This window comes from Anser anser (genome assembly GCF_964211835.1).
Source record: "Anser anser genome assembly, chromosome: 24".
Classification (NCBI taxonomy): Eukaryota; Metazoa; Chordata; class Aves; order Anseriformes; family Anatidae; genus Anser; species Anser anser.
In genome coordinates this window covers 4,708,784-4,842,001 of record NC_139745.1, presented here as the reverse complement: position 1 = coordinate 4,842,001, position 133,218 = coordinate 4,708,784, and the positions used below count along the sequence as shown (strand labels likewise).

Below are 133,218 nucleotides of genomic sequence, written 5' to 3'. Positions count from 1 at the left end.
TTGCGTCTGAGAGCAAATCTGCTGGAAACCAGAGGCTCTTGGCCAGTTGAGAGGCAGGTGCTGCTGCTGCGGCCATTCTGCACAAAGGGAGGAAACGTTTTTCAAGCCCAACGAGTATTCACAATCGGATTTGACAATATGGACCTCTAACACTTCTGCTTGCTCTCCAAGCCTGCCTGCACTCCCCTCCCGCCCCAAAGCACCGACCCCACGTACTCCAGCTCAGCCCTTCCAACCACGGTTCAGCTGCAGCATTACTTTTAGCCCAGCAGATCCGGGGGTCTGTAAGGGGACACAGGGAGCCCAGCTGGATGCGTGCAGCCAGAAGGTGTATCCAGCCCTCTCCATGTCTCAGCCCCCCACCAGGAACACGGCCACTGCATTTCCTCAGTGTTAAGCCAGGCGGCAAGAAAATCCCCATCCATTTATCACTGCGTTTCCCGATGGGAGAGCTCAGCTCGGACCCACAGCCCAGCCCCTGGCACACCCCGGGGAGTCAGGTAACAAGCTCACATGATTAAAATTTTCCCTTTATCACGTCACAGGGCAGGGAAGCAAAAGACGGGGTTTATTTATAATCTTCCTCGAGTGGGAACCGGAAGAAGTGACCCATTATTACTGGAGGTTTTTCCAGCCACCCAGGAAGAAAAGTGATATTTAGTTGTCGTTAAAGACTCATAACTGCATAACAATTTCATGCTATGTTAACTTCGAGGTTTTCTTTCACATATAAATTTTTAAGGAGTAAAATAGAAAAACCCAGGCACTTGACCTTTAATCACAGTTATTTGTGTGATCAGTCAAGTGTGGGAAAAAGCTAGTTTGTGCTTGAAAGATGCCCTTTAAAACTAGATTGCTCTAATATGACACACGACTCACATGCCGTAATATATGGGATCTTGCTTACCAGCCTCTGGGGTACAACAGCCTCCCATTTAGCATTCACACACAGGATCTTGCTGTTGGTACATTGGAAGGTATTAATGTCATGCACCAAATCAATATAGACCCTCGGGACAGCTCCATTTACCAGCGAGAGACCCGAGGGAGGTGTATGCCTTCACTTCATTGAGGAAACTAACAGGGAAGAGGATTTCCAACGTATATGGAAGGTTTGATGTTGGAGATATTTCACTAGAAGAAGGGTATATCATGCTAATAGAGTACAAAGCTTTTCCATTTCTCTGAAATATTATTCCAAGCACTTACAAAAGCTTAATATTAGAACAGCCAGAGGTATTTAATTACAATTTCAAAGTAACATGTTGTGTTGGGGAAACGATCTCATGAATTTTTCTTTGGCAAGACTGGATGACTAAAAGCCATTGCTGGGGTGATCGGCGCAGCTTCTTAAACTGAGACGCTTGGATTTATTCATTATGAGGCACAGCTGAAAACCGGGGACAGCCCCCTGAACCCAAATGGGGGGCTGTAATGCCAGGCCAGTGCCAGGGACATGTCCCCAGCAGGTCAGTGAGCTGCGCAGGGGTGCTGTGCCTGGGAAGAGGGAGTGGGACAGGGATGCTGTGCCTGGGGACAGGGAGAGGGACAGGGATGCTGTGCCTGGGGACAGGGAGAGAGACAGGGATGCTGTGCCTGGGGACCAGCCATCTCTCCAAGTACCAGCATAGCAAGGATGGCTTCTGTAAGCAAAGAGGAATAGCGGGCTTGTCCCATCCCCTCTGGCACACACACCTCCCCACTCAGGAGCTTCCCTCGCCCTGCCACAGCCACGGGACGAGCCCGCAGTGCCAGGAGCGGGACAGCAGAGCCGCCTGCTTAGCCAGGCTTCAGATTGCCTCGAGAACTTCTGCAAGGAGCTGAGGCCAGCGCAGCCCAGAAAACATGTAATTCCCCGAGCTGAGCTATTACCTGCTGTAAGTGGCGGCAGAAGGATAGTTCTGAAACCACAGTGAAAATAACCCTCCTGGAAAAAAAAAAAAAAAAAAAGAAATCAATACCAACACCAAGGAAAGAGCATCAGAATCTGAGACCATCAATTCCTGAGATAAAGGGTTGAAAGTCTCAGTGGGAGGACAGCCAGATCTAGACTGAGAAACAAAACTTTGTTTCTTTTGCTGACAAATGACATTTTATGCGGAAGGACAAAGGAGCCAGGAGGACGCAGGCCTCCACATGTGGCTGTAAGAGCTGCCCTTGAAGCAAGGAGGAGCAGGCAGAAACTTCACAGACGCTTCTGCACCTCTCCTTCCTCTTCCACACTTGACAGGATTTTCCTCCGAGTGAAAACAAGAGATTTGTGCAATTTCGTGCCGTTTGGGGCATGTCACGGAAACATATTTCAGCAAACTTTTTGCCACCCTGCTCTGAAGAGGTGACCCCCTCGGGAGGCTCGCCCAGGGCTCGGGCACCGCTCCCAGCACCCAGCTCAGCCCCGAAGCAGTAGGACAGTCAGATCCGCACAGCCTGCCGTCGTGGGCTGCAAAAGGAAAAGGCGCCATATGTACCAACTCCTTTTTACCTTCCACGTTGTTTGTCTGGAAATAAAAGCAGCCAGAGCAACGCATTTGTTTTTAACGCCTTAATTTTTCTGTCAGATGCGTGCTCTTCCCTTCAGAAGCCCCACGTTATAAATGTTTTGCAGCAGCTCTTTAGCTTTTAAGGTAATCATATAAAAGATCCTTGACTACATAAATGCGGCTAATCTGGGTAAGCGCCTTTAAACATCTTTACATTTCTTGCTAATGGATTTCTAGGCAGCCCACAGGGATCCGCGCTCTAGAAAATAACGTAAAAAAATATAGTAAGTGTCTAATTTTTTTTGAAATGCCTCAGATTTGTCATAGATTGAGAAAATCCAGAGCTCTGGGCAGCGTAAGATCCTCATACTTATATAAGTAATGCTCCATTCTGTCATCACGCACAGGAAACCCAGCCTTTCACTAGGGGCAAGCATCCAGTCGATGTTAAGTTCCAACTCAACTGGAGACAAATTACCACCCGCTATTAATTAGAGCCAGGCAGGAGGGATCCAGGCTCTGCTCGCTGGTGGCAGCACCCGCAGGACAAGCTGCCCTGAGCTCGGTCTGCACGCACGGGGAGCGAGCCCTAGCGGGGAGGGAGCCACAGCAGGCTTTTTGCTGTGCAGAGCCAAGCAAAAGGTGAGCTCAAACCATTTTTTCAGGAGCGGTTCCTCCCCAGGACTCTGCTTGCTGCTTACAAAGGGCTGAGCCTGTCGCCTTCCCCTCCTGGCAGAGAGACACCAGCAGGAACACGGGGCGGAGGGTGGCATTGTCACCTCTCCGGGCTCCATCGTGCCCCGACGCTGTAGCGCTGAGCACCCCGCGCTCCTCCTGCTCCGAGCGTGGGGCCAGCCCCAACGCCCCCGGGAGACAGAAAGCACCCTATTTTAGGAGCTGTCTGATGCAATTAGCTCTGCGGAGGAGGAAGCCGGAGGAGTGCAGACGGGCCATCCAATTCTGCAGATTTATTACTGGAGTTAATTAGGCTCCCCGCGCTGCTCCCGGGGGACAGCTCGGTGCCAGTGGCGCACGGTGCCGGGGACGCACAGCAGAGCCGGAGCACGAGGTTGCGGCACAGGGGCCACCTGGGCAAGAGCCACGCACAGGTCAACCAGATCAGAAAGGAGATTTCGAAGGATTAGGAAAAAAAAAAAAAAAAAAGAGAATCAGTTATCTGCGAGGAGGTTTCAGGCAGTCACACCTGTCGCATCAATCTCTGACAACACAAGTGACACAAATCCAGTCACATCCCAGCCCCTAACGGCAACACGGATCCTGGCACGGTGCTGACACCGGGCTTCAACGCACGGAGGAGAAACACTCACTTCTTTTTTCTTCTTCTAGGAGAAAATGATGGCTTGCATTCACCAGACCTGCCTAGTGCTGCTCCAGCAAACCCAAGCCAGCACATGGACAGGCAGCTCTGCATTTTGGGGGGTCCGGCACCGGGACCCTGCCCTCCTCGGGCACAGCATGGCGCATCCCAAAATGCTCCGAGCAGGCAGGGGACAGGGCCAGCACGTCCCCAGGGCTCACAGCAGCCACCACACAGAGCACGAGCTCAGGGCAGTGGAAAGGAACAAGAGCCTCTTCCCTCCCCAGCACCATCCTGCCCTGCCGGGTAGCTTTGCTGGTGGTGCTGAGCACAGGGCAGGACCCCAGCACCCTGCCTTTGCACACACGGGCTTCTCTGCGCAAACAGACCCTCTGCTCGTTATTTTTCCTACTCTGGTTGAAACGCAGCATTTCAGGCTAAGAGCTCAGGTGTCTGAGCCTCTGAGAGCTGAGGTCTGTGATGGAAATGATGATACACCTCGAGTATAACGGTGCAAACAGCCATTATCATAATTTTGATACCAATTACATGTAATTTGAACAAAGGAGTTGTCCTAGCTTTGATTTGCTCTCCTTGTATTCCTGGCTGGTTTCATTAAAATCACTTATAGAGATTTGCAGCAGTTCTGTTTGAAGTGCTGTCATTAGGGTTTTCATTTGCAGTGGCATCGGAAATAATTTCCCAGCGGGCTGTTTATGTTTTACAAAGGGCCGTGCAACGTGGGTCAGCATTCGTGGCCAGACGGACGAGTCACAGAGCCAGTCCTGCCGGCCGCAAGGCAGCGTGTTCCAGTAACACCGCGCTGAATTTTGAACCCAAATCTTTCTAAATTAAAACCCCACTGGCCAGGCTGTTCCCTGCTTCGTGACTGCACCACCTCAGGTGGGGAACCCCAAAGCGTTAGCGCTTCTAGGGTCTGGATGTCCCTGCTCCACAGCGTTTCCCCTATTTATTAACAGCTTTTTCACTTTTAAGTCTCTGCACTGAATCACCATTCAAAATCAATCACCAAGTTTTCTAACTTTATTGGCCCTCAATAACGTGAAAATAAACCTCCCTTAACAAGACGGGCGCTGAAGCTGCTCGCAGCACGGCGTGCCGCTGCAGGTTCCCTGGGGGGAGCGCAGCTTCGGCTGCCCTTCGGCAGGCAATCAGGGATGCGAGCTGCGTGACGCACTGATGAAGAAGGAAACACAGGGGCTCGCTCCATAATGCCGTCCCCACCAGCCACTCACCAATTATTCCTCAGTCAGAGCCCGAGGGTTACGGGGAGGGCACGCAGAGCGAGTTCTTTCCATTTGTCCGTGATAGAAGAGGGGAATGCACTTTGCAAATGACAATTAGCAATTTGCTCCAGCTGGGGCTAATTCCTAGATGCATTTTACTTTCCAGGACTCAACACTTGGGCAGACTCTAAATCAGGCACCAGCACGCTCTGTCCAGCTCCGTTAAAGCTCCCTGGTAATTACGGAGCGCTGGGTGAGCCATGGAGAGCTGGAAGCCTTCCCAAGTCCAAGGGGAGCCTTTGCCCTGCTGCCAAAGTGCTGGGCTGGATGCGGCCCCTGGGGAGGGACCCCTAGGGAGATCCATTGCATGGATCCCACCGGCTGCATCCCACTGATGGATGCGGAGCTCCCTAGCCCCACACGTGGCCCTGCACCTCCCCAGTGCGTGTTACTGGTGGCCAGGAGAAGCAGGGTGGGAGCACGGCCAGCAGCACTGGAAGGCAATAAATCCTAATTCACTTTGATTATAATGGTGCGCTCACGTCCCAGGGCGAGATTGCCATGTAGGTTTGCAAAAATACTGCTTAAATAAACAGAAAGGGAGGAAATGTGGGAGAGAGCGTCCAATCTGCATTATAATTAGGGGAGAGAATAACAAATGGCAGAAACAACCTGTTCCCAGCTGCAGCTGCAGTTTGTTCCTGGTGCATCTGAAAGGCCATGCACCATCCATAGCAGGAGCCTTCTCTGGAAACGCGTGAGTGTTTCATTCAGGAAAGGCGGCAAAAAAAAGAACATCTTTCTGCATGTATTGCAGATTCCCCTACAGTGAAGCATTGGAGAGTTTTCTCAAGCCGGCCGCTCACTGCTGTGCTCAGAGCTGGGAGTCCGGAGGCAGAAGCAGCGGCCTGAAGCCCACGGAGGGTCACGAGGGGGAGAAGCAGAGCGGTTAGCCTCAGGAGCTGGAGCTCACCTTGACACAGGGCCGAGCCCTGTCCCTGCCCAACACTGTTCTCCTCTGTCCCTGCCCAACACCGCTCTCCTCCGCACGGAGCTCGGAGCCGCCAGGGTCACCACCTGGCCACCCGGAGCTCAGCGGATACATTTGGACTTCTTCAAACCCGGCCTAATTTATCTGTAAACCTTCCTAATGAGGCTGATAGCGTAGGAATGGCGAGAAAGCAGCATTATTATCTGTAAACAGCAAAGCCTGACAGCATGTTTAATCACAGGCTGCGTAACGGCAACATCGGTGGAGGACGAGATTAGACACTTCTCCAATTAGTCATACATCAAAGGCACGAGTGCTGAGCCTGAGAGTCACTTAACCCACCAACAAGAGGAGCAAAGACCCCTTTTTTTGCTCACCGTGGGCTCAGGGACCAGCAGGGCTGGATGCCCCCAGCTCCCCGTGTGCGTGGGGATGGCACAAAGCAGAGCCAAGGAGAGCAGTAGCCCCCCCGTCCCGGGCACCCCTGCTTCCTCCCAGCTCTGCAAGCTCCTAACAGGATTTTGCAGCCTGTGGTGGTGTGCTAATGGGATAGAGAGGTAAAGAGTTCACCCTCCTCGCTTTTCTCTGCTGCTTTCCTTTTTTCCCCCCTCAGCATCTCTTTCTCATCCAGGTCTTCTCTGGCTCACCTTTCCAAGCCCGAGCACTCCTGAGGTCTACAGATTAAAAGCGCTAATAACAGCCAGAAATTATTACGAGCCCTATTTATCACAAAGCAGATGGCATCTAACGGGCAGCAGCCTCGGGAGCCACAGCCACAGGGCTCCAAGAGATGCTGGCAAAGCCACGGGGTTTCTCCTTTGCCATCCCGTGGGTGATGCAGCGGCAGGACGAGGGGAAGCACAGAGCGGGGAAAGCAGCTCCAGCGGGACACACACCCTGCAGCACCATTACCTGCAGCACGCAGGCTTCCCTGGAAGCTGCAGATGCCCCAGGATTCAGGCTGTGCCCTGCCATCGGGGCTGCCCCAGCACAAACTGCCTGGAACCACTGGATGAGCCAAGCACCACAGAACAGCAGGATGCGGCCCCGGTCCCAGGATAACCGGGGCTGTGGCAGTCCCGCTGCCAAGCCTGCTTCCACGGCAGGCGAGATTCCAGCACGTGGCCCCTCCTAACGCCAGCATCCTGGTAAAGCCAGCAGCTTCTCTGCGGTGGAGTCCAGGTGTTTTGATTTATCTGTGAGACATCTTATTATCAGCCTCTGCAACAGAGGCTCTGACCTTTCACGTCAGGGCCTCTTTGAATTTACTTCCTGCCCCAAGCTACAAAAGCAACTGTGAGAAATCAATTTTCTCTCCTCCAAGACCCCCCTAAGCTCCCCAAGAACTTTTAAAGGGCAGAGGAGCCATAAGCGGGACATCTCTTACCGTTACAAAGGTTCTCCATCACGTTAGGTTTTGATTAATCAGCCTCCTGCCCTCCCTTCCCTTCTGCAGGGAGCACCAGCGAGCTCCTGAGCCCCGCTGCACAGAGGGAGAGGGGCCCGGGCCCCGCGGACATGACTGGCAGCGTCCCCTGTCTGCCAGCTGACACACATAATTCAGACAAAATATTCATTTAAGACCGTCTGAGCCATGGTAATAAAGCAGGCATTATGACAATATGGATCAATAAGTCCAGAGAGGATCCTTTGCTGAAACACGCCGCGATTGTTCAAACCAAGTCTTAATTGTGACAGGAATTGATTTCTCTTTTCTAATATCCCTGACTTTTAATTAAAAGGTAGTTAAGCTGGCGATACATTTCCAGGATCATTTGGAGGCAGAACAACATCAAGGAGCGTGCATTTGAAATGCAGATGTGGGGCTTTGTTAATGCAAGATGACGGCGACAGGTTTCAGGGCCGCTCCACGGGCAGACCGGGGCTCCCTGTCCCAACACCCTGCCCAGCTCCAGTCCCCAAATGTGCCCACAACAAGGAGGATACAGGGACCAGGGAGTGCTGCAGCCCCTGGGGAGGGACAGGAGGAGCTCCTCCAGCCTTTAATTTTTTTAATTTCCAGGAAGCTCCCAGTTGGCACGGGCGGCAGCGGCACAGCAAGGCGTGAGGGAGCCAAACCTGTACGAGCCAGACGCTTCTCAATCACCCTCTGTTAGACTAAAATGGGCCAAAGTGACTTACTCTGAGTGGAGGGAGGCCATTAACATCAGAGACTCCATTAAAAGGAGAAATGGGCCTTTTATCTACTCATCAAGAACCATAAAGGGAAAAAAAAAAAAAAAAAAAACACCTTGGAAGCCACCCATAAATCCTCTGGGAAACCCTGGCCTGGAGCACAGGGGCTCTGGCACTGTCCCACCTGCAGGCCTGTGAGGCCTGTGGGCAGTTTGGCACAATGGAGCCACAGGTGCCCATATAACAGGCAGTGGCATCACACCGTGTGTCTGAGCCACCTTTTGGGGTGGCCAAGCAGTCCCTCGACGGCGAGCAGGGCTCCAAGGACAGATGCCAGCTCTGCCCGCAGCAGCCCACCCATTCCGGAGGCAGAAGCCCCTCTCCTGCCTCTGGGCTGTGGGGCTGCCCTCTGAGCCAGAGCTTTGCAGGATCAGCCCTGCCCCTGCAGACGGGACCATTATCTGCCATAACGCCAGCTTTAATAACGCAGCGTTATCAGGACTAATCAAATCTCCCCTGCATTACCATCCAGGCTGGGTCCTGCTTGGCAAACACGTGTGATGCTCTCAGCAAAGTGGCATTTGGGCCGGGGCCATAAGGAACCGAGCGCTAATCCAGCAGCAGCCTGGGGGCTGTGCCATGCCCACAGCCCTGAGCTGCCACCTGCCCCACAGCCAGGTCTGGCCACAGACGTGGCCTAGGCAGAGGATGGGGACACAAATGTCACCGCCACTGCAGCTTGGACCGTGGGGCAGGTGGGGACCTGGCCACCCCCAGGTCAGCCAGGGGAGTTACAGAGCTCAGAGCCCCAGAGGAGCAAAGCCCTCACCTCAAGGCTGAGGTTTTTAACCACAGGCATTCCTCATCATTCCCCATGATCGCAAGCAGCTGTTTACGCTCTTTGAAAAGCTTTTTCCCTTTACCCTCATAAATGAGCACAAGCACCAGTAAAGAGCTGTATGGTGAGCTGCTGTATCAGTTCTCATTACAAGGCTTTAGAGAGAGCAGTAATTACATCTCAGCACTGGAGTTCCCTGCACACACACCCTCCTCCACGCTGAGGAACCTGCCAGCGTCTTGCACCGAACCAGCAGCAAGGAACTGGGAGCCACACACAGCAGGGAGAGGTCCAGGTCCCGAAGCCTCTGCCTGGGCATTAAGAGGAACTGAGGCAGCTTTTGGCCGTTGTCACAAAATACATCTGGTATTTATCCTGCTGGTGGGTGTCTGAGCGGTCAGACACGGTGGCACATCCTGCTTCCCCGGGAATGATTAAATTAGAGAGTAGAGGTGCTTGAAAGCCTGCTCCTATTGCCAGGAAAGACGAGCGAAGAGAAGGTTCTGAGAAACATCCCTCCCCTCTCTTCTTCCCCAGAGCTGCTTGTTCATGCCAGTTAGAAACGCAGAAGCATCACCTTTACAAATACACCCCGTTCATTTTATATTATTTGACTCATCAAATCTGTCTTCCCCTAAAACCGCCTGCCTACAAAGAGGAAATCCAGCAGCAGAGAACGTGAGCTCTTCCCAGGAAGGGTGATGCTGTCTGGCAGGGCACCCGTCTCCAGGAGGAGTGGAACAGCCCGGGTAAGCTCCAGAAGAATTGCTTGTGTTATAATACCTCTTCATGCTGTTAAGCTTTTAATTCATCTGGCTTTGTTACCTTGGATATTTTGTTCTCTAAATTAATGCAGCCCCCAGAATGATAAAACCCTTCATTAATACCATTGGGTTATTGCCTAAAACAACAGCACATGATCTGGCACTTTTTAGTTTGATTCTGCTGTCACTTGGGACAGGATTAGAAGGAAATATATCTACTAATTCTTCCAATATCCTTCAGCAAGCATCAGTTCAGACCAAAGAGGACATGAGATGCCAGTGCTAGTAATTGGCAAGAAGCTCTTCACTTGCAGATGGTCGGAGACCCTTGATGGCACCCCAGGCTTTGACATAATTATCGCAGCCACAGAGCAGCTGCCAAACAGCACAGTACTTGAATGAAAAGGAAGAGAGCTGCTTAATCATACAGCCTCTGCTCCTAAAAGGGGACTTTCATCCTTGCTCAAATCCTTTGCAGGGGTGCTGTGGGAAGCACAAATCAAATATCAAGGAAGGGGCTTACGTGCAATTAGTGGCTCTTGTTTCTCAGACAGAAATTAGCATTTGTGCCCTTGAAGATGCGGAGGCAGTGCCACCTCCTGCTGCAGGGGAGCAGCTTGGGCCATTTTCTGCAGGCCAGAGGTTGTGGTGGGGACACCAGAGGGGGTCATCTTAGGATGCACTGACAAGCTCGGGTCTTTCTCCAGTGCAGCTGTTTCTAGCTGATGAACTCCCTTTTCAGCAGAAACTGTCGCCGAGCCAGAAACATGGCATTGAACTTCATAATAACGTATTTCATCCCAGTTCTCTCATTCCTGCGTCTTTCTCCAAAACATTCCAGTATCAGCAAGCCATCAACACCTCCCAGCTCCGTGTCTGCAGCTCTCTTCTTCACCCAGCTCCTACTCACCTTCCCTTTCTTGCTCTGATCTCAGTTTTCATCCAACAGTTTCTCATTTGACTGAAACGAATGCAGTTATCTCCTGCGCTCCTATTTAGCAAAGTAGCTGCTTCCACCCCTGCCCTGCCACGCTGTGCACAGCGCAGGCCGCCCAAACCGCTTGCCGAGGAACCCACAGCACATTTTATCCCACTTTCCACTTACTGCTATTTTTCTCGGAGCTGTTTATAATCCAACCAGCTCAAGCGTTGCAGTGGCCTTTCCCAAAGCAGCCAGAATTTTCTGGCCGGACACCTCTGGCTTTGTGTCAAGCTCTGTTTTCCCAGCCAGTGGGTCCCAGTGCCTGCCACTCATTAAAGCTCACAGCACCCGGTCCCTCCTCGCAGCTGACAGCTTTCCGGGGCTGCTGGCACCCCTGCGGGAAGGTTTGGCCTCACCAAACACCTGTGCTGCTCCCCTTAAGGGAATGTAGGGATCAGATCTAGGATGATTTCCCATCCATCACTTCCCTATAGGCACTAGGAGCATTACCTTTGTACTACACAAGCATCACTGGTACAGGGCTGGGGGCTCCGAGCATCCCAGCGCAGGGAGAAGCCTTGCCCCGGCACTCGGCTCAGAGTGCTCTCATTTTATGCTTTGTTTTCCCTTGTAACTCTCCGTTTCCAACCCTGTAACTGTTAACTCTCAAAACCTGACCTTAAGCCTCGCTAAATAAATTTCGCCTCTCTGTTACCGTAAGGGCTGTGCGATGCTGGGAACGATGCTCAATCAAGGCAAGCTGGAGAAGCAAGGGGTCTCCGCAGGGCACGCCGGGCACTCACGCTGCCAGGCTGCGGTTTGCTTTGCCAGCACAGCCCAGCAAAAAAGGTAAAAACCAGGCCAAGAGCAGGCTGTGGGCCCCCACATGCATCCATCCCCCCATAAAGAGCAAGAAAACCACATTGATGTCTGGGGAGGGGAGCGCGAGCGGAGCAGCTAGCGACCGCGCAGGCTTCAGAGAGCAGTAAAGTAATTAAGTATTGACTGAGAATGTCCTAAGCGAGCCCCGGATGCACATTACGTTCTGCTTAACTCAATAATTACCGTATATATTATCCCTTTCCGCACTCTGTCTTTATTAAGTTAAAAGGTCTGTAATTAGCTACTTGGTTTAAGTGTAAGATTTCAATTAATTCACATTATGAAATATAATTGCTTATTAGAGGTAATGTTGCACACTCTATCACACCAGTACCTCTTTGTAGTATTTTAGCCAAAATACAATAGTTTGTCACAGCAGGTGAGCAGAGGTTTTACTAATCAGGCACCGGGATGCAAAACATCCTCCATGAAGCCAAAATAAACCAAGAAATGGGTACACAGAGCTGGGCTTGCATCTGCCAACCCACTCCCAGGATCATTCACCCACCCAAAACTGACCAGGACCCTCGAGACTAGCACAGCAGCACCGTTATGTTCCCAAAACACGGCTACAGAGGCTTTGTCCTGCTTTGGACCAAGGTCTGTGATGTCCTGCACACAGACCCGTGCCCGAGCACCCACACCGCGGCGTGACGCTCCTGCTGAGTGCCGCAGTCACCACCGCCAACCACGCAGCAGTACGAACAACAGATGCCACCTCTCTAAATAGTCGAGAGCTTTGCCTGGAGATGTTTTTAGAAGCGGGCAGGGTTGACAAGGCTGTGGTTCCTGAGAAAAGATGGGATGGTTTCACGGCATCACCTCCTCCAGGAGCCCCCTCTCTCCAGCAGCGGAGCTGGGGAGGCAGGAGCAGCAGCAGCAGCCAGTTTCGGTGGTTTATGCCACCCCTCATGGCATTCAAGGAACAAAATTTACAGGGAACCGTGTTCTTCGCTTAATGAGGCTTGTTAGCACACCTCTCCTGAACTCGTTCCCAAAATTTTGCCTTCTCTTTGTGGTTGCTGTCAGCCGCAGCATGATTTAGCCAAGAGCACCGCAGCTTTCCCGCTGCTGGACCCAGCACCATCATCCCACCGACCTGCCATGCACAGACGTATTTAGCCGATGATTTAAGCTTTGATTCCATTTAATTTAGATGTTAGAAGAGTTTTATTTTTGGTCTTAATATTTTATTTATGAAGGTATGTCAACACAGCATATCAATTTAGCAGCTGTTGCTAGTTTACTATGAGGCGCTGTTTAAGACAGGACAATCTGTCTCGCTATATAATGTCAGTTCCGTGGCACTTACACAAATACAAAATCACTACAACATTACAAAAAAAAGCTCAACAACAGCCACACTAGAGACTTAGAGAAATACCTTGTAAAACCGCACAATAAATTATTGACTTTACGGCATTCGGTGCTGAATTAAAATGATAAACTAAAGTTTTTATCCACCGAAAGCCGTTTCCATGGTGTTGGAGCAGCAGATGGTCTTTCCTGCAGATAAAGGATTTCGAAGCTTTGCCAGTGCAGAGAACTGGAGGTTTAACATATGTATGGTAAAACTTAAGAGGAGAGCACCTGACGGCACAGCCTGACAGGGGCTGGCAGGGCTCTGCCTTGCGGCACCGCCATCCTCCGAGCAGGGCAAGAAAACATCGCACAGCCCAGGGCAGGTTTATTGACCCAACTCCCTGCTTAGCAGGGATTCCTTCCTACTTATTCAGGAGGGAAATACTAACAGTCACAGCCTTCCCTTCATTCACACTAACAATCTGTTCTGGCCCCGTTTTATGAGTCATTAATTCCTAATAAGTAGAAAACTGCACGATGGGCTTTGGGTATGAATAGTTTACTGTATCAGAGACAATTCAGGATCTAAATTACCAGCTATAAATCAATTTTTTGAATGTTGACGTATCCCTAATAATGATAAATGAAGAATTTATGGGTGCTGCTAAAGTTCACGTGGAGATTTTGATTTATGGGCACGCAGAGCTCAGGTGGAGCCATCGGCCCCAGGCCCAGCACCTTGTCCCAGCTGTGGGCACCCGCGTCCCCCACCTGCACTCTGGTGGCTGCCAGCCCCTGTCCCCAGCATGATGTGGTCCCCAGAGACCCCAGCAAGCATCTGCAGCAGGTGGGGTGAGCTGTGATGGTTTCTGTGTGCCTTCACTGCCAGGCAATAGCACAGGGGAGCTCCTCAGCTGAAAGACAGAGGCTGGAGGAAGACAGGCTGCAGACAGAGAGTGCTGGCTGAATGATGCCAATGGAGAGAAAAAAAAGAATCTGCCACATGCAGGGCTGAAGATAACCTCAGTTTCCAATAGCACGGTGGACGACAAGAGCACTAGCTCCTTTACAAGCTTTCCAGAAACAAGGCAAGTGAGCAAATACAGACACAGGCACAACACCTCTGCCGGCCGGCTGGCTCTGGCTTTTGTCCATTGCGCCTACCTGGTGCTCCAGGACACAGCCTCCCGAGACAGGCTGCTGTTCTCCTGCACACATGCCAGGAAAGCTGCTTTTCATTTGATTTCAATTTACTGTTGGAATTAAGCTGGTGTAAAACAGTGTGTGGAGGGAAAAATTACCATGTCTGTTTAGAGAGCGTAAAATAGGTACTTGACTGTTTGACCACTCAGATGGCAGGGTCCAAATTCATTTTTACCCAGCTCACGTCCTGCCACCATTATTAAGCTGAAAATGATGCTTGTTAGGAACAAACAGAACACAATAAATAGCCTCGGTGCCTGTCACTCCTCTCCTTTGGGGTCGTCCTCCCCCTTTCTCATCCTGAGAATGGAGCATCCCAGTGCCTCTTCCACCATGCCTGGGACCCGCCACTGCCCAAGCCTGCCCCATCCCCATCGGCTCCCCCCTTGGGGATCCCTCCTCTATCCCTCAGACCCACATTTAATAAATCCTGGAGCTGCCCATCCAGCAGCATGGAGCCGCTCATCCCCCACCAAGGCCGTGACAGCTCCCTGGTCAGCCATAGAAACATTAATTGCTAAGCGAGTAATTAGTGCCTACAAAATATGACCAATGCAATTACACTGAGCTTTTTTTTTTTTCCCTTCTCTCTCTGTCCAGAGCTGTGGCACTGAACAGTCTTATAATTAGATGACAAAACTGACAGGCAGCTCCAGCGAAACGGCCTGTCCTTGCATTTTGCAGAGGCTCCCCAAGTGTTCTGCACCAATAATTACTAATCAAGTTATTTCTTGCAGTATTAAAAAGACGTTTGGCAGACAATTTGCCCGTAACAGTAGGGGCCCGGTGCTGGCGAGCAGCCATGGCCCTGCAGAGCCCAGGGCCTCTGGGGTGGTTTCAGCCCACACCATCCTCTCCGGTATTCACCCATAGGTGCCAAAAAAATTAAGTCTGATGCTTTTCTCTCTCCTGCTTCAGGCCTGATTTGCACCCAAAGGCTGAGGGTCATTTAAATATCGAGGAGTCTCTCATTTGGGTAAATTGACCCCAAAACCCTCTTGGAGTCACCACCCAGGTGCTGCTGCATGTCTCCCACAGCACCATGCAGGTGCTGCCCTTGTGCCTTAATGTGGTTTGGTTTACGCCTGACTGACAGCAGTGTAGCTGAGCAAAATCCATCCCAGTTTCCCCACTGCTGAACTTGCAGGCAGCTCAAAGCCCTCTGACGCATGAGAGCGCCTTTATCTCGCTCCGTTCAGCTCAGAAAGCAGAACAAAACCACAGGTTTAAGCAGAAAGGAAACATCAGCGCTGGTTAATGACAGCCTCTGGATGCGGCCCCAGCACCACTTCAGGCTGCCAGGCACCAAAGGCCACTTGGAACTACACATTTGGACCAAACTCCCACCACTGTGCAAGCGTTTCCCACAGCATCACATAGCATTGTGCAGCAGAACCCATCGGTCCCATGTCCCCAGGGGTGTGGATGTGTCACTGCACCACTCACAGGCACACGGCCGGGCCCTGTGCTGATAACAGTGAAGTCTCCTCGTCCCCATCTCACCCAGTCCCCACGGGGAGATGTGGCCACATCTCATCCCAGATGCTCGCAGCTGATGCTGCTCTCATGTCCTGGCTCCGTGGCACTGTAATGATGTCATCCATCTGCATTTCCTAAGACTTCTCGGGGAAAAAAAAAAGTCTGTAATTTGTCATTATAATACAGACCTGGAGAACAGCTGAACAAACCGCTAATATTGAGCAAACAAACAAACAAAAGCCAATAACGGCTCCTATTGAGCAGAGGCCCACAGCTGATGGATGACCTGTAGCAACGCGGGAGAATTATTTGTGAATTGCTATCGATTTCCAAAATCAAAATGTAAATTTTGCCTCAACGTTGAAGCATCAGGGGAAGTTTTTGGCTTTTAGAAACTCTTTTTTCTCCCTGCGACTGTGACCTGTGACAGGTGCCAGCCTGTGAGGGGGGATGACATTCACTCTGGCCAAGCCCACGTTATTCTCAGAAGCCGGTAGGATTTTGGGACCTGGCCTGGGTGCGAGCATCCCAGGGAATCCTCAGCATCCTCCGTGATGCTGAAACACTGACGTGGAGGCCAAGCACCCAAGAGAGAGGACAAGGGCTTGGCGTGGCATTAGGGCAAACCCTGAGAGCCGCCACCACCACCAGGAAGGCTCCCAAGCCCTTGCTCTATTTCGGCACAGCTGATTGCGGGGTGCACCAAGTGTCCTTCCTGCGGCTCTGCCTGAGCTCCCAACAGCCATTTCTGCACTCGATCTGTCCCAAAACACTCCAGAGCTGCTCAGGATTTCAAAACTGACCATGCTGAAACACCCAAAGCTATATCTTAAACCCAAATATATGCCCACCAACGCTCCTGAAGGAGCGAGCACCTGCCAGCCTGCCATGCCCCAGTATTCAGCCCTCACCCGTTTTACCCAAACCACCCTTACGTGCGACCAAGGAGCTCTGCAGCTCCTGCCCGGCCACCTCCAGCCTGGCATTTGGGCATGAGCTCGGCGTGTGGCTGTGAAATCTGAAACCCACGGCGCGCGCCCCGAGCGGTTCCGTATCATTAAGGGAACATCTGAGCACCGCAAACAGCGCAGCGCCTTCAGCGCGTCGCCCATCGCTTCTCGCTAACTGCATTAGTCTTACTTCTGTGAACACAGTGCGCAGCAGCAGCCCAGCGCCTGCTAATGCCTGGCAATACGAAAACGTTACAGACAACCTCTCTCCGTCCCAGTGGGGAAGAGCCACTGGTGCCACTGGGAGAGCCTGCCCGGTGCTGCAGAAGCAGCAGCCCAGGGTGGCATTTCCCACGGCAGCAAACGTTGCTGGCAGTCGGCACCAGTGCGTGCCCTGCTCTGCTTCCAGCAGCTCGGTATCCGCCTCCGTCCCCCGCCTTTTATCATTATCTAACCCATGACAAACCTATTACGATGCTAAAGATTGGAATTACTGTGATCTCAGGCAGATGCCCAGGAACCGGCCCAGAGATACGGCATTGCTTTGCACGAGGCAGTAATAAATTACTGAAGGTCACCTACGATTTATCACTGCTTCGGATTCCAGACAGTGACACTGCTTCACCCAGGGAAGCAGCCTTGTGGGTGCCAGAGCATCTGCTCGGGTCGAGCCTCTAACAGCGATGCTTTTGCTTATGTTATTGGATTGGAAGCATCCCCAACAAGCACAATGTCGGCGCGTTTGAGCGATGCCTTTGCCTGAAGCCTCCTGCTCGCTGCCTACACCATCTGCCTGGCGGCGAGCGCGGCACCGCCGGGCGAGGACACGCCATCAGCCGGTGCAGCCCCGGCCGCCCATCCCCTGCATCTCCTCCTCCAGCCACTGCTGCCTCCCCTCCACGCTCCCATTCTGCCTCCCTGGAGGCTGGGAGAGCCCGGAGCAGGCAGCAGGAGTCAAGGGCAGGGACATCGCAGAGACCCCGCAGCCAGCTGCGACCTCCCGCTTCACAACAGGCAAAATAATCACCAACAACATTTCAAAGTACACAAATAGTTGGTGAGCTGAGCTGTCTCCATTATTGAAGGCTGGTTCAGCGATTCAGGCGCCTCAGTTGTTACTAGCAGGAATATTTCAGGCAAATGGAGCTCTACTAACACGCTGCTGGGAGAAAGAATCCAATGTGGGTATTAAACCAGCTGCCTTTGAGCGCAGAGAAATTGTTTGGAAAAAAAACAAGCTCAGAGGCTGGTGAATCCCCCAAATGCATCCCTAGTGCAGGTGGGATTGTTGACACCAGGACAGGACAAGTATGCAGAAAAAAAGGGGGCTGGGACTGGGGACAGCTGGGATGTCCGTGGGACCCCAGCAGCAGCAGCGAGGGACTTGGAAGACTCAGGGAAGTTACAAAGCGCTCAAATATTCTTTTGCTGCAAGTGCAAGGGCTGGACAACAGCACACCAGCTGCCTCGCCTGGCCGGCCCGAGCCCAGAACTGCTGCAGGGAGACACAAAATGCTTCCCCAGTCCGAGCCCTGCGACTCCCCAGGCTCAGTCCCGGCAGAGGCGAGCACCTGCTGGGCTCCTGCAAGCGCCAGAGCCAGCTGCAGGTGACAGCGCTGCCAGAGGCAACACAGCACTGCATCTTCATCTTCAGACTTCTTAGCAGCGTAAAGCTCTTTAAGGCAGCACCGCCGGGGCAGAGCTTTTGTCCCTGTGAGGTGCGAGACACGGGGCTGGCAGCGCTGCCGGAGCCCGGCTGGAGCAGACCGGGTTCGGGGCTGCGGATCACAGGGCAGGGAGCTGCCAGGCTCTCAGCAGCAGGAGCTGCAGCAGCACTTCAGCAAGCGCAGCCAACGCCACTGCAAACCCCCCGGGAGCACGGGCACACCGCTGTTACCGGCCTGCCTCCACCCGTACCCATTTAATGGGAACAGAAGGGCATCAGCAGGGGCAAAACCCCAGGGCTGGGTGGGATGGCAGGGGGACACCGCCTGGCTGTCCCGCACGTCCAGCTGCTGGCAGCATCTGTGTTTTATAAATCCCTTTCATCTCACCAGGGGTTGCTAGGTTTAACTCCCTGCACTTTGGTGTGAAGGCAGGGGCCCATCCAGAAAGCAATTTGTGACTCCCAGAGCAGGCAGTCGTAACGTTTCCCATTAAAATGTAAATTTGGCTAAGTTTTTTGGCACCTCTTTTCCTTCCTTAAGGTAAAAAGAATATGAACTCGTATTATTTTTTCCATCAACGTTATCTTCCTCTCGGTTTTGCGCTAAGTAAAAAAGCTGCCTGATATACACTTACTGCAAATTAAATTTGAATCAAGTCTGACAGCACAACAGGGATCCGGATTACAAGAGCTGTGCCGGCCTAATTGGCATCATTTCCACGAGGTTATTCGCAGAAGCATTGAGCAGGGAAGCACGAGCGGAGCCGCAGGCTCAGGCTCTGTGCTGGTGCTGCCCCTTCGGAAGAGGCTGGATGCTGCTTTTGGGTTTGCTGATCATCACAGACCTGCAGAGGGTGGGCGAGAGCGGGGTCTGGGGGCAGGCGAGAGCCCCCCACCTCTTTAGACCAAGCACGCTCAGAATTAAAGCGGCCGTCCTGCTCCCACCGCAGGTTTTTAAAGACGAGCTTCCCTGATTAAAACCAAAAATCCCTGTAGACTCACCGCTTCTACTCCCTTCAGGCACCTGGAAGCGGTCTCTCTGCGCCTCAAAAAACTTGTCAGAGTCTGAAGGGTATTTAAAGGATGCGACTACAAACCAAGGGGAAAAAAAATGAAAATTACCTCTTGACAGCCAGCTACACCAGAGCCAGCAGGGACCCCGCTGCCCACCCTGGGGCTCCCTGCCCAGCACTGCTGCTTGACGTGGCTCGTCAAAGGCACGCCAGAGCAAGAGGCTGCAGAATTAATTAAGGGAGCGTGGTGAATTAATTATCATCTCCAGCTGCATTTCTAGTGGGGATAATTTCAGGTGCAACGGTTTGAATGACACCGTTTCAAAGAAGAGTCTCCCATTTTCCTGACTAATTTGAGGTTAACTAAATTTGTTTCTCACCGGGAGACAGCTCCTCAGCTCAGCCCCCAGTAAGGATGGCTTCAGCAGCTCTTGCAAGCCCCTGGGAAGCTGTGGTTTGGGTTTTTTCCCCAAGCAAGGCAGCAGGATGAAGTTGTGCTCCTGGGGTCTCCCATAGCCCCGTGCCTGGCTGCTGGATCATCTCACCACGTCCTCCTAAGCACTGCCACAGCTTTCTTCCCCTGGAGGTCTCTAAAAACTGCACTGGGTCCTGGGCAAGGCAGAGACAGGCTGGTCCCCATGAGGGTGACGGTGTCCCTTAGGAAATGAGGGACCCACAAGCCCCACAGCCACGCGGTGCAGCCACACCACTCGCTCCGTGCAGCAGGCTCCTGCCTCCCCCCAAAGCTTGTCAAAGCAAGCCTGGGCTAATGACACTTTGCATCACGGCATAACGAAGTAATTGCACTTGACAGAGGTGCAGCCTGCCCACTTCCCAGCTACTTGTGGGCAGAGTTAATGCGGAACATCATTACAGACCCAGGAGAGAGCTGGCTCGTGGAGAAAATGGATGAGTTCATTGCAAAGAGGGGACTGGTACGGTGACCTGCGACAAGCGGGCTCCCCTGGGAGCCCCCCGTGCCGTGGAAGCCCCCAGCAGCAGTTCCCAGGAGGCAGCAGCAGGTTCGGGCTGCTGCCCCGAAACCTCCGTCCCCGCAGCAGCAGTGAGGGAATTAGCAGAATCAGCCAGCATTAATTATGCAGAGAATCATTTGCCGGTGAAATTAGGAAAAAAAAAAAAAAAAAAAGATCTAATTTAATCAAAATATAATTAAATGAATAGTTAATTTAACAATTCCACAGTGAAAACCCCCTGACCTCTGGAGCCATCCTGCCTGCACGCTGAGGCTGTTCACGGCTCCAGCCCATGGTGCTGGTGGCACCTCACGGCACCCCGTGCCCTCATCCCCAGGCACATCCCTGGGGACAAACGCCTCTGAGCACCCAGCAGCCGCGATTCCTGGCCCCAGCCATCCCGTGGCATCTTTTTCTGGGAGGACTCCATCTTCCATCTTCTCCCACCTGGCCAGAGAGCCTGGTCCAGCTGTGGGGCATAGAAATTCAACGCGACTGTCACCTTGCTGCAGAGAGGACAGACTGCTGGGGGCAACCTCAGCCTGGCTTCCGTGCCTTTTTTTTTTTTCCATCAGTCCCTAACGAGACGAAGAAGCACACTGCGTGAGTGCACTTTCAGCCCAGAAGAGCTCACAGAGCTGAGAGAAGTCGCTCAGCGCCGGCTGGCTGGGTTGGACAGCACTGAAACCCTGGCTCCCCAGCAGCCATCTCCAATGTGTCAAGACCAGAAAGGACAAATTGCAGCCTTTAGGAACATAAGGAGGAAAAAATAAATAAAAGAGAGAGATGGATTGCACAGACCACGTTACCCTGAAAAATTCTGGTACCAATAAACATTTTCTTTTAAGGAACTGGAAAAGAAGACAATGAGCAGCAGCCAGGTGGAATTTCCTCCAGCAAAGGGAGCTGAGAGTAAATCTGACAAATGTGTCTGGAAGGACATGGGCGAGGGGCTGCTGTCTGGGGAAGGGGACTCTCCAGATGGCTGCAAGGTCCCTTCTGTCCCTATCATCCATGCTTCTGCAGACTAATTCCTTAAATCAGCATCCTGGGGAAATTTGCCAGGCATCCTGCCAAGACTGGAGCTGGAAGAGGGGCTGCAGCACGGTGTACGTGGACAGGCATGCGCAGCATGCAGAAGGAAGCTGCTTGCTGCGGTAGGCCCCTGTAATTTCCCGCAGTAAACTCGAAGGAGCATTTTACAGCAGCCTCCTCTTGCAGTAGCAAAGCCCTGGCTCTGAGACACGAGGTGTGTGTAGGAGAGGCAGAACATCCTGAGAGCAGAGCTCCGGCAGGTGACCCTTCCCACGTGTTGTTTCACAGCCCCTTCCTTCTACAAGCAGCCTCCTTGCTGCTGCAAAAAAAAAAAATCAGAACTGCAGCTCTGCATCCCCCTCCACGTACAAAAATGGCCTAACTGGACAGGATCAGCTCTCCTGGCTACGCCCACGGTGAGTGAAAAATCCTCACTCCAAGCTTCAAAGCATCTGGCGAGGCGGACCATGCTCCATCTGGAGCCATCTCCCCATGCAGTGGACTATCTCCTACTTGAGGCATTACAAGAAAATAAATCAGAAGGAGATTAACATAAATATTGTTTGAAAGATTTAATCAGCTACAAATTGTAGTGTTATGTTTCCAGCTTAATTAGCCCAAGCCTGGTTGTCTTTGCTCTGGATTGTGGAGTAGAGTGAAGGCACAGAGAAGCGGCGTTGTGGGGCTCGGGTGGAAGAAAACTTCTCCCTGGCCCACTCGAACAGATGCCCTGGCCAGCAGGATCTCCGGGGGAGGCGGCTTTCTGCTGGAAGCATGCTGCTGCAGGGGCCTCCTGGTCACTTTGGGACAGGAGGAATACTCCGGCCTTGTAGGCACGCTTCTGCTGCACCCACCGAAGTGGGAAGCGGGTGCTCTGCCTTTGGTGACATCCGTGGCTTGAGAGGCAAAGCGCACTCCGGACACAGAGGTGGCATTGTGGGAGTGTCCCCAGACACAGCACCTCACGCTGCATGGGCCACTGATCCCAGCCTCGGCTCCCCTGAGGGAGAAGGGCCCCCTGATGAGGAAGGGCCTCCCTGGCACCTTCGGGCTCTTTCCCCCACCCAGCACACCCAGAGCTGCCCGAGCAAACGCCCAGCCTCAGGGGCACAGCGAGGATGCCCAACTGGCTGCAAGAAGAGTCTCTGCCAAACAGGGTCAAGTTCAGAAAATCTTTTAGGCCAAAAAGTGGAGAAGAGGAATTAAAATGCCAAGTCATTCAGTCTGAGGATTGCAAAGTGGACCACTTAAGTTTTCATGCAGGAATATAATTTGTCTTTTTTAAAAAATTGACTGAAACTAAGAGAGTTATAAAAGGAGAAGGTGGACGGGTCAAAGAGCTCCGTGACCCCGAATTGCAAAGTGAGGCCTTTTCCTGAAGGCTTGCCTTAGGGTCCTGTGCATATTGCATCATTACACCTTGCCCACCACTTATACGCTTACACCCATGTACTCTTGTCCCTGCAATAAGCACACCCTGCTTCCTACAGCTCTCCAAACCACAACCAAAAGTGCTCGATAAAGGATGCTTCACTTACCCCACTGTGAAATTTCCCCCCTCTGCCATGAAACAGCCACACAAATTTTTTAAAAAGGGTATAGAAAGCCACAGCCCACTAACCAGCAGCTGCAGCAGGAGGAACCTCGTCATGGCACATGGGGAAGCACTCGATAACCACCACTAGATAAGAGCACAGGTGAGAAGTAAAAGTTTCCCAGCAACTGCCCACCCATCAGGCAAAACTGATAACTCAGCCAAGGCTTCCGGACAAAAAACCCTTACAATATTTTTCTCCAATGGCTTCAAGAGGGATGGAAAGGGTCAGACACTCAGCAGCTCCACCCCTGCCATCAAGGCAGACCAAGCTGCCTGGCATGGTGTAGCTCACTGGAATCACTGCTAGATGAGCTTGAAGCAGCTCTGCTAATGAGGTTCTAAAGACGCATCTTTATTTGGAGGTCAAGCGCTAATTAAAATGCAAGCCGTGTATTTCCTGCTCCGAGCGCTCATGCCAATGTGATTTCAACAAGGGTTGCAAACACAAGAGTCACCCTGAATCTGCGCAGCTCCTGCGAATTGGCTTAGGAAAGTGTTTATAGTTCCACCTACAAGATCTAAATAGGCATCTCTCCTCACTCCAGCAGAAGCTGTTTGTCTGATCAGCATGTCCTAACTGGCGATGAGAGCATTTTCACGAGGCATCTCACCAGAAGACAGCTCGCAGTGTCTCAGGCGCTCACTGCCACCAGCTCCACGTCCCCCCACAGCCCAGCTCCTGGCTCCGAGTCCTTGCAGGAAGTCCCCCAGCCCAGCAGCAGGGTCTCCATTTAGGGATGTGACAATTTAGGGGTGGAACACCACCGAAGAAGTACAAAAATCAACATCCTCGTGGTCTTTGCCAGCAGTAGGACAAGGCCTGGCCCCGCAGGAGCCTCAGCTCAGCGCAGAGCCAGCCCACAGGGGGAAAGCCCCAGGTTTGGGGCTCAACCCGAAAGCAGCTCTGTCCTGCATGTTCCTCATTGCTCCCACGGTGAGCCCTGAGCACTAAGCAGAACAAAAACTGCTCTAAAAACTGCTCACAGCTGCATGCAACCAACGCCTGGCTTTGCAGTGCCCCTGCCCCACACAAGCCCCTGCAGAGATAGCACCAATGGGTGCTGGGCAGAGCCAGCTTGCCAGGCTGGGACCCCCCAGGGCCATGCCTCTGCCCCCTGCCCAGACCTTAAATGTAAGCATGGAGGGGGGTCCAGCAGCGGTGACATGGGACTTTCCTCCCGCAGCATTCAGGGACCAAACGATCCCCATCCTCCCAGGAGCACGAGCTGGAGCTCTGGTTAAACCTCGTGCAATTACACTGCATCATCTGATCTCAGGGGAAACTGCTGAGCTGTTCCCCGGCGAGGAGCAGCTCTTGCTCACATCCCAGCCCCCTCCACTCCCACCCCAAATCTGCCTGGCTTTGCTCTGTGCCGGTGCTGACAGTGCCCAAGTGCTGACACAAAGGCTGGTCACGTTAGCTGGTGCTGAGTTCATCATCGTGACAGCTACGATGGCCTGCAGACACCCAGAAGCCAGAGGAAAGAAGTAATTTATAGAGCCTGCATTTCCTGCAAAGGGAGCAAGGTCACCAGCCACTTCACCCATGCCTGACATGCGGCTCATCCTCTTGATGCTGGTGGCACAAATAAAGCTGTCACTTGCAGAGACACTGAATGCCAGCAGCTTGGAATGAGCCAGAGACAGAGGCACCAGCTGATACAACAATACATTTCCCTTGTCTTCTGTGATCACAAAGGCCAGGCAAGGCCATGTCAGACAGAGCAGGCTCTGGGCACCACAGAGCAGGCAGCAAAGCCAGCCCTTTTCAAGCAAAGTTGCTCTGCCTCGTGGCTTTTCCTCAGCTCCATGAAGACCTCCAGCTCCCTGCCCAGCAGGATGGGGAGAGCAGCCCTTGCTGGCTGTGTGGGCATCATGGATCTGCACCTGCTTTACTGTACTCGGCCTGTATTGCCTGTACTCACCTCTGGTGAGGCCGCAGCTCGAGTCCTGTGTTCAGTTTTGGGCCCCTCAGCACAAGAAGGACATCGAGGCCCTGCAGCATGCCCAGAGAAGGGCTACGAGGCTGGTGAAGGGCCTGGAGCACAAGTCCTGTGAGGAGCGGCTGAGGGAACTGGGGGGGGTTTGGTCTGGAGAAGAGGAGGCTCAGGGCAGACCTCATTGCTCTCTGCAGCTGCCTGAAAGGGAGGTGTGGGGAGCTGGGGGTCGGCCTCTTCTCACAGGTAACCAGGGATAGGACCAGAGGGAATGGCCTCGAGTTGTGCCAGGGGAGGTTCAGGCTGGAAATGAGGAGACATTTCTCCTCAGAAAGAGCGGTCAGGCGTTGGGACGGGTTGCCCAGGGAGGTGGTGGAGTCACCGTCCCTGGGGGTGTTCAAGGAGAGGTTGGACGTGGGGCTTGGGGACATGGTTAGTGGGTGATGGTGGTGGTAGGGGGATGGTTGGACCAGATGATCTGGGAGGTCTCTTCCAACCTTAATGGTTCTGTGATTCTGCAGTCCCCGAGGCGAGGGAGCTGCTGCTGCAGCAGGTTCCCAGCAGGCAGGTGGACGTGGCTCACCCCAGCCGGTCCCTGCGGCTCTGCAGCTCCATGCTGGGCCTGTTCCAGTGCAGAGGTCACGAGCACAGCTGCACCCAGATTATTGATGGCACAAGATTAGCTTGTCTGAACAGGGAAATACATCACCGGAAAAATAGGAAACATTTGGAAAGTGGATAGCGGGTGTGAGAGTGATGAATGAGCGCTGGAGGAGCCTGGCAAAGATCAATGAATAGCTGATGAGCTGAGGAATGAGGCGGGGGGGCAAGCTCACTATGCAAATACAGAAAGCAACAGCAAGTAGAGAAATGGCTCGGTAAGGTGAGCTGTTACAGTGAGTCCCCAAACAGCCTTTACCTTTGCACCACAAGCAAGGGGGAAGCCAGGCCTCAGGACAGCTGGTTCTGGCTCTGTTTGGGATCGGTGGCATTGGGGCTTTGGAGCACAGATGGCCCACGTCGCTGCCAGGCAGCCGGCCCGAAGATGGATGTCCTGTGCCCTGCTCCGTCCCTTGGGCTCAAAGTTATGGCAGAGAGAGGGTCCCGAGGAAGCAGACCAAAGGGAAGCGATCCCTCTTTTATTTCCCTCTGTTGCAGATTTCCTGCGGGGTGCCCGATTTGGAAAGACAAGGGAAGAGCAAGGGCTGCGAGAAGGGCAAGCACCCAGAGCCCCGTCACGCACACGCTCTGCAGATGACAGCACCTCACGCAGCCTGGCGCTTCCAGGCTTTTACAGCAGGAGCTCCGCAGACAGGCAATTTCTGTGAAGCCATCATTTCGGGGTCAGCTCTGTGTGGATTACAGTCCATTAGCAGCGACTGAGACAGCTGCTCATGAGCAATAAAGATACATAACCATTCCGTGACACTCAGACACTGGGAAAAATCATCCCAGCATGGGCTTTGCATGCAGCAAGCAGCAGCAGAGCAGCCCCTCCGTCCTGCTCCCCTGCAGCCTCTCCCCTGCACAGGCAGCTCAGCACACAAGCTGCCATCTGCGCCGCTCCGAGCCCCTGCGCAGCACTCTTTTATGAATGTTTTTAAGCACAGGAACAAACCGTCAGGCCTGCTGCAACGCTCCCTGCGGTGGCCGAGCACTATCTAGTGGTCAGACAGGGCTCCAGAGGCTGGGAGCGAAAGGCTGTGGGTATTGCTGAGCTCACGGGCTCTGCGGATACACCTGTACTGGCGATGTTAGCAGACGAAGCCAGCAGGAGTCATCTAGGACAAGTGTCATTGCCAGCAGCGCAGCAGTGAAAAGCGCCCTGGTTCAAAAAATTTGGGGAACTTGGGTTTCTGGGCCTTCTGCACCACTGGGGGTTTAGTTGGGTGGGCTCAGGGGTGGAACTCCAGGAAAAGCTGACTCACCCTGCGGCCCCTTTGATACCACAGGAGCGCCAAATCCCATGGGGAGCACAGAGACCCTGGCTGAGCCAGACCACCTCTGTTCCTCCTTAGATGTGGCTGTGTTAGACCCACACAGCTCGACTCGTACTCACATGCCCCCTGCTCAACGCTTAAGAAAATTTTGTATTTAGGTGGTTCTGCCCTGCCTTCATCTGCCAGTTCATAAATCAAATGTCACAGACAGTTTTGAAAGCCATTGAACTCACAGAGGGAGAAGAGTGACGGCAAATTCACTGGTCTGCAGATTTCCATCCAGTGTCCTTGTCCTTGGCACAAGATACAGGAAGGGAAAAGCTCTTCCCACCTCCCTGGAGCATCCCTCTCTGCAGCCTGACCTCTCCAAGTAGCCCGAAGGTAGCTATTTGGAAGAAAATGACAGCAGCTACTTGTGGGATGATGGGCTGAATAGAGCGATTTAAAATTGTCCATCAAAAAGTAGTCGCACGCGGCCCCAGCGCCTCCTTCCCTGCAGCTGGGTCTTGGTGGCTCAGGGCTGCTCAGGCGCAAGGGTCTGCCAACTGGAAGGGCACAGACAGCCACGTCCTTTACATAAGCAAATGAAAGAAATGACTCAGAAAAAAAAGCAAAAGACTAAGAACACATCACAAGTGACTTCCTGAGCTAGCTGGCTCAGCACAACTCTCCCTGCACCCACATGTGGCGGGCGTGAAATTAGATTAAAAAGTGGCCTCATCTCAAGCAGATGACAGCAAGTGAGAGGCAAAGGGGAGAACGAAGCCCACCAAGTCCCTGAAGAGGCCCAGGCAGATGTGAGCTGATGAAAAAACGTACCAGAGTGCCAACCCCAAGCATGAATCAGGCTTCCAAAGTTGTAACACTGATCTTAAAGAGAATTGAGAATTAAATGGGGGAAGTAGGAGAGGCTTTATGATCTCTGAGCCATTAAAGTACACTCGCCCCATGGTTTCCAATCTCTCCCTGCAATCAGGAGGTCCAACAACTTAAAATACAGCTGCATATCTGTTCTAACTAATCAAACCCACAAACTGGCAAGGTAGGAGTTAAGTACCTCTCTCCACTGCTGAGTCCAGCACTGGTACAGTGAAGCATCCCCAGAGCAAATCCCACGTGTGCAGAGTTCAGGCCCCAGCAGCTCTCGTGCCGTACACCCCAACGAGAGGACAAACCTGAGGCTCGCTGTTTTACAGGATAGCAGCCCACCTGAGCAGGGAGATGTCCCTCGCTGCTTTTCCAAAGCTGGCTCTGTGCTGTCTGCAGCAGTCACATGCGGCAAAGCACGAGATGCAGCGGGGACTACGACTCGAAATACCTGCTTCACACGGGATCCCCAGCAGGACAGGAGCTTGGAAGGAACTGAGGCACCAGAGGGGGGGACCAGTGAGCAGTAGTTGCTGGAGGGAGGTGCGAGAAGCACGCACACGGCGCTTCAGCCATGTATCAGCCATACCCGGTTTGTTCTAGGTGATGTCTCAGTATCATCTAAAACACGGGACTGTCTTTGAGTCCAAGGGGAGTCAGTTAGCTGTGTACAGACCACTCTGAGCATGCACGGTATCTCACAGCTAAGGTGTTTTTTCCCATTTTTTAAGTATCACACAGTCCAACGACCGTGCATCCAGTTCCACAGTCAACGCACACATCTAACGCAGCCAAAAACCACCTAAAGCTCTCAAGGACAAACTCCTGGTGGTTTCTACAGCTTGCTCATTCTTACCCCTGTGCCTCCTGCAGACCACAACCCTGGCTGGGTGCCTGGGGTGAGGAAGCGCTGCCAGAAGGTTCCAGCGGTGTGGGGCGGCACAAGCTTCAGCCAAATAACGGATGCCCCAAACCTGCTGGGGAGCCTCAAAAGCCTGTTTCTGGTTTACAGGCAGTTGGTTCCCTCGACAGGTTTATCTCATTACTGGGTTTCCATTTAGCAGGCGTTTTATCGCCTGTAACATTTGTGCATAACAGATTCACCCAATTAAAATGTTATTTCCTTTAACAGCTCCGATAGTCACATTTCAGTGTTTGCTGGAGCGTGTTTTCCTTCCCTTCAACGAGTTTAATCCTTCACCAACCACTTGTTTCAAGGGTTCCACTCGGGAACCGGGCACGAAGAGCAGCCACCATCCCTCCCCATCACTCAGCAGCCTCCCCTCTCCCACCCTAGGCCCCCATCAGCCAAAAGGCAAGGATGCGGAGCACCACAGGCAAGGATGCGGAGCATCGCAAGGATGCGGAGCATCACCTTCAGGTGCCTGGTGCCCCCCAGCACCACCCGCAGCGCCCCCCAGGGACGAGCCTCGGCCTCTCCAAGCAGGAAACCACGAACCCCCAGCTCCTGGCACCCCGGGGCACGGCTCCCGGTGGAGCCTCCGGGACCAGGACCGGGACCGGGACCGGGACCGGGAGCGGGGGAGGCGAATAGCGGCCGGCGGGGGGGCAGCGGGGGCCGGGCGGAGGCTCTGCAGCCCCGACCGCGGCCAACAGGGGGCTCCGGGGGGTACCGAGAGCCGAGCCGGGGCGGTGCGGAGCCGCACCGAGCCCCCCCCCCCCGCCCCCGGCAGCGCCCAGCGGAGCGGGGCATCCTCGACGGGGCCGAGCCGGGTCCCCGGCACCGAGCACCGGCTCCGGGCGATGCTGCGGCGGAGGAGGCGGGGGATGCTGGCGCTGCTGCTGGCCTCTCTCTTCGTTTTTGGCACGGTGATGGCGCTGCGCACGCTCCGAGCCGCCGCCGGGCTCCCCGCCGGTGTCCCCGGGGTGGCCGAGCCCCCCGAACCCCCCGGTGCCCGCGGGATGCCGCCGGGGGCCGCTCCGTCCTACGACCTGCACGCCTTCTACTACGCCTGGTACGGCAGCCCCCGCTTCGAGGGCCGGTACCTGCACTGGGACCACGCCCTGGTGCCGCACTGGGACCCCAAGGTGTCGGCCAGTTACCCCCGGGGGCGCCACCGGCCTCCCGACGACATCGGCTCCAGCTTCTACCCCGCTCTCGGCCCCTACAGCTCCCGCGACCCCGCCGTGGTGGACGAGCACATGGGCCAGCTCCGCGACGCCGCCATCGGTAAGCGTCGGGGCCCCGCAACCCCCCACTGCAGCCCCCAGACCCTTTTCCCGGGGAGCCCCCGTCCCCTTGGGCCACCAGCCCCGGGGAAGGTGGCCCCCCCAAAACCCAGCACGGTGCCTGGGGCCGGCAGTGCTGCGCTCAGCGGGCTCTGAGCTCCGCTGGATGGCAGCAGGGGCTGTGACACACGTTGCTGCCCACCCCCGGGGGTGCTGAGATAGCCCCCAGCCCAGCATCAGCACCTTCAGGGTGCTCTCACCTCACCCGCTGCTCCTCCTACCCCCCAGGCCCCTCTTGCAGCCTCAGAGAGCTCCCGCCACAACCCCGCAGCCAACGATTCAGAGCAGGGTCCCCCAACCAGCCCTAAAACACCCCAGGGCTTCTAAAGCGTTAAAATGACACGAAATATTTACTGCGCTGCTGATGCAGGGGATGAGGAAAGGTTTAGAAAGAAAACGCATCTGAGCGAGACCCGTTGCGTGCCCCCGCAGGAGTGCTGGTGCTGTCGTGGTACCCACCTGGCCTAGCCGATGACAGCGGGGAGCCCTCGGACAGCCTTGTGCCATTTATACTGGACGCTGCACAAAGATATGCCATAAAGGTAAGGCTCTCGGCTGCTCTTCGAGGCCATTAAACTCATCGCTCGGCTCCAGCACGAAGCTGCTGCTGCGCCTGGGCAGAGGCCCTGCTCCTCTGCTTCGGCGTTAAAAGAAAAGAGCACTTAAAATGAGACAATGGGAATCGTTTTTAAACAGCTAAATACAGTGGGTTTTTTTCTTAATAATTCGGCTCCTCAGTTCACTTTTCACTCGCTTTGGTGAAAATAGTGCAAGCTCTGACTCCACCGAGCAGCCCGCTGTGTTCTGCGTGGGCCTTGAAGGGGTCCCCCCGCACCCAGGGGGCGGCAGGAGGCCCTCCAGCACAGATCGAGGGTCCTCTGGGGGGTCAGAGCACAGAGCACGACGTGACAGCACTGAAAATAACCACCGCCACGGTCTCTTTTGCAGGTTGCCTTCCACATCCAGCCATACAAAGGGCGCGACGACCACACTGTGCACGAGAATATCAAATACATCATGGACAAGTAAGCTTTTCCTGCAGGGTAAAGCCAGCTGTGCAATGCTGCTTTAAGCACAAACAGCGGGCAGAGCTTGGGATGAAATGCATCAGAACAGTATCCAAAAAAGCAGCACACAGGGGGAGCTGCCTAGAGCTAGCCAGCAGGGCAATGCTGAGCGGGGGTCATAATCAAATCCCACTTTCTCTGGCACTTCAATGCCTTGGCTTCAGAACCCCAAACTGCTTTCTTCTGTTCGGGTTTCTAAGCTTATCGCGTGTAGGCCAGCACCTCTACCCTTTCCTTCCGAAGGAAAGGAAGGACACAAACACCACAGTAAAAAACCACTCCCATAAAGGAGATAAAGGTTCCAGAGAAGGGTTCTGAGAAAGGAGGCCCCTACGGCAAGTCAAGTCTCACGTCACGCTTGCCTTATAATGGCAAAACCTGCTGAGGTCTTATCACCCGAGTCTCTGAAAAAGCTTTCTGCTCTCTCTCTCTAGATACGGATCACACGCAGCTTTTTATAAGTACAGGACCAGCACCGGCAGGAGCCTCCCGCTGTTTTATATCTACGATTCCTACTTGACACCAGCCGAATCCTGGGCCAACCTTCTCACGCCATCGGGCTCCCACTCCCTCCGCAACACCGCCTACGACGCCGTGTTCATAGCGCTGCTGGTGGAGGAAGGACACAAGAACGACATCCTCTCCGCGGGATACGATGGCATGTACACATACTTTGCGTCCAACGGCTTCTCTTTCGGCTCATCCCACCAGAACTGGAAAGCAATCAAAACTTTCTGCGACTCCAACAACCTGATGTTCATCCCCAGCGTCGGCCCGGGCTACATCGACACCAGCATCCGCCCCTGGAACAACCACAACACTCGGAACAGAGTCAACGGGAAGTACTACGAAACCGCTCTGCAGGCTGCTCTCACGGTCAGGCCGGAGATAGTCTCCATCACGTCGTTCAACGAATGGCACGAAGGCACCCAGATCGAGAAAGCTGTCCCCAAGAAGACACTGACGCGCCTTTACCTCGACTACCTTCCCCATCAGCCCGACATGTACCTGGAGCTGACTCGCAGGTGGGCGGAACATTTCAGCAAGGAGAAAGAGCAGTGGCTGATGTGACTTCACCGTTCGCCTGACTCAGAAAGGCAGCCCGCCGACAGAGCTGCAGCACGGAGAAGTGCTTCAGAAAAAAGCACGCGAGGAAACGCAGCCACAGAACCTTCAGCCTCGCCGGGCCGCTGAACACGAGCAGCAACCTGCAAGTGTCCCAAGGACTGCCCAAGTCCCAGCTACGAACTCACGGGAGGAAGCGTTACAAGTAGGAAATCTCTGAGGAGCAGCTGAATCTCATCTTCTGCAGATGTAGCAGAGAGGAACTTTTCAGAGCTCTTCTGGAATTCGCAAGGGGTGCTGGCTTGTGGGCCAAAGATGGGGTTTTCCTCACGGTGTGTATGTTCGGGGACGTTTTACGTAGGTAGCTGGGTTCCAGCATGCATTTAACTTGAAGCCCCTGGCCCGCTGCCTGCCATGACCACGGATCCCTCACTCCGCTAGCAACCTTCAAAACATTTCCCTATCAGTTTACTGTTAAAAACAATAAAGATTTCTCTAAATTGTCTACTGTAGATGAAACTAAGCCATGCAGCTACATACCCTTTCGCTTACCCAAGCGCTTCTACGCCAAGGAGTTCCGCACTGCGTGTTGTTACCTTGGTCCACTGCGTCCAAATAACTACAGAGAATTAGAGCTGGAATGCTAGTGGCTGCTTACTGCCACTACTGTATGTGCTGGAAACTGAGGCAATGCAACCATCTATACTAAAAGCCCCTAACTGATCGGTTAGTGTGCCAAGTTCTGAAAAATTCAGAAGTTGCTTTATTCCCTTTCGAACCAATGGAAAAAAAGCCACTCGCAATAAAAACGCAGCTGAAAATACCGTTCATTTGTTCTTTGAAAGAACTTCATCTCACGGGAGCTTTCCCTTTTTCTGTCATTTAAAACATGGTCAGACCCTTCTAAATTTGCCATAAAATTACTTTATACTTGTCCATATCAATAAAATGAGAAGCAGCAGCTCTGGACGTGAAACAAGGTTCTATTCATGATGATTTCATACATGTTCTGGCTAAGCACTTAAGTCTGTCGGAAGTGATGGACAACAGTAACTAAAAATAAGCATTTGTAACAAAAACATGCAAGTTCCTTACCAGACAGCTCCATAAATGTTACTTTTCCTTGAAGAGTAAATAGCAGCGCAAATTTTCATCCATTCCCTATTCAGCTTAGTCACTGGTTACAGAACAAAATCAAGAGAGGAAGACCCACATTAAAAGATGACGACCAGCACGCTAAGAGCTTGGCATTATTCCTCGTGCTAGCAGGGAGTCAGGTCTTTCCGAGCAACACTTTTCTAGGGAGGGGACACGAATACTGTTAATTTTCAAGAGCACCTCCAGTTTCACCTTAGTCGCAGATTTTGATTCTGCTTCAAACAGGGAAAAAGCCAGAGAACAACACAGCTGTAACATCACAAAAGCCCAAAAAACCTCTTTCCCACCCTTGTTTTTCTTTTGGCATAGATACAATAAACAGACACTTGGAAAAGTTTTATGGGGAGGGAGGATCAGTGACACTGTCTGCATCATCGCATCCTGAGAACAGTCCAACATCCAAACTATTTTATTTTAGATGAGGTAAATAAAACAGACAGGTTCGGGGGAACGGTACAGCAGCACAAAGAGATCAGCGTAAATACCCAGGTGGGATTCTCAGGCTTCAGCAGATGTAACAGTAATTAACAGATCCCCATCAACTGTCGCTCTCATTACCCCTTGTTTATTAACCTGCCATAACCCGTCGACCTCATTAAACAAGGCCATTAACACCATTTCCTGCACGCACAGGCACACGGTGCCCAGCTTCACCAGCTCTGCAGAGCCTCCTCAGGGTCTGAAGTCTTAGGACGATCCCGGTACCAAGCCGTACTTCTGCCTCAGGATTTCAACAGTAGATTGCAGCGCACTGTGGGGTGAAACATAACTGTCAGAGAAAAGTGGGGGGGGCTTAAGGATTCAACTGCATTTTCTGGGAAAGAGTTATCAGCTAAAGACGCAGTAATCTTGAATTAAGGAGAACACAAACTGCAGATACGAGGGTGTTTCATGTAGAAGCTTCCAGAAAGGGATCTCCCAGGTTCAGTATTTGGAGCGCTCCTTCACGATTCCTGAGTATGCTGATAATTAAGCTAAACAACGTTAATCTGAAGGTTTAACTGCTACAGAGAAACAAGCAAAACGTGCCCCACCCTAACACGAAGGCTTCATTTCAATAAAGCAAAGAAAAAGTTTCATGTAGCAGAGAGCGCTCACCAGCCAGGTCGAATGACGGTGTACTTCCCCGACACAGACAAGTCGACCACGGTTGACCCCAAACGGCACTCTGGGCTCTGGACATCCCCTATGGGGCCTCCATCAATGACTAAGGACAACTGAGGCCAAAGGTCTTGGAATTCCTGGAAAAGAGAGATGTGGCTAACAACCCTAAAGACGGTTTGTGATCATGTTGTAGCAGATACCACGGGGCAGTCTGGTGTTAAGGGAGGCGGTCTCTTTTTTCTGTCAGATCAACTCTTTTCCCTGTCACGAGCACGTCCCGTTTTGATACCTGACAGCAGATTTACCTCACACATGCAGGCAAGTTACAAGAATTTGCAGATCACGAGTGCATAGCTACACCGCCGTTTATCAAAGAGCACGCACACAAAAACAGCAAGACGTTTTGGACCAAAGGGTGTCATGGTATTGTACCCAACTATCCCCCCCAAGATAACCAAAAAGACGTCTCCTCGAGTTAAAGCTGGTTCCCAGGCTGCAAGGAGCCGCACAGACACCAGTAGTCTTGTTCCACAGGCACCCCTCCTACAGCAATTTCTGTCTTTCAGATTTGGCACCCGCTTCAAAAGCGAGCACAAGCACGTAAATATTACTTTCAAGCTCCGCCTTCCACACTTTTTAGGGGGGAGATCACAGCCAGACGGCTGCCCCACACCACAAGTCTGCAGGTTGACTGTCACTTAAAAAAAGGAAGTGGCTGAGAAATCCTTGTTTTAGTGCTAACACTGGCTTCCAACCACGAGCGCCCAGGGCTCTGACAGCCTACCACAAGAACCTCACTTAGTAGCAAAAAAGAGCCTTACCGAAACCGTCAGCGTGCTCGCCTGACTGCTGATGTTAGCGCTCGTTAAAGCCAGGGGTCCAGAGCAAGCTCGTGCCAGCTCCCTAATAAAAGGGTGGTTTGGAACGCGAACACCAACCAGCTACGAGGAAGAAGAGAGCACGGTTTTACACGCAGTCACCGCAGACCGTTTTTAATCTTGCCTTGCCAAAAGCCTTTGAACTGAAGTTGACAGCACAGAGAATTAATATTCCAGCACCTGCTGCACCAGCAGTAATAAGAGACGCGCCTTCATGACGTAGCATGCAATGCTGGGTTGTGCCATGCTCAGGTAAGCCACAGGGAACGCAGTAATATGGGAATGAGTGTCAAAAAATACCACTCACTACTAACCATACTAAAAACATGTAAGAATTAAAGCTCCTAACCCTAAAAACAGCACGCCGCCCATCAAAGACACAGAGACGCGTCCCATGGCAGAGACCTACCGATGTGAAGGGATTCAAGTCCTTGTTGAGCTCTTCCGACCGCTTCAAGACCAGGGTTACAGGTCCGGGGAGCAGGTCTCGTAACAGCTCGTCTGGCACGTTCACGTGGCAGTACCTACAGAGGGAGAAGCGTGCTAAGGAGGACGGATGAGAGGCAGCCACGAGAGCCCTTCCCCGTCGGCCTCACGCCCCGCAGACCGGTAAGAGGAGAGCAGCCGCTCCCGGCCCCAGCCCGTGCCGACTCCCGGGGGGCAGCTCACCGGTAGATGTGCTCCACGTCCCCGAGGCAGATGGCCAGCGGCTTCCTCCCGTTGCGCCCCTTCAGGCCGTAGATGCTCCGCACGGCGCGGGGGTCCTGGGCCAGGCAGGCCACGCCGTACACCGTGTCGGTGGGCACCGCCACCAGCCCGCCCGCCTGCAGGGCACCGGCGGCGGCCGCCAGCGCCTCCGCCCAGCCTGCGGACAGCGGCGGGGGCTCAGCAGAAGCCGGCCTCGCCCCCTCAGGGCCCCCTCAGGGCCCCCCCAGGGCCCCCTCAGGGCCCCCCCAGGGCCCCCCCAGGGCCCCCCCAGGGCCCCCCCAGGGCCTCCCCAGGGCCCCCCCAGGGCCCCCTCAGGGCCTCCTCAGGGCCTCCTCAGGGCCTCCCCAGGGCCTCCCCAGGGCCTCCCCAGGGCCCCCTCAGCGCCTCACTCCCCCCTCAGCCCAGGCCCGGCCACAGCCTCAGCCTCTCCCCGCGGTTCCCCCACGCACCTCGGGGGCTCGACGGGGCGGCGGCGGCGGCACCGGGGAGCACCAAGGGGCTGCTGCATGCGCGTCCCGGTGCCGGTGCCGGTCCCGGTGCCGGTCCCGGTGCCGGTCCCGGTCCCGGTGCCCCCTCCCCGCCCCTCCCCATCCCAGCCAGCGCCCTCAGCATCCCAGCGCCTCTTCCGCTTCCGCCCGGAAGCACCGCGGCCTATTTCCGGCCGCCGTTGCCATGGCAACGCACGCAGCAGCGAGGCCTGCGGGAGGCCCGGCATGGAGGCGGCCGGCGGGGCTGAGCCGCGCCTGGTCGGTGGCTGCCGGGCTGAGGGAGGGACGGAGCGGGACGGGCCGGGCCGGGCCCTGCCCCGCCGTGACCCGCCGTCTCCGCCACCCCGCAGGTGGAGCGGTTGCGCGGGCTGCGGAGCCTGCTGGAGGCCCGGCAGCGGCACCTCCGGACCCGCATCGAGGCCTGCGAGGAGCTGGCGGCGGAGCTGCAGGGGCTGAAGGCCGCCCTCCGCGCCGCCCGCCGCTCGCCGCCCGCTGTAAGCGCGGACACGGGGCCGGCCCCCGCCCCGGAGCCCCGCAGCCGGCTGGGCTGCGCTCAGCGGCGCTTCTCTTTTCGCTTTCTCGCCCCCCAGGAACCCGCCCCGAGCGGCACGAGGGCTTTGCCCGCGGAGGAGGAGGAGGCCGACCCCTGAAACGCCCTTAAGGGACCGCGCTCTGCCTGGTCCGGGGGGATTTCTCCAAGAGTTTGTCTTCGTATGAGGTCTGGGATTTGAGCACAGCTGTGCAAGCACAACTAAGAGGGACTAAGCCTTCAGCTAAAGGCTCCAAAACTTGCTACGTAATGCCAGGAATAAATAATAATAATAATAAAACTCTGTTAAGTCGGGGAATGTAGCTTATTCCCTCAGCTGTGGCCTTGGAATTTGCTTTCTTGTCTTGCACTGATATCTTATCTTGCTAGATTTGCACTTAAAGCAAGATTGGGGATTGTTATCTGGTGCCCTGCCTAAGAAGAGGCTAGCTGCTGCTCATGTGGAGGCCACAGAGCTTCTAAACAGATTGTGCTAGTTTGTCTCAAGTGTTGACTCTTTCCCTGAGTCCACTGTTAATAGGATCAGGAACAGTTAATGACTAACTTGATGTTAGAGAAGCTTGAAAGCTGTGAATTGTTCTGTGGGCAGTGACCCCGCTATCTCTGATGATAATGGGGCTCCTGAAGTAAAAGACGCGTGAGCTGAGATGCATCAACAAGCCATAGGTTGCTGCGTTCATAGGTTTGGAGCTGCCTTTCACCTGCATTTTTTTGCACAAAAATGTTTTGCTGCACTGAAGCTTGATTCATGCAGTCTGTGTTCCTTATAGCTGGTAACATCCTGAGGGCTCCCACTGTATTTATTGCAAAGTACTTAACAACTAACACCTTCTACTCAAGGATGCTGCAGCTGCCATCTGGACCAGAGGAGACTCGCTTTTCTCATCTGTACATCTCCAAATGGTTTGTGTTGTATTTACATTTGCCATCGTGAGCCCTGCCCTGAGCACAGCTGCTGTTTGCAGGGAAGGGGCTACACAGGAGCTTGCTGTTACCAAAAGTGAGCAATTTGTAGGCTCACAACAGCTGCTCTAACTCTGATCCATACCTGACTGAACTGAGGTTAGGAAGTTTGTTCCTGAATGCTGCTGGTGGGGGGGGAGGCAGGAACTGACTGGGTTAAATGCTGTTTTCTGTCAGAATGTGGAAATAACTTCGTGTCCCGATCCTTTCTCTGAGCAGGGGAAGTGCTCGCGCTCATCTCCCAGACAACGGGGCAGTACCCCGAGGAAAGACTGTTGTAACACAATGTTTAAATAAGCATTTAATTAGGATTCCATTAGTATTAATATTGCTTTCAATTCCAAAAAAAGTTAATTTCCACTTCTTTGTAGATATTTCAAAGTACAATATTAACTTCATACAAAATGAGCAATTAAGCAAACACCATTATTTCACATTTTACATTCTTCAAAAAATACAAATTCATATTTACTCTTTTTTTTTGGGTTTTGGAGATGCTCTTCCTTTGGAAGTACTGTACCTGTAACTAACATCTTCACATTGCTCAATGTAAGCACATTTGTTCCCATGTTTCATAGTTAAATAAATTCCTTTAATACCTTAAACACATTCTTGAAAAACTGGGGTTCCTTTCTTTTATCATCTCCAAGACCATTGCCCAGCTCCCCGTACGTGTCGAACAAAACGAAAGCAGTAAATAGACAGCCTATGGTTCCCCTGGACTCCCTGGTCTGACAGTTCTGCAGGTGTCGATGCCGAGGACGACTTCAGTTAACCAGCCAGGCCTGAGGTTAGCACGTCCCTGCCCGCCTCGCTGATGCTAGCGTGAAATAGAACAGCAACTGCAACTCTCTCCCCAAAACAAGGGTCCGGCAGATAGCTCTGGTTCGAAAAGCAAGTGGAAGGACACAAAGCTACGCGGCGAGAAACACCAGCTACTGTCGCTACGGTACTGCAAAAACATACCCTTGTGTTTTGCTGAAAAAGATTGTATGAAAAAAATTTCTTGTAAGAAAAAGTAGAAACTGCATTTAGTTGAGAAAAGTGTACACTGCATAACGAACCAAATTTTGGCCAGCTTGCACACCACCAAAAGCATGGTGTGGGATTTTTAAACTAGTTCCAAGAACACACACACTTAGACTATGTACACTACTACATAAATATCCAGTTTAATTTGCATTTCTCAGTGCAGACACAGAATCCAACTTCTAGAACATGGGATATATATCGAGACAAGACGCAAAAAAGTTAAAAGTTCAGCCCTGTCCATGAGTATCAACTACAGGTAACATTTATAAAAACTTGACGTTGCTTCCAAAATATGGTAAGGAGAAAATAGGTTACCAATTAAAAACTACGCGATCAGAAATTTGTAGGGTTTCTTAAAGACGTGCTTTTTTGTTTGTTTTTTTGTTTTTTTTTTTTGCCTTACGGTCCAAATCGACTCTCACAATTCTGTCCGGCTAGCTCCGATTACTACCGCAAAGGACTTTCCCCTCGTAGATCTCAACGCGTTTTACAGAGAAAAGTGTCAACTTCCTCATTTTACAGGGAGGAAACTGAGGCACGGAGAGGTTAAGTGTCCTGCCTGAGGTCGCAGAGCCAGCCAGCAGAACGAGGATCCCGACACCGAGGTCCCATCTGCTCTCCGTCCCGGCCCCGGCTGCCTCCCGTTTCAGCTGCCAGCTGCGTTTCCAACCCCACCCACCAGCAATAGCTCTTCATCTCCAATCAACTTCAAGGTCAATTACGCCCTAACAAATTTCCCCCAGCAGCTCCACAACCAGCAGGCCGCTCGTTAATTGGTTCTCCGAGCCGTGTTTCTAATCGGTGCAGGAAGAGTACTGTAAACAGTTCAACAACATTGCTGCAGTTGCAAAAACGGGAGCTGGGATGACTGCGGAAGCGCCATCCTCCGCAAAGTAAGGCAGAGAACAGGACATCAAAAACGATCTCGTGAAGACAGATTGTAAAGGTGCAACATGCCTGCTCCAGAACAGCTTGTCACTTCTGTTCACGCTCGTGGGACAGGAGAGGGGGGAGGATGAGGGAGGAGGCGAGGAACGGGGTCGGAGGAAGGTACGAATTCCCTACAGAAGTGACGAGCGGCTCCCCAGAAAGCGTGAGAGAAAAGGCCCGCTAAAGCACAGTGCTCTCCGTGGGATATTTGCATAGATTGGACGTTTGCTAGTGATGCATAATTCCTCTCGGGCACAGGCAGGGTAGGGCAACACGTCACCGAGCTAGTCACTAAATACGCTCCATCAGACAGACACAGACAGACCGACCACGTGGGACAATGATCTTTAGCTACAAGTATTGCACCAAGTTAAGTGCTCATCTTTGCACACCCCTGTTAACTTTTACTCAGAGCAAAAAATAAACTTTGTGAAAGTATATACAAAAGAAATTGCAGCAATTGGGTTAAAGATAAAATAACCTAAAGTGCATTTTAGATACCAGTATGAGGTTCTGCGAACTAGTCTTTCTGGACACAGTTAGCATTACAGAAGTGCCCAATTCGTACTTTGTTCTATAGAATTCAGTACCAGCATTTAAACAGTGCTGATTTTCCACCCCTCTACCAGCTACGAGCATGAAAAGCAACTTCTACAGCCTTCAGCTGCGTGCCAGGTTTGCTTGCTTGGGTCGCTGCTTGGCCACTACAGCTACCGACGGTGGCAATTAGACCCGTTCTACACGTTTAAGCTCCTGCACCCATCTAGAAACTCTAAGTAACCAAGTAAATCCCCACAAGCCACCAAAGAGCAAATCCTTTAACGCAGAACGACCCAGAGCAGTTCTGCTCTCTGACTGATCATTAAAGGGGTTTGGGAAATGCAGATTCCGCAGAGGGAGGGCACGCTGATCTCAGAGGCTCCAGCACACTTGCGGAACACACCCCTTTCTGGGAAAATCCAGCATCTTACCAGATCTGCAACGGCAGAAACTCCGTTCTCGATTAAAAATCTTATTGTGAATATGTGAAATGCCTGGGCAACGGGGGGAGAAGGCCGGAAAACTCCCTGGCACCGAGGATCTCGGGGCTTTGCTGTGACTGACTGCCTCCCCTTGCCAGCCGCTCACGCACCTCCTCCCAGCCGAGCGTGTGAACGACCACCCCAGCAGCACAGCGTTGGATCACACAGCACTGGGGATAACGCGAACGGCCGCTGCGAGACGTACCGGGCACGCGCAGCACGGAACGCTCGGGAAAACGGGCCGACAATTAAACAGCAGCAGCACGCAACTGTACGACGCAACGGGCGGGATGCACAGCTCGTGGCAGAGCAGGCTCTGCGCTCACAGAATCACGCTGCTTGACTCGTTACAAGCTCCAATGAGTTTCACCTAAATTGCAGCCCGTCTGACGCACACACAAGAGGGTAACTGCACACCCGAAGCACCCAGAAGTCAGCATAAACCTGGAACACATTGCTTTCCCTAAAACACCGACAGGAAACAGTAGCTGTGAAGAGAAAGCAGCAGACGGGTTAACCTCTAATCTCCACTCGGAAAGGATCTGAGCAGCATCCTACTGCTGCTAATTACTACACCTCCAAATTAGCTTCCAATTTCAAAGCCTTTGGTAGATGTTTGACTGATTTCTACCAGGAAGGAGTTTCTGAAGACGCTATCTGGCCTAAATCACCAAGTTTTAGGGGAACTAAGTCACGAGTAGCAAGACTAGCGAGGAAAAATGCTTCCCTGAAGGCTGGAAAGGCTCAGGAGAGGTTGCCAAACCCCCCAGCTGTCACATTTCGGGGCACATCTGGTACCCTTGTCCCCCTCAGAGAACACCCCACGACTCCAGGGGAACCTATGTGCTCCTGCGTTAGCAGACTCTCTCACACGCGCACACACATGCACGTCCACGCACCCTCAAACACCGCGACGCCGAGGGAAGGCAGGAGGCCACTCGGTGGCCTGTGCCCCCTGGTGAAGCCCCACGCACTCCAGGCACCTCTCACGCTCCTTCAAGGCCAAGCTCTACACGAGGGAACTGCGGGACACTCACCCGTGGGCAGACAGTCCCAGCCACGCAGACTTGAGGCTGTTTTTTTTTCCCGTGTTCAAAGCAGTTTCTTGCTGCCATGCAACCAAACTGCATCACAAAATGATACTGTAGGGGGAAAAAAAAAGAGAAAAAAAAAAACACACAGGGCCACCACCACGCTGTCCTCCAGGGCTACCATGACTAGAACAAAACATCAAATGCTTTGTCAATCCGCATTTCAAGGACGCAGACCTTACTGCTGCAGGACCCACATCCCCTCCGTGATGGGCTGCACAGCACCGCGGCTGGGCCAACGCTCAGAGAGGAAACACAATCAGCGCGTTTCCAGTTCAGTTGATGCCCCGAAGCTCGTCACTGCAATTAGCAAATCACCACGCGCTCTGCCCTAGTCGAGTGACACGACACGCAGCACAGCCTCTCCTCCCTCACATTCACCCTAGTGGCACAACCCTAGTTTCACCCTTCGGCGCTTAACAAGTGGAAAGGAGATGTCGGAGAGGTGAGGAGCCAGCCCCCTTCAGCCCACTTCCATCTGTGCCGTGGCAGTGCATTTGCAAGGGAATCGAAAGAGAGATAGCTTAAGCCACTGTTCCGGCTAAAACCGTGACAGTGACGGTGGTAAGGCTACACAGAGCATGTCACCAAGGGGTTAAAAACCTCCAAATCCTCAGGGATCCTGGGGAGGTCTGGCTGCATTCGTACGATTCTGTCCCCAGCAGGTGCAGCGAGCAGCTTTGATCAAATACGAGCAAAGAGCAGTGAAAGATCTCTAACCACTAGGAGTCTGCATTCCTAAATTTAGTGCACAGAGACACTCCCCGCTAATTGGCTTACAGTCGTTATCTTTGTATCTCACTAATAACAACACTGTAAACTGAATAAAGACTATTTAATATTCTTTCCTTTAACACAAAAAGACTGACAGGCAAAGCCATAAAGATGGATAAAGCACTATAAAATTACATCTTTTAAAATAATGCAGCATAAATAAACCATTTAGAATGAGACTGCATTTATTGCAACATTACAGGCTTTTTGGTGGAAGGGGGGTTTGTGTTTTATTTACCCTGAGTAGGTTAGAATATAGACTTTCAGTTTGATATGAAAAACTACTATGTCGTGTAACATCTTTTAGTCAAGAAATAGCCCCGTGCACAAAAGCTGGCATTGCAGTAGGTTGGAGGCAGATTCAGGCAGAAATCATATAGCTCAACAGAAAGGACGAAGCATTTCTGGAAAACTGAAGGAGAAACTCACTGAATTCAAACTGAATTTATGTCAAATCGTTCTGGAATTTTTCCTAGGTTTGTTCTTGACAAAAGATGATAGTAACCAGCAAAGGCACCATGCTCCTGATTAAACAGTCGGAGGGCTTGTTTAAGAGGATGACTTGTTTCTGAACAGAGCCAAGTAAATCAAAAGAGCAGCAGACACCGATCTGACTACGTCTGGAACTCACTGCATCCTTCAAAGAGAGGCAAAGAAAACAGACTCGTGCGTCTGAGCGAGCAGGGGCTCCAATTGTGTTTCCGTGTTGTGAAGCAGTGTATCTGCCAACACATCTCAAGTCCTAATGAAATTAGATGAACAGATCTATCAGGAGCACAAGCACCCCGTGCTCTGCTGAAATAAGCTCCCCGACAATTTCTGTAGGCTTTAGTAATAGCGTTAGTACAATGCAAATCCAGGCATCACCTCCCAACACAGTGATGTGACAATCACATTCCAAAAAAATTGCAGATAAATCACCTTCTACTACAATAAAACCATTTTCTGCTACAGCAATTTCCTTTCCCGGGCTCCCCTTATAGTGCATGGTTAGTATCAGACATAAGAGACAAAAGAAAATTATAGACCCAAGGAGTTGTAACAAAGACCCACTCGCTGCCAGTACCTTAAATTCCAAACATAAGTGATGTGCAATTGGAGACAAACTAACCCCCCTTTTTCTTTTTAAAATCTTTTTGCACACGAGTAACCTTAACTTCCGTGTTCACATATGACAAGCAAAAGTGACAGACAGTGCAGCCAAAACAGTTCATATATAACTTAGCTTTTTTTTTTTTGACTTTTCTTTTTTTAGATAGATTCTCAAAGATGGATGTACCTGGGATGTGACTAAGATGACATCTGTGAAGCAGAAATAAGCCACAAAACTTCCCGAGAGGAAGGAAAAAGAATCGATCCTTCAGTTTCTGCTTCTAAGGAGAAGGGTTTTACCCTCCAGGTGCAAAAGAAAATCTGGAACATCTTCATTTAGAGAAGCTGCTATTCAAACCAATTTCTTCCTCACCCTGCAGTAGTGCTTCAATTGGAATTATATTGGATGGGGTTTCAGGGCTTTGGAGGGACAGGTAGTCCGATACATCCATGGCACTTAATGTTTCAGTCTGTGAGTCTGAAGGGGTGACTATCTGACTGCTCTGCCCACACGAAGGAGAAGGGGAAGAGGAAGGAAAGGTCTGAGGCTGCAGCTGGGGAGCTGGCTGCTCCAAAGCTTTCGGTTCAGGTGAGGGACATTCCTTCTTACTGGTGGCTTTGTCCTTGGCAGAGTCTCGGCAGGCACACTGACACTGGCAGGCCTCCTCCTGCTTTATAATGATGACAGGAACGCTGAGACCAATCTGCTGAACAGGGCTTCCTGAAGGGGAAACAGAGTTCAAGACACACGTAACCAAAGTGCATAATTTCACCACGAGGAGAGACAAATCTTTGTTAGATTCGATCGTATACACCTTGCAGAAGAGATTACATGCTATTTTCTCAAGCACAACGAATACCCCTAGCAGATGACGAATAAATAAACGAGAGGTCCTCTCTCCTGATGAGCAGCCTGTACAGGCTGAACCCAGACATGAGAAGCCTGGTCTAAAGAGATCTTACCTATCTCTTTTGACTATAATTGATTTAGATTTGCAATACAATAATACTGTAGGGAAAGCACATTGTAGAACAGGACTTCCACGGCTGTGTATCAGTTAGATGAATCTCGCAGATAGTACTTACCAAAAACAATTGCTGAAGAACTGATTAAGTTTACCACTTTACTGCCCGTTTAATGTCTTCATTTAAAAGAACAAAACATAAATTATGTCCTTGCACTTGTCCGTTGTTCTTCTATGTATGTTCCATTAAAATACCATTCTACTTTTATGAAATATTTATTTTTATACAACACATCTTTTTATAAATCCTAGATCTAATTTATGGTTATCTTACAAGTTGTTAGAAAAATACTACAGGACAGGTCTCAGCACAAAGCTGTAAGTCTACTGATAACATTTAAAACCTCAGGAAGATTTTAAAAATTGAACGTTTTTCTTCAAGACTTCTGCAAGCAATTAAATCACCACAAATCCTGGTTAAGCTAACATTACTGCAAACAAGCAAAGAGAGAAAAGAAGGTTCCATGTCGAATGTGCTTACCTGTGTTGCCAGCTACTGGTAATGCAGTGGTAAAAAAAACCTTTTCTACTACTTTCGGAACTTGTGGCTTAAAGGAAAAAAAGAAAAAGAGAGCATGAGCTGATTCGAAACAAATTTCTACCGTTGAAAACTCCAAACAGCTACAAGCAAAAGAAACAGATATATATACACTTGCCAAAGAGAACACATAGGGAAACTAATACAAAAATTAGCATTTGGTTTGGTTCTCTGGTATGTTCTGGCTATTCCAAAACTAAGAGTAATATTTCAGTAGTCCTAAAGATGGGGAGTAATATCCCTCTGCACTACATGTCTGTTAACACAGCTTGTTTTGACAACTGAATGACTCAATTCTTAAATTGCCGCGCTTGCTCATGCTGCTTGTACTTGCAGTCATTCATTCTTACCTATTTGCAACTGACAAAACCTAAAGTTGGCAACAGTACTGCTTAAAGATAAAACACAGCCTTCAATATCCAGATTTACTGGAGAACCAGAAACATCCTGTTTTCCCAGAAAACATATTATCTTTATGAGGCTACATTACAAAGAGACAGAGATTACAAAATGTCTGAATGCTGAAATTTTACAGTGTCTTTTGTACTTGTCAAAAGAAATAGAATAAAAAACTTATTCTCAGGCCATATGGTGCAGTGTCCTGGATAAACCAGGTTGCTACCTTCTGTGAGAAGTTTGTCACTGGGCAGAAGAAGGAGAAAACAAGATTTCTGTGGGGATTTCAATGCATCTATTCTCTACTTATTTCTCTATTTTAGGGGCTGCATTGGTGACATGTTTATCAATATTAATACAATAAGCTTTATATAATACCGCATCCTGGTTTGGATCTTACAATTCCAGGTTTGATCCCCTTTTTTTTTCCCAAGGGGAAAGACCCTATGAGGAACAGGGATGGTTCAAGCTGTTTCAAAGCTAAGCTAGATATACTAACCATTTGTTCTTGGCTTTGTGGAGAACCAGTGGCACCATTTAATATCCATTGCAAGTTTTGCTCTCCCATGACAATGCTGGACTGTAGAATAGCGGCGCTTTGAGAAGGAGTAATTGTTATCGTTGGATTACTGGTCAGAACAGAGTTCGCACCAACAGGCACAGTCTGAACTACAGCCGGCAAGGGTTCAGTGGCACTTGGTGCTGTCGGGGCAGGTGCCCCAGCAACCACTGAAAGTCCTTGTACAACGGGCTGCGGTGGTGTCTGAGTGTGCTGCAGAAAGTCTTGGTGACTGGCTGGAAACTGTGTGCTGTGAGGAACAGGCACTTCTGGGGATTGTAAAACAGTTGCAGGATTTCCAAATGCAGCTTGCTGTGAGCTGGTTCCTATGGAGGGAGCAGCAGGTGCTGCTGAGGCTTGTAGTGCTGAATGCGAAGGCTCAGAGATGCCAAGCTGCAGTACAAGTGGAAGAGACAACGATGCTGAATCTCCTGCAGAAGGCGGAACAGCAGTGACTGAGTCTGCATGACCATTAAAAGCTTCAATCAAGGCAGCTGCCAAAAGAAACAAAGAAAATATATAAATACCTCAGTTCTCATAAGATCTGCATAAACAACCTTTCCAATAAACTTATCAGCTAGCTAATAGATTTTTGCTCAGTAAAGCACTACCACTTTTCACATTTTCAAACTAGTGCTCAAAACCAAACAATACTAGGCAATGAAATCTAAAAGTAGGTCCAAATTCAGGAAGCTGATAACACTGAGTAATACACACTAGCTGATCAGCCCCATAAGCCCTCTCTCCAAAGCCTTTTCATCAGCAGGCTCATACAGCTACATCAAGAGAGGAAGTTCAAAGATAACACAGACATGAAGTCCAAGAGCATCAACGTTGGCACTGTACACCAGCATGTGTAAATACACAGCCAGTTCCCCTGTCACTGCCCAAGTGTTACACCATCTGTGGATGTATTTCAACACAAAAATATTTCAACACTGAAGCTGAAGTTGTCGGTTTGCTACTTAAACTTATGTGGGGCAGTAGTCTTCAGTCTGAATTGCTGATTCAAACACTTGTACGCAGCGAGGGAAAACTGTCAAAAAACTCCCTCTTAAAATAGCGCAGCCACAATTTGTACCTGTCTGCTTAGAGTCTTCCTGATTTGTGGTATGATCTGGGCTCTGAAACATAGACTCAAAGATGCTTGCTGGTGAGATTGTGCTCAGGTCTTGTCCATGTGTCTGGAAAATAGAAAAGACAGGAAGATATCAGATAACATTCTATCCCAGGTCTCCATAAACTTTGCACAAATCCCAGCCAGGCAACATATCAATGTCAGAAACACATTCCCAGTTAACCAGCCACCTTCAGGAAAGGTACATAGTTCAGGTACCTAGCATAAAATGTAAAATGATGCTTAATTTTTATAACCCAAAATCAAATTTACCAACATAATGAGCAAATCCTTACAAAAATAAGCAAGTCCTTTAAAAGTCGAACATATTCTTCTCATATATACTTTGTTCAACCTTTATTTACTGTAATACTGTACTAGAAACCAAAACGGACATTAATTTGGTCTTGTTTTTCTGCAAAACCTTTTCTGGAGCAGAAATAAATAGCTCTGCTTAGATTATATCCTGAACTATGCACTGCTGTCACCCACACTGCTATCGGAACATAATATATCAAAAACCTGCATGCTGCTTCCATGTTGAAGCACAAAATAAGGACATAGTCTCATCAGCATATAATTTTCCTCCATGTAAAATTTAAGCTCAGTCAACAGTTAACTGCAAGCAAGAACATCATTACCGTAAAATCAGATGCTGAGCTTTTAAAAACAGCTTGATTTAATCACTGCATATTTTGGAAGAAAATCCTTCTCTCTCACTTGGCTATTCTGCTGTTAAGACGTCAGAGCCATTTGCAAAAAACAAGCCAAAGCTCTGTGCTGAAAGTGCCAGTAAAGTGCAATTGCTTCCTGAACAGGCTCTTCAAGTACTTACAAGTTTATTCACAGATGTGTTTGGGAAAAGATGCAATCTATTTAAATGACACCTGGCAGCTAATATTTAATAACCTAATTAGGTGACTGTGTCACTCAGCAGATTATTCTATACAAGTGACCCAACTTAATACCTAAAACCAAGATCTAAACAGGAAAGACCAGGGAACAAATCCAAACAGTGGGTATGAAGATGGTTTAAACATGTCATACTAGTTCTACTCCAGAGTAAGTTTTTCTTCTTCAGCAATAAAGATCTTACTCAGCTGTACAAAAACAATAGCTTGCCTTAATATTCGCTTATCTGTATTCCTGTCTGAAGCCTTCGAGAAGTGAGCTTGTCATGCTTAGTCTGGACATGTACAAACTCCCCCACTCAAACACAAGAAACATGCTAGATAGTGTATCTACTAGTTACCTGCTTCATTCCCTGCTCAGCTAGCTCTAATCCTACAGCTCAGAGCTGATCATAGCTGCGTCTCTGGCATATATCGGGTAGTACTGTAATATCTGATTTGTATATATTATTCACTTCAAACTGATTCATTCCGACCAAATGTTATTTTCATACTGAAAATGGATGCTAGAATTATTTTCTTTTGTGACAGAGTACGTCTCTTCCACTAGCGAAAGGGAAGTCTAAAGGACAGCATGCTGGAGCAAGTGAAACAGAAGCAACCAGTCATACATATCTAATCTGTGTTCCACTCAACAGGACAGATACGTTGTTAGGAAAAAAAACAAAACTCAAATTATGGGTGAGGCAATTCAGGGACAGTAACTCACTAGATTTGAGTTCTCCCGCAGTTCTGAATCTGTTGATATGAGGCTTAAGTCACTCAGACAGAGCGAGTGGCTTGTATCCTGTAAAGAAGAAAAAAAGAAGTGGGGTTAAATATTAAACAATAGTGGCAGAAATGTTTCAAATTACTTTTTAAAGTTCATCCAATATAAGCAGAGCTATTCTGTCTACACCAATTTAGTTTGTTGTTGTTGTTGTTTGTGTTTTTTTTTTTTAACCTATGGATAACCCTAGTCTCAGTTCTAAAATCTAAGGAACAATATTGCTAAGCAAAACTTATTTAGCTGCTCTCAAGGATCTTAACATCTCTCACATTGCTTTACAAAAAAATTAAGCAACCTAGAACTCCAAATTAGCATATGAGCAAAGCAGCCTGTAGAATATAAAAATCCAAGTCATTAACAGTTAGTGTTTATTTTACTTCACACACTTATTACATAGTGTTGAGTGAAACATAAGAATCTACAGGGAATAACATGATAATGTATACAACTGCCTATACACTTGTGCCAGTACTTGCTACAGTCATCCAAGCAGCAGCAGCCCAAGTGTTAATTTTAATGTGATTAAAATGAATACACAAACTTAGACATGCTTTTCTAAATAAAACTTCGTAACCAAATGCCGTGCTAGAAGTTTCAGAAATGCTGATGCCACTGCTTATTATCAGTGCACTGTAAACACAGCCTATGAGAAGAAAGCCTACACTTCCACCTTGAATGCCAGCAATTTCAGAATTGAAATTGAATTCTCAGTTCAAAAAAGAGAGGCTACCACCAGTGCCTTCATGGGAGATGGACATCGATTAGTTACAATTTCCTTTGAAAATCTCAGCTTTAAACGTTACACCTTTAAAACAAGTTATGGACCAAATAATCATTCCACCAAAGTAAGATTTTGTCTCTACCTAAACCAGAAGCATTAGGAAGAAGAGCTACTAACCTCAGACACATTGTTATTGGGAAGTGCATTATAGGAATGTCCTTTCTCATGACCTTTCATGTGACTCTTGAGACTATACTGTGTACTAAAAGTCTTCTCACAGCCATTACTGGGACAGAAGAAAGGTTTCTCCCCTATAGGCAGCAAAAACCAGACATAACAAACATACAAACTTACATAAGATACTTTTAAAGCACATAGAATAGCAACAGTATTTTATACAAATAGGGTTGTTTTTCTCCAACACAACTCGTTATGACAAAAAGCGAAACCTTAGCATAGGTTAAGTATAAGCAAACTCTTTCTGCACCAGAGCACATCTTGGTAAGAAAAAGAAGCACCTTGCTTTCTATACAAATTGCTACTTACGGCCAAGCCAGCAGCACCAACAGCTAACTGAAAGAGCAGTTCCTTAACTTGCTATCACAATGACCCTATTCAAAAGACTGGGTCCCACCTCATAAACAGTCTTAATGATACTCTGCAACACAGTCATAATTACTATACAACATGTTGGAACTTGTATGAATAGATTTGAGAGTCGTTATAATGCCACATAACACATTCATCATTCTTGGAAAGAGGCTTGTAAATAAAAGGTTCCATTTTATCAAGTGAACTGACACAAGAACAGAATGTTTAATTTCTGTGCATCACTGCTGACACATCTGTGAAACACGCTGATGAAATTCAAGACCTGTCAGGCACAAATGGAAGTGACTTTTCTCTGTGGTTCAGTTTCTTTGTTCTCAGTTGAAACATGAGCTGAATTTTTGATTGTCCACCCATTTTTCTATGTTATCAGTCTGCTTGATGCAGGTCATAGAGGAGAGTCAGGATATGTTTCTAGATAACTCTAGGAAAGAAGTGATTTATGGCTGACTCACTGAGTTACATCTATTTGCATAGCTGTATTTAACAGTCCTGAATGTATTGCGTAACTTAAAGAATAAAATCAATGGTGCCAAGACAGATCTAGAGTCTTTCTTTTTTTATAAACTACATCTAAATGTATAAAAAAAAAATACAACACTGCCCAATAGGAAAAATGTGTAATTAAATGTCCCTGCTAGGTTATTTTATAAGCAAGTTTAAATAGATATTAAGATTCTGAGAGTTAGTATAAACTGCGCAGGCTCAATAAAAGAAAAAAACAAATCTTTGGGACTTACCAGTATGTGTCCTAACATGTGTTTTGAGGTGGTGGCTTGCAGCAAAAGCCTTTCCACAGCCGTCATGCTCACACCTGAATGAGGCATCAGGGAAGAGTTAGAATCAGGCTTCTTTCATGCATTTGTTATAACCTCATGTCATGCTCTTCAAGTGTCACAGGACTCTGAAAGGTGGACTGACACCAGTCTCTGCTAGTACCAGGTACGTCCCTACAGCTGCTATGCATGCTGCACGGACTTATCTTAAAGAATAAAACCAATGGTACCAAGACTGGTCCCAGAAGAACCTTTCTTTTTTTATGAACTACATCTAAATGTAAAAAAAGAAAAAAAAAAACCAACACTGCCCAACAGGAAAAATGTGTAATTAAATGTCCTTGCTAGGTTATTTTATATGCAAGCAGAACTCTGAATGTGACTTTAAAAGTCAAGCATGAAGTCGTCATTTGGGGTTACAGGGGTCTCCTTCGTGGAATAAACTCTACTTCATAACAGACAAACAACAACATGTTTTAGAACTTTTATCTTGGGATACACTTAGGTCCAAAAAAATTCTCCTAGCTTGACTATTCCGGTCACTTGAAGACAGTTACTTCACCCACTTTTACAGATAACTAAGAGCACTCTAGAAGAAAAATGCTCAAATGCTAGTCTTCTTTTTTAATGGGAATAATTTTTCACTAATGACAGTAATAGCTGCCACTTGGCACAGGCGATCCATTACAGAAGTTCTAGAGAAGCAAAAATTGCCACCCAGCAACCTACCGAAATGGCTTTTCTCCTGTGTGTGTTCGAATGTGCTTCCTCAGGTCACTGTGCGTTGTGAAGTATTTACTGCAGCCTTCTGATTCACAGTTAAATGTTTTCCCTGTGTGAAGCCTCTGATGTGCTTTCAACCTAAAAAGCATGCAAAAAAAAAAATCCCTTTTATGGTCTGTAGTGCAAACCAGCCCCTCTCTGAGGCGAGCAAGCCATTCATTTAAACGTGAGGACAGGATTAAAGGCTTAATGTAAGTAATTGATATCACTCCCAAAGTCCTCACACAAATCTGAGAATTCCTTGTCTTTGTGCACCATCTTCAGTACTACCATAAAACAAATAAACTAAGTATGTTATTACAAGCTCATCATCCTGGATGGTTATACCATCTTGGTATAGCTTTTTCCCTTTTTGTGGGGTTTTTATTTGCATCTGTACTTGGAAAAATGATAACAATTGTATTCAGACACAAACAAAAAGTAGATGTAACTTGCAAAACAGCAGCAGCCATGTCTACGAGAGAGAGACGCAGAGAATCCCTACCTATACAGTGTATTGAATGCCTTTTCACAGCCCTGCACATCACATTCAAACGGCTTTTCCTTAGTGTGCACTCGAACGTGGATTTTGAGGCTGTAGGAGGTAAGAAAGGCTTTGCCACAGCCTTCTTGATTGCAGACAAAGGTGTATTCCCCGCGATGCGTCTTTTGGTGAGTGCGCAGGTTTCCGGCAGTGCTATAGGTGCGCGGACAGCCCTCGAAGGTGCACTGGTATCTCTTAACCTGGGAGACAAAATGATGCACGCTTAATTTTTAAGCATTTCTAGAATCCAGGCAGGGTAGAACGCCAGTTAAACATCAAAGACGACGTGATAGATTCTGACTTAAAAGGTGAAAAAAAAAGGAAGAAATTGCAGTTTAATCATCAGACTAATTAATACTTCTGCTGTACTATGCGAAGAAGAGTGGCACACGTTGGAGAGCAGGCTGACCTTAGAGAAGAATAGGAAACTAATAGAAGAGGGGAAAAAAATAATTCAAAATAAATCTACTTAGAAATCAATAGTTGAAAAGGACCCAAATAGGCTACCAAACCCAGCCGCTGGTCTCATATGCAGCATCTGTATTTCACTCCGGTGCTTACAGCAGAGCTCCTATTAATGGATGAAGAAAAAGGAAGAGGAACCTTAACACCCTGAATGAGAACCACAGTTTTCAAAATCTCCTACAGCCTCCATCGGACCATTTATTACCTAATTTTATCTCAAAGGCAGCCTTCGTTGTGCTTTGTTCTTCTCTTCTGCTTTTACTTAACCAGTAAATGCCTGAAGTGCAGGGACTCAGACAAGGTGCTTTCCGTCACAGGTCCGTGTCACAGATTCTCAGCCAGCTATCTCCATCACCAGGCAGCAGTTTCACACTGAACTAGACCTGACAGCCTTCCCAGCCTCTGCTACGGGCAGAAAAAGACCACGTAAGAAGCTTCCTGTGTGCAAGTCATCATGCTTAATTAAATTGCAGTCTCTCTTGTGAAGTAGAAGGAATAAGCCATCTGATATGCTCGAATAATCTCCCTCCAACATTAATTATCAGACTGACGGCTTTCATTTGACTGCTGCCGTTGAGAAACCTTAACATCTAAAAGTAATTACAGAGCCCAGGAGAGGATTTGAGGGCTGACAGGGAAGCAGCATAAGAGCATTCCAAAAGATGTTGATTCTGAAACGTTTAAAAAGGCGATGCAAAGTCACAACAGAGGAGCAGAAACTTGCAGGTCTAGTAGCGTTAACGACTAGACGGGAGGAAAATCTAGCAGGACACAGTCAGCAGTCCTCTTTTCCAAGGTACAACCTGACGGTACCCAGCATTGCTGCTTAGAAAAGGCTGCAGGCTGTCTTCAGAAAATAAAACCACAGATACTGAATTGTGGCTTGATACCAGGAGAAGCCGATGAGCCTGTACATGACCCACATGAACACGGGTTTCTACCCATCTCACGTCTCAACAGCCGTCCTTTGCTTTTTGCTTTATATATACGCCCATCAGAAAGGAGCATCTGAAACTCATTGTTTTATTACCACAGCTTGGGGGGTGAAAACAAACTGACACAGGACCCCTTGACCTGTGCTCAGGTAACTTTAAAATCACTTTAGTTGTAGTCACACTCCTGTCAGAAATATCTGGAAGTTCAGTGGGTGCCATAAGCAGTAGGACACCAGAAGCACATCGTTCTTGTGTGCCTAAGAAAGAACTGAGTATTTGTTAATCCTTTCACAAAATAAGTAATTTGGTTAACGCTTTGTGTAATACCACATCAGCGAAGGAACGGGCCCTCAGTAAAAGCTTTATGAGATCTCCAAATGACCCTACAACGCACTGTTTTGTCCAAAACTCGTCTCCCATTCATGTTACACAATGTTGTAAGAACAAGGAGAATGGAGGGGATCTGAAACACATTATTTAGGATGCTAGCAGTTGTTGGCACTGTTGAGGACTGTATCAGTGCTAGAGGGTCCAAAGGAAGGTCCAAAGGAACAGCCCTTAGTGCTGTCAAGGGAGCCACACATGCTCAGCATTTCCTTTTAAGAACATGACTGCTAGATCCCAGCCCAACGACATGAGGACATCTAAATAGCCTTCCAGGAAGCAGCGTGGTCAGACAGGACCCTGGCATAAACACAAACACTCATTTTAATTGGGGTTAAGGGCAGACGAGTAAATAGTCTTAGATACACCGACCTATTTTCCCTGTTTCATAGGGTATGAAATTGTTAGGATTGATTCAAGAAAGCTTTATGAAATGTGTGTGGACAGGAGCTGCAAAATCTCTCGCATAGCCTCGAGCCGTAGCCTCGTGTTGGTATCACAGCTGCAGGCTGCCATTTACCTACACCTGCGTTTGATAAAACCTTGCTGTTTGGAGAACATTAAAGCAGGTTACATGTACAAGAACACAAATATCCTGACTATGACACTAGAAAGACCTAAGACTAAAGTAACTAGCAGCAGTTTTCACTCTGGGTAGTGCTGAATTAACTCCTGCCTCGTGTGTATCTGATGCTAACAGCAGTTTGCTCACTGCAGGTGAGTTTTCCAGGCTTCGATATCAACGCTCGTCTCACTACTTGATTAATCCAGGGCGAGACTTTACTCCGAACTGGAGCCTTGACCCGACAATTGCTCGGCCAAACAGCAGCTCTCCGTGCCTCTCCAGTTGTGCGTGACAGCTGAGAAGCAACATTACCCCCAGAACTGTAGCCACCGTGACACACACTTAGCTGTCACAAAGCACAAGGGGGGAGGAAAGGAGAGCTAAAGAAGTTACACGGGATGCAGAAGAGAGAGAACAAGTCTAAACTAAGCTTTTTGCCACAGAGGAAGAAATAGTATGGGTGACTGTCTAACAATAAGGGGCTTATTAAAAACTACAGCTGAAAAGACTTGCCAGAATAAAGACTTTCCTTTTTCAGAATATCATCTTCTTTCAATCCTCACTACGTTTCCATCTAGCAGTGGAGACTGGATTTGGTTTCTTGTTTTAAAAAGGGACACAGAAGAGGACCTACTGTACACGTAACTGCAAAAGCTTTAAATAATTAAAAAAAGCTACTGGAGACATGATTCAGTTTCTTCTGACACTGTATTTGTTTCAAGATAGGGTTTTCCTTTTATTTCTAAAGACACTAGCTACCTCAGCTGCTCTCCATGCAGGGAAGGTGATGAATTCTTATGAGATCATGTAGTACGGTGTCATGTTTGCACTCAGGACTTGACAGCCTACCATGGAATTCACAGGCTGGAGCTAAACCTTCCTCCTCTGACCCAAGGTTGACTCTAAAGCATTCCACTTACTACAGTGTTACTAACCCAGAAATGCACGTGTGCGACTGCCCTCGCAGTGGTGTGCTGCACCAACTCCTGCTGTCAGCGTGGGCACCTACAACTGCTGCGATTGTGAACAGCACGGTAATAAAAAAAAAACACACGAATGTTCTTCCACACAAGGAAATTGAAAAGTTTTGGAGATCTTCACATTCTTATCTGGTCACTTTGTATTATTAAAAGCAGCCTCGAGGGAAGGACAGTAATTTAAGTGTAAAACAACCCACCCTCCAAATCAGCTGAAGTTGTCAACAAATATCTGGGCATCACAATACGGTTACACAACGATTAATGCATTCGGTTGTGTGTTGAGGCTACCAAAACACAAGGAAGAGCATGGGCTGGTAAAACACAGACACAAGGGCAGAAAGTACATTTTATTACATCAAAGCGTGCAGATTACCTTCAGGGATCGTCAGATTCAGCACGGTTTGTATCAGTGCTGAGGGAAACGCTCCCCTTTAGAGTGTCAAGGCAGCTGTTGGTTAACATTTTACACAGCGCGTTACAGGATATTCCCACAGCAAAAGGGAATAACACAGATGTGAGCTACCTAAAACTCAGACGAGGAGTCTAAGAAGCCTTCTGTGTCTTTACATTTACGCCTAGACAGTGAGAGGAAGAGGAGAATATTTATTAATTAATGACTAGGGATCTGGTCCCTGGCTGCTGATGCGCTTCTCAAAGGAAGGCGGTGGTGACACTTCCAGCGTAACGGTGGGACTACGGCAGAGGCCTTGCAGTCCTCCCCTTTTCTCAAAGACCAAACCTTTATTGCATGAACAGGAGGACACCGCAGACAGGAGCGATGTTAAAACCGCATTATAAGCAGATAAAACTTGTACAGCAGCAGAGCATTTAATTCTCTTTTCACATTAGGAACTCGAGCACATCACACAAGCGTTACACACACAGAGCGACGCAGATATTGACCACGAAGGGCTGGCGGTTACAGCAGCGAGAACCCGGGACCGGCGCCACATGCAAGCGACAACAACAGAAAAGAAACACGGCAGCGACAGAAAACACAGGTGGCTGGGATACGGAGCACAAGAGATAGGTTGCTTTGGAGATAAAGGCCGGGGCTGTAGCAGGTAAGCTTTTTGCAGAGGACAGCGTGCTACTTGGGAGATGCACCAGAGGGAAGCTGGAAGAGGCTTAACGAAGCGTTTGCCTTACAAGTAGGAGCTAATTGTCCAGTAATCAACGAGGCTGTCAAGAGCTGAGCCTGTCACACTGACCAAAGGCCACTTACATTGCTGTTTGCCTTTAGCTCATCTCAAGTTCCGGAGATTCCCCTTAAATTTGTATTTTTTCTTGTGTCATCGCTGAACAAAACCAAATCAATGAAACTGAAATAGAAGGCTACAATCACGGGTATTCTTACGGACAATTATGAGAAAAGCGTATTGCAACACAAGGAAGTTGAAGGGACTTAAGGGAGTGTAACACTTCCTTCATAGGTGTCTAAGACTGACTTGAAAGTTTAGGACTTTAAAGCATTTCTCTCAATGGTTAGAACCGCCTCAGATGTTTTGGAAGTACCCAATAATCGGACTGCTGGCACTCAGAGCTGAGCCAAAGGCGCAGGAGTTTTAAAGCTTTTTTTTCCTCCTGACAACTTAACAACCATCTGAAATAATGGAACAAAAAGGGGTTTTACAAGATGGAAGAGATTCTGCTTCCTTAGGGCTTATTTCCACTTATTTCACATCATGGCATAATTCCTTCCCCCGGCTAGAAAATTAAGCCAAGAGCTGGAAAATAAATTCGGACAAAGAACTTCACCAGGCAGTTCCAGGTCTCGCAAGGCTTTGTTAAAAGGGCAGGGTGAAGAAATAAAGCAGGCTAATCGCATGGGTAAAGTCATCAACCCCAATTCAGCTAGCACACACTGTTCTCACACATTGCCGATTGCAAGCTGATCCTTCTACAAAAAGAAAAGAAAATACTGGCATGACTGACACACCAACATTAAACACTTTAGCAGCTAAGGAGGCAGGATTCAGTAGCTACTAATGCGAATAATAATTGAGCAAAAGAAGTTCCTTAGGCTTAAACGGGTTTACGGAACAAACCTTGGTCCAGAAGTTTCGTGACTAATTGCAAAGCCGACCTCCCACAGCCACGTTTCCTTGCTGCTGTGCGAGTGCTAATCAAGGTTCCCCGCTAATCTACATTATTCAGAGCATTCAAACCTAGCTTCCTTCCTAACAGAGGCTCGTTTCAGCAGTCCTCGCTCACGCTATCGGTTACACTACCAGTCAACGCTTCTACCCCCAACCCTAGCAAAGACACTTGAATAAATTTAACTCCAAACAAGGTCCAAAAAAGTAGCAGTCAGTTGTTAAAAATGCCTTGGCGTTGCAGGCAACCGTGTATTGCTTTTGCACCTAAGCAGTAAGAAACCTCCAAGCTTTCATCACCACTCCGCATGCAGGCAGAATTCATCAGGGAAACAGAATTAAAAGCAGTTTCTATTTTAAATATATAAACTTGCTTCAGCTGGTACTCTGAATTTTCTCCTCAGTTCCCCTGTGAGCGACACAGTAAAGCTACAAAGCAATTTTAAGTTTGGCATCTTTGGCTTCATATTTCGGCTATTTCAAATAGGGCAGAATTTAATCAGCAATTTGGACGTGCTTTGCTCAGGAACAGGGATCTCCACAGAACAGAATTCACGTTCTTTTTACTTGTCTCTGAACTCAGAAAATAGTTCTACAACTAATAAACGGCCACGAAAAATCACATATGCTACCAACGTAGATGGGTTTTTGTTGCCCCGTCCTCCTGCTACCTAGAGCGTCACCAGATACCAAGAAGCACTTCCTGGCTGCTTCACAAGAGAGCAGCAGGACGTGAAAGCGAAAACTGATGACGTTTGCAGCTATGCTGCTGATGCACCAACCTGTGGGACACAGTCACGCCTACCTGCACAGGGCACTCCTGGCACTAACAGTAACAGCAGGCGCAAGGGAGTAACTCCAGAGAACTAACTAGACACGAACCTTTAAGAACAGGGGAATTTGCCGCCTGCCTCCTGGCAGAAACATGTTGTCAAAGCATTTGAGTCCACCAGCTAAAAACTACTCAAAACGATCGCGAAGTTTAGAAACGCTTTTGGCTACTTACTTCTTTAAGCTTAGTTTCCGGGCATTCAGACTGCAAAGTGAGTGTTGCTCCTTCGATATTTCGTGGCATAGGAGTCGAACCAGGATTTATCGTCAGGTGAATCTGATCCGGAGAAATTATATGTTGCACATAACCCTGGGACATTCCTTCATGATCTGCTATTAAATGAAATCCTTCTTCATGACCCTCGGGTAAAAAAGGCAAGTGATCGCTACACTGTCCTTCATCCTCATCGTCCTCCAACACGCCGTGGTCCTGCTCTATGAGAACAGTCGTCCTGTCGTACACCGTCCCGGACGAGGAGGAGACCAGCCCGTTTTTATCGGCGAACCTCATCCCGCCGTCCTCCCGGCTCAATTCCTCCTCCTCCGCCTCGCAGCACAGCGCGGTGCCCTCGGGGCTGTTCTCCCCCATGGCTCCCCCGCCGCTCACTGCGATATCCTCAGGCTGGGCCGCGACAGCTCATCTGCAACGGAGGGGCAGGACGGGGAGGGGGTCAGGGGGGGCCGGGCCCAGCCTCGAAACCCCCTCAGGGACCGCCCCGGGTGGCGGCCCCGGGCCACGGGCGGCTCCTCACGGATCTCCCTCTCCCCCCCCCCCCCCCCCGCCACCCCCGGGCCTCGAACGGCCGAGCCCCGCCGAGAGCCGCCCCCAGGGCTCTCACGGCGTTCTCCCCCCCGCCCTCGCCCCGCGGCTCAAGCCCCGGGGGCCGCCCCCCGCCGCCCCCCGGCCGCGCTCACCGAGCCCCCGGCAGCGGCGGCGGCTCCTTCCCCGCCCCGGCGGCACCATGATTCCAGCGCACTCACTTCCGCTTCCGCCCGCGCGCGGCACGCCGGGAGCGCCGCGCCCGCCGCGGGGGCTGGCGGGAAGGGGGAAGGGTGGGGCCGCGCCCCAGCGCTTGGCCTCCGAGAGGGAGGCCCCGGGTTCGAGTCCCGAGCACAACTTGAGGCCATTCCCTCTGGTCCTCTCCCTGGTTACCTGTGCGAAGAGGCCGACCCCAGCTCCCCACACCTCCCTTTCAGGCAGCTGCAGAGAGCAACGAGGTCTGCCCTGAGCCTCCTCTTCTCCAGACCAAACACCCCCAGTTCCCTCAGCCGCTCCTCACAGGACTTGTGCTCCAGGCCCTTCACCAGCCCCGTAGCCCTTCTCTGGACATGTTACAGGGCCTCGATGTCCTTCTTGTGCTGAGGGGCCCAAAACTGAACACAGCACTCGAGGTGCGGCCTCACCAGAGCTGAGGACAGGGGGACGATCACCTCCCTGGTGTGCTGGCTCCACTATTCCCGATACAAACCCGGATGCCGTTGGCCTTCTTGGCCACCTGGGCACACTGCTGGCTCCAGTCCCCCTGCCATGGGAGGGGCAATATCTTTGAACCGTATGCCTGAGCACAAAAAGCTCTAGCTGAGGCCATAACTGGTGCTCAGCTCATCTTGTCTGTGCCTGCAGCTGCCCTGGCTCAGCACTGTGGGCATCAGCCGGCATCTGTTTTTGAAATGACAGGTTTGCAAGAAACTGTTTTTTTTCACCTTGACTGGATCACTGCCCCATGTTGCTGCATGTTCTCGCAGGGTTAGAGTACTGGGGAAAGCACAGAAATATTCATATAATACATCTGCTTTGCTACCACAGCCAATGTACTACTGGAAGTACTGTGGACTGGATCTGCTCCCTGCCTTTTACAGGTGTGACCAAAATCACCCTCAAATCAAGAATCTAAACCAGCCAACGCTGAAATGGGGCAGACGAGCTGGAAAAAATGCACTGAGATGCTTTTATTTAAATAACGAGGACTTAAAAATTCTGAGTTTTAATACAAGTTAAATACAATACAGTGAAAATATCAGCTTTTATAGTTTTGCTTGTCTACACACAGCTTATTTAGAAATTCAATATATTTTACAGCTTATTAACAGTGACACCTGATTCTAACTGCCTGAGCTGCATTTAATAGCAATAGATTGTACAAAATACTGTGATATTTAAAAAAAAAAGGTATACTGTACAAAAATATTTTTACAGTAGTTTGATATCTAAAAATCAGATTAGCTGCATCTGGACTTCACGGTAAAGTGTCCTCTCTCAAGAGGAACTGGTGGATAAATTGCTGAGCTTTCCTCTTTTCCGCTATATCAGGTGTGGGATGTCCAGGAGGAGGTCTAAGTAACAAGCCACCAAATATACTAGCTGCATTTTTGAGAGAGAAAGAGAGAGAGAACCAGTCAACAGCAGGCTATCAAAAGTAATTCCACCAACCCCACTCAGTCAAAATGAGAGAGAGCCTTGTTTCAGGATGGGGTGAGATAAAGCTGACAACACGTGCATCTCTTCTGTGTCCCTTTACAACTTTTTTTCAGGCTACTGCCAGGACAGTGTGTTTCTACGGACTGTTTGATAATTAAATGCTTCAAAACAGTAGAAGCCATGACTGCGAGCACTTTGGAGAACCGTGTTCTGTTACACAAACTGAAACCCCCCTCTGAACAGAATGGTTATTTTGCTCTCCTTACCAAGAATATTCACATCCAAATGGTTTTTCCCTGAATTTTTCAGTAGTTCTCGTAGAAACGCCATTAGATATTCAAATACATTTTTATGGCATTCTGGCAGCTTAGAGATAATCTGGGTGGAAAAAACAAACAACATTTATAGTGAAGAAATGGCAATGGCTTAGCAGCTTTATCTACTACCTGTCTGCAAACACAACAGAAACAGCTCTTAATAACCCAAGGCACATCAGTCCTAGATCCATTCTATTATGAGATGATGAAGTTTCTTAGAGCAAAAGCCTGTTATTTGTCTAGCATAAACCAGTCTGCTTCCCCCTCCTTCCAGAACAACAGAAATGGTCTCCCAGCGACGCTGGCATTACCTGGCTGCTCAGCAGGTAGTTGTTGGCACACTCCAAACAGCTGCTGTAGAAGCTGTAGCAGATGACCGGCTCTGGCAGGCTTTCCAGGAAGAGCAGCAGGGCCTCTGCTACCGAGTGGTTGCTGCCAACTGATCCAAAGATGGTTAAGGAAGAGGTGAGCACAGTATGGTCTATTTTGGTAGTATTTCTGCTGAAACATTAATCATTGCTTAGGTCTCCAGGAACTCCTGTTGTCCACAGCTTTGAGTCCACATATCAAACTCTGTTTCCATGGGCAGTCAGACACTTACATAGTTCATCAACAATCATTCATCAGCGTAGCAATGACTCTGCAGAGGCATTAGTACTGATTGCAAGTAGCAGTGAAGAGCTGCATATCTCAGCTACCATGAGATGAGAGACAGCAATTTAAAAACCCCAATGGAGCACAGAAGACTGATAAAACCCTTCTTGGCTTAGATCTTTTGTTTGGGCAAAGTAAGCCCTACCAGACATCAGTCTAAAAGGATACGGAGGGTATCATGCATTCCTTTGTCCAAACAGTCTCGTATTTGCTCAAATTCAGACCTGAGGCCTGGTTGCTGAAACAGGTCCTCCTGAAAAGACCACCATCAGTCAATCTCAAGGGAAATAAATATTTGGGTAAATAAAGCACTGTCATTATAAACTGGCTGGAAAAATCTCCCTAGATTGGTCGTTATCAGCACCAATCTCACCACGAGCAGTCCTAGTAAGGCTGTGGGACTGCAATAAAAAGCAATGCAGAAGGACAGCTGCTGGTGCATACCACACACTGAACACTGCAACTCGGGGTACTAAGATCACTTATCTCAAAAATGTTCTTTTCTTACCCTTTACCAATGGCCACAAACATCCACAGTTAGCCATGGCTGCCATTACCAGTATCTTGTCCAAAACTAAACGTAATGCAAACAAATTATTTTGCAATTCCAGCACAAGCACTGCCAACCTGCTGGGAAGCGTTGCGGTATAGGTGATCCACCATCATCCACAGCTCTTTGGGAATTTCCAGAGGCCTTTCAGCTTGAGTAGCAGCATCACTTGTTTCCAGCGGCATCAGGGTCTGAGAGAGGGGAGGAAAAAAAGGAGCTAGCCAACTTCTTGTTCAACTCTGCAGATTGCTTCACAGAGCTTACACCTGAGAATTAATACTTGTTACAGAACTGTGCAGCTTCACTCACTAGTCTTCATACAAGACAGGTCCAACAGGCACATTTGTATCAAAAGTGCAGGCAGAAAGAACAAGCTGCTCTCAAACACGCTTCATGTACACTCAGCTCTATGGAAACGTTACATCGTGCCTCACATATGCACACATCTCCATTCAGTGTGGGGAAAGCCAAAGGCTCCAGAAAAAAGGTCTACGTTTAGAAGCAGCACACCTTTTTTAAATGTGCAGGCAGAGCAAACAGTGCCTTACTGTCAGTGATCTACGTGAAATGGGTTGCTTCATCCACGTGAAGCACTACTGCAAGGTGTGAAGATGGCGCGCTAGGGAGCACAAGCTGTATCTGTATTCTCAGACTACGGACCAGGGAAGTGAAAGAAAGCACTGTAGTAACAGACAGGACTTAACCACCTAGTTTCAACGGTTCCCGTGGGCTCAGAAGGGAAGCTTATCTTTAACTCACAAGGTTCTGAATGGATTCTGCTGACATGTCCTGGATCGGTTCCCGCATGTAACACAGTGTATGAATGGGAGACCCAAAGCAACTGGGCAAGTAGTTTCCTGTTACAGACAGAAAATAATCCTTCCCCCTGTCAAGATGCAAGACCAAGATATCTTCAAGTTTTTCTTCTCCAGAGTTTAAGCGCGTAGCTGTTGATTTATTAACAAATAGCTCCAACTCAATCGTGATCTCAGAATCTGCCAAAATGTAAGAAAACCATACTGATTAAAAAATAATATTAAACCCATAAGCCTGTAAAAAAGCATAACATTGTCAAAATAGGAGAGAAAACTAAGCCAAAAGGTGACAATATTAGCTGATTAACATGAAATGAACAATGAGGAGCTCACCTGGTAGCAGAAAGCCCTTACTAGGATTAGCTATCAGCCACTCCTTGCAGTAGGTTTCCTCATCTGGTTTGCTGATAAATTCAAACTGGCAAGGCACTTGTCCATTGCGGATTGTAAACTTCTCTATCTGTAGCTGCATGTATTTAACATCCTCAAAATGGAACTAGAAACAAACATCAATCAACATCATCAGCCAATCCCCCCTTGCCAAGCACCACCAGCAATTCCTCATATTCCAGTCCCATAGTTTAATCATTAAGCAGCAAGATATCCAGATTAACCCTCTTGCTCCCACATCCCACCTCTTCCAGGATTAAATAGGATTACACTTGTTTACAGTGTACGCTCAAGTCATTTGCATTAGCGTGCACTTTAAAGCAAATGCTCCCCTCAAATAACCTCAATGAAACCTGAGAACAAGATAGCGGTAGCCTCAAATGTCTCAGTTGCTTGTCTGTTTTAGTTCCCAACACAAAAAGCAAATGCTGGTTTTGTGACCTTCTCCAAATCCTTCAGTATTTTACATTTTATGTTTCTAAGAACAAGCAACAGCAAGGGGCACAAACTGCCCTTTTACTCTCTCACTCTCCACCTCAGAGAGTAACAGAGCTGTGCGTTTCAGCCTGGTACCATAAATGAAATTTGCCTGGACCTAAAGCAGAAACAAATAAATATTTCAAGGATTTGTAAACAGAAAACAGATGAAAGTCAATATACTGTTTCTTTGGAACCAGACCCCACGTTCTAGTATCCATCTTACATACTTCTACCACTAGAATACACTTTTGGTGTAGGAATAGGAATGCTCAATGTGACCAGCAAGTCAGGGCAGATGAACATACCCTACCTCTCTCTGGGAGAGGGTCACCGAGGGAATGTTGGCATTCTCCATCTTATCCAGGGAGCGCACTATTTCCTCAAAGACTTTTCGATAGAGCTCCTCATTCACAACCTTCACCTGAAAAGGACACACACAGCACCAATTGGTATTTATTGTGCCTCTACGGGAGAGCTATAACACAGACTGAAACATGAAGTGGTTCAATTTTAATAGTATGCTAGCACATACAACACATTTGATGAACGGAACCGCTTGGAGCACTAATACTCTTATTCCTCCTCAGGACCCAACAATAAAGGACCTTGCTATAAGTAGCATATAACTAGCAAGAGAGGCAAGAGAGTCACCCAGTTATTTTTTGGGTGTTTTTTTCCTTTTTTTTTTTTTTTAAACCACATTCCTGGGCTGTCAATGATGTAGCATGGCTGCACTGCAAGCTGCTGTGAAAATGATTAATAAAAAAAAGCAAAAGAATACTCATAAATTATTCTGCTGAAGTGAAGTATCACTTAATACAACCCTAGTTTACTAAGAACAATGATTCCACCTCAATATATTACCTAGCCCACCTTACAAGCCATTGTTCTGTGTAGATGCCATAAAAGTGGGGATAATCCAGCATGAGAGCTTCTCCCCTCCTCCTCCTCTCCCCACACACAGGACAAGGTCAGCAGAGTTATTTCCTTAGGTACAGACGTACTTACCCCAATATCAAACACAGAGCTAACTGGCTTGTGATCACTGATCTTCAAAGCCATATGGCTGCGATAGCTCAGCTGAGCAATGTTCTGCCCTTTCCAGAGTATCCGATCGCACCATGCTGGAACACGACACTTCTCACTAGGACAGAGGTAAAAATTACAGTTTCCAGGCACTGTTCAGGTGGAGTAACACTGCGAGGCAGAATTCTGCTATCCCAGGGACTCAGTATTTTCCTGACAAGGCCAATTTCTGCTTTTTTTTTTTTTTAACTTTATTTTTACCACATTCAGCGATGACATTAGCCATTGATGTCATCACATATGAAGCAATCACTGTACCTTGTGTCCCAGTCATCGCAGCCAGCATCATATTTGTATGTTGGTTGGAAAGAAATCTCTCCCTCTGTAAAGCCTTCAAAGACCGCTTTTGCATTCATTTGCCTCTTTAGCTACAAAAGAAAAAGGAAATTAAATAAGCTTAAGCACAATTCCCATATGAGCTAAATGGGAGCACCGAGAAGGCTAAGGAGCACCTGCAGATAGGTGAGGGAGGCATCAGTACCTGGTCATACTGGCAAAGCTCTGAAAATGCTTTCTCATCTACAAGCTGCTTCACTTTTGCCACATCCAGTTCCTCCAGCCGATAGTTGAGGTCACCCAACCATAAGATCACACTGAAAGAGAATGTAGACCAAAGCTACTCTTTCTACCATGGCTAATTTTAGTTCCCATTCTGCATGTTTGTCACAATCTCTTACTAATTGATGATTTTACTATTCTTCAATGACTAAATCCTACAACCCACAGAGAAGATTGATGCATATTATTGCCCCATTCCAACTTCATACAGGAAAATAAAACAAGGCCTGGAAGACTGTAAAAAGATAAACGATTGCCAGAACTCTATAGATGACCACTGTCAAAACCAGGGTTATAGTAAAGCCTTTCTGACCCTTCCTGACTAATAATTGGATCGCTAGCCACCCTTCTCACATCCCTGTGAGAGAACCTTACACCCCACCATGTTCCTAATGCCCTGTCTTGCCACCTGCAGTGAATCAGGTAATCAAAGGGGAAGCATACTCATGTTTGCTAATAGTGAGAGGTGGCAAATTTGGATCCGATTGGCAGAATTGCATCCGAGAGCAGATGTCCTTGAAGTCCTGGTTCCTCCGCTCATATTCCTCCGTGTGAGCTGCAAGGTGAGAATTCACAATGCACACACTAGTGTTATGGAATTTAAACCTTATGGCAACACCACCTTTGTTACCCTGAAAGATAAAGACAAAGATGCTGGTCAGAAGCTTTTGTTCTGTACACAACAGATGAATCCAGAAATGAGCTAACGGCAGTGGACAAGCCAGAAGACATTGAGGCAGACCATTTAATTCCAGAAGAAGGAAAAGGCTGAAAACCCAATTGGTGATAATTACTTCATGAATTTAAGCCAGGAACTCGTGTGAGGATTTCACACAGCAACAGAACATGGCAAGCAAATTTACAGAACACAGTTTGTAATTCAGGATTTAGTTAATACAAAAGGAAATTCAAATCAACAAGGGAGCTGGTCAGTTGCTTCAACAAGTCCTGAAACCTGTTTAGCAACAAACAAGACCTTTCAACACAGACAATTAAAAAAAAAAAAAGTAAGTGGAGGAGGAAGCATATGGCTTAGCTGACCAAAAACACCTCTGCCAAGTTATAGCTGCAGTGTTCATGAAACTACAACCAAAGGGCACAGACTTCATTCCAGTGATGCAGAATGGCAAGAGGCCAAAAAGTCCTCCTCAACAAAACTATAATCTGGATAGACACGTTTCTTCTACTCATGTTTCCTCGCATTAATTGCTTTGAGCAAAATCACAGCCAGCATCAAGCTACGTGAGACTGGGGCCCCACACAGCCCAGCACATGTAATCAGGAAAAAGCCTCCAAGGAAGCTTCTCCCACAAGGTCTATGAGCTTTTGAGAACACACGGTGATTCCCTCTAGCAACAGCCTGAGCTGTCACAGAGACGGGACTCTACATTTCTAAAAGCAGCTGCCTCCTTTAGCTAGAGGAATAACCACTACATCTAAGGAGAGGAGAGCCCTGGGGAGCTCTGAAGTCTCACCCCTTCTCACGCACAGTTGTCATTCTTACCATCCTCCCCATGATGCCAGTTCCCACAGTCTCAATTTCCACCTCGGAGATGTTCAAAGCAAGGTCTGCTTTCACATACAACAGAAGCATTATTCCCACAAGCCGCACAAGTTTCACCTGAAAAATAGATCCTGTTGCACTAAATACTAGAATGAGAGAAGGCACATTGTCCCCCAGCCCAGAACAAGGGTCAGCAAAACACAGATGAAGGAGAGTTCCGGGCTCATCCAACAGCCCACCTCGCCACACAGTACACAGGCACTCTATCAGCACAGCACAAGAGGGAGCCAGGGACCAACACCACAGTAAAGGAAGCCAAAGCCCAAAGCAAAGGCCGAAGCACAGGCAGCCCATAGAAGGAGCTTCCCTTAAACAAGCGACAAGAGACAAAGCAGACCCAAGGAGCAGGAGCCGAAACACAGGCAGTGTTCCTACCAAGATACCTTCACGCCTCGTTCCACCATGCATTATGGAGACAGACATGGCAGATGCTAAGACGCTTCCTACTCACTTCCCCCAAGACAGCAGGAGCTTCATTTATGCACGGTGCCTAGCTGCTCCCTCCTGTCCTGCCCTCTGCCTTGGCACCCTGCACAGTAACACTACCTACTTCACCTTCAGAGCACTTCTGACTGAGCAAAAGCTGCAGACAATGAACCTCTGGAAGACACAGCAATTGAAAACAGGAAAAAGCAAAGTGAAAAGAGGCCCAAGTAGAAAATGATTCCACATTCAAACCTCCCCAAAAGCCCCATTTACCTTTGCATATTTGGCATCTGGGTGAAGACTCTCAGTTACAGCTTTAAACCATTCTTCTTCCTTCGGTGTGTCATTGAAAAAGAAGGCTTCTTTACTCAGATCAAGCTCCTGGAAACTGCAGTAGAAGAAGAAACCCATGTATGCACGCACTTTTTTATAACTCCAGCCCTTCCCTCCAGGAAAGAACTAAGACAATTTATGCTCACACTAAATTTGTAACTTAAAACTCAAATTCAGTTATGCTGATTTCAGAGGCAAGTTAAAAGTAAAGCTATTTGTTAGAATTAAATGGAACAGTATTAAAGATTTTGTAAAACTGCAGTGCCAGAGAGTCCAACCACTAGCAGAATAACAGCCCTTTCAGGCTACGCAAACACACACTCTAGAGCTGTGCAACAGAGTAAGGCAACGCAAACATTCCTCAGCTGTGATGTCTTGGCTGAACACCTCATGCTACAGATCACAAGCAAGCAGCCAGAGTTAAGGTTTGGAAGGAAGAGCTGGAAAGAGACACTCACCCCACGCAGTAAATGTCTGGAGGCTCCGCGTCACATCTCAGCCAGGGCTGGAGGCTTTCCCTGGGTGACTGACCATTCACATTATAAGTCCCGATAAAAAATCTGCAAAGAATTCACTTTTGTTAAATCCCAGAGCTGCAAATACCACTAGTATTAGCCCAGGTACTTAATAATAATTACGTAGGAGTAAGTTGTTTCCAGGAGAGATTAGGGCAATGTGACAAAGTCTAAATTCCTACAACTATTTAATTACAGTAGCGTCTTTATAGCCTGTTTTACAGAAGGATGCACATTTTTGCATAGAGTGTAAAAAGACACAAAAATAGAGCTGTGCAGTAGCAGTTCGAAATGATAAATTCATTGAACGACCTGCATAAATGGATTTTAACCACAGTAAAGTTTTTGTCCTGATTATATTTTTCACCCAAGCTCTTATGAGCTTAGTAGGACAACTGCAAGGCTAACAGTAAACAGGAGTGAGAGAGAAGGCCGGGGTGCACAGAATTGATGCATTTCCAGGCATAGGAAACTTACTCCCACCCCCAAAACAAGCTCTTCTCGGGAATGATCATTACCTGAAGTTCTGGATGTACGTGTAGGAATCCTCCCTTTGTACGAGCTGTGATTTAACAATAGTATCTCTTAGTCCAAACTTTGGTTCTGATAAGATTGAAGCCATGTTTGAAACCATTACGTTGGAGGACCGCACCATTTCAGTTTTCACATCAGATTTGACTTTGCTTTGCCTGGAAGGGAAAACAAAATTGCTAGATGAAGCCCAAGATAAACACACACCCTGAACAGCTTATTTCTGCTACCAAGGACGTGATTCTCATTTACCTGTCTGTTTCACTGATCAGTGTGCAGAATAAGCAAACAAGACTGAAATGAGCATTTCTTAGAACAGCTCAGACCTTCTCTAGATAAAACCAGTCTAACTAACTGAAATAACAACCCGTTCTCCCTAAGCTGGTGCAGCCTGTTGAGTCAGGGCAGACCTTGTTCACCTGTACACAAAGCCGTACACGTTTCCTGCTTACTGGAACAGGGAGATGCGGATCTGATCTCCCTCTGCTCAGCCCTTCTGACCTCAGCAGAAGAATGAAAAACTTTGTTTTCATGGTGGAAAAGTCCCAGCTCTATCTAGAAAGGAGGCGGCAAAGAGTAGATGGGGACAGAGGTGGTTTTATTTAGTATCTTGTTGCTCTGTGATTTATTGCAGACTCCTTTTGCAACAGTAGTAATGCCACAGCTTGGGAGTTCCCACAAGCAAGTGCATGATATAAATTTAAGGTCAACAACCTACACATGAGTGCCAAGGACGGCACAGAGACAGACTTTGAAGGATATGCAGCAGGGTCCACGAAGTCCTGGGAACTGGAAAATGAAACTCTAAGAGTGTATCTATGAGACATGGTGGCCCTAAGCCAATGCTCTCTGAATTCAAAACAAACAACGCTAGCAGGTCCTGTCCCACCAAACAGCAAAATATGCCCAAATAGGGGGCCTAGCAGGACTGGCTCTGAGAGGCAGTGCTGAAATTCCCACTCAAGTTTTGACAGCGTGCTTATGCTGAGCTTTTTTTCTCTCTCCTAGCTAGAATCTGTGATTCTCTTCCCAAAAAGTTGCCAGCTACTGCTCTAGATCCTGCTACCTCTGATGACCGCAGCTGGCACAGTTGCCAGCACCTGGAAGCAGATAATGCAGCAGGCAGATTCCTCAAGCACTGGTGTCTGCACAGACCTGTCACGCTGGGACCAGAAAGACCAACTTCCCCATGCGGTTTCCAGCTGAAAACCAGGAAACCCAGACAGAAAGCTCTCTGCAACTTGTCTTCCCCTCGACATCAAAATATCAACAGCTTGCCCACTGCAGCTCATTCCGTCTGTACACAATCATACAGAAGCACACAGAAGTTTGGTGCTATATATATTTACTGTCAACAAAGAGCCTCTGCAAAGGGGAAGCACAGCTAGACAGGCAAAGAAACATTGCCACCACTTTTACACCTCCCTAGACCCTCCCCAGAGAGCTGATGCACACAAGTATTGCTTCAACTACTTCGACGAAAATACTCCAGAAGTGAGAGGGAAACCATACCTGGGAGCACCTTTATCGGTGCTGTCATGGCTCCAGTTCTGATTAACTGCAAGTTTTTTTCCATTCTGCTTGATGCCTTCAGAGCCAACCACCTCTGGAAAAAAAAAAATCAAGTTTCACATGAAACACAAAGTGTTCTTTAACTTATCACTACACTTAGGCAAACAGAAGGGAAAACCAATGGGCAGAATACAGTTTAGGCTTGTACAGAGAAACAATGTGTCCCACAGACTCTCTTTTTGTTATCTGATCAACTCATCTTATTTTGACAGAACTGTTTGGTGGTGACGCAGCTTCCCCTGCAGAGGAACGACTTACACCAGCGTGCCATAAGGCCACAGAGAGCAGCAGAGCTGCCGGCTCTCTTTCAGAGCTAAGCCAAACCAGGACTGGCACCATAAAATCCAGGGCTTTATCCTGGAAATCCAGAAAAACTAAGCTAATAATTAGCTTTTTCTTTCTGAAGCAAGATGGGAAGTACAAGGAAAGGAAGAAAAAAGACTAAACACACTAACATTTAAAGGGTTTGGGTCTCTCTGCAGAAACAGAGCAAAGCACAGGAGCTGTTCCCTGCAAAGCAGTGCAGTAGTCACCATACGAACCTGCCACAACTCAGCAGAAATAAGTGCTGCCATGTAAATTCAACGTCCCTGAAGAAGTAACAGGGCAGCTAGTATGCAAATGCTGCTAAATACAGGTGCAACGCTAAACACGTTATACCGTGTTAGCAAAATTTGACCAGTCTCAGCATTTGTTTCAGCTATGACATTCTGCTGATAAGTGGCAAAGTAACAGTTAAAGCAGAGAATTTTGCATGGGGTTTTCCGTACTTAAGGTGCAAAAACAGCAATATCAAGGCAACAATACTTCGCACACCAGTCTAATGATGGTATACAAAATGTAAGCTTGTAAGATTTCTATTCATTCGGCTGAGCTTCTCCTTCCGTGAGCACTACCCAGAAAAACTAAAGTTTTATCACTGTCATAGTACACCCTCTAGGACAAGAGCACAAACCAGAAACAGAACTTAAAGTACTTTACACAAGCACTCAGAATATAAACAAGCTGACAAGAAGTGGCCATATTCTCAGCTTGGAAAACCTCTTCTGCCCAAAGAGCCCTCCCAGAATAAAGACTCTGTAAGAGGATTAATCGGAGGCTGTTTCCAGAAGAGCACATGATTCAAGCCTCATTACAGATCACACAAGCAAAGTCCTGTGGCAATGAGCAGGAGCAGCCTTTGCTAAAACAAACTCTGAAATTAGCAGTGTGCATCTCTGCTAGCAGAAACGCGTTTGGCTTCGGATGCAGCATCACCAAGTTTCAGTACTCCCTCAGAGTTCATCCAACCACAAGCGTTTCCCAGACGCATATTTTAATGCTCTTAAACAAAAGCTTAAATTAATTAAAATTAACTTAAATTTAAGTTAACATTTAAATGAACAAGATATGCCTGCTCCTCGAAGAAAGATGAATGTTTCTCTCTATCTGCAGTTCAGTGCTGCACCACGAAGCGCAGTCCCAGTGAGCTCGGGCAGAGCCACGAATTTTCTCCAGAGGCATTGAGTGCTTAATCAGAGCTGCTCGAGCCTCTGCAAGTTTTCCTGATAAAGACCATGCGAGGGATCTCGACGGTGACAAGAACCAACTTGAACTTTCACTGTAAAGAGCAGAGCAACCAGACAACTGTTTCTCTGGTAGCAGGAAGGGAGCAGAGGTTCATCTTTATTACCCGCAGACGCCAACAGCGCTGGGCAGCAGGCAGGAGCTGGTTGTGCCGCTGCTGGCAAGGTTTGTGTGCCTGCTCAGTGCTGCTGGCACAGCTGCCACGCAGGGCGAGATGGCAAGCCAAAGATCACAGCCATACATTGTACCTTGGCATTTAAAAAAATATATTTTTGCTGATGATGTTATGTAGGATTCTCTTTAGAAAGAGATTAGCCCTGGGAATGGGCTGTTTCCTTCAGATAAATTCACATCTAGACAGGAGGTTGCTCAAGCCAGAGGAGGTCTGTATATTAGCAATCTAACGTGGAATATTTTAGCAAGATAATGACCTTATGTAATAATTGAACTGGGCACAGAAATAAAGGGCAACGTGCAGAGATAAGAAAGCAGCAGAATCAGGATTTGCAGCTAGAAGGGACTTACAAAACAAAGCCTTTCTTATTAAACGTGTGCAGCGGCGTTATAACACTGTTCTACAGCAGTTCGATGTCCCCTCTCTTCTGGATAAAGCAGGATCCAGGCTTAGTGCTGGAAGGGGGGGGAATTAAATTAGCCTTGCCATCAGTTGTGCCAGTCTCAGCCAGCCCACTCTTTGCGTAACGAAGTGCACGCAGCAGTCCATGCGGGACGGCGCTACGCCTGGCTGGAGGGAAGTCACTTCGTGCTTTCTGCTGTTCCAAATGAAGCAAAACTGCAGTTGTGATTGTGACCGTGCACACGGATAGGATTTTAGATAAGGGTATTAACTGAAATTGGGAACATAAACTATGGACATTTAAATTCCATTATAGATTCTCTCATTCATTAACCAGCCTTAATCCACAGAGAGTACAACAAACCAATATTACCGCTAGCAAATGGCCACATTCACACAGTATTTAAATGTGATTTGATTTGCCTATGAAAGTTGTTCGCTCAGTACTCATGTTCATTTAATGACAGAGCAAGAGCTAGTAATGGAAAACAGCAGACAAAACCTCATTCTATATCAATTTATATTCCAGAAAAATCCCAAGTGATGGCAGAGAGCGCTTTCTTCTTCTAACAATGAGAAAAAAAAATCCCTAAACTCCTCCAACTCAAGAAAAACACAATCAAGCCTTGAAAAGGCAACTTTGTCAAAGCTCAAAGGCATGACTTGATAGGAGAACTACTTTCCAACAAGCTTACAATTCAAAGAGCGTTACTGTGCTCCAGATACAACAAAAACAAACCAGCAAAGGAACCGGCTTGTGTTTCATTCAGCATGCTTTTAGGGACGTGGTTTAGTGGGTGACATTGGTGGTAGGGGGACGGTTGGACCAGATGGTCTTGGAGGGCTTTTCCAACCTTGATGATTCTAGGATTCTATGCCCAGGTCTTCCCCAGTCAGTTCTAAGCAATGAGTTAAAATGCCATGTCTGAACAGATGTTCTCAGATCCCTACCTTGGCTCAATCCAATTTGTGCAGCTGCCTGAGGTCTGAGTTACAAAATCCATCCTTTCTCTTTCTCTCTTTTTTTTTTTTAAACACACAACTGACAGCGAAATAAAAAGAAGGAACGTCGGTGGCACCAAACTGCACCCACGTGAATACGAGGAGCCCAGCCGAGCTGAAAGTGGGTAAAGCAGAAACGGTTCGATTTCGAATCCCACCCCAACTTCCAGGAATTGTTCCAGCTCTGCGCTGACTTCTAGGAATCGCCCTTTCTCACAAACTCACTTTGCAAAGGGAAAAAGCAGCAGCAGCAGCGACCAGGGGCATGTGTGATAGCATTGAGCCGGCAAGAGGAAGAGGCCGATGCCACAGCGCTGAGAGCGAGGGCGAAGGCAGCAGCGCTGCGGGACTGCTGCGAGGTGCAGCCAGGGCACACGAAGGCCGGCGATGAAGAAAGCCAAGCCTCCAAAACCTGTCAGGCCCCGCAAGCGCTGCCTAGGCTGGCACAGGGCTGTGGTGCCTGGACGGGGCAATCCCATAGCGGGCAAAGCTCTTCTGGCAATGCCCCCCCGACGTGCTTCTCGTCGCTGCCTGAGATTCTCTGCCCGCAGAGGAAGCCCCAGAAGCAGAAGGGACCCCGCAAGACCCCGCCAGCTGCCTCCACGCGCCCTAAATTCACTGCCCCAACCCCCGGAGCCCCCGTGGCCCCTCAGGGAGCTGCCGAGCCCCGTGTCCGAGAGCCGAGCCCTTTCCCTTCCCCTCTCAGAGCGCTCCCCGAGCCCCACAAGCCGCCAGCACCCCCCACACCCGGCCGGGTCCCCCCGGAGCCACGGCCACCGGCCGGCCCGGGCAGAACGGCTCTGCTACCGCCGGGAGGCGCCGAGCCGAGCCGGGCCGGGCCGTGCCAGGCGGCTCCCCCGCCTCCAGCCCCGCTCCCGGCCCCCTCCGGCAGCAGCGGGTCCCGCCGGGTCCCCACAGACCCCCGCAGCCCCCGGGCTCACCTCGGCGGGGCCTCCCGCCCGCCGACATCGGGGCAGCTCGGCCGCTGCCGGCCCCGCTCCGCCCCAGCCCGGCTCCGCCCGGCGTGGGGCGGCGCTCGTCGTCCCCTATCCCGCCCCCGAGCAGGGACGGGAGGGGACGGGGACGGGGCGTGGGCCGCGGAGAGGTGGCTGGTAGCGGAGCGGCAGGGCACCGGGCGGCCGCTGACAGCTCTGGGAGCAGCGAGAGCCAGCCCCAGGGCCCCGGAGCTGCCCCAGGGCCCCGGAGCCATCCTGGAGTTGCTCCGGAGTCGCTCCGGGGCTGCCCTGGAGCTGCCTCAGGGCCCTGCAGATGCCCCGGAGCCATCATGGACCTGCCCCAAGGCCCCCGAGCCATCCTGGAGTTGCTCCGGAGTCGCTCCGGAGCCTCCCCGGGGCCCTGGAGCTATCCCAGGAGATGCCCCTGAGCCCCGGAGTGCTCCCCAGGTGCTGTCTTCCCGGCCAGAGTGAAAGGTGACGGCCGTGGGCATAGAGATTTGCGTGCCTGTGTCCTCCTGGAGCAGCACGCACCTTCAGCACATCTGCTAAAGGGGCACCGAGCTGCAGGCACAGGGGAAGATGCTGGTGGAAAAAGTGTCAGGGTGTGAGAAAAAGCAAGAAGGGGGCAAGCAGACGCAGAGCATCTGAGGAGACAGCTTGCGGTTGCTCAGGGCACGCAAAATAAATTTCCACAGGGCCTTCTGACTGCACAGTGCATGGGCTGGTCACAGCTCAAAGTGCTGCTGAGCTCTCTGATGCTGCACAATCGTTACCCTTGCAAAGCGTCGCAGCTCAGCACCAGTTTCAGCAGCAGAGGCTGACGCTGCTCTTCCTCCCAAGCCTACAAACACAAGCCACCAGCCAGGCTCCCTGCGCCTCTAACACCGAGCACGCACACAGCTCGTACCTGAGCTGCACCTGCTGATCTCCTGCAGGAATGTGCGGGTGTGGGAGCCAAAGGGCAATCGCACCGTGAGTCGATCGTCTTCTGAACTGATCTGGACCGTCACATCAGAGCCTGTCAATAGTGGGAGGAGAAGAGCTCGTGGTTGGTGCTGCCAAGCACTCAGAAACACCCAGCATTTTCTGCACTCTGCAGCAGCTGGTGCACACATACAGACTCTATCAATAAGTCTCCCCGGGTCTTTCTTTTTCACATCTTACATGAGAATGCCATTTAAAAATATAAAAATCGCTGTTTGTAATAATTTTTGTTCCACTCATTCAGTGACAGTGAATGCATTTGGTGGCCACTGCAGTAGGTGTTAAGCAGCACCATGTCCACTGATGCCAGCCCAAACTGCTGCTGATGCCAGGCGTTTGCCATCACTGCTCTGGTACCGTCCCACCCAAATGCCTCCAAGACATTTTGTAGATGTTGTCTTAGCAGGAAGATATGTAACAGTCTCTGCATGCTCCACTAACACTTGGTTTTGCTGGTCACCCTTTGTTACATCTTGTGTGTTTTGATAACAGACACAAATAGCTGTGCCTGAAAGAAACCCTGGAAGGGCCGATAATTGATCTTTCAGCAGCTGTTTAAAAACATTTGGAGAAGCGGTTCCTCTGGTTGAACAGGGGTGACAACACTGTCGGCATGAGGAGAGTAATGGCAAGCAGCTCACCCAGGAAGACAAGATCCCCTTGTTCCACAGCATACACCTACAGAGGAGTAACCTCTGTCTACAGCTCAGAGCACAAAAGCGCGTCCTTCTGCCCCACTGCATGCAGCTGGTGCAGGGCCCAGGGATTTCTAGAGCACTGACACTTAAACAGCAACAAAACTCACCGATGACATGAAGGTCACTGTCAGGTATCACTGCAAAAGCAAAGGAAAGTTCAGTCACAAGCAAAGCAACAGGATTGCTGACTACAAAAATACTTCAAGGCTGGGGAGCTCAGCAAGGTCCTCAGACCCCAAATGTTCCCTGCAAGCATGGGGATGGGCAGAGCAAACCTGCCGGGGCAGGAGGCCGTGGGTGATGCTTGGTAGGACACAGGGCGCTCTGGATTGCAGAGCGATTAATCTGGTGGGGCCCTTCCAGCTATGCCATGTGGTTCATAAGCTTCACCAGGGATTATAAATTGAAGAGAAAATGGGAAGGGCTGAGTAGGTCTCAAGTTTCAGCCAGCAGAGCAACAAAATATGGACTCCAAATCCCTCCACCCCCTTCTTCGGAGGTGTTCGCTATACCCCCAAAGTGCGTTCATACCTTCTTGCACTGCAAACCCTTCTCTGATGGGGATGACTTTCTCCAGCCAGACATCCTCAGCAGTTATGGCCATCCGCCGGTGACTGTATATGTAGATCCTGCAAGCATGGAGCAGACACAGAGGTAATGCCTCCCCTCTGGCATCTCTGCAGGTAGGGGCAGACCCCGTCCCATCCAGCAGCAGCTGCCAGCGTGGCCTCGTGCAAATCCCCAAGCAACCTCTCCACCACGCACCTGCCGTCCCGCTTACTCTGTCATTTAAATAAAAATGTGTTCGTGTTACTGGCGACACACACCAAGCCCACATCTGCAGGGCCTGGGCTCGCCTCGTTACCTGTCTGTACAGCACAGCAGGAGAAATGCCAAGGCACAACTCCTTCCAAACACTGCTCTATCAGACCTCGCCCTGGTAGAACGTGCTTTGGGATAGGAAGGGATTTCAGGCACTTTCCAAGGCCTACAAAAAAACCTGTCAAGCTGTGCTGCAGCCTCTCCTCCTGCCAGCAGCATCCCCCTGCCCTCCCCGCTCCGGCACCTACGCGTGCTCTCCGCAGCTCTCCACCAGGCCCAGCAGCCGGCTCTCCACGCTCTCCCCACCAGCCAGGGTTCCCTGCACGGCCTTCGGTTGGGGTCAAGGAACAGCAAACAGCGATGGGATCCCGGCGGGGCCTCCTCAAACCAGGGTGGGCCCGGAAAAGGGAGGAAAGCCAGCATCACCGCGGCACAAAGGATATGATTCGACACGTCGCTCCACCGGCCAGGGTCTCCTGGATGGCCACCGACTGGTCCATGCTCCGCGCCCACGAGGCGAGAGCCGGCGGTCCCGAAGCAGGCCCCGAAGCAGGCGGGGAGCAGCAGCAGCAGCAGCAGCCCTGGGGTGATGCCAAGCTCCGCGATGCAGCTCAAGGAGGCTGGACCAGGACTGGGACCGGGACCAGGACCGGGATCAGGACCAGAACCGGGGATATGGCCACGCTCGGTCCCACGGAGGCTCCCGGGGACCCCTCACTTCTTGTCCCGCTCCCAGCTGGGCTCTTGGGGCCGGAGGTGGCCGAGGCCCGCCCCGCTCCCGGCCTGCCCCAGGCGTTCCGTTAACCCTTCGCTCCGGGAAGGGCCCGAGCCCAGCTGCACGCTCCCATCTCAGGCGCCGCTGTCACCAGGGGGGCGGCCGCGGGGGTCACCGGGTGCTGGGGGGCTTCGTGACGCTGTCTGGAGCGCTCCCACCCAAAGCAGAGCACGGCCAGCCAGGTCCCAAAGCCCCAGGAAACACGCCGAGCCTCATTTTCCGGCCCCGCTCAACGAGCTTGCAAACGATTTTTACAGCTGGCCGAACGCAGTTCACCGATATTAGAGGGTGAAAAGCCGGGGAAGGGAGCGGGAGTGATGGAAAACAGCCAACAAAAGAGGGTGAGGAACTTCCCCGAGCTGAGGATGCCCCTGTGTGTCCTGAAGGGGAAAAAAGGAGAGGAGGAAGCTTTGGGGTCGGTAGCAGGCAGGAGAGGCTAATTTCCTCATGAAAGAGGAGGGGCTCTTTTTTCAGCAGCACTTTAAATCACTTTTCGTTACATTTTCATTACATTTCAAGACCCAGCTGGTGTGAGCCAACTTCTGAGCTCCTGCTTTAATTATGCAAATCAATTACTGCAGAGTGTGTAAGCAGGTGCTAGGAAATGTCACCAGACAAAGCCGTTTGCATACTAAACAGAGGGGAGTTTGGTCTAAATCAGCTCTTCCCCCAGCTGCAGAAGTGACGGCCAAACTCTAGCAGCTATGAAAAAAAGCAGCAGTGTTTGCTAAAGCCACCGCTCCGCCGCCTGCCTTTCCCCTCCCTCCTCTGCACTCCTGCAGCGGTACAGAGTGGACAAGAGCCTGCAAAGAGGAAACGAAAGGAAATCAGCCCAAAATATCTGCTGCGACCTCCAAGCCTCTATCCTTACAAGAAATGGCATGGTGCATGTTGTTTTTGAAATAGAAAAAAAGCTTCGAGCTCCATCCTGTTTTCACTTTCTAGCAACACGCTGCCCGTGTGGCCTGAAATGCTTGGAAAAAAAAAAAAAAAAAAGAGGGCCCCAGCCCTTGCGCTGTGGTTTGGAGGCAGCAGAACTGCAGGCGGATGGAAGCAGCCCTGCAACGTGGAAGGGGCCGGCTATCGCTTCAGGCAGCCTCTTCTCGTCCAGTCCCACATCCGCTGCGCGCAGCTCTGCTTAAGGGCTTCCGAAGCGAAGCCTTCCTGCTGGTGGAAGCACAAGGGTCCCAGCTCCACGGGCTGGGGTCCCCCCCTATCCCCCAGGCACTCAGAACACGCCCAGTTAGCGACCCAGGGGACAGACATTTCTTTATTTTTATTTTTGCATTTTTTTTCCCCTTAAAAGAGAGCAGTGACAGAGGACAGCAGACTGTGTGGTTGCAGGAGTGGCAGCACCTTGCCCCCACAGAGCCACCCACCAGCTGCCTGTGATGCAAGAAGGGGCCGGGGAGTGACAGGTCACGGCACGGGCTCCTGTTCCTGTCTCTGCTCTATCTTTACGCAGAGAGAATCATAGATATGAAACAGGGTTATCTAAACCACAAGCCACTTTTAGCTCAGCCCCATTTTCCTGCCTAAGAAGTGGAGATGAAACAGTTAAGAATTGCGCCTAAACAGAGAGGAGGTTTTAGAGCTATTGAGTACAAACTAAACACAAAGTGGGTGTCCAGAAAGGCTGCATGGAGAAGATTATTAACTAGAGTAGACCCCGTGCCTTCACTCAAAGCAGAGGTTTCGGGTTTTTAAGGCAGTCTTGTTCCTACACCCGAGGTCCCTCCATCCAGCCTCCGCCGTCCCAGCAGCGTAGGGGAACATCTTCAAGCTCCGGCTCCCCTTGCTCCTGGCACAGGGATGCAGCTGAGGGAGTTGGATGGTGACCGTGGCTGAAGCCAGAGAGGGATGGGACCTTACTGAGTGCGGTGGCACAGCACAGCGGGGGGCAGGCTGCGGGGCCCCCGCCTGCCGCTTACAGCCGGAGGGGAGCAGAGACCCCGCGGTTCAGGAGAAGGGCGGCCCCGCATGCCAGGAGCTGCAGGAGCGGGGCCAGAGGCACCTGCCCAGCACCGTTGACGTGAATTTTGCCATCCAGCTTCAGGCAGCTGGCTTTTGGGGTGGCGGGGCAGCACTCCTGGTAGCAGGCAGCCTTCACGCCTTTAGCACAGACGGGCTTGGCAGCCTTGCAGGCTTTGCTGCAGCCTGCCACAAAATCCAGGCCCGTCTTCTTCATCTGGAAGGAAAAGAGAAGTTAGTGATCCTGCCTGGCCTCCAGCATTCACATCGTGGGGATGCACGCAGGCTCCTGGGCACAGCCCAGCTGTCCTGCTCTTACCCCCAGGGCCGTACCTGACAGAAGTCATACCCAACAATGCATCTAGCAGTGGCCTTCTTCCCCTTGAAACATCCATCCCCATGGCAGGAGAATGCTGCACAGACCTTCCCCTACAAGACAGGACCGGAGGAGACACAGTGTGCTTGTTGGTGCAGACAGCAGGACGCCCAGGACAGGAGCTGGACCTCAGGCAGCCTGAGGGCCCTTCCCAACCCACCCCCCCCTGTTGCATTTCAGTATTTGTGCCATCTCAGGCGTTTCACACGCAGAGATAAGACCTCCATCTGACACCGCAGGAAACCTCACCGACACACCACCACAGCGAACAAGTTTCAAGCTGCCTTTTCCTTCCTCTTAGCAAGGCTTTGCAGAGATGAGCACCTTCCCCTCCCCATTGCTCGGGTGCCCCAGCAACACCCTGCACCCATGGGTGCTGCACAGTCAGCTCAAGCTGCTTGAACCAAAACAAGTGCTGGGCTTGGGACCCTTACGGGCTCTGTCCCTGCAAAGCTCGTTAAGGATTTGTTCCCCTTTCAGAGGCAGCTTTTGTAAAAACAGCATTGCGTGGACCTTCCCTGGCAGTACCTACATTTCGGGGGGGAGGCCGGGGGGTGGTGGCGACGGTGGTGGTGGGCGGCGTGGTGGTGGCTGGCAGGTCACCTGCAGACACGAGAGGAGCCCTGTGAGGACACAGCCCATGCGGGAGCCACTCGGGAGCGGAACCCCAGAGCAGAGGAATCGCAGCGATGCAGCCAGCCCAGCGCAGTGGGCTTTGTGCACCCGTCTCCCTCGTGTGCAGCAGATTAACCCCGGACCCCCAGCCCGGGGGAGCCCCGCGGGCAGTTACCGTAGGAGCTGGCATTGAGCTGCAGGCAGAGCGGGGTGTCGCAGCACTCCAGGACGCACTGCTGCAAGCTCACGCTGCTGTTGGTCCTGCACGGCTCCGCGCCGCACGCGCTGCTGCACCTGGCTGTGTAGTTTGTGCTGGAGAAACGATAAAGCTGCAATAGCAGAGCCAAAGGAAAAAAAAAATGCTAGAAGTGTGAAGAGATGCCACTACGAAGGTGTAAAAGCAACTTGACAGATTGCAGCGGAGAGAAAGGAAAACGGACTTGCAAGGTCATGGCCCCCCACACCCTGTCTTGGTGAGCTCCATACCTCACAGAAAGTCTCGTTGGGGCAGGTGGCCGTCTCGTTGGCATAGGCTTCGTCCTGGTAACACCTCTCCCCAGAGCACTGGAAGCTCTGGCAGGTGAGCTGGAGGGAGAACACACCAGGAGGTCACCATGCAGCAAAGCCTGCTCCTGCAGCACCACCATGGCCTGAACGGCTCCCGTCCACCCCAGGCGATGCTCTCAAGGGACTCCCAGCTCCCTCGAGGGACCAGGAGGGTAAAGAGCCTGGTACTGGGGCTGTAGCAGCCTGGCCAACGTCCCCCTTCCCTTTCCTTACCAGTGTTCCTTCTGTACTGTTCACAGAGGCGTTGGGGGCCACCGAGGAGGCGTTGGGGGCCACCGAGGAGGCGTTGGGGGCCACCGAGGAGGCGTTGGGGGCCACCGAGGAGGCGTTGGGGGCCACCGAGGAGGCGTTGGGGGCCACCGAGGAGGCGTTGGGGGCCGCTTTGTGCTCTGGAAAACAGAAAGTTGCATCGTGGTGAAGGAAACCCCGACCGCATGCTCAGCAAGCCTGCGTTCCCTGCCGAGCCACTGCCACATTGGTCACATCGGGGTTGGGATGCGGATGGCAACAAGTGGCAGGATGTCCCAAACGAGGGACAAACCCAAACAGGGTTTTTGCAGCCAGCAACGAGGGAGCTGCAGGTCAGACAACAGACCACTATGGAGACATTCTGACAGCTTCTCCCTCCCCCTTCCAGCCACATCACATGTGAGAAAGTCTTTTCTGGGGGCAAAACCTCTAGAAAAGGTCCCTCAGTGCAGCTCCATCCTGCAGATTACAGCCAAGAGGGGACAGCCGCAGCCTTTGCCCTGCTCCCAGTGGGAGCCGCAGCTTTCCCTGGGGTGCAGAGCTCACCTGCTGTGGCAAGAGGGCCCCAGGAGCCGAAGTGCAGAGCCAAGACGCAGAGCAGCAGGCCTGGAATGGAGGGGAGATGACTGAGACCGCCAAAGGCCAAATCCAGCCCCAGCAGCCTCCCCAGGAGGCCAGGAACCCATGAGAGGACCTCCCCAGGACGGACGCTGCTCTCCCTGCCGAAGCAGAGCCCCCGTTACCTTGAAGGGGGAGGACGAGCTGTCGGTGACCTGCCATCGTCCCCACCAGCAGCCTCAGCCGGGACCTGGCAGGGAAAGGCAGAGTCAGGGCTGGGCAGCCCCAGGGGACAGTCCCACTCCAGCGGTGGCCGCTGTCACGGTGGCACGAGACCCCTGCATCTGCCCAGCCACAGCTTGGGGAAGGAGCAGAACAGGGAATAAAATCAGGCCAAGTTACATAAAAGAGGCTGTCCCTGTTGAGGGTTGTTGTTTTTTTTTTGTTTTTTTTGAACCTTTCTCCCTGGAAATTCTGCAGCCTTTACTCCAGACACCTGGGGAAATCCAGGTAGTTCAGCACCTCGTTTTGGTCCCCGTAGTGGTAGGACATGCTCCTCAGGCAGGAAAAAGTGCCTGGCAGTAACAATACCCACCAACAGCACCTCTGAGAACTGCAATCCGGGATGTCTCAACAGGCTCTCCACCCAGAAGTCATCCTGCATGTAAATAACCAAATAATTCAGCACCGGAGCCGCTTTGCTGAGGGTTTGGGCTGACAGATTTTCCCTGCCAGGCACATTGTCTCTCCAGAGATGATTCCTTTGAAAACTGCTGGCACCCTCAGTTCCCAGCCCTGCTCTGGGTGCTCCAGCGAACCCCATCACCGTGCTTACTGGGCATCAGGGAGTGAGAGTCGGGCCCTTCCAGTCCCGGCTGCAGCCAGAGGAGGCTGAACAAGCACAGACGGAGTCCGGGAGCTGCCCGCCCCAGGGCCGATGCCCCCGAGCGTGCTCTTTCCCATGGGATCGGATCCAGGGCACCCCCACGGCCTGGAGAGGCTCTCCGAAACCACCGAGGCTGCCGCCGATGGGGCCCAGGGGCTCGGCACAGCGGCTGGCAAGCAGGAGCCCCCTGGGAGGCCACGTGCTGCTGGTTGGTGTGGTAACCCTCCAGCCTCACGGTAACGCAGATTTGCGAGCAGCTGCCAGGAGCACCAGCGTGGGGTAGTTACCGATGCCTGGCAACACGCAGCAGTCTGCTGATGCTGTTGCAAGTGAAGAAGCCTCCGAGCCCAGGACGGTGGCACCCACATCCTTGGCACACGGGATTCTGAATTCAGAGGTGCCTGCACAGCTTCTCGTCAGCCAGCCCCTTGCCCTGCTGCTCACCCCACGGTTTGGGAAGTTCTACCTGTTTGGGTGCTTTTTGTGATACCCTGCTCTCCATTGTAGGAAAATCTCTGCTCTCATTCAAAATCTTCACCGGTTTAGCTACAGAAAGCGGAGATGTGACTCCAAAAAGTGCTACAAGAACTAAAACATTTCCCTCTCGTCGTATGATTTAGGCTCAGATAGCATTGCCCAAAGACCTGGCATGGCTGAAGCTTGTGTAGCAGCCACTGCGGGTGTTCATGCAGAGTGAAAGAAAGCAACGGAGGCCCTCACCTTCCGGAGCAGGGCAGCCACCCCACCTGGACCAGGTTTGGCGACCCTTACTGAACTGGGTGCTGCTCCAGCGCAGCCAGACCCTGCTCCACGACAGGCTAAGAACCAACGCCCAGCAGACACAGCCTCATCCCGAGGAGAGCGACTTTTCCCCAGAGCAGAGGAAGGAAAAAGCTCCCAGCATTGACTCACCCTGTCCGTCTGCGCCCTGAAGCCCCCGTGCACCAGCGAAATCCTGCAGCTGCCTGCGCCTCCGAGCACCGACAGCAGCTGCGGTACCTGCAGCACCCTGGTGCCAGCGACCAGCCCCACCCTTGCCAACCACTGCCTGCACAAACCATCACCCAGGGAGGGATGTTTGTTACCTGCTGCTCCGCTGGATTTGGAGATGCGAATGTCTCTGCACAGCGGAAAAAAAAATAAAAGGATTTTTCAGGCTAGAGATGTCACACAAGCCAACTCTACACCAAAACGAAACCCCGCTGGAGGCAGCACGAGGACTGCCACAAAGGATGAACACGGCCTCTGCACGATGCCCCTTTTCTCCTCACTGGACTTGCAATTCATGTGGCAGCATGAATATTACGGAGCATGTTCAGACATCTCTGCATGGGGCTGGAGGAGCATTGAGAATGCTCCTAAAGTCACAACAGTCAAGTCTGAAAGCACTGGGTTCCTGTGTCAACTCTCCTGCACCGCAGCTCAAGAGAGCCACCAAAGAAAGGATCTGTACTAGCACCCACCAGGTCTTCCAAGTCAACACCAGTGCTGGAGAAATGAAAGCAAACTGCCCACACAGCCCAACCTAAACCAATCCCAATTATTCATTCCCTGGAAAACTCCCACTGGCCAGCACCCCAAAAGGGAGACAGAGCTGGAGTAAAAACAGCAATGCAAGCCACTGAAGTTTGTTCTGCAATGAAACCCAAAGAAAATCATACGCTTACAGCAAGATACAGCACAGGACCATTACTTATTGGCAGCATGCAATGTTCATGTGTGCTTTAAAGTAGTCAATCCTCAACATAAAAATTTCCATCAGAACCGGAAGCAAAAAGCCATTTCTGACAGCTTATACCGTGCAGAAAGCTTTTTAAAAACACCATAATCAAATCTCTTCCTTCCAACATACAAAAGGAGGTAAGTTTTAGCACTTCCTAAGTTAAAATCAGTTTATTTTTCAGCTTTTTTTTTTTAATATAAAATAACGTCACAGGTCTGCGCTTCACAAGGGGCTTACTAGAAAGAGATTCTATAAAGTATCCTTGAAATCTATGATCATGCAAATACAAAATCCAGAAACTGAAGAAGAGTCAGAGCTGCTGACACTTTGCTGCTTTTTCAGATGTCAAACCCTTCACTTGGGAAAGTTACAGCAGCCCTTGACGTTTCAAGTCTTCATAGGTCTTCTTGTTCACCACATTCCCACTGGAGTCCTCATATTCCTCCTAGAATGAAGCGAACAGTTTAGAGACAGCCGCACACAGCCTGACTTAGGTTGTATTACAGTGTTCAAATTTTAGCTCCAGCTGCATCTACTGAGCAAAACCACCTTGCCAAGACCCTCCCTACACGAAGGTATGCAGTGGATCTACCAGCAAGCTCCAGACAAAGATCCTACCTAGACTGAGAATAATCACACGCTGTATTACAAAGCTACATTTCCCACCGCACTCCAGCCTTATCCAGTCGCCCTTTATACTACTGAAAAACGTTTTGAGACAGAAGCTCAAGAAAAGGCACTAGTGTAAGTGAACACACTGCTCAGAACAGTTCCTTGCCCTTCTCACAAAACAAAGACAACGCTGGTGCTGTAAAGCAGCGTATTAAAAGATGCTTATGTAAAGAGATGGGCCTACCCTATCAGAAGGACTCTGCAATCCAGCACAAGAAGTGCTTTTCATGTATCACCAAAAGGCGCTGTACAACTAGCAGCGTAGGCTCCTGCCTAGCCCTCCAGCATGCAAGGGATTACCTTAATTTTTTTTCTGACAGTTATGCAAGACAAATGAGGAGTCCCAAGTACACAGGCCTAAAAATATCCAAATGCTCTGTAACATCTCACCTCTGTATCAGGCTGCCATCTCTCCGAAGCTTTCTGTAGTTTCAGCTTTGCCCACACTGTAAATACAAAGCCATACAGGATCTGAATGTTTCGGACAGAACTGGTTAATCTGAACATTCTCATCTCACACGTTTCCTGTTCTGTGCAAAGAAATGCCATCAAGACTTACGTGAGACCGCGTCCTCAATCTGTGTGACGTTAGCAAAGTGTGCAGTGTTGGGAATGCCCAGGCATCTCATTCCATGAGCATGTCGCCACTCCTGGGGACAAGAGGTCAGTATATAAGATGGAATGCCACCTCAACGCCAGAGACTGTAAGTCTGAACAGCAAAGATCAAAATACAAATCTACCAGTCCTAAACAACACTATAGAAATATTTTTTCTGCATTTAGATGGTAACAAAACACTGGTAGTCAATAAACACTCTGCACCAGTCAGGACTGGATACTGGAATTAGTGTTCAAACAATAGGGGACTACAGAAATTGGCAGAAGAGATCTTCACGTACCCTGAATATACAGTTACAACATCATGGCCCTGCAGCATCATCGCAGACACACATTTTAGAAGTGGAGTAAGTGCAGCTCAGACGCCCCAGTGATTTACTAGTTACTTATTATAAAGATTATCAGAATGTAGTACTGATGTTTTTGTAGCAAGATGTTACTTACCGCAAAGTGACGTTGAAAAGCTTTGGGCCCTCGGTAGGTGTAGTTACCGCAAATCTCACAGTTGTAGTTGATGTTTAAACCATGTAATTTATATAACCAGTATGGGATTGGCTGAGAAGGGAAGACAAACAAAGATTAGGCTAAAGGGCAAGGCAGGTTCAAACAGAAGAGTAGCGTGGAGTCAGGTGAAATCTCCCACTCATCCAGCATTGACAGTTACCTTGCCATCCCAACCAAGAGGCAGATTTTTAGGATTATAAATGATTTCGTTTTCTTCATCTTCACTCTCACTCTCACTGATCTGCTCTTCTTCCTCCTCCTCCCTCTCTTCCCCTGTCCGTGCTTGCTTACGTTGCACATTCTCATGAGTAAGATGTCTCTGTTCCTAGATGCAGGAAAAGAGAAAAGAATTGTTCACACAACAGCAACAAAATAAGGGCAAACGATGGCAATGCAAAACACTTCCCCAGCGTACAGAGAGAGAGAAATGGAAGACAGCGCTCTCATTTTGCTTTGCCCGACAACCTTAAAGCTTTTAGTGTAACATTTCTCGCCTCAAAAGAATTAAGAACTTGCACTACTATGGGCACTTCCAAGATGGCAAGCCAACAGCAGCAGCCACCATGCTAAAAGCAATTGCCCAAAACTGAAGCAAGGACTTAAGGCAAGTATCAACGCAGACAAAGTAAAAGCTTGCAATACCCAATAGCTTAGACATAAAATAGAAACTCTCTACACTGATACGGTGCCTGGAAGGAAAATAAAACACAATAAAAAGGCAGGCTTCCTCAAAGGCAGCCTCTGTATTTGGCTTGGGATAGACACATGACATGCCTGTTCACAAAAGCTTGCAAATAACTAACGGAAACAAGAACTAACTCATCATATTCTACTTACTGACAGAAAAAGCTATCTGCTCGCATGCACTTTTAAACATTACGACTCTGGAAATATAACTGACTCTTCTGGACACACAGTCTGCGAAGGATGACCTTCCCATCACCACTATTGATGGGTCTGCAACTGAAAGCTCAAAGACAAAATAAAATTCTTACCCCAAGAACTTCTACATACTCATATATCTGAGCTTCCAGGAATGCAAGATCTTTATTTCTTTCAGTGTCTCTGGAAACAGATAAGGAAACTTTATTAAGACCATTCCAGAACTGCAAACACCATGGGTACGCTGAGCTCCTAAGGGCACATTTGACATGGTAAGCAGGGAGAAAACAGAAACAAGCATTTAACAGCTCATTCAGCTGTGGGAGTCAGCTCTGCTGTCTCCCACCTGGTTCAGGACCATATTGTCTGACATGAAAGGCTTCTAATACTCTAGGAATCTCTCCATCACAACTACACAGGAGTGATGTTTATAGTCACTGTTCATACAAGTGAAGGGGCTAACGCCCACCCAAGAATGATCTTTAAGAGCTCACCTTTTGCTTCCTTTTGTCTTCGGATTCTTAGCAAACAAGGAAGGATCAAGTGATTCTAGGGATTTGCCTTTAGTGCTAAAAAGTCTCTGAGCACGCTCTTCCAGAGTCCTGCGGAGAAGCAGGGAGGAGATGAGACCAGATCATAGTTTATATAGCCAAAAAAAAAATTATTTGAATTCATGCAACTAAATTATAAACATAGCTTTTAGGAGATCATGACATTTCCTATGATCTTTGTGTTCATTCTTTTGACCAAATTCTTCTACGTAGGATACTTCAGTACAACACAGTGTTCAAAACTGTATATCGCAAAATTCATTGACTGATTCTCACTGTGTTGTCTTTTTAAGCATCATAAGGTTAATTCTTGTACAATAAAGAACACTAAACATATCCCACAAAGAAACGCAAGGCAGGACAACCTCAAAAACTGAAAAGAAATTATAAAAATATTGTGTCTTACCCGCCACACTTTAGTCCCAGGGCCAATAAAGCTGATTTTAATCTGTCCAGTCCCAGAGAAGCCAATTCCTATTCAATAAAGTAAATCACAGTAAGAGAGAAGCTATTAAAAAAAATACAGTATGGGCGTACATCTGTTTTAACTCATCAAAAAGGGGGAAAAAAAGAGTGAACGGTGTTAAGGAAAGGATTGTTAAAGGTGTGCCACTCCTCACCGAAGAAGTGACAAATGCGACAAATCTAATTAGATCCCTGAAGTTACAGCCCTCTAGTGGGAGAAATTAAATCATCAACGTGAAGTTTTATCCAGAGAGCGCAGAGCCAGAAATGAAAGCTCATAAAGTAAAATTATAGAAAAAACACAAACGGCTAAACTTCCACCTGCTCAAAATTTAGAGCTAGGTGCAGAGCACTGAAAACGTACCTCCCAAGAGGAAAATGCTGAGAGATCCAGGTGGGCTCCAGCATGAGTGAGCGCACTGCTCGTTTCTTTCTGCCAGAAAAAGACACATGCAAAATCTGTGTGACGCTGTAAGACTTGGTGCAATACAATATCCCAACCTCAAGAAAAGCAGTTCATTTCACATAGGGAAAAAAATATCTATCACTAAAGTGAGCAATGAAATAACAGAAAAGGTTCAAAGTAAACAAGCGTTTAAAAAGGTTAATTTTAAATTCAAGTTAGCTTCAAACTGCATCTTTGTGAAGCACAGCTACGCACCTTGCTATTAGACTTAACCTCAGTGATGACTTAACACTAACGATTCACAGAAAACCTATCACAAATACCGAAGCATTCACAAGGACTTAACGACTGCTCACCGGCCAACCAGGGAAAGTTCCATTATCCCACTTTTTCTCAAACTCAGTCTGAATTTTCCCAAAAAGTTCATTCTGGTCCAGCAATGGCTTCACTCGATCTGTGTACTCCTGTAGGTACTCAAGAAGCATTTCAAGGTACCTGCCAGAGTAATCATTAGCACAGACAATTCCGTATCAAATTAGTGATATAACGATATGAAAGTCACCAAGATTAGGATAGTTTTTAAGCACAGGATTTCTAGACGCAACAGCCACAATGATAAAGTAAAGTACCTCTACAGAGCGAGACCCCAATGGCTTTCCTTATTTTGTTATGCTTCACGTCTCCTCAGGGCATTACTACAGGTCAGTGACCCAATGAGCCATCGAGCTTAGCTGATGTAACTGTAATCTTAACAGCTGTACACTTCGGAAGCAAATTCCTTCTTATCAAGTGTCATAAATGAAGCAGGGAGGCAAAAAGGCTTACCTCTTATATTCAGCATTTTTTCTCTCTTTGGGAATATCAAAGAGTTGGTCAAATGTGGATAAGTAAGTGATGTAATCCAGTTTCTATGAACAAAAAAGTTTGAGTCAGACTTCATACAGATGCAGCCAAATCAACAACCAATTTCCAGTTACCAGACCAGGAGAAAAGCGCCAGCTCATGCCTTTATTCTGGGTGGACTGCTTAGTGCTGGGGTTTTCCGTGTGCTTTCTAACACATGGCCTTAGATACCTGTCAGTACTTGGTAGCAGAAGACTGGATTTTTACAAGGCCATCAATACATTAAGGACAGAGACAATAAATTGAAGAGAACAAGAAAGAAGAGTCATGAAGCAGCATTCAGAATTCATATGTTGTCAAGCCGTACGTGCAAAAAAGTGCTTTGAAATAGCTGTTTGGAAATAAACTACTTTACATTTCAAAACAACAACAAGAAAATAAATAACCAATGAAATAAGCAAAGAAAAGAACCCTCAACCTTAAGCAGAGAAGACTAGAGATAGTTGAGTGCCCAGGCTCACACAGCCACTTACCTCTGATGATTTTAGGTTAATGTATTTGAGATAGCAATCGTGCAGATCCAAGTATCGTCCATACCCCTCCTCATCTGTGAACTCCACTAGATCTGTAGGAAAGAATATCAAGCACTTTATTATGACCTTAATATTCTCTTCTTGTTATACACGTGTTTTGGAACCTGAAAAGAATTAACAGTGTACTAATTTATGCTTCAGGAAGATATTTATAATGCAAGTGGAATACTTATTGACACAGAGAAGCAATCAGGCACCTGGGCAATACACCAGAACATTCCCCAAGAGAAGCACCATGATTGTGGAATATTCCAAGGTGGCTACAGTTCAGAAGAATTTAAATGAAATAAGAATTGTCAGAAGTAGCGTAGTAAAAGAGAAGTACAGCTCTGAAAGACGCAAGTTCGAACAGGTCACTAAATAATAACTGCCAAGCAAGCACGGTATTCTCACCCAAACTGGCCTCAGAAAAAAAAAAAAAAATGTACGGACTTACTTTGAGCCTCTTCGCTCGGGTTGTCTCTGGCCTTCAACAGCTCCTCAAACTCCACTGACATTGGAACACAGATCTGCAAGAACAGACAGAAGTTACAGAAAAAAGTGACTACTTCAGCTAATGTCCCAGAATATAAACGGTAACTGGAAAGGTATCCAAAGTGTTTCTGCAGCACTGTATTTGCACGAAGAAAGAAGCAGTACTACCCAGTCACCCTGACTTCAGTCAGCGTTAGACAGGCAAGACTGAACGCTCAGCAGCAGGTGGCTCCCAAACTAACACCCAGCGTGCAGGGGACATGATCAGCATCTCGCATTTTCTCCTACTCATACAGATCTCACAGGAGTTTATATAAAGCCTCCAAAGCACCATCTGTTCTTGAATATTTTCTTTTCTTGAATGACATTTTAATATACTTAATACTTATGCATTAAGTCAATTAAACAGAACAGCAACAAAAGTCTGTTTATTGTAGGGATGAGGTCCAACAGACCATAAATCGGCTATTCTTCTGAAGAAGTTAACTACTTACCTCATTTGGATGCTTCCGGTGAAACTCTTTAATTTGTTTCAGTCTGTTGTAGAACTCTGCAAATTCATTTGGTCCTGAAATGGCACTAAGCTCTTCCTTTCGTAAGCTAAGAGTTCATGAAAAAAAAATCAGGTTACAAATGAAAAGGAGAACACGTTTACACTCCTAGAATTTTTTTCAAGGACCAGCGCCGCATTCTGATTACACAAAACTCCAGCGAGACTGACTGCAAAGCCTCATAAAGACAGTTTAGGCTGCTCAGCTTATGCCCGGGGGGGTCTGGGTCACACCTCTCACTGAAAATGCAGTAAACTCACAAACCTTTGAGGCAATTGACAGGTGGCCCAATCCAATGATATAATGAGAAGTTTATATCCTGCATAAACATATTTAACGTGAAGTCCGGGTCCTGCTCTAGCAGGTTTAGTGTCACCATGGTGCAGTGTCTCACGGAGCAGCATTACTCCTCGTGTGCCCACACCACATTCAGAGGAGGCCCCGCATTCCTCACCCACAAACCACGAGGCAAAACACACGGAGCAGCCACCTGCGTGGTCACACACCTCAGGCGTTCATCACTCGTGCCGCCACTTACCCATCCTTGTCATCGTACAGGTCCCTCAGGTTGCCGCTCACTTCCATGTACCTCTAAAAAAAAAAAAAAAAAGAAACCCCAGGATGAAACCGAGAGCGCCACGGGCGCCCAGCACACGCTCCCTGGGGGCTGCTCTGGCAGAGAACCGGAGCCGGCGGCACTCACGTCCTGCATGGCCCGGGTCCGGTGGTCGGAGTTGATCTGGTCGCGGAGCTGCGGGCAGAGCGGCGGCGTTAGCGGGGCCCACACACGGCTGGCTGCCCCCCGCTCCCCCCTCCCCACCCTCCCCCGCGGCCCCACGGGCGCACCGTGGACTTCTTGGTGAGCATCTCCTTCACCATCACGTCCATCAGCCGCTCCCGCTCCTCGTGGTAGCGCCGCTGCTGCTCCAGGATCGTCTCCATCGTCCCTGCCCGCCCTCCGCTCCTCTTCCGGGCCCGCCGGCGCAACGCCGAAAGGCTCCGGCTCCGCCTTGGGCCTGGCGGAAAGGTTCCGGCCGGGCGGAAAGGTTCCGGCCCCCGGGGTCCCCGTGCACGGCAGCTAGACGGTTTTTTGACGTTGGGAGCCCTCCTGCTCCTGTCTGTGGGACATCTGGGACATAGGATCACAGAATCCTAGAATCATGAGGGTTGGAAAAGCCCTCCAACATCATCTGGTCCAACCGCCCCCTACCACCCCCATCAACCACTAACCACGTCCCCAAGCACCACGTCCAACCTCTCCTTGAACACCCCCAGGGACGGTGACTCCACCACCTCCCTGGGCAACCCGTCCCAACGCCTGACCGCTCTCTCTGAGCAGAAATGTCTCCTCATTTCCAGCCTGAACCTCCCCTGGCACAACTCGAGGCCATTCCCTCTGGTCCTATCCCTGGTTACCTGTGAAAAGAGGCCGACCCCAGCTCCCCACACCTCCCTTTCAGGCAGCTGCAGAGAGCAATGAGGTCTGCCCTGAGCCTCCTCTTGTCCAGACCAAACACCCCCAGTTCCCTCAGCCGCTCCTCACAGGACTTGTGCTCCAGGCCCTTCACCAGCTTCATAGCCCTTCTCTGGGCATGCTGCAGGGCCTCGATGTCCTTCTTGTACTGAGGGGCTCAAAGCTGAACACAGGACTCAAGGGAGGGCTGAGCGCCAACAAATCCTGCCCCAAATGCTGCCAGCAAGGCTGCTTTCCTTGTGTTGTGCACACACAGGTGCAGCCTGAAGCAGCCTTGAAGCCTCTCAGAAGCTCAGCACAGGTGTAAGCACCATGCCCACCCCGGCAGGACATGTGCACGAAGTCCCTTTGACCAGAGACAACCGCTGCCGAACCTCCTGGTGTCCGCACACGAAGGGGCAGCGCACACAGCCCCCTCCCCAGGGCCACCCTGCAGCTCTGCCACGGCAGCTTTTCTGTCAGCCCTACGTCCATGCACTGCCCTCCGTGTATTTACCCTGCCACCATGCCACGGAGCCCACACTGCAGAGACGGCAAGAAGTGGTGCTTGGAAAAGTCATGGCTTGAATTATCCTCCTCAAAATCACTGTGAGCGCTCCGAAGCTCTGCCCCTGCCTGTCCCTGGAGGCAGGAGGCAGCTCCTGGGCAGCGTCAGGGCTCGCCTGGAGATGGGGTGAGCACCGCGAGTGCCCCCAGGCAGGTGCGAGCCCATCCCTGCCCGTGGCCGGGACGAAAGCCTCCACAACCTGAGAGCAGCTGGGGCAGCGTTACACTCCTGTGAATCACAGTCTGAACGAGAACAGGCCTGAAGGAATGAAACGTGTCCGGTCCGGAATGCAGCCTCCCTCTCCATCTGCCTTCGGTCACAGTTCTTACTCTTACTACCCGGGGAACAGAGGCTTCTGTGCCTGGCAGGCTTTCGGCAGCGTGACTGCACCCAAGTGACATGATCCTGGAGGAAGTCCTCCCGCAGAGGCCTCGGCTGCGACCTTCCAGTTTCACTTGGATTTTAATTACCCCCTTCAGATCCACCCTAAATGCCAAGGAGAGAGCGTGCCAGTGCTTTGCCCCCACTGCCAAATGCAAAGTTATAATTAAATTTTAACTCATAAATAAATTATTCATATTTTTTCTACCGTGCATAATAAATTAGTTTAAGCCAAAAGAAACAACAAAAAAATCGGGCTTAATTATGACAGACAAACATGATCTTGCCCTGGGAACAGTCAATTAGCTGAGGCGAGAATGATCCTGATGGTAGGAATATTGTCTCTAATTACTCTCTTGCACTACAGGCTGCCCCTAAGTACGTCACTTCTTCCTCATGAATGCCTATCTAAAAATAAAAACGGAGATAAGATTCCGAACTTAGTGTTCTTCCCTTTCCCTTTGCATGAAACTTCTTCCCGGGAAAGGTAAGGAGCTGAAATCTAGAAAGGTTCCCCCCAGCCACACGGGTCTTTGTCGGGGGCTGCGGCACTGGGTGGGTGGGTGCAGAGGTGCCTGGCCCCTTCTCCTCAACCCCCAGTGGCAGCACCCTTGGGAGAAGGCAGGCTCTGGGATGAGCCGTGCTGGTGCTGGGAAGGCAGAGTCAGAGCAGCCGCTGTGCTTGGCGCTGATGGGGGGGACAGAGCAGGGACGATTTTCCTGCAAGGAGAGGTGGGATGGCGGGAGCAAACCTGGCTCTGTGAGCTTCTGCTGCCTCCCTACCTCCCCGGCCCTGTGCCGCGTGCCTGGAAGAAGGGACGGGAGCTGGGGAAGCACGCAGGATGCCTGCAGGGTCCAGCCCCACTGCAGCCACATCCCTACCCTCCAGCAACAGAGACAAAGGAGACCAAGACCAGCTCACCCTTTAGCACCGGCTCTCCCACTACCCCAGGACCTGCAGCAGTGGCGAGGCCGTGCTGGCGCCATGACCCGACGCTGCCCGAACATGCACGCGGCTGGGAGAGGGGCGAACGCCAGCAGGCAGCTGGGAGCCGAAAAGTCTGCTTGGAAAGAGAGGGAACCAGCCCAAGGGCAGGGAAAATGAAGCTTGCAGCGAGCCTGAGCGGGAGCACGGGGCAGGAGCCGCTGCGTCCCTCTCTGGGGTGGCTGTGCCCATCGGGACGGTGCAGGAAAGCCCAGCTCTGGCACATGGATAAGGCCAGGGGCTCTTCCTGCACCCCCAGCGCTGCCTTGGGTTCCCAGCGAGGTTCCCTGCTCCCCCCCCCCAGCCCCAGCACTGCTCGCCCGGCTGAATAATATTTTCATGCCTGTTTCAGACCCGCGCTCCGGGCGTCCCGGGGGACATTTGTGCATGACATCACCCTCCCCCTCCCGTAAATCAGGCACGGGGCCGTGCACAGCCATGACCCATTCATGACAGGGATAAAATCCAGATGTTCCAGCGCTACGTGCAGCTGGGTCATTTCCTTTTTTGGCTAAAAACGTGAGGCTCTTGAGGCTGACTGAAAGAGGAGCCCGGGGGCCCTTTGTACAGAAACCTTTTGTGGTTAATCCCTGGAAACAGCGCTGCAGAAACAAGGAGTTGCGGTGCTGCTGCTGCAGGACGGGCTCAGCTGGAAACCTCCAGGGCCTGAGCTGCTCGCTCCTTGTTTGAGGCTGAGCAGCAGCAAAACCAGAACCCAGCGGAGGTCACAGGGCAGCAACAGCTACAAAAATCTTACATGAAAAAAAAAAAATAAAAAAAACCAACACGAGCTGCCAGAGGTGATGTCTGCAGGAGCCGGGAGAGTGCACACGCAGAGCCAACGCCGTGGTCCCATCGCAGCACCCATGGGAGCTGCCGGCGCTGTGCCGGGGGATGGAGAGGAGCGCAGGGGGCCGTCGAGTCCGGAGGAAGCTGTGGCAGCTGTTAGTAAATGAAAAGGAATCTGCGGAAAATAGTTTCAGATGTTCGGGGAATAACTGGCTCCCCAGCTGATAAAAGTGAGTAATGAGCACACAGTGCTGCGGGGCAGGCTGCCAGGAGGAGACCGCTCACCCCAGCTGGAGACCGCAGCCACATCCCCAGCAAAGCCCCCCCTGAACCGGGAGCGTGGGGCGCGGGATGGGGAAGCTGCTCGGCGTAGTGGGGTACGATCCAGTGTCCTGGCTGCTGCTGAGCCCCACAGCCAGCCCTGGGACAGGACAGCCTGCCTGGACAGACAGCGGGCAGACAGACAGGCACCCCAGCGGGGTGAGGGAGCTGCCGTTCCTCTGTCCTGGCCCCCAGGGACTGGTACAGCCGATGTGGTGTGGGGAAGGGGAGGCAGGAGCACGGGGAGGGGGCAGCCCTGTCCCTCCGTGGGGTTAGGGATGAGGACAAGGCTGAGCAGAGCTGCGGCACCCCGTCAGGCGGCCCTGCCCCTCGAGAAACACACGGGAGAGAGTGTCACTAAAACAGTTTATTATGGAAAGCCGTAGGAAACATACAGGAGGCTGAGGTTTAGGACACTTCCTTCTAGAGACTGCTCCAAGCACCTCAAAGTAGCAAACACACAAACTCTGATTTGCCTGCATCAAAGCTTTCAAACGAGGGTTCAACAGGGATCAGAATACAGAGTTAATAACACTTCAACATGCATAACTTTTTTTTTTTTTACTCCTACGTGAATCCTGGGCAGGGGGGCTAGCCCCTTCATCCCGCAGCTGGTTACAAAATGACAGATATTCATGACAAAAGAGTACAAAAGGAGAAAAAAAAACAAAGAAAAACACAAGAAGATGCCTTCAGAGAAGCATGTGGCGGTCTAAGCGGGAAAGCAGGGCTGGGACAAGTAACCCTGAGCAGGACAGAGCAGGGGGGATGGCGACGAGGCAGGCACAAGCACCCCCCTGCAGAAGGGCTCTGGGGGGGCCCTGGGCCAGCCCAGCCACTGGGCAAGGATGGCAGAAGCCCTTGGGTTAGCTCAGGGCGTCCTGTTGTAGGCAGTTAGGACAAAGCAGGGGCTTGGAGACACAAAGCCCCTCCCCAGGAGCCCCGTGCACACTGCGGATGCTCAGTGCTGGCAGGAACAAGCTGGGGACACCGTGACAGATGGAGCCCTGCGTGTCCCTGGGGCTTGGCCAGACGTGCCTCGGGGACAACCAGTGGCTCGGACCCACGGGCTCCTGCTTGGGCACAGCTGGGGCAGGCAGGGGCTCGGGACAGAGCGCTCCAGACCTGTGAGCGCTGCCAGCTCCCTTTCCACTCCTAAGTGAGCGCTCTGCCACCGAGCCACGCCGAGAAAAGGGCCTGGCACACAGGCAGCAAGGTGGCTACAGAGATCCAGAGGTGGATTTCATCGGGTGACATGCTCTGCTCCTGGCCACGCTCCACAGCCTCGGTGTCCCCAAACCTCCCAAAATAGGGCAGAGAGCCTTGCATGCGTGGGCCGTGCAGCGGCGCGGGGAAGGCTGTGCCGCAAAACCACCCAGGGCACGGGCTGAAGGGCCAAGCCGCGTGGACAGGGAGCTGCAGCCTTACAGCACGCAGAGCGAGGGGAGCACCCAGGGAAAAGAGAAGGCTCGGTGCTGTGCCAAGGGGAGCGAATGCATGCTGCCAGCGTGCAGACCCAGCAGCCCAGCGCTGAAGCCGCTGCTGCCGCCCTTTGCTCAGCTCGTGCCCGGTCAGACAGGAAGCGAAAGGAAAGAGTAAATAATGGGGGATCTTGAAGCTCCTTTTTTTCAACTTTATTTAGCTTTGGCTCTGCACAGAGCCTTAGCATAGCATACTCTAGCCTTCAGGGAGGGGCACAAAGAACCTCCTGAGCACACCGCGGTTCGGGGGCAGCCCTCATCTCCTACGCCTTGTGCCCGGCCCCTGAAATGCTGTCAGGGGTATCTGGCACAAAGACCCTGAAGAATAGAGAAGGCCCCTGCCCCACGGTGTCGTCGGAGGCTCATAGGTCGCTGCTGCAGTCGCGGCACAGGATCTCATCATTGTCAGGGATAAAGCCCTTCCCGACCAGCGAGGTGTTACAGCGGGCGCAGTTAAAGCAATTATGGTGCCAGTGACGGTCCTCAAAGGAGACATATTTACCTCCACCAAAGCCTGTGGGAGGGACAGAGCACAACGTTAAAACCCCTGGGGACACTCGGACAAGCTGTCTGTATAGATGTGGGGTTTGGTTCATCTCCAAGCCAGCTGCACTCTGGTACCGAACACCCTGCAGAACAGAACACATCTGAAATATGGATCTCCACTGAGGGTGGAGAGGGTGAAGAGGAGCAAAATGATTTCACTCCGGATTCTTCTGGGCTGCAGAAGTGCCTACAGACACCTGAGCAAGCTTGTGGGGTGGAGATGTGTGAGCATCACGTGGATGTGGGTGAGCTGCAGAGGGCAGCTTCACCCCAAGGAGCTCCCCCGGGAACAGCGCGGCTTGGCCACGTCCTGCCTGGAGGAAGCGCCCTGTCGCCAGGACCATCCCGCTCACCTGTGATGGGCTTTGTGCAGGCGCTGCACTTCTTGGCATAGAGGTTTCCAAAGCACTTGATGCAGTAGGGGTTGTCATCCTGGGAGGTGAACTGCTGGCCAGCCAGGGGGGTCTTGCAGCCCGTGCAGACGAAGCACTCCTTGTGCCACGGCTCGTCCCGGTAGGTCACTCCTCCCTTGGTCAGGGTCTGCAGGAAGAGAGAGCACACGGGTGACACACGGGCACTGCCAGGCAGGAGGTGCTGTCAGCCAGGGTGCTGGCACCCGAACCTTTTTCTGATGGGGCTTGGAGAGGTTTGGTGCGCAGCCCGCGTGTCCCTGACACTGCTGGGGCTGAGCAGCCACTGACGGGCAGCAGCTGGGCCATCCAGGAGTCCCCTGTCCTCTCCTTCCAGCCAGGGGAGATGGGGACCCACCCCAGCACCCTCCCACCACCCCTTCGTGGCAGAGACCACAGCCCTGGACCACAGGACGAGGGTTTCGGGCTGCCAGGCCAGCCGTACCTTTTTGCAGCGAGTGCAGCGAGGAGCAAACTTGCTCTCGTAGCAGGGGACACAGTAATAATCCTTCTGGTCTGGGATGAAGGATCGCGACCCGATGGGCTGCTGGCAGCTGCTGCATATGAAGCAGTGCTCGTGCCAGGTTTGTCCGTTGTACTCCAGCTTGCGGGACCCTGCGAAAAGAGCCGTGCTCAGAGAGGCAGGAGGGGGCACACGTGCTCACACTGGACACAGGAGGCTGTGCAGGACAAAAGGCATGTGCACACCATGGCAGAGGCAAATGGGGCCACGCAGATGGCTGGCGAGGAGTCCCCAGGTCCAGCTGGCAGCCACGAGCAGAGGGAGGGCTGTGGCAACATGCCCCTTGCACCAGCACAGGCCAAGGCAGAGAAGCCTGTTGTAACCCATAGCTGAAGAGGGTGCCAAAATGGCCAAGCAAAGACACTCCTTTGCCTCGGGCTATCTGCAGAGACGCACCTTCAGCCATTCCTTCCTTTCTTGTCAGCACACATCAGAAAATGCCCAGGAAACCCTTTGTTATTTCCTCCCCGGCTCACTTCCCCATAAAAAAAAAGGGTAACAGACAGACAGGGCTGTGCTGATCGCATCTCGGCATCCTGCTGTCCTGCCAGACGGCGCCCAGCCTGTGCTGTGCTCTGACAGTGCAGCACAAATCCACCTCCCCCTTGCTGCCCCAGCGTTGGAGCCTGCAGCCCTGTCCAGTGCTGCTGGAACTGGGAGCAAACCGCAGCCCTGGCGCCTGCCCGCTCCTACCTGGCATGACCGTCTTCTCGCAGGCGATGCACTTGGAGGAGAACTCGCTGCAGTAGCAGTCGTTGCACAGCAGCTCCTCGTCCTGGCAGGTGAAGGGCTCGTCGGCCAGCGAGCGGTCGCAGCGGAAGCAGCGGAAGCAGTGCTCGTGGTAGTGGCGATCCTCGTAGTACAGCTCCTGGGGAGGACAGCGAGGTGAGGGGGGGGAGAGACGAGGAACCGGGGACCACGATGCTCAGCACGGGTCCTGTACTCACCCTGCAGTCGTGGCCGATGAGCTCTTTGCACTCGTCGCAGGTGTTGGCGAAGTGGGCGTCGTAGCAGGGGATGCAGTACGGGCCGTTGTCCATCTGGATGTACTTGCGCCCGTACAGGGACTCCTTGCAGTTGTCGCAGTCGAAGCACTCCGTCATGGTGCCGGTCTGGGGGCCTCCTTCACCTGCTGGGAGAAGGGCAGAGGTGCTCGCTCAGCACCGCCTCGCGCTGCCGGGACGTCCCTGCCGAGCCCTGATATCCCCATGGGACAAGGACCTCAAACCCTGCGTGTGGCCAACGACCGGCCGGCCGCTGTCGGGACAGGTCGGACACATTTCCAAAAACGCGCGCAGGCGCTCAGGGCCGAGGCTGAATCTGGCGCCAGGTTTCCGCTCGCGCTCAGCACCCGGAGCACGTAGGCACCGAGGCACCGCCCGGAGAAACCCAGACACGTGGGCAGGGGGTGAGCTTCCCGCTGCCCCTCTCCTTGCTGGGAAGGAAAGGGTAAAGGACCACCGAAACCAAAAGATTTTTTCTGCAGGAGAAGTTCTGATTTAGCACCCAGAGCGGGCCCACGTGCACGCTGGGCACCGCTGTCACACCCGAGCCAGCCACCGTGAGGGAGAGCCGCCTCCCGGCCCCCTTTGGAGACCCCCGTGAGCTGCCAGCGCGGCCCCGCACCACGGGCAGGATTCCTGGGGACGGCTCGCGGGCCGATGCTCCGCCTGATCTAGCTGTCAGCGTTTCCAGCGCTGGAACTTCTCCAGGACTTTTTACAGCTGCTCCGTGGGGAAGCAGAAATCGGGCACCCCGCGCCGTGCCCGGCTACGAAGCCACGTCCCAGCAAAGCTCTTTGCACATGTTGCTCCAGCTACAAACCCTCTTCAGGGAGCAGGCGCCGGGGAGGACGGATGTTTTACAAGCCAGGGAGGCACTCGGGCTTTGCAGGCAGCTCAGACACCGCGCGCTGCCCCGCTCTCCCCCTCGGATGAGCGGCGTGCAGAACGACCGCGCGTTCCTTGGAACACCCTTTCCAGAGCCAGAGCACCTTCCTGCTGCTTGCTTTAACCTGGTTATTCCTAAATATGGAATTCTCCGCTTGCAAATTCACACCCTTCTGCAATACCAGCTCGCTGTCAAGTGTAGACAAGCCCAGGGAATTACATCTGAGCAGTCAGCGGCAGAGCCGCACGCTGCAGCTTCCTCCAGGAACCCCCCCACCCCGCTCCAAGAGGAGCTGCGTGGCCCCGTCTGCAGCCCCGTGCCCGGTGGGGCCGGCAGCTCCCCGCCACCCCGTGCCCCCCTCCCCGAGGTCTCCCCCATGGCAGCGGCCGTCCCTTGATGCTGGGAGGCCCCCGCGGGGCAGGAGCCGATCCAGACAGCTCTGACTCAGGCAGCGAGCTCCCCAGCGCTATTCTTGGGCAAGTTCCACGGCTCCCAGCTGTTGTCAAGCCTGGTATGCGCTGATAGCGCTGCCGGGGAATAAATCTAGTGTTCCCACATGGCTACGTGACCGGCGGACGGGGAACAAAGTCCCCGTTCAGATGCTCTCGCTGCCCAGCTGCCGCCTGCCGTGGGAGCAGCTCCGCGGCCCCCAGCCTGCCCGGGCAGCTCCCAGTTTGGGACTGGGACGGGGCAGGCGCTCGGAGAGGTTTGCCCAAAGGAGCCTGGTGGGTGCCGGTGCCGGGGGTGGCCCCGTTGCCTCGGCTCTGCCCTCCCAGCACCCTCCCGTCACAGTGCCCACGCACGGGGGCAGCAGCTCCCGCGCCCCCCGGCCGCGTCCCACTGCCGCCCTGCTTGCCTTCGCTCCCTGCAGCCACCCGGGACCTTTCTCGCTGGCGAAGAATGAAAATCGAATTACCACCCTCCTCCTCCCAGCCCTGCCGAGGAGAGGAACTTTCCAAGGTGTGTCTGTAATAAAAGGGCCTCTAATAAGCACTCCTGCCCTGGGAGCCGCGATACCGCCGGGGCTAGGAGCTACCGTGTTTGCTCAATGGGCTGTGCTATCTCCGTGGTCCTAAAACACGGGGGCAGAGGGCATCAAAAAACACCAGGGGAGGAAAAACAACTGGATGGGACAAGCCTTGGGTTCTACTGGTGAGATGGACTCAGCCCCCGAGCGCTGCTGTCCCCAGCCTGGAGGCCGTCCTTCCCCGTCCCCAACCCCAAAGCAAGGCGCAGCATTTTGCTAAGGGCAGTGGGGGCTCCCCCAGCCCCGACCCACCCTTTCGAGGCAGGTGCTGCTGCCCCAGAAGTGTCCCGGCCCCCAGCCCCGCACATACCCTCAGCACCCAGTGCCACCCGGCAAGCCCCAGGCGAGCGGCGGGTACACAAATGCTGGCCCTGCAGCACGACCCCCGCTCCCCCCCGGCAGCTGAACGAGTGCTGTGACCAAAAGAGGGCTTAAAAACAAAAGTGACAGGACAGGAACATTTCAGTCCCAAATGCTGTTTGTCATCTGGGCTGCTCTCAGTGCCAGCCCCTGCTCCGCCACCGCCAGCTGGCACCGCCGAGCCCCTGGCACCCACCAGTAGCACTGGGGCAGCGCCCTGGGTGCCACCCGGTGCTGCAGGGTGCACAGCACCGAGCAAACACAGAGGAGGGAGCAAAAACTGGGCAAACCTTCTGAAAATGATATTCCCGGTTAGCCCCTAAAGCATCGTCCGAAGCCACACCTTGCTGGCAGGACGCCTGCTGAAGCCCCTGAACTGGGAGAACTGGGTGCACTGGGAGCAAAGGCCTGCTCCGCAGGGTACTGCTGCCATCCAGCTCCTCTTGGGCTGTGCTCGCCCCTGCTTTGAGCGGATTCTCCCCAAAACCCGTCTGTCCCTCTCGGTCCCTGCTGTCCCGGCCACAGGGTCTGAGCAGGCTGGGGGCGCAGGGACCGGCAGCAGAGCCAGCGCTGAGCATCGCGTGGCTGAGGCTGCCGTGAGAGCACACGGGATCGGACTCCACGATGCCCTTTCCAGAGAATGAAGACCAGCCCCAGGAAGTTTGATCAGAGTTATTTGCGTTAGATAAGCTGCGAGGAAGCAATCTGTTTGCTCCCTTTGTTCTGGTCGCGCATGCACTGCCGGGCAGGGGTGTCAAACCCCTGCCCCACGCCAAAGCAAACTGCATCTTCACCCCTGCGGACTGCTGGGGACCAAGTTCACGGCGAAGGGGAAGGGGAGAGGAAAGAAAGAGAGCAAAGGAGTTGTAAAAAGCCCATGGTTCTTACAAAGGGGGAACTTGGAAACGGTCTCCTTTCATGAAGAAGTGGAGTTTTTAAAATGTAGTTTAAAAAAAACAAAACACTTTAATTGATGCTCAGATTTAGCAGGCACTTCTAAATATAGGCAGTCACTATGCGTACTAATTAGCGTTTGCTCATACTCTGCAGCCCACACCGCCCTGTAACCACTGGCAGCTAGGCTGACTCAGTGACGCCTTCCACTGCTAGCCAAGGAGTTGCCCAAAACGAGGGGATTCCAGCTGCAAAGGGAGCTTTTGTTTGCCTGTCGCAGGACAAGCGCGGTGCCTGCAGGACCAGGTCCGTCGCACCCGGGGACGGTGGGGCTGGACACGGGGTGTTCTCGCAGCTGTCTCACTGTCTAAGGGCAAAAATAACAACAGATATATGCTTGCCAGCTGCCTGCCCGCTCCTCCTGACCGATATAGCTGCGCTTATGGAGGGAAGGAAGTTCGGTTCCTCTCCTGTGCCCAGGAACAAACAGCTTTGGCAACAAGAGCTCCTCTCACAAACAACATTTAGAGTGCGCCGGGATGCAAACCTGATCAGTCTGGAACAGAGCTCGGAATAACTTCACGTATGAGAAAGGTCAGCGATCCGCCAAGGACACGCAGCAGAGGCCACTTTCTAATTAGAGAGCAGCGTGCCCGTAACGCCGGGCCTCTGTCCCTGCCCGTGGTGGCACGGCAGAGGCTTAGCGACAGCCCCGGGAGACCGTGACATTAAAGTCTACGAACCGGGGTCCTGTTATGCAAAGGATAGGGCCAGGGCCGGGCTTTCCGCTACGTGCAAACCCTTCAGAGTTTAAGCAGCCTTCGGAGGTAGTTCCCACTACCAGGAGCTCCTTCAGCCCAAAGGCTCCTGCGGTCGGCGAAGCGAGCGCCCCACGGTCGCTGTCAGGTCACGTCCACGAAGCCATCCTAGAGCACAAGGCTATTCCAAAGGAAACACTTAAATCTTTCCAGGGCGCAGGAACAGACCTGTCTTTGACTCTGTGTGTCAGGTTCCTGCCTATCCTCGCCTCCCCCTTGTGCAGTCTCACTTCACACCTAAACAGACACGCGGCCCTGCGGGACAGGCTCCCCATGTAAGGACGAAACTGTCCAGGGAGGAGGCTTTGAAAGACGGTCCTGGGCTTGCTTCAAGGTCAGAAGAGGGGAAGAACGCTTTTTGTTCCTGCTGGCTTTCCAGAACCATTACGGGTCCTGGAATCTGTGCGAAATTGTTTCTGCCTCTCGCCGGCCCTAAAAGGGAAACCAGCTGCTCGCTCAGGGGAGCAGCGCTGGCCCCTGTGTTATGCTGCGAGCCGAAAACCTTCCCCTGTCCTGACACCGCTTCTGCAGCTTTATGGGGCCGCGTGGGGCTGGCTTCCCTGCACCTCCTCGCTCTGCTCCCAGCCCGACGAGCTCCAAGCCTGGCACGACGAGCTCCAAGCCTGGCACGGCGGGAGCAACATCCCCGCCTTTCAGGTGAGAGGTTGGGGGAAGCTTGCCAGGACGGTGCCGAGCGTTTTGCCAGGGTAAGGCAGCCGGATCCAGCCTGCCCACGGGCAGTGCTGTTGCATCAAGCCTTCCCCGCCTGCTCCGAGCACCCCTGAGTCATTTCCTGCCCGCGGCTGCACCTCCGAGCTCCCTTCCAGCCCCACAGGCAGCCCAAGGGCACGGCGGCGAGGAGCAGCATGCCTGCAAGGAGGCAGGAGAGAAAGGGAGCAGCCGGGCGTACGGCGCACGGCCGTGCCCTGGTGCGTGTCCGTGCCCGACAGAGCTGCGGCACTGTCGCTTCCCCCGGCACGGGGGGACCCATCGCCTGCCCTGGGCTGCTCTGGGCTCTGCTGCAGATCGATCGAAACGGCTGCAGCCCGCGCTGCACATGGAAAAGTGCCGGCAGAATCCTTCGCTCGGCACGGCAGGCAGCTTCTGAGACGTCGAGAGGAAGCAGCAGCAGAAACTGTTAAGGCAGCTGACAAGGCACGAGGGCGGCTTCGATTGTTGCACAATTTTACTACAGCCTTAGGACGGCACACTGAGGTTTCTGAGCGTTCAGAAAAGATCTGAGGTGCCCTCCATCCAAAGTGCCAAACCACAGCCCACGGGCTCGTCCCAACACATCAAGATGTAGATCAAGATAAGAGCTAGAAGCTCAACTGTCACCAACACGGCCTGATCTTACCAGAAACTCTCAGGCACCAGCAGCCCTCACTGCCCCGAGGATCCCACTGCGCAGCCGCGGCTGGGACATCGCGCCCAGCCCCAGCTCAGCGGTGGCAATGACCCCGTGGTGCAGGGGACGGCCACCACCACTGTGCCACGCTGCCTGCAGGCAGCAGGAGAGTGCCAGCAGGGTGCACAGGGCCCGATCCTGCCTAAACGCAGCCTCCCAAAAAGAGGGGAGGCTGAAGAGCGAGGTAACGCATGCAATGTGAGGAGAAGACCTCGGAGAGAGAAAGCCCGACGCTGGTAAGCACAACAAGAGGTGTCCCTGCCTCCAACACCAGAAAGGAAGCATCTGTGTCATTTTATACGTTACTGACGTGGCACGCTGTGCATTCCAATTTTTATGGTCCTTATCAGCATCGTTCCACGGAGGCGGAGGACAAGGGACGCAGGAGGTCACCTCGCAGCCAGCTACAGCAGAGGCATCTCCGCAGCTTGCAGGAGCTCAGCACCGTCTCCAGGAGGCCAGGCTCCCTCCTGTGCTTTCACACTTTCTTGCAACACCAGCAAGAAGCAAATTCTGGGAGCAAAATGACCGCTGCTGCCTGATCTAAGTATTTGCTGGGTTCTGCCAGACCGGATACACTCAGAAGACCTGGAAAGCAGCAATGATTTCTTAAAGTTTAAATTAAATTTCTGAATTACACCATAAACGATGGGCCAGATCTCCCAGGAAGGCCAACAAACTTTAGAGAGACTGCACGCCAAGTCTCCTGTGTGTGGGGATAGTTTTGGCCGTGAGGCGCTTCCAGACTTTCCAGTAGACCTGGCGGGGTCTGCCAGAAACCTCGGTACCCACAGAAGCGAGCTGCTGTGCCCCTGGACAGGACGTGGTGGGGAAGCACAGGGTCCTAAGGAACTCCAAAACTCTGGTTTCAAAACACGAACGAGTTCGTAGACCTTTATCCCCTGGTAGTAAATTTCTCGTTCTTTCTCCAAAGATAAGGACACACAAAACGAAACTTTTCCTATGTGAAAGGAAACCTGCTGCTAGCAAGTCAGGCTCTCACAAAGCAGCATCCCCATACAAGGTAATGGGACAAAGCTCCGAGCTAGTATTTGTACACACTGGGACATTTGTCCTTTAAAGAAAGAACCTTTTTAATGAGGCCACATTTGCAAGGGATTCCAACTTTCCATCCCACCGTGGAAAAGCAGGCGGGATTGCCCATCTGAGATTCAAACTGCAATTTCTCAGGGCCAGGACCTTGTTTTGCACTTGTTTTTGAGCTACTTCTGTCCCTCTCCTCCCCAGCTCGTTCCTATCAGAGCAGGCCCACTGAGCCCAGCTGCAAGGGGAAGCATCCACAGGGCTGAGCACGAAGACCTGGGGTTTGGAGGCAGGGAAAGAGAAGATCCATCCCAGTGAGAAACACCAGGCTTCCCGGGGGGTGCCCACCCTCACTGCATCTACCCACCTTCCAAAACCCGAGCAGGGACAGCAGAGCGGGCTGACGAGGAGAAAGGCAACAGCCCGTTCAGCCCTTCCTCCAGGCTTATTTTCTTCGGGGAAAGTTAATTCTACCAGGGTTAAAGAAAGAGGCTTGAGAGCCCCTGCTGCACGACCAGAAAATGAAAAACTCTGCCCAGGAAGAAAGGAGAGAACAATTTCAGAGCTAGAACTGTATTACTAAACACCTGTAAGGATTAATTAATGGTAATTAATGGTTGATTAATCCTCACAGATGTTTAGTAATACACTTCTAATTGTATTAGAACAAACTAATGGCCCTGAAAATCATCCTGAACAAAATCCTGCCTCTTCAGACGGCAGCTTGGGCTGAGGGCACAGCTACCAGCAGCAGAGCTGTTGGGATGCGTTCGGAACAAGCACGCCACGTCACTCTGCTGACATGAAAGCTGAGCGTTTGTTTAAGAGATCGGCTGTTAATTTGATTTAAAGTCGTATACAAAGTAAGCAAATTCTGCACATACAGCAGGAAATCAGGAGTGGAAACCACTTGGGCAGCTCGGACCCGTCGCGCTTCAAGCTGGCCACTTAACTCCAGGAAGAAGTCCAAGAGCAGAGGAGTTCGATAGGAACACAGCAGAAACTCCTCCCCGGCCAAAATCAAGTCTCGTTTACCAGCTGGTGGCTTCAGAAGGTGCCAGAGGAGATTCTGGCAGGTCTCCCAAGAGGTGTGGGAGATGAGAGACGGCCTGGCCCGAGCTCCCCGCCGCAGGTACCTTCCCCTGCCCTGCGCAACACCGACCGAGCAGGAGGAGCTGCTGGCAGCAGCAGCTTGCAACGAACACCGCTGCTGAAGCTGGTGACCGGCTGCAGGACAGCAGCTGCAGACATGGCCAGGGTGACCATAATTGGAAGAAAGGTGCCGGCGCCAAGTTTTAGGGAGCGTGACCGAGCGCGGGAGCTTCGGTGCGATCGGAGGAGCGGGGACTCACAGCCCGGGGAAGCGGCGGCTTGCAGCAGTTCTTCAAATGGAGCAAGGAGCGAGCGTGCAGCTGATCTCAGCGCTCCCGCTCCCTTCTCCCCTCGTTGCATTTAAGGGAAGGATATTTTATGGTAACCGATAGCAAAAATGTGCACACTGAGCTTTGGGCTTTCCTCGTTTGTGGCACAGCCAGCGCACACTGCACCGGCTCAGCAGCGGCACTGCCAGCGTCGGGCTTCACCACCATGCACAAAACTCCCAGCACGGGAGCGTTCACAGCTCCCGTCTGCCCGGGGAGCCTCAGCCTCAACAGCACCAGCAAAAACGCCATCAGCAAGGGGGTGCCTGACAAATCCCGTCTCCAGAGTCCGCCAGTGGCAAATCCACAAATTTCCTTGTTTTTCCTTTTTCAACTAGAAAGCTGGGCGAGAATAAGGAACGTGTTTATTGCGCAGGGCTGAATAAACCTTTCAGATATATTGAGGACACCATACGTTCATAGCCATCATCCTACTGGCAACAAACAGTAATGCAAGAAAGCAAACAAACCCTAAAGATAGTCATCGACCATACAAAACAAATTAATGGGCAGTGGCTGGCCTCCAGGGCCCAGGTTTCATACCAGGTCTAGGCAGGAGCTAATCTGGAAAGTGCCTGTTGCTTAGAGGTGGATTAGTTTATCTGTGAACCTTCTTTGCCCTTGTCACTAGAAAGTGATGGACAAGAAAAGGTGGTGGGAAGGGATCGTAACTGGATGAGGGTTCACCAAGAAAGTCATGAAGGGAGTATATATAAACGCACATGAAATTGCAAGCTGTGTGCACGGCGCCTCATGTTACCGCCCCGCTGCAGCATGTTGTTCTTGTTCTGTGCTCTGCAGCCTCATCCCACCGCACATCGCCGCGATTACAGCCCTGCACGAGGAACGGGGCCCCCCGCACGAAGGCAGCATCCTCCACAAAGCAAACATATAACAATCATGCGCCCACAAAGAGCAAACAGGAAAACACGCTCACGCCACAACCCCAGAGAGAGCTGTGCTGCTCGGAGCCCAGGACGTCCTAAATCTTCCAAATGCGGCAACCCAGGGAGATCTGTAACACCCCGGCTGTGACAGAAACAAAAAGGGAGTCCCAGAGAGAAGGCATGTTGTTAGGATTATTATCTAGCAATGAAAGTTTAATTTTGGACTGAACTGATTTATGCCCATAAACCCCAGCACGCTTGGTCCACGGCCGTATAAATGCCTGACGGCTCAGCCAGCTGCACGAGCTGAGGACTCCGGCAATAACATTTCAAAATCTCTTTTCGCCCCATGAAATAAAGGTCATAGCCAGTACACGAGAATTCAAACATGAAATCTTGGCAGGAAATGACTAAGTGAGCGCTGCAGCCAATTTACCTTCGTCTTAGATCTGCCCAGCACACAAGGATCTCGCAATTCAAACAGACATCACAGCCTCCACGCAGAAAAAAGAATCAGACTGCTCTAGTCGCTTGCTTTGAGGGTCAGTGCATCTCAGCACAGATATCACTACAAAATAAAAGAATTCTGCTTTGTTCCCCTAAAGTTCTTCCAATTCTAGCCTTATGCTGCAGTTTTTACTTTTGCTTCCCTTAGAGACAGCTGTTTTATTTTTATTTTTTAAATTGAGGCTGAAGCCACTCTTATTTCTGAGCGGATAAATCATTCAAATTGGCGTTTACAAAGCCTTTTGTAGTCCCTGAATAAAAGGTACTGAAGATTACACCTCTGTTTTGCACATAGAGGCAATCGAGGGGCTGCTTCGAGCTTGCTTCTAAGCAAGCACGCATGGGGGCTTGTGGACGGACTGCGCGGGACACGTGCAGTCACGGTGCACATTTTGAGCAAACACGCTGAAAAGCAGACCTGCGTGTGCTGAGCCCAATCCCCTATTAACTGGCCTCTCCAGAGAGCCTGGCAGCTCTTTTGTCGGTTAAGGGTCAGCTCAATTTCATTTTTTTTCCTCTTGTTTTAATAAACAAAGTAACTTTGACATACAGGAGCAGGAAAAGACATACAAAACAGACACATTTTATTTAATGCATGCCTATTACTTAAAGGGCAATGTGAATTTTTTCACCTAATTTGGTCAAAATATTCCCTTTTTCAGCTGAATCCTTGTCTCCCAAACCCCAGCATTTGTAGTTAACATCTCTGTAGTTAACAACCAGATATACAGAGGAAGGTAGCTGTGACCCCTGCAGTTTTGCCCTTTCAGGGCTCTCCACCTGCATACAAAAATCAACAGAGTGAAGCCAGAGTCAGCAAGGTGACAGGGAGACATTGCCACATCACTCGTGTGCCACGCAGCTGCCTTCCCGCTGCCCGATCACCAACCGTGGGCCTCTCTGCCTCTGCAGGATATTGTATGAGAAATAAGGGCAGCCTCTGCCTGGAGTCCTTTTTACAGCTGCTGGTGTCCCTCGCAAGCAAAGGCAATTACAGCCCTGTAACCCGCAGCATGTGAGCGCTTCTAAATCTGGGGAAGGACTGAATCCTGGCAAAGGCAAATTGTCTCAGGTTACCGTCCCGAGAACTGCTTGCTCGTGGCCCGAAACACAACTAGGATCCCCTGTTGCCTGGGAGATGCTGCGTGAGCCAGCTGCAGCCGTCCAGCAAATAGGCAGCGCTCTCCAAGGACAGCAGCTGAGCCCTCGAGAGAAGAGTCAGGCAGGGGCCGTAGGAAGAGGAAGATCTCGTTGAGCCACTATCTTGCCAATGTAGACGTGAACCAAGTTTCCACCTTCTGTGGCTAACGATTTCTCTGCTAGGTGACCTGCTCCTCGGGTGTCACTTGCGTTTACCACACAGAGCTGGTCACGCACTCAAGTCTCCTTGGTAAAATTCTCGCCGACACCTTTCCAAATTTCTCTTAAATATTGCACATCTTAAATTACAGAAACCATCGCTTGTAATTATCATGTATTTTACATAAAATCTCTACGGAACGCGTCATTGCAAGCACTAAAAGGAAATTTGCAGAAAGCTACAAGCTTTCCAGTTGCTGCCCTGCCGTGCTGCAACAGTTGGAGGTACAGAGTCTGTGGGGGTACCTATGAAAGGGAAACTTGCCACGTCCAAAAGACGGCGTGGGCACAAATGCTCACAAAATCAGGTGTGAGTGCCTTTGTGTCACTCAGCTAAACGCTGAGTTTCCAATATTTGGATGAGCCCACCTCAGAACTTGTGCCCACTGCACTGGCAGCGCTTCAGCCTGCACAACCCCGAGCACTGCTGCTAGCAGGTGGCAGGGCAAAGCACACGTGCTGACCGCCTGAAAACTCAGGAACAGATGAAGAGCGCTCCTTCACACACAAAAGCACCCACGAACAATAAGTAACAGCAGCAGAAAGCCCCTGCTCCAGGCCCGTGGCTCATTCACAGAACCTCATCCTCCGATTTAAGTCTGGGATGTACGAGGAGAACTTTGTGGAACAGATCTGCCATGGGTAACAACGGAACAGAAAGGTCAGAAGCGTAACTCTCAGAAGCCCCTCTCACCAAGGCTTTCATGTAAAGACCAAGAAGAGTTGTTTTAGCCCCTGAAGCAGAAGACACGAAGCAACGCCCCATCTCTTAGCTGCAGAGGCGATGCCCCACACTCATTCACTGAAGGAAGCAACGGCAAATCTCTGCCTAGACTTAAGGAGTTTCCAAAGCTGTTTGCACGTTCCTGCAGTTTGAGGATCACAGACTTCCCTGCAACAAGAAAACATCAACACCCGAACACCCCTCCTCTGCTCCCCTAACCCACCAGACCCAACCTGATTTACCGACTATTTGCCCCAAACTGGCAAACCCAGGGAAGCGAAGCCTCGGAGCGGTCCTGTTACCTTGCATTGCTGCCTGCGATGGAGCAGCCCAAATCCCAGCCCAGGCGGAGCAGCAGCAGCGCGAGGGCGGCTCTCCGGCTGACTCCCGCCGCAGACAGTCAGAGCAGGTGCGGTGAGCGAGGGGCTCTCGCTAGTAAATCATCACTTCGCCAGCAAAACGCTCGAGTGCTTGCCCAGAAACAAAAGCAGTCACATCATAAACCAGAGGGTGACATCAGCACAGGGATTGCATTTCCTACACAGCTTCAAATTTCATTGCCTGTGACTGGAAATTGGACTCTCACGATTTGAGTTACTCCAACTTTTCACGAGAGGCGCAGGAATTCCTGATTCCAATTTGTTAAATAAAATTCACTTCCAAACTCTCTTTATTTCTCAATGACCTGACGATAGAAGAGAACAACCAAGCAACACTCCTAACAGAAAGTCAAATGCTAACAAACACCATTATTAGCCTGACTTCCCAAGCCAGGTGCTAACGAAGTGAGCAGCCGAACTTTCACTGGAAAGGGTCGGTGCTATTCCAACAGCCCAGTCTGAGGCACAATTATTCAAAACCTCTAAACTGCCCTTTCCCACTCTTATTCAGAGGTCTGCTCTGCCTCTTCTTCTAAAATTAAAGCTAGCAAGGATCTGGAAACACACATTTCGTCATTCCTTGGTTGAGTCATTGTTTCGGAGCATGAAGCATGATGCACTCTGTGCTTACGGTCTGACACCTTCCCCAACCTGAAGTGCGTTTGTGATTTTCCACATACAGCTCTTCAGGCTCTCCAAAAGCAACACATCCAAGACTTCTATACAAGCCCAATGGGCCACAATTAATCTTCCCGTGAGTTACATGATGTTTGCACGGGGTTGAGAAATACTAGAAATAAAAGTTCCCTTGGCTGAGTTAGATGCAACACTGTGTACTTTCTGCTACTAATGACTCTTCAGTAAGTACCTCTATTACCCCACATATTCCAGATCCCTCTGATTTAGCCATCACGGCAATTTTCTTGGTAGAAAAGTGTTTACTCAGTTAAAGGTAGCCACTGAAATGCCTCAAAATTTAATTGCTGCCATTTCTCTCTGAAAATTTCTAGGTGCTTGGAAAAGAGGCAGGTAATAAATAATACTCACCCAGGACACAAACTGAAGATTAGCTTTCTTTCTTTAGAAAGCACTTTAGCTCCTTGACTCCCTATTGCAAACAACACAAATATATATGATGATCCAGTGCAAGACCATAAACGTAAGAGTGTTCAGTTTCCACAGACTTGACATCCCGTACATCTCACAGGATTTTTGCTTCATCGATTCCCTAACAGCTGCCACCAGCAGAAACACTACTTACCCTTACAACACCTGCAGGGCAGGGAGTTATTTCATCTCCCTCCTGGGATTTGCACCTCGGAGGATTTTGGCATAGGGCAAACCTGGCAGAGCTAAAAATGGAACCAAGATCCGTGTCCCTGGCCAGCACTGAAGCCAGAAAGCTTCTTTCTCCTTCTGAGATGCAGCAGCCTGGAAACTCTGACGCCCACTCACGCATGCTACAGACCTATGTCCAAACAGATCTCGCAAACGGAACCCTTTGTGAGAAGCTGGGGAGAACGAAAGGAAGAGGCGGACAGACCCAGTGCTGTGCAGTTGCAATGTACAGTTAATCTGCACCCTAGATCTTTCGCCCAAGTAACGCCGTGCCTTTGCTAGTTGCTCCTGGTGTTGAAACTTCGGGCTTTCAAGGTGAAAAGCTGAAGGGCAGCACTGGAGCGGTGGAGCACCCAGAGCTACATCCCAGTTCAAACTGTTAATTCCTAAGAACAGAAAAAGCCATTTCTGCCTTAAATGAGGGCGGTGGAATTCCAGGGAAGTCAAAAGCCTGGCAAAAGCCAGAAGTTTAAGCTAGTACTTGGGATCATGACACTGACAACAGTGCTTGGTCACTGAGACAGTTCAGGATCTGCTGCTGCTTGATTTTTTACCATCCTCGCATCCTATGCACTGTCTAGGAACACTGCCATCAGCTGCAGACCTCAAAGAGGATTTTTTTTGCCGTCAGCCATGCTGGTTATGCCTTCCAGATAGACATTTGTATTATTATACAATTTCTTTCATTTCATTAGAAGAGCTAAAACAAAACCGACATTTCTCCCCAGCAGTACTGAGCTAGTACATACACCATTTTCGTGGAAAATGGCATGATTTGCAGCCACCATCTGAACAGCAACAGAAATTACCTAACCTCTAATATACTCACACGAGGGAAATCCTGCGGGCTTGGATCATTCGAGAAATAAGGCTGCCTTAGAGTTACAGGAATAACACATGTCCAGAGTGGGCTACAATCTGCTAAAATACGGTTTGAAAAATCAACTGCTAATTGTTTCTACAACTTGCATTTTATGTTAAAAATTCTCCCAAAGACTTCTGGAGCCAGAGCTCAGTCTGGAAAGGATTTTTACGGTCACACTGTAAACCCACAGAAAGCAGGGATCTAGAACGGAAACAGGTCATTACAGCTAAAATACTGATCCCGGGCTCTGCCTGAAACAGCTGGGATGATTTCTCCAGTTAAGCAAATTACTGTAACTAAAACCCACTCTGATATTTAAAGAAATTGGGAGAGATGCTGAGTAGTCACTCTTCTTCCCAGATAACAAGATAAGAACCATATTAATTGAGGAGTTTCTAAGTAAGCACTTGAAATTTAGGTAAGCAAATTCAAAATATCAAGACCATATTTACATTCTGGGGTAATAATTAAATATTTAATATCTTGTGGTTCCAGTATTCTAGGTTTTTCTATGCACCAAAATATTTAGTCATGTAAAAAACATCTGTAGCAGCTGGAAGACATTCGTTTGGCCTGCTAGGATTCATTAGTTTAAAAACACATAAATAAAGTGCTCATTTTATTTCCAAAACTCTAACACTGCTTCTTTCAGTTCTCTTAGGGTGCTTGGTGAATAATGCTTAGGCAATCTTCTCAGCAGGAGGTATTCGATACCAGTTTCACAAATGCATACAAATATCTGTTAACTAACTAAAACAAGTCTTGAATTTAGGTTAATGCTATTCTGTATTGACTAACCCAAGTCTCAGAGCAATATGAAAACCAGCTTGCAAATAGTTTAATCCCTACTTTTATTTTTTTTCTCCTAGGCTCCCAAGTTCCCAGTGCCGAAATCTACTTTTAAAAATCACTGATGAAAGGAAACTTCTCTTCAGAACTGGGATTCAGATACCTGTGTTATGGGATTACAGAACACAAGCCTTCATGCATGCCTTTTCTCCCCCAAAAGCTCCCGCATAATCTTAATACTTTTTTTAAAAAAATAATAAATCAAGTAAACAAGGGCACTGCTGAGATCTTAAGAGAGAGATGAATTCGGCTTAGTACACACAGGGATCACTTTTCTGGGCAACAGTTTGCAAAGGGTTATATATTGGCCAGCCAAGTTTCTTTTGCTGGAAGATGCTGAGGTTTTAGCAAAGTTTCTGCAGAGTATGCAACAGTGTTCAGCATTTGCTCAGCTAATGAGTTAAATCATTGCAGCTCTCCGATGACTTGAAGATTATGGGTGTAGGAAAGGGTACTGCTCAGCGAGGGGAACTTTCAGCAACCACCACCAAACTGCGGTTAAAACAGACACCAATGACTCTATTCAGCTCCCAAACCTCAGACAGTTTCCATTTTCTCAATAACAAAGCATTTTTGTGGAGTGAGGTAAGAGGCCTCCATCTGCCAGGTCTAACTCCGCTAAGATTGCTTCAGAGCCCGGCCGAGCGAGGGCTGGCCGGCCCAGCCGGCGTCCCTCACACCAGGACAAAGGGACAAAGCTGCAGCAGGACAGACGTGGAGAGCGGCCTCCTCGGGACCGTCCCACAAATTCTGCTGGGATTTGGTATCAAAAGGAGCCTCGAGTGAGCTCCAACCAGCGCACAGCTGGCGAGTTCAAGAGGCTGAGCAAAGAGCGAGGCTTTTCACCGAGGATGGGCTGAAAGAGGCAGGAGGGAGCCAAAGACAAACGGCTGCTGGCGTTTCAGTGCTCAGCAATCCATCACAAAGTGTCAGAAGCACAGAGCGTTGGGATTTAGAAGCGAACGCAGGCCTCTGAGCACGCGGTGTGGGATGCAGCCTCCCTGCGGGACAGCGCGGCCCGAGGGCCCGTCCACACCTGAGCGGCTGCTTGTCCGAGCCAGAGCAGTTACAGCCTCGGAACAGAGATCAGGAGGGATTTGGGGGTTGTTGTTGTCTTGTTTTGGTATTTGGCAGCCTGCATGTATCTTGGCATCTCAGCTGCAGGAACACCAAGCACCTTTTGTTTGAAAGTCAGCTCTCAGCTCCTCTGAAAATCGGGCCATTTATGTAGATGCAGATAAAGACACTGCCTCCTGCCAGGACCCCCCCAGCTCTCCCCTCTCTTTAACCTGCCACTTGTTAGTCATCTCCCTTGCCATTCTGAGACTCAGCTCCAGGTTCAGCACATCCCAACCGCCTGCCCTGCCAAAGGATGAGCGAAAGAGAACACCACAGCCTCGGGCTCCCTCGTGCAATAAAGGTAAAGCCCTCGGAACAGCACGGAGATGAGGCCAGCTGGAAAGAGCTTGGAGGAAAAGCGGCTACACAGCACGCAACATCAGGAAAGGATCTTCATGGAGTATGTGAATCTTCTGATCCGTTTTTGGTCCCTGCATAACAAAGTCTTTAAAAAGCAATGCCAGATATTCTGCCAGACACGACAGCAACTGGTGCGAATGGATGACCTGTGACTTGGGCAGGTCAGAACATCCAGGACCCAACTGAGCTTCAACTTTGGTAAACAGCACTGCCAAGGGCTGTTATTCACACCTCTCGGAGCCCTCATTCTGCCTGTGTGACAGAATGCATACAGGTTTTAAGAATCACAGTTCAGAGGGATTAGGAAACACAGAGAATCCATTCCAATTGCATTATTTTAGTCTGGTACATCAGGTTTTATATTTATGAGGACAACAATAAAGATTCCTGAGCAGAAACTGCCCCAAAGCCATTTTGCACAAATTTAATTGAAATTTGCAACCTCCAGACCTGTGCTATTACTGCAATACAAAACAAGAATCAATGGGGTAGAAACAACCAACAAACATAAAAACACATGGAGCAACTGCAACTTTTCTCTCAACTCACCTGCAACCCAACTTGAGCAATGTGCTAACTTGAGAAATTTCACTCCCAAAGATGCCAAATTTCTAACCATTAATCCTTATTTCTGCAGATCAGAGACAGTCTCCCAGCCACACACTGACACAAACCAAGGAGGAGCTTTTTAATGCCAGAAGATATGGTGTATGCTTCCAGCTCTGCCGCTACTTTCCTGACTGGCTCTGCAGAACTTCCTTCCCCCCTAGACGTCCAAGTTTTCCCACCATCTGAAGCAAAGAATACAACAGTTCAGTTGGAAGGGACCTTCAAGGATCATCTAGCCAACTGCAAAAAGGCAGTTCTTCAGTTGGTTTTGTGAAGGACTTTGCATTCCTGTAGCTGTTTCTCCTGTAGTTTTGAAAACATTAACGTTGATCTCCTCGCTATCTAGTTTAATGCCAGGTACCCAGCTGGATACCTGGAGAGCCCAGCTGGCAAGCAGCACACCATCCTTTCCCAGCCGTGACAAAACATCTCCCAAGCCAGCTTTCTTCCTGCGAAGAATGCTGATGTCACATCTCAAAAATCCACACTGCTAATACGAGCCCCAGCGCGAGGTCAGCCAAAGAGGACTTCCATCAGAGATGAGCTCTGCTGGAGAAGGCTCCCTGGAGATCGTAAGAATAGCAACTCAAACCCAGATGGCAACAACGTGCAGCGCACATCTCCAGCAGACGCAGGCACGGGGCAGAGGACTACGCAAACTGACCAAAGGCCACCCCGATTTCTGCCATCTGCTAGCTAGATGCAGAAGCCTGGGCTGAAGGCCTTTGGGAAAGGTCAGGATAGGCTTAAAGGCTCTCAAGATATTGCTTTTGTTCTCACTATTAGCTTCTCAATTCCTTTGTTAAAAGATACGAATCTCTCTGTAAGGCGGTTATTTGGAGCCAAGAGTTTAGATATTATTGCAAAACATATGCTTAAAAGAGACTGGAAATGATGTTGGCAGTGTTACAGAGGGGAGTGAAGCGCAGCTTTGGGTCAAAACAAAAAAAATCTAAGCTAGTAAGCAATTCCCATGTGATAGTTTGGAAGAGCCAGCAAAAGCTTCTTCTAGAAAAAAAACAATACTGTGAGAACGAAGCTAACAAGAGCTGGCTCTTGGAAAAATAAAAAGGCCGGTAATAAGCCCGAGTATTGCCAACAGCACATATTCAAGAGAATCTTTCTGGGAAACCGGCTCAAGTCATTACGCTGGAAAGCCCTTAGGGACTAGGGACCTTGAGGCTAAATGCTGGCAAATTGCTTCATCAGTTAAGCTGGTCCCAGTGTTTTCTACTGCGTAAGAATAATTTGTTTTAGCCTACAGGTCTCTACAGAGCAACGGGTAAATTCAGGCTGCTTCCTCTGGGAAGGGAAACAAAGCGCTCAGCGAAACCCTGCCCGTGCAGGACGTTTTTAGGTTTCCCACCATCACTGACAACCTTTCAGCCCAACAGCCGACCCAACATACGCTGTTGGCTTTGCTTTACTCCCTGTGCCCCTCGGTGCCACTTACCTGGGGGGAAAATCACCCGAGCTGCTTCTGCCAGCTCGCCACGAGTGAGCTGTCGCCACAAAAATGCGATGACTGTGCCTCCACAAAAGCATCTTCTGGAGACTCATTCACCCAAAATGGACGTAGTCAGAGCAATTATTCTGATGTAGCTTGTTTTCCAGAGGAATAAGGAAACCTTGCTTTCTCTCTCCATTTCAGAGAGAGATTAGTTAATACATCAGGAAAGAGATACACTGATGCAGAGAGATAAAGGCAAGACTTTTGTTTGAGGTCTTCTATTTCCAGTCCAGTTACTCACAGTTACAGGAGCATACAGAGAGCACAGAAGACAACAAATGCGGTCTCTAACACCAGCAGAGAAAAATCCTGCATTGGCAGGGGAAGTCAAGGCACTACCTAATGACCTCCCTCCTTTTCCAACCCCTTTTCTGATTCACGATGCCTTCTTCCTTCCAATTGACCTAAATAACATGTTCAGGCAGCACTGGAAGTATTTCCGCCTCAGACTTCAATAGCGGCAAGATCTCCACATCTGGAAAGGGTATTTCTCAGGAAAGTCACACCACAGGTGGCTTAGGAGCGCTTTTCCCAGGAGAGGAAGAGAAGCACCCTGTCTTGCCTCCTTTCAGCAGTAAGACTTCCTTGCTGCGGGAGAACAAAGGTTGCCCAGGAGCACAGCAAACACACACTATGCCTGTGCCCAAGTCCCAGCTAATCTGAACAATGTGGGCAGAGGATTCAATTACCTCATTTCCAGGTGTGCTGTCAGCATGAGCCATGACTGGCTTGGGATGAAAGAGGAAAAGCTGCTCCTAGCTCTGGACTTGTCTGCATCGTTTATGGTAATTATTGCCCAGCAGCCTGTAATCCTTTAATGTCATATCACTCTCGCAGCCCTCAGTCTCTCCAGAACCTTTTGATCACCACTGCAGAAGAGGCTGAAGGCCAGAGCGCGGGGCCCACCAGAGCAGGAGGCATGCCAACCCAGGCCGCAGAAAGAGGAAGGCAAAGAAAGCCATGGAAAAAGGACTTGGGTGATTCAGTCAGCTTCAGAGCTTCAGACACAAAGCGATTACGTATGCTAGCAGCATCCAAGCACTTAAAACAGATGCATGTCCAAACAATTAGTCTACCTGTCCAGCTGTTCACTCCAGCACACCACCTTTGGTAACATAACAGAGCATTCAACAGGAATCACAGGAATTCAACAGGGGAGAATCCAACCCCTATCACTACATGGCTGTTTCACACACAGTTTTTTTGATCCTCTCCAAAACTCATTCTTTATCACAAGTTCAGGCACTTGTGATAGCCATGCAGGTATCTCACGTCTTTGCAGCCCCCCCGCAGACAACTAATCTCAATGTTACCTCACAGCAATGGCCTCCACAGGCTGTGCATCGAGTAAATGAACAAGTAAAAAGTCAATTGAAAATGGACTTGTCAACAAAGAAATGTATTGTGGGGGAATACAAGAAAGAGCTCCAAAGCTGCACGGACTGCCCCACGGACCCTCGGCAGCCTGGGAGATCATTTTCTTCTTTAAAGCATACGCATACGTACAGTTCTTCTATACAGGAGGTTGTACATGATCTGCACCACCTCATTTTCAGGTAACTGGGCTTCAAAAACTAAAGGAGAAAACAAGCAAGAAAAGCCCACATGCCTTTGTGCTACAACACGACTGTTTAGTCCATAACAGCTAGTCTGTATCTGTTATCTCTACATTTTTTATTAGCTCATGTTTACTTTGGCTGCACATCCAAGCAGTCATTTAACCAGGGTGAGAGAGGAAAATCTTGGACTCTCAACAATGGCCAAGCAGTTTAATCTGCCGCTGGGGACAATGACTTGACTCCTATTGGTGTTTAGCACTGGCAGGGTCAAGTGTAACATGTGGTGAAGGAAGCACTAGGGAAGCAGATCTGTGGCCATTCCATCAACACTGAGCGTTTCCTTGAGCTATTCAGAGGTCCCTTTCCCCTCCGAGAGCAGAGTATGGCTCCAGCTGCCCAGTCACCTGCACCAGCTTCTCCCCTCGCTGGATTTATGACTTCAGGGGCTGCCAACAGCTCCAGGTTGGATACAGCACATTCCTCTGGCTTACAGCTTAGATGTTCAAAACTCAGTTAGGAAGCTGTTCAGATTATGTCCTTGGCATCAGCCACCAGGCTAGTGCTAGGAGCTGATTTATGTTCCCGAAAAGAACCGGCATTGGGCAGGCTGGGCACAAACATCACCCAACTTCTGTCCAGCGATGATTCCAATCAGAAGGGGCTAGAGTTAATATTTATCCATGGTGCTGATTTAAGAGTTTTTTGAATTCGTATTTGAGAAGTTCATAATACTTTACATACGAGAACTCTGTAATTTGCAAACCTGGAACCATCTACAGTAATATATTCAGAGCCATATCAGAAATGATACGAGTTAACAGTCAGATTAACCCAGGCCAAACAAAGTCAAAGTGAGATTGCACTAACCACAGGAACATAAAATTCAAGATCTTTATTGCATTGCTACTTGGATTCTGTGTTAAAACATTTCTAAATAACTCTTGATTAAGAGTTCTAACACAATTAGCTTAAACCTAACAGCCATGTCTTTCTGTTTCCTCCCAGCGTAACACTATCATCTCAGCAGGCTCCTGTTGAGTAAGGGCAGAATCACTGGTTAAGACTGTTCTCCATTTAGCAAACACCAACAGACACCAAGTGAGTCACTCGGCAGAGGCAATTCTGCTAGGATGAAATACAGGAAGGTGGAAGCCATGTGGCATTCTTCAGTTTCCCCTTTCCTTTCACAATCAGACCCTTGATATTTTCTTCGACAGGAAAACTGACACTCCCCCTCCCTGTAAACTGCTGACAATCGCATTTTACACCTGGCAAAACCAGTGCAAAACGGAAGGAAGAGAAAAAACAAAGAGCAAGGACTTTTCTCAGCAGCTGCATCTCCCCAGAATGGCACATTTTTCTTTCCAACAGTAGCCAAAGACACACTCTTCCTTCATGGACAAAGTCTAGTAACTTCACGTTAGTCATTACGAGAAATGCCACCTCTTCTCTATTAAACTACAGGACGGAGCATGCTGCAGAGTTGCCAAATCTGGCTGCAGCACACAGGTCCTGTTGGAACCAGCAAAGCTCGTGCAGCTGAACCCCTTTGCTTGCAAACTCTCAGCCCTTGCATTTGAATGTCCTGTCCTTTAAAAGCAATCCTAAACTCTTGGCAGTAACCTGAAGATTAAATACTGGTCAAGTTCCTCTGCCCCCTAACAACCGGTCTTTTCCCTTTCCTGGCTGCAGCTGGTAGCTATTGTTATCGCTGTTCTTTCTGTCTTTTCTTTTACATTTGTTCTGATGACTTCAACAGGCAAAACAGTAAGTTCTCTCTTCATTTTTCCAGTTTGGACCTCAAAATCGCACCGACATCAGCAGAAATAGTCAAAGTCCTGTAAGGAATGAGGGGAACACAAGCTGTGGGTAGCAGCTCGCACTCTGGGCTGGAAAGCAGAGCACAAGAGCCAGTGCCACCCAAACTGCTTTCTTGCTCGACCACGCCGGGTGCTCGATAGTGGGCACAGCAGTGGATGTCGACCAGGGATACCAAACACCGGAGAAGTGGCTTCCTTATATGAGCAATTACCAGAAATTATGAAACTGTTTGTCCAGTTAAGAAGTTTGGCTTCTATTCAGACCAGGCAGCCACTCAGTCCCCGGTTTTCTGTAAATATATATATTTGTCTATGGAAACTTTCTGACATGAAAGGTGAGGCAGAGGCAAAAAGGTTTACACTCACGTCTCTCCTGAGGCTCCTGATGCAATTAGGGTTCTTCAAGCATGACCTCATGCAAGCTCAGCACAGCAAAAATCCCGCAGACACGAGCAAGAACCCCAGCAGGCCACCATGAAAACCTTGTGCATCACTGCTGTGATTACCGTAAAAGTCCTCTTCTGGGGAGAGGGGAGCAGGAACCACTTGAGCACTAAGAATAACCAATTTATTCCATTTTCCTGCTGGTACTGCAGAAAACAGCAGGCCACGTAACAGCATCAGCCGAGCTACAACTGGGAACTCAGCAGAAAGCATCTCGCCTCATAGCACAAGCAATAGCGCGAGTCCTGGCTGTGAACTGAACCAAGTGCTCCCGAAAGTGGTGCACTGGGAATTCCAGTAACTTGCCCACTGAGGAGATTTTCCCAACTCCATCATTTTAAGGGTTCACTTCTGTCTTGAAGCTGCCAGGTCCAAAACCTATGACAACATCACTGAGCTTGTTCCCCTCAGAAATCTATTGCCCGTTGAACGCTGTCTACAGCCACACAAGGCTGTTACTCTACAGGAAAAAAAAAGTGTGTGAGAGCAGGGCAACTGCAATGACATGGGCCAGGAAGGAGACTCCTGCCTTCCTTCCCCACGAGGACCTGGGAGAGCTGAGCCCCCCAGCTGCCGGCTGTGTCCTCGGCCAGTGTGGCTGCTTCAGAGCCTGTTCTAAAACGAACTGCAGTGTAAACAGGAAGCCGAGCTGACAGCAGACGTGCTGCAGATGGCTGCAAATCCTACAGAGGGAACAGCAGTGACCTCCCATCCTCCCCAAGACCAAGGAACCAGCCTGATCCTCAGCGCACGAGTCACTGCTCAGCTCTCCGGGTGCTATTTCAAGGCAGGGGAGGTGCCCAGGTTTTCCATCGAGAGGCACCTCAAAAACATCCAGTATGGAGCAACAGCGGTGCCCCAGCAGCTGGGGCCAGGGAACTGTTCACAGGGCATCCCAAATTCCATAGCAGGATATTTCCGAGCACCACCCTGCCTTCAGTTGTGGCAAGGCTATGTCACCAGCCTTAAAAGTATACAAAATTACAGTCCTAGCTGGGTAAGAATTAAAGTAACGCTCACGACTCTGTGCCTATTAAAACTTCTAAGGAAGAAGCTAGCAAGAAAAGGAGGAAACCCTGCGGTCTCCATCCTAGGAGAAGGGGAAAAAATAGCACAAAAATAAGACAGGAGAAATGGCAGACTTCCCCTTTTCTGCCATCCCGCTGATGGCCTGCCCGTCAGGAAGTAAAACCACATTTTGATAAAGCAAACTGGGGAAATTAGGCAGTTTCAATGCCTTTGTGAGCAACACAAAAATATTACTTGTTTCAAAGGCAGATTTTTAAGTTCTGGAGACTCCCGAGGAAATATCCAAGAAAATTCTTCTCAAAAGTGAACAGCAAAGGATCATTTGACAATCACACATTCATGGCAGCTGGGAGAGCTACAGATTTCTACCACCTGGTAGAGGGGTCAGAGAAGTACCTGTAAAAGCTATCTTACCCCAACTTCTCCTAAACTGTCCATGGGTGGCCGGTGCTGCCACCAGCTCATCAGACCTAAGGTCTGGTCCACAGCGGCCTTCCCCACGCTCCTATGACAGGTTTTCTGATTTGGAAACATTTCTTTACGATTTTCAAAACAGAGAAACAGTGAACGTATTAAATTCAAATCCAAGTAGAGAGATCTCAGTATCAATGCCTGCGCTACGGAGATAAGTAACCACCAGCATACGCCATCTATTTCAGCTTTGAGTCAGCGCAGAGCAATTCCTCCCAACACGCTTTAACCTAACTGTAAAGTACCTCCAGCATTTCCATGCATTCTCATGAAAGAGACAAAGCAATTAATGTAACCGCAGGTGCAAAATACCTACAGAGCTCGAAACCAAAAGAGAAAACCTTACCTGCGAGAGAGCATATAGCCATCTGAAACCAAACTGCATTCAGTAAAACACATTTTGCAGCGATGCTGAGCTATTTTTCAAAGCCACAAGATGCCAGCTGTGACGTTTGAGCTTTTGTTTAAGAAGAAAAAAGCAAAGGCTGGAGAAGCCTTACCCCATACCTACCCTGGGACTCCCTGGACACACAGCAGCCCGTTAGGGCGTGCTGAACGTTTCTCTGCACTAAGCTTGAGCATTTGGTTTAACTTTACTTCAGAGTTTATTGGTCGGGTAAAGTTTCAGAGCTTTAATAAAACACAGCTTAAGCACTGCAGCTTCACAGTCTGGGAAAGAGGAACGGCAGAAAGTTTTTTTTTTTTTTCCCTTTCTTTTCTTTTAGAAAACGGCATTCGCTGTGCTTCCTCGAGCAAACCCGGTGAAGATCTCCGAGCAGGATCCACCTCGGGCAGGGGCAAACCCAGCCGGGGTCCCGCGGGGATGCTCGGTCCCCCCCTTTTCCCCCAGCCCTCCCCCGGTGCCCCGGGGCTGCCCGTGCCCCCTCGGAGCCCCCCGGCCCCGGTTCTCCCCACCTGCTCGGCGCCCCGGGGCCGCGCTCGCTGCTCGCCCCGACGATGGGCAGGCTGGGCACGGCTCGGCTCGGCTCGGCACGGCTCCGTATGGCTCGGCACGGCTCGGCACCGCTCCCCAGCCGGCGGCGGAGCCCGGCACTGCCCCGCCCGGCTCGGGGCGGAGCGGAGCCGAGGGGCGGTGAGCCGAGCCGAGCCGTGCCGTGCCGAGCCGTGCAGGGGGCGGTGGGCTCGGCGGCACGGAGCCGCCCTGCCCCCGGTTGAAACCGGCAGGGATCAGCCACGGGTGCGCCCCACGGCACCCGTGGGAGCCCCCCCCGGGGAGGCGGGGGGAGCACGGCGCTGCCGGGAGGTCCCAGCACCGGGGGGATGCCCCGCGGAGCACCCCGGGCCCCGGCTCGGCCCCTCCACCGGCGTCGCCCCCGTGGCACCGATCGCCTGCAGGGCACCGGGGATGGCGGCGGTGGCGGCGGGGAAAGGGGCGAGTGGGGGGGGGAGCAAAGCTCCATGCCCCGGCAGCGGGGAGTTAGAACCGGGGGGGCTGCGGCCATCACAGCCTGAGGGCGAGGAGCCCCGGGGGGGCAATAAACGAGCCCCGGGACAGGGCTGGGCCCGCACCGGAGGAGGCCGCGGGGCCCGGGCGGGCGCCGCTGTCACCATGGAGACGGCGCCACCGGCCGCCATTACGTGACGCGTGGAGCCTGCGGCCTAGGCCCTGCCCCGCCCGCTCCGGCTCCGGCTCCTCACGCGGCCGCCGCCGCCACCGGGTTCCCGGTACCGACCCCGTCCCCTCTCCGCCATGTCGGCCTCCTTCAGGAAGGCCGCCAAGTCCGGGCAGCGGCAGCACCGCGAGCGGGCCCAGGTGAGCGCCATCCCCCCGCTGCGGGCCGCGGGGCTCCGGTGCGGGCCCTCGGGCTTCGCTGCCGGCGGCCCCTTCATCTCCTGTCCCGCTTTTCCCCGCAGCCCGCCTCTCGGAAGAAGCTGGGGCTGCTGGAGAAGAAGAAGGACTACAAGCTGCGAGCGGAGTGAGTCGGGGAGAGCCGGGAGGGAGCCCCCCGGGGCTGCACCATGGCCGTGCCCGGCCCTGTCCTGAGTCCCCACACATGGGCAGTGAGACGTGCGGAAAGGCCTCACGCTGTTATCACTGCAAATAATAAAGGAATTACAAGTGCTGTCTTCTGTTTTTAATGGCTGACCCCGCGGAAGGTCCAGGAGGGCTAAGCTGGACAGTTGGACAGCACTTGCTCCTCAACACAGCTCATCTCCAGCCTTGTTGAGGAATAAGTTATGAGGCTGAAGTTGATTGTTGGTGTCCAGCTTGGTACAGGGAGCCTTGGCTGTCATATCATGGTGCTGAGCATCGCTCTGAGGGACTCAGCATCACCTCAGGGAATGCGGACATGGAGAAATGCTGAACTGCTCTTTCTTTTTTTCCAGGGACCATCACAAGAAGCAAAATGCCCTCAGAGCACTTCAGAAGAAAGCTCTGGACAAGAATCCCGATGAGTTTTATTTTAAGATGATAAACACACGGCTCAAGGTAAGAAACTACCTTCAGGTGGGATTACACTGCAGCTCCAAGTAACAAGTTATGTTTTTAAATTTACAAATTAGTAAACAAAATAGCAGACTTACCTTGGTGCTATGGAAGTTTAAGTGCTATGTTCCATCTGTTTTTAGGATGGAGTTCATGTAATTAGACAACCAAAGGATGAAGTGACTCCTGAACAGGCAAAATTGATGAAGACACAGGATCTTAAGTATGTAGAAATGAAAAGAGTTGCAGAAGCCAAGGTAATGCTTCACTTTTTCAGTTTCCATTTTGCCCAGAATTGTTTTTACTGTAATTTTTTTTCCTCTCCTTTGGGGAGGGGTTGCTGATGGTGATGGATATTGTGTTTATGTTCAGAGAAATCTCGTTCATGTAATACTGGAAATGATAGATGGAAATGTCAGTGGAGCTCAGTATATAGAACCTACAGAAAACTACTAAAAACTATACTGTATGTTATTATAAAACATGGCAATTTTAATGTAAATTTCAGACACTAAACATGTACCTTGCTTCTGATCTGTATAGAACTGAGGATTATTGATTATTGTTGCTGAAGCAGGTAGACAGAATCAGTAGAAATCTGACTTCTGTTTCATGCTCTAATGTTGATCCATACACTATCACTGCAAATAAAGAATTAAAGTCAGCTTGGAATATTCCTTCATATCTTTGCTAATAATTTCAAGGTAATCCTTGAACTGAAATACTTTGAATTTTGTCTGCCATACAGATAACTTACTGTTGTTTTGAAAATTGGTTTATACATATTTGGTTGGGTAATATCAGAAATTACCTTGACTTGAAAAGAGGCCATGTATATAAACCAGATGCATTTAAATTTTTGTAAAAAAAAGTATTAAAATATTCAGTTGCTTGTAAACTTGAGAAGCAAACAGGAATTCACTTCAAGGAGACATCATTCACCTTGTTACAAATGTTTGGCAAAACTGAGGTTACCTTTTCTTTCCTGCAGAAAATTGAAAGGCTGAAGTCCGAGCTCCATCTGCTGGATGCTGAGGGGAAGCAGCCCAACAAGCACGTGTTCTTTTTTGATACTAAAAAAGAGGGTAAGATTTAAATAGGCTTTACTGGATTTTTGTTTGTTTGTTTCAGGCTGTGTAAAATGTATAAAGCAGTAATGTTCTTTATTTATGCTGTTATTATAAAAGATTTTATTTCAGGAATAGTATTTCAGGTGTGCTGTAAATTGTTTTGATACCTAGAGAAGACCTCAGTTCTGCAGGAGCTATGCTTCTGGGGCTCTCTTTGCTGCTGACTGTGCATAAGCTACGTGCTGGGAAGGTTTGCTGAGCATCAGTCCAAGAAGTCTGAGTTTATTCCTATTTTTTTTTGATTTATAGTTGAAGAGTTTGATATTGCAACTCATCTGAATACTGTTCCAGAGCTAGTAGATAGAGTCTACAACCGACCAACCATTGCAACATTGCAGAAAGAGACACTGAAAGGAGCTACTGATCCTGTCCATTTAAAGGTAGTTTGTACTACCCACTATTTGTACTGTAGTCATCTTAATGTATTTTTTTTATATACAATAAGCACTAAGAAGGGTTCTTTGGACCACTGTGCAAGAGAAAAAAAATCTGTTGTCTTTCATCATTTTTTATTGGTGAAACAAGGCTGTAGTGGACGTCACTTAACCATCAAGTACCTGGAGACTGCAGTCCAATTTTCTTCTGGACTAATACGGAGAACTTGTTCAGTTGTATCCCAGCTCACTGTGGATTATAAGTCAAGAGTTGTGAAGTTTGGGCCAGAACAGCGTGGTATATACTTGATGAGGTAGTTTCCTACCTCCTGCTTACACAATCAGCTTTGGTTCTAATGTTTTAATATCACAGCACTTCTGTCCTAGCCGTAGCTAAGCTTGGCTTTAACACTGTAAATACATCTTAATTAGTTTAGATGTTGGGCAGTTCTGTAAGCTGAAGTCAGTATGTGTAAGGTAAAAATAAACTTGTCTTAAACTGCCGATTGGTAAATTTGTAACCTGTTGTTTTCTGAATCAGATGTCAGATAACAAACACCCTGTGGTCCCTTCCATTTTGCCAACTTTCTTGGTTTGGCTTGTCAGTAAAGCAGTTGGACGAGTTGTAGGCTGACAAGTTTTCTCTTCTAAATGTCTGAGTCATATTGTAAGCATGTTGGGATCTGTTCTCCTTAATTTAATTACTTAAATCACACCTGCAATAATACCATTTTTGTGCTGGGAAAACCATCAGCTCTTAGTAGGTAAACATGATCAAACAAGCTGCATTTTGGGAGGCCTCTGTGCAATTTCTAAGCACTTCAGGAATCGGTCTCTGGTCTTTTTTTCCTCTGAATAAACATTTGTGGCTTTTCCTTATGGAGTTAAATTCTGTCTTGCACTCAACACTGAAATTAAGAGGAGTTATGAAACTGAAATTCCAGCTGCTTACCAAACAAGGTTCCACAGCTAAGTTAGATGATGTGTGGTGGGGTTTCTTTGCTTGCTTTTTTCTTTAGTTTGGACTTAGGAGATTAAAAAAAGTGTGAAGAACAAAGTCCTAACTAGAAAACATCTAGTATGAGAATCAAGATGTTATGCAGTTTGCTGAAACCCAACCACAGAACTAAAGCAGAATTGTTTTATATGGCTGAAATGTAAAAAATGTTTGTGAGGTCTCAGAATAGGTCAGCTGTAGACTGTAGCGTCTTGTTCCTCTCTCTTAAAAATGCTTCTTTTTCTTCTCCAGAAATTAGACCAGCAAAGGAAGAATCAGTATGACCTCCTGAAGCAGCGCATTGAGCGAGAAAAGAGCATGTTCGTTATTGCACAGAAAATCCAGACTCGTAAAGATCTGTTGGTGAGGGATTTAACTGGTTCTTTGGATCTTTTGTTAAAGTCGCTAGGTCTATCTATACCTGAGTTTCTTTCATTTATACTGATACTTCTAGGTAACTCCTAAAAATAAGCAACCTTCTTTTATCATGGAGAAAGCAAGGAGATGATTCAATGAAGCATTCCGGTTGTGACATGTCTAATGTATTTGCTAGTCCAGCTCTATCGCATCAGCAAGAAAAAAGATTCAACTCTTGAAATGATGTACAGTCTCTTCTAAAATACTCTTCTTGTTGTCACCTCTCAAGTATTAAAAAGTAGCAGAGGAAAGGAAGCAGTTCTCTAGGTTTCAAGATCTTAAAAACCCAGTGACCAAAAAAATTATTTGTCTCAGTGGGGCTTGCTGTTCACTGGTGCTTGTGAACAAAACAGATTGTGCCTGACAGACTAAAGGCAGAAAGAACAGATGGAAATATAATTCCCACCTAAACAGTGGGAAGTGACCATTTTTCACTAATGACTTGTCAATCCCAGACAGGGACTTTAGGATTTTTTTTTCCCTTGTAAGAATGACAGCAGATCGAGTAATTTTTGTTTTTTCTTCCAGGACAAAACTCAGAAAGTAAAGGTGAAGAAAGAGACAACGAATAGTCCAGCTATTTACAAATTCAAATATCAGCGGAAACGTTAACCATTTCCTTGAAAAATTACACCCAGTCTCTGGTTAGAAAGAGGATTCTCCATAAGAAGAAGTACTGATATACTGCCAGTATCAGTTTGGTTTTCATTGCAGCCTAGTGCTTTGTTAAAATAAATTACTGTGGGCCTGCAGTAGCCATAAATATATTTTATCTAATTAATTGATTAATAAATCAAAGAGTTTGTTCTCTTGGTATTTACAATGGGAAGCCACAAGAGGTGCCTAACTGTTCTAGTAATACGTACCATAAACAATCTTTGAAAAGTCAAGGTCGAAATGAAGAGAGTGGGAGATGGGCTGCACATGAACAGAAACGGCGTTCCAGGATCTGTTACTTTCACATCTTGGGCCAGTGGACCATGACATGGCCAAAACCACAAGATTTCAGAACAGCTTTTTTTTTTTTAGGTATCTTTTCAAGCAGGTTAAAGTTAAATTATCTTTCTAATCACTATTTTTGCCCCACATCCTGCTTTGATTTCTGTTTTGCTTTATCTATCTACACAAAGTATTTCACCTAGGAGGTGAAAGGCATTGCTAAGGGGGCGTTGCTGAATTTAGGCACCATTATTAGCCAAAGACTTCTGGAATTACGCTAGAAGCAGGGAATTGCTTCTTGCACCGTACAGAAAAGAAAAAATTCAACCTCTATGAACAATTTCTGTAGCTGAATGCACATTTACCCATATCTGTGATTATTTTCTCCTGTACCTTGCAAGAGGGCAGTGCCCACACACCACCAGATTTCAAGTGTGACTACTAAGTCTGAACAGAGAGGCAATACTGAGATTTATATGTAGGGAGAGACAATACAAGAGCCAAAGGTAGGACAAAAGTTTGTCCTGTTTATGTTACATTTATTGCAGTGCTGGTAGTTAGAATGGGGGTTCAGCTGAGAACAATGAAGACACAGCCTTGAGTGTCCTGGAGCAGTTCAGGCAAGTCAAGAGAGCCTGGGCGTAAACATTCCTTTTCTTATCTCTCTCACTTGTAGTACAGCTGCCAATAATAAGCACATGCCCATGCAAGATGGTCAGAAAAAAAGTTCTTCTCAAGCCCTTCCCATTCAGGAGTTCTCCTATCTTCCCTTAGCTAACCATGACTAGTTTTTAGGTGCTGAAATACAGCTTCGGTGTGGCAGCAGCAGATGTTGTTGCTGCCATTGCAAAGATTCCAAAGCTAGCGAGAAGTGTGGGGTAATATTTTTTTTCCCCAGGGAAGCATTCTGGGGAGGGCTACGCTTTGCTCTTAAAAGCAGCTAGGACATTTCCATACGGAACGTGAAGTTTCGCTGCTAACACCATAACACGTCTAGCATCGAGCAGGAAAAAAAAAAATCCACAAACGCTACGCCAAAAAAAAAAGTTTCTCCTTTTCCTTCCTCAGAAGAAATCGCGCCCGTAGGAGAGCTGCAGAGTTTTTTTTTCCCGTTTGAAAATTACGTCCCGTCGTTGGGGGAGAAAGCGAAGGGAAGCAGGGGGAGCCCGGCAGAGGGCAGCAGCGCCCCGCGGCAGGGGCCGGGCTCCCCCCGGCCACCGGTGCCTGCTCCAGCAGGTGCCCGCCCGGAGCTGCGAGCCCTGCTCCGGGGTTAAGGGAACCACCTTGTTCCTGCTGCTGCTGGCAAAAGAATAGCCGGGTTTCGTTATTTTAAGGTTTCTAGACTCCAAGGCTACATAGAGCAGCGAACAGAAGAGCAGGCTTCGTTTCTTTCATGATTATTTTTTAGTAAACCTGAAGATTTTATAAGCATGATTTCTTGACCTTGAAAATTTAAGTTGGCAATATTCAGAGGAATACAAAAAGCAAGAGGAATGAAAAGCACGGTAGATTTAAAAAAAATAAAATAAAGCTCACCTATGGTTTTGGGACTTTTAGTTGTTTTGAAAATTTACACCAAGTTCCCCAATACACTGGGGGTCTTTGAAGTAAAATCTTTGCGATTTAAGTGAAGAAGCATTTGATCCTTATCCCTGATTAATTTTACCTACATCGAGAGAGTTGCTGAAAAGGACGGGAAAGGCAAATAGCAATTCCATGGGAAGACACTGAAGGAATTGCTGCCAGCAGGAGCTGAAAAGCAGCAAGGGGAAGAGGAACGGCTGATGCCCTGGTGCTCCAAGTGCCTGCTGCGCTCTGATCCCCTCGGTAGACCAAGTGTCGCAATGGACACAAATGACCTAATCCCTGGAAGAGAGCCATCACTTCCCAGTAAAGGGGTGAGATATTATGGGATGTATCAGGTAGCTGTGAGGCTTTGAGCAGTCCTCACCATGGCAAATCCCAGGGTGAGTGCCATACCGCTGGTTCTGGAGTGAGTCCTCCTCTGCCTGCCAGCATGCAGGAGTTGCAAGCTTTTGGTAAAGATGCAATAACTTCATGGTCTCTGCAGGATTTACAGAGAAAAATTGGTGCCTGTTCTGAGTTCCTTTTCCCTGGGAAACTATGAATGTCTTAAAAAGAAACTCCAGCACTGTTACGTCTCAACAGACTTCTTGCTGGACCCTGACTCCAAAAGCCTAGGTACAAACCCAGCCAACCAGCAGAGCAGCTCATCATTTTGTGGCCACAGACTGAAAGGAGATGCTGGCTCCTGTGGACGAACACATCACCGACTGCCTGCAGGACTTTGTGGATGCTGACCAGAGAGCTTCCACCTCAACAGATAGGTCTGACCCGCACCTACTGCCCCACAAAGCCTACCACCATCTTTTCCCCCCACAAAAATAAACTATCTCAAAGAGCAAACCCAAAGTTCTCTTATAATGACAGACATCCAACGCCTGTCTGTGTGTTTCACAGCAGTGCTGTAGCTCAGTGTCCAGAGAAACATTCAGACAGTTACTGCTGAAAATGGCATCACAGATTAAATGCTATCTTTTGGTGCCAAGACCTTTTTTTTTTTTCCCTCTGGCAGCCTGAAAAAAAAAGTCCACGTATCAGGCAGGCAGTACTAGAAACATCTTACAGGCCTACCACGAGACTTCATCTGGGTCACAGTATGCAGGCTGTCCAGACTCCGGCAAGATTAATTCACACTGGGCCAGATGAAAGAGCTGCTAGGATGCAGTGGGGCAGTGGGTATGCCTTACAAACAGGACTAGGTCTTGGCTCTTTCAGCCAAGCAAGATAAAGGCAATACGTGTGCCTTAAGAAGCAAACAGTATGAACACGCGTATGGCAGTGAGAAGACCTGTCACCAACACAGGTGTGTTGGAACTGCCCAGGAATAAATTTGGGCTGGAAATCATGTTTTCTCAGAGTTCTGGAAAAGCCTCTGGATAAGCAAGAACAT

The 133,218-nt window shown here is 50.1% G+C and overlaps 8 protein-coding genes and 1 long non-coding RNA gene across 17 annotated transcripts; 3 read left to right on the top strand and 6 right to left on the bottom strand.

Moving 5' to 3' along the window:
* Positions 1 to 28,512: 28,512 nt before the first annotated feature.
* Positions 28,513 to 32,433, top strand: MANEAL (mannosidase endo-alpha like). The gene is made up of 4 exons (XM_083810328.1): positions 28,513 to 29,732; positions 30,224 to 30,333; positions 30,740 to 30,816; positions 31,293 to 32,433. Exons 1-4 carry the CDS (start codon positions 28,655 to 28,657, stop codon positions 31,927 to 31,929), a joined length of 1,902 nt encoding a protein of 633 aa, XP_083666454.1. The 5' UTR covers positions 28,513 to 28,654; the 3' UTR covers positions 31,930 to 32,433.
* A 1,034-nt stretch (positions 32,434 to 33,467) lies between these two features.
* Positions 33,468 to 36,409, bottom strand: YRDC (yrdC N6-threonylcarbamoyltransferase domain containing). The gene is made up of 6 exons (XM_083810335.1): positions 36,221 to 36,409; positions 35,733 to 35,928; positions 35,473 to 35,587; positions 35,007 to 35,126; positions 34,180 to 34,322; positions 33,468 to 33,832 (listed from the first exon to the last, which is right to left on the bottom strand). Exons 1-6 carry the CDS (start codon positions 36,381 to 36,383, stop codon positions 33,769 to 33,771), a joined length of 801 nt encoding a protein of 266 aa, XP_083666461.1. The 5' UTR covers positions 36,384 to 36,409; the 3' UTR covers positions 33,468 to 33,768.
* Positions 36,410 to 42,665: 6,256 nt separating this feature from the next.
* Positions 42,666 to 60,513, bottom strand: MTF1 (metal regulatory transcription factor 1). The gene is made up of 11 exons (XM_083810327.1): positions 59,612 to 60,513; positions 58,872 to 59,337; positions 52,402 to 52,640; positions 51,864 to 51,995; positions 51,099 to 51,172; positions 49,927 to 50,060; positions 48,969 to 49,046; positions 47,313 to 47,415; positions 46,172 to 46,725; positions 45,220 to 45,286; positions 42,666 to 44,434 (listed from the first exon to the last, which is right to left on the bottom strand). The coding sequence occupies exons 2-11, from the start codon at positions 59,283 to 59,285 to the stop codon at positions 44,046 to 44,048; spliced, it is 2,184 nt and encodes a 727-aa protein (XP_083666453.1). The 5' UTR covers positions 59,286 to 59,337; positions 59,612 to 60,513; the 3' UTR covers positions 42,666 to 44,045.
* A 131-nt stretch (positions 60,514 to 60,644) lies between these two features.
* INPP5B (inositol polyphosphate-5-phosphatase B) lies at positions 60,645 to 78,280 on the bottom strand. 6 transcript variants are annotated; one of them, XM_083810321.1, is made up of 23 exons: positions 77,955 to 78,248; positions 77,760 to 77,839; positions 77,555 to 77,677; positions 77,221 to 77,471; positions 76,797 to 76,826; positions 75,915 to 76,025; positions 70,847 to 70,940; positions 69,322 to 69,492; positions 68,747 to 68,848; positions 68,229 to 68,343; positions 67,470 to 67,586; positions 66,410 to 66,597; positions 65,889 to 66,000; positions 65,666 to 65,775; positions 65,330 to 65,465; positions 64,632 to 64,742; positions 63,785 to 63,947; positions 63,396 to 63,631; positions 62,714 to 62,827; positions 62,255 to 62,339; positions 61,744 to 61,871; positions 61,382 to 61,493; positions 60,645 to 61,058 (listed from the first exon to the last, which is right to left on the bottom strand). In XM_083810321.1, the coding sequence occupies exons 1-23, from the start codon at positions 78,009 to 78,011 to the stop codon at positions 60,934 to 60,936; spliced, it is 2,871 nt and encodes a 956-aa protein (XP_083666447.1). In that variant the 5' UTR covers positions 78,012 to 78,248; the 3' UTR covers positions 60,645 to 60,933. The 6 variants fall into 6 exon arrangements, with proteins under 6 accessions (XP_083666447.1, XP_083666452.1, XP_083666448.1 ...); XM_083810326.1 differs by lacking the exon at positions 77,555 to 77,677 and having other exon boundaries at positions 77,221 to 77,318; positions 77,760 to 77,830; positions 77,938 to 78,280; XM_083810322.1 differs by lacking the exon at positions 77,555 to 77,677 and having other exon boundaries at positions 77,221 to 77,318; positions 77,946 to 78,280.
* Positions 78,281 to 79,275: 995 nt separating this feature from the next.
* On the bottom strand, positions 79,276 to 85,234 carry LOC310886143 (uncharacterized protein). The gene is made up of 9 exons (XM_083810330.1): positions 84,421 to 85,234; positions 82,808 to 82,872; positions 82,611 to 82,670; positions 82,029 to 82,204; positions 81,735 to 81,833; positions 81,424 to 81,577; positions 81,166 to 81,236; positions 80,591 to 80,686; positions 79,276 to 80,474 (listed from the first exon to the last, which is right to left on the bottom strand). Exons 1-9 carry the CDS (start codon positions 84,567 to 84,569, stop codon positions 80,214 to 80,216), a joined length of 1,131 nt encoding a protein of 376 aa, XP_083666456.1. The 5' UTR covers positions 84,570 to 85,234; the 3' UTR covers positions 79,276 to 80,213.
* A 139-nt stretch (positions 85,235 to 85,373) lies between these two features.
* On the bottom strand, positions 85,374 to 92,796 carry SF3A3 (splicing factor 3a subunit 3). Its single transcript, XM_083810329.1, has 17 exons — positions 92,637 to 92,796; positions 92,494 to 92,541; positions 92,329 to 92,381; positions 91,734 to 91,839; positions 91,202 to 91,274; positions 90,706 to 90,797; positions 90,155 to 90,237; positions 89,686 to 89,824; positions 89,288 to 89,356; positions 88,865 to 88,932; positions 88,402 to 88,509; positions 88,021 to 88,090; positions 87,186 to 87,350; positions 86,966 to 87,076; positions 86,463 to 86,553; positions 86,294 to 86,349; positions 85,374 to 85,676 (listed from the first exon to the last, which is right to left on the bottom strand). The coding sequence occupies exons 1-17, from the start codon at positions 92,730 to 92,732 to the stop codon at positions 85,599 to 85,601; spliced, it is 1,506 nt and encodes a 501-aa protein (XP_083666455.1). The 5' UTR covers positions 92,733 to 92,796; the 3' UTR covers positions 85,374 to 85,598.
* A 6-nt stretch (positions 92,797 to 92,802) lies between these two features.
* On the top strand, positions 92,803 to 96,649 carry LOC310886147. Its single transcript, XR_014575197.1, has 2 exons — positions 92,803 to 94,679; positions 95,081 to 96,649. It is a non-coding gene; the product is annotated as an uncharacterized lncRNA (long non-coding RNA).
* Positions 96,639 to 125,113, bottom strand: FHL3 (four and a half LIM domains 3). Of its 4 annotated transcripts, none has more exons than XM_083810334.1 (6): positions 124,854 to 125,113; positions 100,194 to 100,378; positions 99,940 to 100,114; positions 99,169 to 99,338; positions 98,667 to 98,853; positions 96,639 to 98,281 (listed from the first exon to the last, which is right to left on the bottom strand). In XM_083810334.1, exons 2-6 carry the CDS (start codon positions 100,347 to 100,349, stop codon positions 98,130 to 98,132), a joined length of 840 nt encoding a protein of 279 aa, XP_083666460.1. In that variant the 5' UTR covers positions 100,350 to 100,378; positions 124,854 to 125,113; the 3' UTR covers positions 96,639 to 98,129. The 4 variants fall into 4 exon arrangements, with proteins under 4 accessions (XP_083666460.1, XP_083666459.1, XP_083666457.1 ...); XM_083810333.1 differs by having other exon boundaries at positions 100,194 to 100,375; positions 124,854 to 124,996; XM_083810331.1 differs by lacking the exon at positions 124,854 to 125,113 and adding an exon at positions 124,285 to 124,403.
* Positions 125,114 to 125,397: 284 nt separating this feature from the next.
* On the top strand, positions 125,398 to 130,098 carry UTP11 (UTP11 small subunit processome component). The gene is made up of 8 exons (XM_083810336.1): positions 125,398 to 125,712; positions 125,814 to 125,875; positions 126,288 to 126,390; positions 126,531 to 126,644; positions 127,379 to 127,472; positions 127,767 to 127,897; positions 129,141 to 129,251; positions 129,834 to 130,098. The coding sequence occupies exons 1-8, from the start codon at positions 125,650 to 125,652 to the stop codon at positions 129,915 to 129,917; spliced, it is 762 nt and encodes a 253-aa protein (XP_083666462.1). The 5' UTR covers positions 125,398 to 125,649; the 3' UTR covers positions 129,918 to 130,098.
* Positions 130,099 to 133,218: the final 3,120 nt, after the last annotated feature.

What these genes read in the sequence shown, in the direction of transcription:
- MANEAL (XM_083810328.1), top strand. Translation starts at nt 28,655, where the DNA reads ATGTTATTTCCTTTAACAGCTCCGATAGTCACATTTCAGTGTTTGCTG. An exon ending in CACAAAGATATGCCATAAAG is followed by an intron (nt 30,334 to 30,739) that starts GTAAGGCTCTCG and finishes TCTCTTTTGCAG; the next exon opens with GTTGCCTTCCACATCCAGCC. An exon ending in ATCAAATACATCATGGACAA is followed by an intron (nt 30,817 to 31,292) that starts GTAAGCTTTTCC and finishes CTCTCTCTCTAG; the next exon opens with ATACGGATCACACGCAGCTT.
- YRDC (XM_083810335.1), bottom strand. Translation starts at nt 36,383, where the DNA reads ATGCTGAGGGCGCTGGCTGGGATGGGGAGGGGCGGGGAGGGGGCACCG. An exon ending in ACTTGAATCCCTTCACATCG is followed by an intron (nt 35,127 to 35,472) that starts GTAGGTCTCTGC and finishes TCTTCCTCGTAG; the next exon opens with CTGGTTGGTGTTCGCGTTCC. An exon ending in CGAGCACGCTGACGGTTTCG is followed by an intron (nt 34,323 to 35,006) that starts GTAAGGCTCTTT and finishes TCTCTTTTCCAG; the next exon opens with GAATTCCAAGACCTTTGGCC.
- MTF1 (XM_083810327.1), bottom strand. Translation starts at nt 59,285, where the DNA reads ATGGGGGAGAACAGCCCCGAGGGCACCGCGCTGTGCTGCGAGGCGGAG. An exon ending in ACAGGAGAAAAGCCATTTCG is followed by an intron (nt 51,173 to 51,863) that starts GTAGGTTGCTGG and finishes TGCCTCATTCAG; the next exon opens with GTGTGAGCATGACGGCTGTG. An exon ending in GGAAGACTCTAAGCAGACAG is followed by an intron (nt 46,726 to 47,312) that starts GTACAAATTGTG and finishes TTCTTTTGGCAG; the next exon opens with CTGCCTTGATTGAAGCTTTT.
- INPP5B (XM_083810321.1), bottom strand. Translation starts at nt 78,011, where the DNA reads ATGGACCAGTCGGTGGCCATCCAGGAGACCCTGGCCGGTGGAGCGACG. An exon ending in GTGGAGCGACGTGTCGAATC is followed by an intron (nt 77,840 to 77,954) that starts ATATCCTTTGTG and finishes CCCCAACCGAAG; the next exon opens with GCCGTGCAGGGAACCCTGGC. An exon ending in ACGTACATCCAGAACTTCAG is followed by an intron (nt 68,849 to 69,321) that starts GTAATGATCATT and finishes AATTCTTTGCAG; the next exon opens with ATTTTTTATCGGGACTTATA.
- LOC310886143 (XM_083810330.1), bottom strand. Translation starts at nt 84,569, where the DNA reads ATGGTTTGTGCAGGCAGTGGTTGGCAAGGGTGGGGCTGGTCGCTGGCA. An exon ending in ACAGTACAGAAGGAACACTG is followed by an intron (nt 81,834 to 82,028) that starts GTAAGGAAAGGG and finishes TTCTCCCTCCAG; the next exon opens with CTCACCTGCCAGAGCTTCCA. An exon ending in GCTCAATGCCAGCTCCTACG is followed by an intron (nt 81,237 to 81,423) that starts GTAACTGCCCGC and finishes TCGTGTCTGCAG; the next exon opens with GTGACCTGCCAGCCACCACC.
- SF3A3 (XM_083810329.1), bottom strand. Translation starts at nt 92,732, where the DNA reads ATGGAGACGATCCTGGAGCAGCAGCGGCGCTACCACGAGGAGCGGGAG. An exon ending in TGCTCACCAAGAAGTCCACG is followed by an intron (nt 92,542 to 92,636) that starts GTGCGCCCGTGG and finishes CTCTGCCCGCAG; the next exon opens with CTCCGCGACCAGATCAACTC. An exon ending in AAGACAAAAGGAAGCAAAAG is followed by an intron (nt 88,091 to 88,401) that starts GTGAGCTCTTAA and finishes ATCTGTTTCCAG; the next exon opens with AGACACTGAAAGAAATAAAG.
- FHL3 (XM_083810331.1), bottom strand. Translation starts at nt 124,306, where the DNA reads ATGGCTATATGCTCTCTCGCAG. An exon ending in GGCTATATGCTCTCTCGCAG is followed by an intron (nt 100,379 to 124,284) that starts GTAAGGTTTTCT and finishes CCCTTCTCCCAG; the next exon opens with CAGGTGAAGGAGGCCCCCAG. An exon ending in CGAGAAGACGGTCATGCCAG is followed by an intron (nt 99,339 to 99,939) that starts GTAGGAGCGGGC and finishes CTCTTTTCGCAG; the next exon opens with GGTCCCGCAAGCTGGAGTAC.
- UTP11 (XM_083810336.1), top strand. Translation starts at nt 125,650, where the DNA reads ATGTCGGCCTCCTTCAGGAAGGCCGCCAAGTCCGGGCAGCGGCAGCAC. An exon ending in AAAGAGTTGCAGAAGCCAAG is followed by an intron (nt 126,645 to 127,378) that starts GTAATGCTTCAC and finishes TCTTTCCTGCAG; the next exon opens with AAAATTGAAAGGCTGAAGTC. An exon ending in AGACTCGTAAAGATCTGTTG is followed by an intron (nt 129,252 to 129,833) that starts GTGAGGGATTTA and finishes TTTTTCTTCCAG; the next exon opens with GACAAAACTCAGAAAGTAAA.